Source organism: Amphiura filiformis, unplaced genomic scaffold (assembly GCF_039555335.1).
Source record: "Amphiura filiformis unplaced genomic scaffold, Afil_fr2py scaffold_164, whole genome shotgun sequence".
In the NCBI taxonomy this organism is placed as follows: Eukaryota; Metazoa; Echinodermata; class Ophiuroidea; order Amphilepidida; family Amphiuridae; genus Amphiura; species Amphiura filiformis.
The window spans coordinates 42,322-147,977 of NW_027305628.1; the positions used below are offsets into that span (position 1 = coordinate 42,322).

General features: G+C 34.9%; 5 protein-coding genes across 5 annotated transcripts; 3 read left to right on the forward strand and 2 right to left on the reverse strand.

The window, feature by feature from the left end:
• Nucleotides 1-4,658: 4,658 nt before the first annotated feature.
• LOC140145180 (uncharacterized) lies at nucleotides 4,659-6,758 on the reverse strand. Its single transcript, XM_072166954.1, has one exon. The coding sequence runs from the start codon at nucleotides 6,756-6,758 to the stop codon at nucleotides 5,076-5,078; it is 1,683 nt and encodes a 560-aa protein (XP_072023055.1). The 3' UTR covers nucleotides 4,659-5,075.
• A 24,834-nt stretch (nucleotides 6,759-31,592) lies between these two features.
• On the forward strand, nucleotides 31,593-38,921 carry LOC140145179 (uncharacterized). Its single transcript, XM_072166953.1, has 2 exons — nucleotides 31,593-31,771; nucleotides 36,850-38,921. The coding sequence occupies exons 1-2, from the start codon at nucleotides 31,769-31,771 to the stop codon at nucleotides 38,128-38,130; spliced, it is 1,284 nt and encodes a 427-aa protein (XP_072023054.1). The 5' UTR covers nucleotides 31,593-31,768; the 3' UTR covers nucleotides 38,131-38,921.
• A 3,734-nt stretch (nucleotides 38,922-42,655) lies between these two features.
• On the forward strand, nucleotides 42,656-45,139 carry LOC140145181 (uncharacterized). Its single transcript, XM_072166955.1, is given in 3 exon segments — nucleotides 42,656-42,691; nucleotides 43,714-43,853; nucleotides 43,990-45,139. Coding segments are annotated over 3 exon segments (1,326 nt in total).
• Nucleotides 45,140-52,147: 7,008 nt separating this feature from the next.
• On the reverse strand, nucleotides 52,148-94,389 carry LOC140145182 (uncharacterized). The gene is made up of 7 exons (XM_072166956.1): nucleotides 94,244-94,389; nucleotides 90,472-91,465; nucleotides 90,008-90,385; nucleotides 70,609-71,232; nucleotides 65,443-65,589; nucleotides 59,562-59,644; nucleotides 52,148-54,766 (listed from the first exon to the last, which is right to left on the reverse strand). Exons 2-7 carry the CDS (start codon nucleotides 91,460-91,462, stop codon nucleotides 53,033-53,035), a joined length of 3,957 nt encoding a protein of 1,318 aa, XP_072023057.1. The 5' UTR covers nucleotides 91,463-91,465; nucleotides 94,244-94,389; the 3' UTR covers nucleotides 52,148-53,032.
• A 228-nt stretch (nucleotides 94,390-94,617) lies between these two features.
• Nucleotides 94,618-104,503, forward strand: LOC140145178 (uncharacterized). Its single transcript, XM_072166952.1, is given in 4 exon segments — nucleotides 94,618-94,797; nucleotides 102,587-103,433; nucleotides 103,436-103,603; nucleotides 103,606-104,503. Coding segments are annotated over 3 exon segments (1,365 nt in total). The 5' UTR covers nucleotides 94,618-94,797; nucleotides 102,587-102,589; the 3' UTR covers nucleotides 103,959-104,503.
• The last annotated feature ends 1,153 nt before the right edge of the window (nucleotides 104,504-105,656 follow it).

Genomic DNA, 105,656 nt, shown 5'->3' on the forward strand with positions numbered 1-105,656 from the left:
TGCTCTCTAAGCACTGCTAAGCATGCTAAGTGGATGTTAACTGAAATTTTGATTAGAAAAGACAAACATTCAGGAGCCGGATAAATCTAAAGCAAGTCACGTGACATGTGCATTTTTAGTTTGCATTTCGTGTTTTGTGTTTGATATTTCTGTTGAACCCATCGATGTTTTCTTCTCATTATAAAACGTCTTTTATTTTGTTTTGAAGTCCCAAGGCAAGTCAGGGAGCACAAATATGAACAAAATATTTATCCTGAGTAAGCAGTTGGATAATCGTATTAAAAACATTGACATTAAAAACGTTTTTATGGAGATTATGCAAAGCTACAATATGATGCTAACTAAATTTTGGGCTTCAGTTTTTACCATTTCCGACGTATTAAATCTGTATTCATTTTAACTAACATATCTAAACAACCAAAATCACATTTTAATCAAATAACTTTTAGTTTGTAGCTGAGATTTAAGAGATGGGTAATTTTAATATCCTGGCACGTAAGATAACAGAGATTTGATGATGGAGGTAGAACTTTTTGAATGACCCTCGTAATTATACCTTCATGAAAATCTACAAAACGAAAAACCAGATTATGCACTTAATTATTCTTTTCTATTCCATGTCTTTAGGTCGTTTGTTTAGAAAAAGTTCTGTGTTGACGACGTGATGTTGGAAGTACATGATGTATAGAATGTGGATTCATGTGATGATGTGACAAATATAAAGTCTGCACAAAAAGTAACGCAGCTGTTATAAATAAGCCTATAGCTTCAGAACTAATAATTGTTTCCACAATATTTCTACATAGAAAGAAGGATGATTTATTTACGCGTATTTTGATACCCCATATGGATGGCGGAAACCTTCAAAATACGCCTAAGAATACGCCTAAGAATACGCCTAACCTTAGACGTCTAAGATGCAATCTTAGACGTCTAAGATGCATTCTTAGGCGTCTAAGAAATTCGCGGTAGACTTAAATCAACGAATCAGAGGACCAGAAATCCCAAACAACCAATCATCTTAGGCGTATTCAATTATTGACCAATGAAATCTTAGACGCCTAAGATTTTACACGCCTAAGAATTCTTACACGTCTAAGATTGATATTTTAGTTATGGACGGTATCACCAATGTGATTTTCTTGATTGATTAATTGGTTTGATTTTATTTTCGTTGGTTTGGTGTGCTGTTTTGGTGTGGCTAGTAGTAGTCAGGTATTAATGTTGATGAGCATGATGACGACGATGATGATGATATGATGATGATGATGATGATGATGATGATGATGATGATGATGATGATGATGATGATGATGAAAATTAATACACAAACAACAAAGAGGAACAAACATGCCTAGCATATATTTATATACCTCCATGATTCTATTTTTAACATAGAACATTTGACCTCTTCGGTCTTCTTGCACTTTGCAGACTGAAATTATGCATATCTGATCTCTTCAATTATAAAAGACGATTTGGCCTTGGCCCGGGGGCGAAAATATGTCACACGCTGTTCGAATTATAAAGACATAGTTGGTTGACCTTATAATGTGTGTGCAGTTATAACTTGACCTCTGAACGTATTGGATATAAACGCATCATACCCTACACCGTCAGGTTAACTTTCTTGTTGAATGGAGGTATCAAGGTCTCTTAACTGTGTATTTCCATGAAAAGTGAGCAGGGTGACACCATAGACACGTGCTCTTTGTTTAAACATTACAAGTAACATGAGTGGCAAACATTAATGTTTCATATTGCTTGCAACCCCCTCCCCCAATCAATGTTGGAGCCAATACTAGTCCGTTCCTATCTCAGTATCAAAACAACATTGACTGGGTGGGTGCGGGGGGGGGGTGGGGGTGAAAATTTCATACTAAATTTAATCCCTCATCACTGCCATCATCATCACCACCACGACTCTAATAATCATCTGACATCATTTGTATTATCCATCATCATCATCATCATCATCATCATCATCATCATCATCATCAACAACAACAACAACACCATCATCATCATCATCATCATTATCATCATCATTTACACTATAGCCACACAAATAGAAATCTTACATTAACTGCAAGTCATCAGAAAAACAAAATATTTAAAACAAATTAAAGTTTTATCAGTTTGCAACAACAACATCAACTGCTAGATTATGTTCAAATGAAAAAAAGCCTCTTATGTAAAAATACATTGTTCCGCCTGAATTGTCACAAAGTGGCTGAAAAGAACAAAACAATGGGCCATTGTGCCGAAAGGTGGGAGAACATGTACCCTATCTCCCTCCCACCTCATCACCCCTTTCTCTTTGGGATTGACGCGGGTGGCTATGGAGAGAAAATGAGTTTATTAAAAACACACCACCCAGCCATTGTTCGAAATATTCTCTAACGCACAGCGTCCGTTGTACGTTTTGATCGAATTTGCGATACCGTCCATCACTAGTCACGGTCAAATGGTCAATCTTAGACGTGTAAGAATTCTTAGGCGTGTAAAATCTTAGGCGTCTAAGATTTCATTGGTCAATAATTGAATACGCCTAAGATGATTGGTTGTTTGGGATTTCTAGTCCTGTGATTCGTTGATTTAAGTCTACCGCGAATTTCTTAGACGCCTAAGATTGCATCTTAGACGCCTAAGAATGCATCTTAGACGTCTAAGATTGCATCTTAGACGTCTAAGGTTAGGCGTATTCTTAGGCGTATTCTTAGGCGTATTTTGAAGGTTTCCGCCATCCATAACCCCACTTGTCTAATGTCGTTCAATATTAACAACACAGTAGTGCTTTTAAAGAAAAACACCGAATTTAAAAGTTGCAGTTTACAGTAATCAATGGTCATTACGCAAGAATTGTGGAACGAAAAACTCTCCATTGATCTTCGCGCTGACTTCAAATCAATACAAATAGCGGCAACTTTTAAATTCGGGTAATTTTCTTTAAAAACACTGCTGCGTTGTTAATATTGAACGAAATTGGACAAATGAGGTATCAAAATGCGTGTAAATAAATCATCCTTTATTTTATGTTAAAATATTGTGAGCACAATTGTTAGTTCTGACGCTATAGGCGTATATAAAACAACTGCGTTATTTTTTGTGCAGTCTTTAGTAACAATTTGCCATCAAGTACACGTTTTAAAATCAACACACTGAACTCATATCATCTTTTCTTTAATGCAAATTCACAAATGACGTAATGTGACGTAGGGAGAACAATTACTTGGTATGCGACAACATGATAAAAGGATGATTCACCCCTATTACTTTTATTATTCGAAATAAACTGTTGCCGCAATATTACCCCCGTCATAAGCCTGAAACAGCTTTAAATTTTTAAATGTTCCGACAGAATGCGGGTGAAAAATATTGTTTTTTTAAATTTTAAATCAGAAATGGAATAATATTCAGAGTGAACTTGAAGTTTGTTTCACTTCTTTAATGACATGTGCAAGATATACACTGTGCTTTTAAGAACTTTGAATGATTGAATAGATGAAATTACAATTTTCTATTTCATGCACAAAAATGTTTTGAAAATAATTTACAGAATAATAAGTTATTAGAGTTACATAACGAATGACTGGAGCGCATTCATTTTTGTTCAAATCAGTCACCGACTTGGACACTGGACTATAAGTATTGTATAATAATGTGTACCTGCAATGCGGTGCCGTCGCTTATACAAATCTGATAGCAGTACATTTCAAGTCTGATCGGATATTTCGACTAATCAGTAAGTGCAATAGCTGCCACGTGTAGCTGCCATGTTTATATGAGTACAATATACTGTGTCCAAATTGGCAAATGTTCACAGGGAAGCTAGTGCACGTACCCACTTCTGGCACTGAGCAGTCGATTTCAGAAATGTCCGTTACCCATGACAATTATACTCATAGTTCAGTATACAAGTGGCTGATTTGAAAAAAAAAAGCACTCAACATGTTTGTGCTCCAAGGACTTTTAGTGAAAACAATTCTATAGCTAAAATAATAAATTCTCGATCATGAAAGCTCAATTGACACGCAATGACAATTGCGTCAAGCGTACAACGCCTACCACACACGCTTTGGGAAGCGCTGCATTTTTTATTTTTATGCTCCAAGGACCTTGAGTGAAAACAACTATTTTATGTTTAAAAGAAACTTTGAATCAAGTTGTTAAATATACAGCTGGCCGCCTCTTTCCATTTTCGTTACAAAATATAGCAAGCATTATACGAAGCAATAAAAATACTGTGTAGGTCAAAAGTATACCTGTGATAACAGGTAGTTCAACAATAACTGTAGTAATCAGAGGTAGTTCATCAGTTCCTGGGATCAGAGGTAGGTCAACAATAACAGTAACCAGAGGACGTGTAACCATGATCAGAGGTAGTTCTATAGTAACTGTGATCAGAGGTAGGTCATCAGTACCTATGATCAGAGAAAGTTCAACATTACCTGTGTTCACAGGTAGGTCAACAATATTTGTAACCAGAGGAAGTGTAACAGTAACTGTGATCAGAGTTAGTTCATCAGTACCTGTGATCAGAGGTAGGTCAACATTGACTGGAGGTAGTTTATCGGTACCCGTGATCGGAGGTAGTTCAACAGTACCTGTCATAAGGGGTAGTTCAACAGTACCTGTGATATCAGAGTTGGTCAACAATAACTGTAATCAGAGATAGTGCAACAATAACTGTAATCGGAGCAATACTAACAGGTAGTGCAACAATATCTGTATTCAGCGGTGGGTACCTGTGATCAGTACCTGTGATCAGAGGTAGTTCAGTAACTGTGACCAGACTTTGTGAAGACTTGATTACAAAATGTATACATAAAAGGCTTATCGTTAATGTGGATATCCATGTTCCTGCAAGTCACCAGTGTGAAATCTTGGTTCAGAATAACAGTTAAAATGCTCCTCGTTGGGTTAAAAACGTTAATGTGCTTACAAGATACCTAACTGTGTAAAGTATTTGTTACCAAATCTACACTGACCCACATGCTAAAGGTTTTTTGTTAGTATGAATCGTTCACGTGCCTTAAAATTGTCTTCGTACATGTACAACTTTGATTACAAAATCAATACTTAAGCGGCGCTTCTTTAGTATGTATACCTTCATGCCTTTTCAAGTGACTTGATTGTGTAAAGTCTTTGTTACAAAATGTACATCTAAAAGGCTTCTCTCCGGTATGTATTCGTTCATGTCTCTTGAAGTCACCTGACTGTGTGAAGCTTTTGTTACAAAATGTACATCTAAAAGGATTCTCACCAGTATGTATTCGTTCATGTGTCTTCAAGTGACCTGACGTTGTGAAGCCTTTGTTACAAAACGTACACTTAAAAGGCTTCTCTCCAGTATGTATACGTTCATGTCTCTTCAAGTGACCTGACCTTGTAAAGCCTTTATTACAAAATGTACATTTAAAAGGGTTCACTTTAGAATGAACACACTTATGCCGCTTCAAACTACCTGATTCTGTGAAGCCTTTGTTACAAAATGTACACCTAAATGGTTTCTCTACAGTATGGATACGTTCATGACTCTTCAAATTACCTGACGTTGTGAAGCCCTTGTTACAAAATGTACATCTAAAAGGCTTCTCAACAGTATGAATGCTTTCATGTCTTTTCAAGTGACTTGACTCTGTGAAGCCTTTGTTGCAAAATGTACACCTAAAAGGTTTCTCACCAGTATGAATAATTTCATGTTTCTTCAAACTATCTGACGTTGTGAAGCCCGTGTTACAAAATGTACATCTAAAAGGCTTCTCTCCAGTATGTATTCGTTCATGTCTCTTCAAGCGACTTGACCTTGTGAAGCCTCTGTTACAAAATGTACACCTAAAAGGTTTCTCACCAGTATGAATAATTTCATGTCTCTTCAAACTATCTGATGTTGTGAAGCCCGTGTTACAAAATGTACATCTAAAAGGCTTCTCTCCAGTATGTATTCGTTCATGTCTCTTCAAGTGACTTGACCTTGTGAAGCCTTTGTTACAAAATGTACATCTAAAAGGTTTCTTACCAGTATGAATAATTTCATGTTTCTTCAAACTACCTGAATGTGTGAAGCCCTTGTTACAAAATGTACACCTAAATGGTTTCTCTCCAGTATGTATACGTTCATGGTTCTTCCAACTACCTGACAGTGTGAAGCCTTTGTTACAAAACGTACACTTAAAAGGCTTTTCTTTGTTATGAATACGCTCATGTCTCTTCAAACTACCCGACTGTGTGAAGCCTGTGTTACAAAATGTACACCTAAAAGACTTCTCTCCGGTATGCATTAGTTTATGTCTTTTCAAGATATCTGACCGTGTAAAGCTTATATTGCAAAATGTACATTTAAAAGGTGTCTCTTTAGTGTGAACACGCACATGTGTCCTTAAATTATTTGACGATGTGAAGCCTTTGTTACAAAATGTACATCTAAATGGTTTCTCTCCGGTATGTATACGTTCATGGTTTTTCAAACTACCTGACGTTGTGACGCATTTGTTACAAAATGCACATCTAAAAGGTTTCTCTCCATTATGCATACGTTCATGGTTCTTCAAACTACCTGACGTTGTGAAGCATTTATTACAAAAAGTACACTTAAAAGGCTTCTCTTTAGAATGAATACGTTCGTGTGTCTTCAAATTATCTAATCTTGTAAAACCCTTGTTACAAAATGTACATCTAAAAGGCTTCTCCTTGGTATGTATGCATTCATGCCGCTTCAAGTGACCTAACAAAGTGAAACTTTTATTGCAAAACATGCACATAAAAGGTTTCTTTCCAATATGAATGCGTTCGTGTATTTTCAAATTACGTAACCGTGTGAAGCCTTTGGCACAAAATACACATTCAAAAGGTTTCTCTGTAGTATGAGAGGCTTCGTGTTTCGTCAAATCATCTGAAGTTGTGCAACATTTGTTACAAAATGTACATTTAAAAGGTTTTTCCTTGTTTAATCCTTTATCCATCGAATAGTTTTTTCCTCTACTCGTGGAGGATTTCCCTGATGCGACAGGAGAGTTTGAATCGTTATCGTAAGTCATTGATCGATTGATATGTTCAGCATGAATCAGTTTAACCCTACATGGCTGTGTTCTGCATCTTGTCTTGAGTCTAGAAATAGTGAAACCTTCCTTTGCATTCTTAACCATGGACTTAATGTATCTCGTTTTGCTCTTGTAGTCGTACCAGTAAGGACGAATTCCCGTTTCATGGTGTCTTTTATGAGATAAATATCGTAACACTTTGTTGTAAAATCTCTGCCCGCAATACTGGCATACATGCGGCATTAAGTAGTCCCACTCACGTGGACGTCTATTTGCCATTGTCTGTAATGGAAACAAGCAAAAAGTACATAGGATTAGCCAAAACATTACTATCTACGTTTTCGAAAATGTCAAACAAGCTGGATTTATTTAATTCATTTAGATTAATCCTAGTGGAAGTTTGTTGACTAAATATCGATTATATTCTAAGTCAAACCCGCAAGATCTACCGATAAAAGTCGTACGTCTTTCATTAACAAACATTTATAAGCAGATAAAAATTATAACGGTACTAAAGGGATCTGGAATGAGCGTTTTGAGCGTTTCGACAGTATTTGTTATGGGACATGAGAGCATATCAGACATATCGAATTGCATTCTGAATACGAAGAATGTCTTTATGATATCAAATAATTTTCATTTTCACGATATAATACAAATTTTATGACAAATTATTAAAAGTTGATATTTTTCAAATTTTTGATATATAACAGTCCTCGAAGTAAATTTTAAAAACCTAATGATATATTCTCAAAGTGTATGTAGCTGGAAGGAAAAGCCGATGATCAATTGAAAATGTTGACCTTTCATATTCAAGATATGGATTTTGTCCCAAAAAGACCCGACTTTTTTTTGGTGTTTTTTGGGGAAAAATCCATATATTCAATACGAAAGGTCAAAATTGTCAATTGATCGTCGGCTTTTCATCCCACCTACATACACTTTAAGTATGGCTTCACACAGTCAGGTAGTTTGAAGAACCATGAACGTATACATACTGGAGAGAAATCATCATATTTATAAAGTTTACTTCGAGTACTGTTAAATATCATAAATATCGATTTTTAATCATTGCCTAAAATGTGTATTACATTGCGATTTTCAAAAACCCACAATTATTTGGTATCTGAAGGACATTCTTCGTATTCAGAATGCAATATGTCTGATTTGCTCTAATGTCCCACAAAAAATACTGTCCAAACGTTCATACCCTATCCCTTAATGCATCAAATAATTATTCGACCAGAGCTTGCATTTATGGAAGAGACTCATGTGTGTGATTCAATCATGTTTCACCGTTGTTCATCACCGTTTAACAACGATGCGGCCGCGTCGTCTGCGTGGTTTACTTCGCGAGGGCAGCTTTAGCTGCCCGAGCGAAGTAAACCACGCAGACGCGCCTGACGCGAGTTGTTAAACGGTGATGAACAACGGTGAAACATGATTGAATCCTTTCAACAACAAAAAGAAGCTAAAGATCATATAATTCATGATTATTTCACGGGGAAATTTCAGTTAATTATTGTCACTAAGCCTTACAAAAACTTCGATGATTACTCTGTTAATATCATCAATAAAACTACAGAATAAAACGGCAAAATTTAGCCGCTATCTGAAAATACTGAATTCAACTTGTAAGCTTGCATACGCACAAAGGTTCCATGCAGGCATGACGAATTTTACGCGCTCTCGCGTAACGCGTAGTCTCGCTCCCGTTCGCGTATACAGTAAAAGTGTGGATTCATCACGGATTAACAACGGTTGGCTCCTGTACAAAGGTATAGGAGGAGTTGTTGAATTGTGGTTTATCATCCTGTTCAGGCCTCTTTGAGTCTGACATACGAGAGTCATTCACATCTCATTAATCTTACGTACCAGGAAATTGAAATTACCCATGATTATACTCTTAAATCTGGGCTATAAAATAAAAGTTACTTGATTAAAATGTGATTTTTGGTTGTTAAGATGTGTTGGTTAAAGTAAATGCAGATTTGGTATGTCGGAAAGGGTCTGAAAAGAAAGCTAATCTTGATTAAAAAAGATAACCCACATCTATGTGGAAATCATTACAGATTTATTCTAAAAATGATTAAATAGCTTTATTTCTGTTCAAATAATTTATTCAATATCTAATGCTTGTAGATAGTACAGTTTTATTGGGTATGGTGTATTTTGCACAACAAAACCGATACATGTTCAGAATAGCCTTGAAGTTCATATTGACCCTTTTCCATAGGTTGTTTACTTCGATCGGTTGAGCACTTGCTGGTCCAAGTCGTATTAATTGTTTCATAAGTTCAAATCAAATAAGTCTTATGCACAGGTTTTTGTATTTTGCAAGTGTATACAAGGTTGTTAACAAACTGATCATCTTATTTCTATATACGTCAAGAAGCATCAATTGCTTAAAATAAGGACGTAATTACGAATTACCATTAAACGTGGTCAAGTCGAAATCTGGCAAATTTCACTAACATTTGTGTGTAATTTGTGAATCGTTCGATGCTTTCTTCTCATATAAAACACGTTTTTATTTTGTTTTGAAGTCCCAAGGCATGCCAGGGAGCCCGGGCAAGGAGCTCAAATAGGAACAAAATCGGAAACACTGAGCACCATGTTAAAAATTCCAAAGACCTGGCAGAAGAGCTCAGTGGAGTTTTCATTGAAGAACATGACATTTTTAACTCCCACGATGTAGTGTCGCTTTTTACAAATACACCTATCAAAGAAGCCCTCGGCATTGTTAAACAAAGACTGATTGAGGATAGAGACCTGAATAAGCGCACAAAACTTGAAGTCGACGACATAATTGAGCTGCTTGAATTCATATTAACAACAACCTACTTTGAATTTCGGGGCACCATTTATAGGCAACGCTTTGGTGCCGCGATGGGCAGCCAAGTTAGCCCCATCATAGCCAACTTTTTCATGGAATTCCTAGAGCAGCAGGCCATCGCGACTGCCCCATTAGAGTTTAAGCCACGGTATTGGCGGCGCTATGTCGACGACGTGCTAGAGATAGTAAAAGAAGAACAAGTGCAAAACTTAACCGACCATCTGAACACCATAGATGAAACTGAGAGCATAAAATTTACTTTTGAAGAAAAAAAAATGGCCAAATCCCATTTTTAGATACACTCATTGTTAGGAAACCAGACGGATCAGTTAAGCTTTTAGTGTACCGCAAACCGACGCACACTGATCAGTACCTTAATTTCAAATCAGAACATCCTCTCCACCAAAAAATGGGTGTGATCAGAACGTTATTCGATCGCATGAACTCTGTAGTAACAGAAACGGAAGACAGAACCCAAGAAGAAGAGCGTGTACGTGCAGCCTTAAAAACTACCCAGATTGGGCGATGGACAGAGTCAAAAACCAAATGCATAATAAAAACAAAGATGCAGAAAAATCAAGATCAAAGAAAAGTAAGACCACTGAGGAAAGGAGCAAGGGTATGGTAGTTATCCCGTACGTCAGCGGCCTTTCGGAGCGTATCCAAAGAGTCCTCAATAAAGTTGAAGAAACACAACGTTGACACGGCTATGAAACCCCACCGCACCCTCAGACAAATCTTAGTCCATCCAAAAGGCAAACGGGAAAAAGCAAAAACCGGTAACTGCATATGGTCGAATCCAACCAAAAGTGTCCACGGGCCAAAAATAAAAGTCCGAAATAAAAATGTCTCCACAATTTTTTCCTTTTGCCCATTGATTGATGACATATTGGCCTTATAGGAACCAAAAGTGCCATTACTAATCTTGAAAAATAAATCCAGGACGTGTGATAGTAAATGTGATATCAAAACCCAATGTTACCTACGAATACCACAAGGATGCTTTCACTATCGCAATACTAATCAACCTAAAACAAATGGAATATTCCCATTAACGCTATTTTCGTGTAATGTAGACCACAGGGTGTCAGGAAAATGCTAACTCAACCAGAAAATATTTGTTTTTATTTTTATAACGCGATCAATATGATCTTAGTCAATTTATGCTAGTTTATTTTTGAAAATGAAGTTTAGGTCAGTTTCTGTATTTTATTTATCAAATGAGTATGAATCAATTTACACATTGTATAAGAACGAGTATGATATATGTTTTCAAGAATATTAGGAATTATACGCATACACCTAACGCTTTATACAATGAAAAGGTGAAGAAACCTGGGTATTCGTAGGTAACATGAGCGATTTAACAATATCTATATTGAGTTTATAGGTTTAAATTTTGCTATTATGGTAATGAATTAATAAAATGGTAGTTTTAGATCCCTTTCAGATGGTACGTCCAAATGAATAAATGCTATTACCTTAGATCAAAAATTTTTGATGCTTTTAGCAAGATTTTGACCACTTCATTTTGATATACAAGTAGTTAATCAGCAATTTTACATAATAAATAATTGTTGAATGAATCCGTATATGGGTAATAATAGTGTCCTGGGGTACCGCTTAAAGTTTTTGACAATTAATTTCCATTGGTAGGGACACTTCATTACACATGTCATGTATTATGCTGTATTCGTAAGTAACATTTCAGTATTTGTAGGTAAGAATTAGACTTTTGGTGGATATCGCAATCAAAACTTCATTTTATAAAGCACTTTGAATGTATTATTTTCTTTATGTGCGTTTATTGATACTTTAGACCCTATCATGTATTAATAATGTCGGTTCACAGCGGTTGAAAGAGGATTGAAGTAAGAAACAAAGGCACTAAAGTGACTTTAATTTGCTTAATTGCACACAAATCGCTTAAAACCGTTATAGCAGACTTGTGAAGTCCATCTTGGAGTCAGTTACGTCTTGTGGCCTTCAATGTGTTGTCTAGATCATGAGACAATGAGAACAGTCGTTTTTTCCATGGTATTCGTAGGTAACCTTAGCGAAAACGTCAAAAGTTACCTTCGAATAAATCAATTTGGACACAAATTACTAAGAAACCAGAAGGTCGGTAAACATTTAAAATGAAGCACACATGACAGTTGACAAATCCAAGTATTTATCCCCTTCTAATCGTCCTTGAATCTGATTTTTCTTTCAAATGAGCAGACCGTCGTCTATTTCAGTACATATTTTTCACCAATTAAGCCGTATTCAGTTTTGCATGGTGGGCATGTATGTGAATTCGCAACTTTCATTGACATATGATTTGATAGCAAACATACAGGCCTTCGTTATGTACCAATATGGGCATTGGCATGAATGGCGGTGTTTCACAATACTGTCATGATGTCAAAGTGTATTCGTAGGTAACATTCGGTTACCGAAATTTACCTTCGAATACTTGCTTTTATTGTTGACATCTCAGAAATATTTAAACGCAGGTTATTGAAACTTGGTAGAAATAAAGAGTGTATTACCCTGCACCTATTGCTTAACTATTGTTTACTATTCTCTCACTTTGTGGAAATGGCACAGCTTTTAACATGTATTCGGAGGTAATGCATATTTTTACCAAACCTACCTTTGTGCCATTTAGAATTTCTGGCAGCTAAACACAATAATAAAGATGTCCGAATGCAATGCATTTCAGTATTGGACATATCAAAGCTGTATCAATTGCGCATTTATTAGTGATTTCCATTTTTTAAAGATATATCTAGTGCTATGAAAAATGTATTCGTAGGTAATGTAAAAAATACCACTCAAAAAATTATCACAAAAATTCATAATTATGTACAAATATGTGAAAAATTGAACAGGCAATCTTTGAATACACACCTTTCAGGAAATCAATTTAGATTCAATCCAATGACTTCTTTTCATAACTAATTTAGATGTTTTTAAAAATACTTTAAGAAATATTTTGAAAAAATGGGTAAAAATAGCATGTTTTGGGGTCTTTGTGTCTAAGTTTTTCACAGAAGGGGGTCTTATTATATATGGCGCGAAGCGTATGATCAAGGCGAATAAACACAATACAAAAACGAATGCCAATTGATTAATACTTTTAAGTTATGGCCCTGAACATGCCGTGTACACTTTTCGTTGGATTCGACCATATATGAAATTGGTTGCAAAAATTGTGACCTCAGTTATGTCGGAGAAACTTCACGCATGTTAGTACCAGGTTAGCTGAACACCAGGCAGAAGTGAAAAAGGCGAGTGAGAAAAAGTACACCCGCTCTGAGCGAAGGACATCCGAAATGGAACAAACAAAATCAGCAATTTGAGATCACGTTGCACGGGCAAACCACGTTATAGACTGGGAAGAATCTAAGATCCTTAGACGGGAACACGATAAAAGGTCTAGAGAAGTGCGTGAAACAATGGAAATAAGGAGACGGGGCACCAAGACCCTAAACAGAGAGGAGGGCACATACCTCTTAACTCACGTCTATGATAACTACTGAAGTCTGCAAAAGAGACTAAGGAACACCGGAAACCACTCAAACTTGTTTGCCGGGAAAGTGGATCAGATGACCATATCAGTCATACCTGATGAAGTCCTCCGATGAGTAGGACGAAATATTGTAGTGAGTATTCACTTGGTTTTGTCAAACAAAAATCCAAAATGTTTATTTACTGAACAAACCTGATGAATCTATTCAACTACAATATGATGTTTACTAAACTTCAGTTTTTACCGTTTGCAACATACCAAATCTGTATTCGCTTTAACCAACATATCTAAACAACCAAAAATCACATTTTAGTTTTAATATCCTGGCACGTACGATAACAGAGATGTGATGATGGAGGTAGAATGTTTTGAACGACCCTCGTATGTCAATTCATTTGTGTGCAATTGATAGATCTACCAAAAAACGTTTCAAAACGTAAAAAGGGGCCAAAGTTTAAAAAATCTTTCCTGTTTTTTTTGGTATTTTTGGTATAATCCAAAAATGGCTTGATCAATTCTCTTGTTTTAAAGTTTGGAACATAGGCTGATTAGTTATACATCAAGTGAATGGTGTTTTCTTGTTATCTGTTATCATCTTCAATGAGAAATACGGCCATTTATAACATTTTCGGCCAAAAAAGCTGCATTTTTCTACATAGGCTTTTTATGCATGACTTTTGGTTTCACTTAAATAAAATTAATCAAAAAAGAATGTTTCTATATTTTTTTGTTTTCTATTAAAATAACTAAAGTTAAGATGTTCATGAATTAATTTTTACACTTTTCAAACATGTTTTATGGTTCATTGAGTAATCATATAGCCATTTATGAAATTTTATTCCTCAACAAAAGTTGCACTTTTCTAAATTGGCTTTTTGTATGCATTAAAATGCGTAAATTTAACAGGTTTTTCATTCTAATTTAATTTATTGGGAAGGAACAACTGTAACTTCAATGATAAATCTTGTGTTCATTGATTAATTTAACCAATGTACCAACAGATTCCTGGTTAGATCTTTTATGCTGTCCCTATACACTTGTTTCATTGGTCATTCCTTGAATGGTTCAAAAATCATTTATATGAGTGGCCTTTATCAAGACTCAACTTGTTACAAGCGGACAAGTGAGGGACCACACCACCTTAAAGGACTTTGCAGCAAATCCTGCAGCATGCGGGGAACCAGCTTGACCAACAGCAGAGAAGAACGATGCTTGGAAGCCATCTCACATGAAGGAAGGCCTATTCATTATTGAAAGACATTAATAAGCTGCATCATTCAATTTAATTATTCACTGAACCATAAAAACTGTTTTTGAATGTGTGATACCTAAATCAGGAAAGGCTTAAACTTAATTAAATTCAATAATGCTGTTTTTGATTAAATTACTCACTTAAGGGTGGTCTTAACCCTGGAATTATGGAAACTTTCGGGCTTCATAACTGCTAAATTATTAGTCTAAAGAATATAAAAGTATACATTTTTAGAATGGAAATGACTTGATGAATTCATCTGTGAGGTCCAATTTGGGCCAAAATGCTCATTTTTGGAGAAAATCCCAAAAACGGGTTTTTTGGCCCACATTTTTTCGTGCAACGTAACAAAAAATATTGTTTCGCCCAAAATTTTTTTTTATTAATTTTTAAAAACTAGATAAAAATATCTAGGGACAGTTTTTTATTTTTTGAATTTTGACCAACTTTGAGAAATTTGCACCAAAAATGGTCAAAAATGCAAATTTTTCAAAAAAATCATAAAAAAGCCTGATGTTTCCCCCAAATTGGTCAAAATTAAAAAAAATGAAAAAACGGTCCTTAGATATTTTTATCTAGTTTTTAAAAATTAATAAAAAATTTTTTGGCCAAACAATTTTTTTTGTTACGTTGACATTTGGGCCAAAAACCCGTTTTTGGGATTTTCTCCAAAAATGAGCATTTTGGCCCAAATTGGACCTCACAGATGAATTCATCAAGTCATTTCCATTCTAAAAATGTATACTTTTATATTCTTTAGACTAATAATTTAGCAGTTATGAGGCCCGAAAGTTTTCATAATTCCAGGGTTCAGACCAACCTTAAAGGAAAAAACACAAATTCAAGCTTAAAAAGCCTATGTAGAAACATTTCGGCCAATCTGCAAACAAATTAAAGCTGAAAAAAAATTACTAAGTTCAGCTAATTAATATGCAAAATTGATGCCAATTAATAACCGTACATTGTATCAGGGTGCGTGTTTTTTGCACACATACATGTATGTATACAAAGTTCTTTCAATTGATAACAAAAAATACACAAAAAGTAAGTAATTATGCAAATTAGCTAATTACAGCTAATTATGTATTTATGACGTTATTATGTAAATTAGACATGAGTAATTTTGGGGTTTTTCAATATTTAATGAAGGGCTTTTCATTCATCATAAATTTGTCAAGTATGAACAGGTTATAATGTTGAATAAAGAAACTGCAGTTAATTACTTAAACTTTTTCTGAGGAAATGGTGTTCATTGTTAGAAAAACATCATAATTTGCATAAATTTGCATATTCTTGAACTAAACACAGCAGCTGCTCTGTATTGTAAAATTTTGGAAACAAATTATGCATATGAATTTTAAGTATAAGTAACTCAAAATATAAACACTAGGACTTTTCACATTTTATAACGTGATCTTCGTCAGCATTGTTACGATTAAGGGGGTACTACACCCCTGGCCAATTTTGAGCGTATTTTTGTATTTTTCTCAAAAATTATAGTGCATTGGTGACAAGTAAGATATGTATATTATAGGGGCAAGGACTACAACTACTGGTCTGCAAATTCAGCAACTCAAGGCAAGTAGTTATTGACTTATTGATCAAATATTGATTTTCCCTCATTTTTGACTGTAACTCCACAACTGTTGTCTGTGCTGAAATAAAATTTCCAGTGTAGTAGTTGTAGTCCTTGCCCCTATAATATTCATATTTTACTTGTCACCAATGCGCTATAATTTTTGAGAAAAATGCAAAACTAGGCACAAAATTGGTCAAGGGTGTAGTACCCCCTTAAAAGCATCATTCTACAACGCAAAAGTTTCATTTATTAGCACTGCAATTTTAAAATAAGGTCGATTTTCATTAAAACTAGAATTAGGCATATCACCTCAAAATAAGTACAGCAAAAACACGTTATTTAATGTTTCTACATGAGTGAGCTTTATTAAAGCATCAAAAATCAAAAAACGCAATTGAAATCGGTCAATGCATTGTGATGTAGTGTCAATTTTAAGATGCTCATAAATGGAATGCAAATCTGCCACAAATAAATTTGTCAAGTATGAACAGGTTATGATGTTGAATAAAGAAACTTACTGCTGTTAATTACTTAAATATAATACAAAAAATACAAAGTTTGACATTTTAACGGTGTCTGGAATTGAATTTTTATTTTTTCTGTAAACATGGTATGTGTCACTATTGCTCAAAGCCAAATTCGAAAAGTAAAAATAAAAATTCATTTGCAATGAGACTTTAAATTAACATTTTGTTCTCTGGATTAACATGGGAGGACAAATGGTAAAAGGAACAGCCATTCCACTATACCGCGTATACAAAAATGGTGTGGCCTTGTACACACACAATGGTTTAGAGCTATTGTGGTGTGGAATATTACTCCCTTTTAAAATCACTTTGATAATATTATGTTTCAACTCGTTTCCCTCAAGTGTGCCATAAGTGTGAAATAATTTACATGCTAAGAAAGATTAGTATTTCAGCTAAATGGTGGTAGGTCTTTTTATTTCAAAAGACTTATATATTTATTGATTCATGAGAGATCTCAAACAATCCATAAAACATTTAGTAGCTCTTAAACGAAGCAACATTTATTTAAAAAACCCGATGGTAGTCACAGAAAGGTTTCACACACTCTATATTAAAAATTCAAACAACTGGGATAAATAGCAAATATGACGAAATTAACTTTTCGACACGGATGTTTGCCATAATTTAACAACTTTGATGCGCGCGCTTTTCAATTTACTGTTATGCTTGCATGCATAAAGTGGCAGAATAATTGTGCAGCCACTGTGACATACCTACCAGAATGCAAAGCAAATGGGTATTCATCCCTATCCAATTGGAAAGTTTCCCCATTTATTTGATGGCCTTTTGATAATATAATTATAGAAAAGGGGGCCATTTGGTAGCAGAAATTAAAAACGGGTCAACCTAGCAACCCTACTATACTTGTTGGCAGATTAATCACTTAATCCATCTCGTCACATATTTTACATTATCCGTAAACTTGAAAACATAGATAGCAAAAGACACAACAAAGAATACGGATAAGGTCCGAATCTTACACATAAAAAATATTCACAAGTGTTATGTGTTTTACGCTTGGGTTTTATAATCTTAAAAGCCAATGTAAGTATACTCACCATGCTCACTGCACCGTGGCTTATTGAAATAATTCAAAGAATATCTTGCCCAAAGAATTCTGCTCACGACCAACATTCACGTTCACGTACACATGTTCGCAAATAATAACAGATAACAAGGGCTAAAGAGCAGAAAAGCTGACTGCACTCTGGTAGTTCAAATTATGTTCCGCACGGTTTTCCGGTACAGCCAAAGGCCCAGAGCCAGGTAACCTATTTCACTTGACAACAGCGTCAGCAATCAGCACGTATGAGATGATCTACACCACATTTCGCCATAATAAGTTCTAGAAACGCTTGCTGTTAGAATAAGAAAAATTTTAATGCTAATTTATTGCACATTCTAGGGAAGTGTGGTTACCTTTTAAAATAACCGAGTGAGAGGGTTTTCAAGAAAATATTTTTCCTGTCAAAACTGAAGCATCCTCTGTATAAAAGAAAATATGAATATTAACTGCACATCATATATAACGATTCGTGATACCCAATTGTGGCACATTTGATGTCGTTTAAGAAGCAGAGAATTTTATTTCAATTTTATATACGCCAAAATATTTTTTAATTGAGCAAGAATAAGGATAGAAAAACGTTGAAAATCCTATGTGAATATTACATTAGACCCAACCAAAGATTACTGTTTCGTTTTTATGGTAATCTAATCTTTTATTTCCCGAAAAAACATGTTGGGTCTAATGTCGAATATTCACATACTTGATCAAAACATCGACATGTATACAAGAAAATGGTAGGTTTTCCTCTATGGTATTTTACTGACCATGGAAATGTACGGAGACACAAGCACGTGTCAAAATCGATATAATGTATTGTCCATATAGACGCCCAGTTATCATGTTTATAGTTGGATTTTTTTTTGTATAAAACACGCAGTTAACAATAATTGAGCGTTAATAATACACATAAATGTTTTTAGGCAAATAAAATTCCAAAATATGGTACGTTTTCTGCCTTTGCTTGTCACGTGGTAGGCCTATGTTGAAGTTGCGGTTATATCTTTAAATACGTTTCAAATGAATTCCAAGAAGACACGTGGCCGAGTGGTCTAAGGCGCTGGATTCATAGTGTGTCCAAAGCAGTCCGCCGCCGTGAGTTCGAACCCCGCCTCCGCCAAACTCTAATGAAGTAAAATTAAAATTAAAATTTTACTTTAAAAAAATTTCATATTGGGGAAATGTGACTGGCAGAATTTATGTATGGCGTGGAGTGGTGTGGAGATGATCCTACTTGACTTTCATGACAACTATGACACACGCCTATTGTTATTTAAATAACATGATCAATTGATTAAGGATGAATCTGGGATGAATTATCTATCCCGGTCGATCGATCGATAGATGAAAAACGTATATAAAAAAATACTTGATTCATTTTACCTAGACAGTCGTGGGGGTCCTTTCGAACGTTCCAATGAGTCAAATAGGGCCCAAACTTACGCTAGAGTGAACACGATAATGCGATTGATTTTCTTACACGTAAAAATACGGCCAATTCAGAGAGAAAATCTTGTTTCTCGTATAGGGCCTACTATAGACAATTTCTTTTTGTTGGCCGGCCGCTGAGCTACATCTTTTCACTAATTATAGATACTTCGTAACGTGTTCCCATGTTGAAAGTTGACAAGCTATTTCTACTTGCTTTAAAGAGAGCACAATTGAATGAAGACGATTTATTTGTGCTAGGATGGATTTCATTTAATAATAACTATTTTTTATTTTAATAATACCCCATACCTAACCAAGAACATAAGAAAATATTGTAAAGGCCATAAATATACGCACTCATGCATAGGGAGACAAACATGATAAAGTTAACCTGATCTTTTTGGAACATTTCACATGCATGCTGTTTGCCTCAATGCCTTCTCGGCAATCTCGGGCCTTAGGTCTATAATAATTTAAATTGTGAAACCGTAGAACGATCTGTTGGTCAGCATAGATATTGAATATAATTGAATCCCATCACATCAATTCAAAGCTACACCCTTTTTTGAAATACTGGTTACCAGCGACTTAAAATGAATAGTTATATCTGAGGATTAGACCAATCAAATAAAAAAATCACCCACCAGTAATAACAGAAACCATTTAATCACCATTCATTTCAGAAAAGTAAATTAAAGAACATTATTAAAAGTCCCTAAAAGTCCAATTAGATGAACAGTGCCCAATTTGCATAAATCCAAAATGGCCGCTTATGCAGGGGTGACATTTCAAAATTGTTGTTAAAAACCATACCAATGTATTCCTTTAGTCATAAGGATTCAGATTTGATTTATTTTTGCCAAAGGAACAATTTGAGACCAGTTGGATTAAAATTGGATCATATTTCCATTTGTCTATAACTCAAGAACTGTATGTCGGAGACTGATCAAATTATACCTTTTCTGAATCCTTATGATAAGAGCAAGACATTGGTATGCTTTTAAACCAGATTTGACCAACTTTGATATTTCACCCCTGCATAACACCTTTGCTTCCAATGGACATTTTATTGTGAAATGTCATTGTACAAGGAATACATTTAAAAAAAATTCCACATAGCCCCCGAATGAAAAGTACTTTTAAGTATTATCTTTGTAATCACTCAAAAAGCATTTTTTGTGAATTTTACATCCGAACTAAGTACTATTAAATTTTTATGAGCCTTTTTATTTTACATGTAAAGTTTATGGGGGTGATTGGCGGCAATATTGAAAAACCCTCATTTTGGGCCATTTTAAACACTAAAATGCCCATAAAAAAAAATAGCACTTAGTTCGGATGTAAAATTCACACACAATGCTACCTGAGTGAGTACAAACATAATTAAATACATTTCATTCGGGGGCTATAGCAAAAACAAAAAAATGTCCTATACCTTAATGGTTATGGAACAAAGGTGATAAGCGGCCATTTTGGGTTTATGCAAATTAGACACTGTTCCTCTACTTGGACCTTTGAGGACTTTTGATATTTTCTTTAATATACTTTTCTGAAATGAATGGTGATTAAATGGTTTCTGTTAGAATTACTGGTGGGCTAGGCCTTGATTTTCCTTAATTTGATATTTTTCTTTATTTTTAAAAACTAGATAAAATATCTAGGAGCCGTTTTTTAATTTTTTTTTTAGTTTTGACCAATTAAGCATTTTTGACCATTTTTGGTGCAAATTTTTCAAAGTTGGTCAAAATTCAAACAAATAAAAAAAAACGCATCCGAAATATTTTCATCTAGTTTTTAAATATTTATTTAAAAAAAATTTGGGCCCAAGAATTTTTTTGTTACGTTTAACGAAAAAGAAGTGGGTCAAAAACTGGTTTTTGGTATTTTGGGCCAAAAATGAGCATTTGGCCCAAAGTTGACCTTACAGATTCATTTATTAATTCTTTGCCATTCTAAATATGTATACTTTTATTTACTTTAGACCAACAATTTAGCAGTTATGAGGCCCGAAAGTTTCCATAATTCCTAGGTTAAGACCAACCTTAACCATTGCCTACGTCACATACACAGTCTAATAACTTAATGATTGAGGCATAGGCCTACATGAATTTTGAAAATTCGTTGATAATATGAATGTCAAAAAGACAATAACCTTCCTTGTTCCAATCTTGAAGTCTGAAAATATGAAAGTATAATTTGCACGTTGCTGTTAGGAATAGGAACATAAAACAGAGGATGGGCCAAATGCCAATATAATATATTCATTTTTGAAAACTTCTCCAGATATAGGCCTAAAAATAACATTTGATTTTAGGATATATTTCGAAAAGTTTTTACTTTGGCAAAAAGTCATGAAAGAAAAGTTGCTAAACACGGTCAGACCTTATTATTCGTAAAGCGATGAAAAAATATTCTTCCTTGTCTACTTTTATTCAATTTTGACCGATTTACAGCAAGATATCTGGGTCCAGCCGAATATTCCTAATGACTTGAAACTTTTGATGGGATAATCTATTTACAGTAAGGGGTGTTTGAACATTGTAATTATGCATATTGATCAGTGATGCCACCCTTTTTTCTTTGATCCTTTTACTAATTCACAATAATGGCGGTCTACTCAAATGCATTCAACAAAAGCATGTTTGCAATCTACCGCAAGAGGTCGTCTCACACGCATAACAAATACACTACGATCAAATGTGACGTGTCATGTCAAAAGGAGACACTTTTGGGCATGTTATCAATTTTGAGGTTTTTACATATCTTAGATATAGAGATATTTTGCTCCATAATGCCGTTTTCCCCAATGAAATCAGACATTCCTAAGCGAAGATATTGAGTTCGTAAGTTATGGTATTATAAAATGGAAATTGAGATATCGGCCTTTAAAAATATTATTGACAGTGTTGAGAGTAGGAATTACCTTGAAAAATGTCTCAAAAAATAGAAGATGCCAGTTATATTCCGGTCTGAAACTATCAGACAATAATTTAAACATTATTAAGGGAGGTGTTATGAGCGAACCGTGGTTTGGATTCCAGAGGGAGGGTGCCTGTAACAGGCACAGCCATCAGAAAATGAATTACTGAGATCGCGCGCCAAATAAACTTACTGCAGTAATTTTCCAAGTCTTTAAAAAAAATAGACATAGGTGGGAATCGAACCCGGCACCTTCCGGGTCTGAATCAACAGATAGTATCACTAAGCCAACTTCCTATCTGCAATAAAACCTGTGATATTAATTCTTGATAATGTTTAACGGAAAAATCAATACTAATGTACGATGTCATTCAAACTCTAATAGAAGTCCCACAACTAAAGTAGCAATCGATAAATCTGCTCACTCAATCATCAAATAATCAATCGATAAATAAATAAATAAATAAATAAATGTGTCCGTTCCCTCGAGCCCCAAAACGTCATTAAATAAATAAATAAAATAAAATAAAATAAATAAATAAATAAATAAATAAATAAATAAATAAATAAATAAATAAATAAATAAATAAATAAATAAATAAATAAATAAATAAATAAATAAATAAATAAATAAATAAATAAATTAATTAATTAATTAATTAATAAATAAATAAATAAATAAATAAATAAATAAAGAAATAAATAAATAAATTAATGTGTCCGTTCTCTCGAGCCCCAAAACATCATTAACTAAATATATATAAATAAATAAATAAATAAATAAATAAATAAATAATTAATACAAAAAGAAATTATAAATTAGTTCTTCTAGGACCTACGCTGGAAAAATAAATCAGCGCATAAGAAAAAGAAACAGACGCTCGGATTCGAACAAGCGACATGGAGAACAGCAACTAAGAAACCACAATGCCTTAGACCACTCGGCCATAGAAGCACACAGTCTTCTTCATGTCAAAAAATATATATTAACCTTTAACGTTGCGCAATATTGGCACATGACACGGGCACATGTCTGTGGGTAAAGATACTGCATGATAGAAAGGCGTGCAAAGGATCTATCCCTGAAGTTAATGGTCATTGACATGTAACCAATTTGTTTGTATACCAGCTACACTCAACGTATACAAAGAAATATATTATTAGGCGTTGACGCAATCATGAATGCCGGAAGTATAAAACCATAGTCGCCACTCGTGCACTTGTTTGAGTCCACAGGTATTCCGGAAACAGCATTCAACCCCGAATTCAGAGGTCGATTTTGGGTTGTTACATGCAAATACAAACTAATTATATCATGAAAAAACCCACCAAGAGGACTACGATACTTATTCAGAGCCAATCTACATTCTGTTATTTACAAAAGCCGACGGTCAAAGTAAAATTATAAAAGGAGCAAGACCAGCTATCAACGTTAAATCACGGTAAGCCTAAAATCGCATCGAAAACGCAAAAATGCAGTCACAAAATTTATAATATTACTAAATCACCACAACGAAATGTAACATAGGTATGCAGAAAAGAGTTGTATTAGCAATAACAAAGTATGTGCAAAAAGATTTGTCTTTGGCATGTCGCTTTCTTGAAATATCGCCAAAAATATGAAATTTTGGAAAAACGCCCCAAAATTTAAAACAAACACGAACCTTCCAAAATAAATATATATTAGCACTCGGCGGCCCAGTCACTACCTGTCGCTGTGATTTGGGGAAACTCGTTGCTTCCCTTCTCCAGATACCTGTACTTCAAGGTCGCTCATACCCCAGCCCTTAACATCACAAATTCGCAACAACCCCAAATTGTGAAAAAATCACCCCAGGCAGATTTTTGGCTATTTCTCCATTTACGATCCTGCCCAAAAGTGTCTCCTTTTGACATGACACGTCACAAATAGGTTGATGACAAATTATTTGATTGAATGGACTGCACTGTGCCATGATTTCGGTGAAGGACACCGGTTCAAATCCTTTGTTTGGAGCCAATCAATAATTTCAGTTGGTGCATTATAACAAATGATAGGGCAAGTTACTATGCGCCTGGAGTGTATTGTGAATTATACTCCTCACCAATAACATCAGAACATTCATAGGGCATACAATTTGTATTTTCTTGGAATTGGGCCAAGCCAAAAGCATGCACAGAACAAGATTCAAATACCGCGCCGAATTGTTGTAATTGGTTGAGGGATAGCTGGGATCACTGAGTTAATACACTAAGAATAAATATGCCAATTAGAAACACTGTCTGCATTTTATGAACTGAATTATATTTTTCATTTTTATAAAATGTTTTTGGTGAGGAGTATAATTAATTTACTATTCATCCAATCACTATCCAAAATCACAATACCTACAAATCTGTATAATGAGACCTTCCAAAATAGTGGTACCCAACTTTCTATCGGATTATTTTTAAAGTGTTACGAAAAACCTTCCAATTTCAATAGAATTTCTGGTAAACTCTCACTCAATGCTTTGGAAACAAAAAAATCCCGTTAGGTCTCAGCGAATGTTAACACTTTTCTTTCATGACTTTCTTTGAAAGTGGATATTTTTTCAAATAAGTAACAAAAACTGGGTGTCTAAGTTAATTGGACAGACAATAGTCTAGTTTCGAGTATAATCACTGAACAAACGGTAGCAGCTGTCATGATTGAACACAAATGCTCATAATATATATGATAGTTTTAAAATCTACGTACTGAACTCATATCATCTTTTCTTTCACAAATTCACAACTGACGTAATGTGACGTAGGGAGAACAATAGTATGCGGCAACATGATAAAAGGATGATATTAAGGATGAGTCACCCTTATTTCTTAGTTTTTACTAAACTGTAATAAACTGTTGCCGCAATATTACCTTCGCCATAAGCCTGAAACAGCTTTTAACTTGGGACACATATTTTAAAAAGTTCAACAAAATGCTGGTTAATAATATTATTTATTTAAATTTTAAATCAGAAATGGAATAATGACTCGGAGTAAACTTGAGGTTTGTTTTACTTTTTTAATGACATGTGCAAGTCGATATACACTGTGCTTTTAAGAACTTCGAATGATTGAATAGATAAAATTACAATTTTTATTCCAAGCACCAAAATAATTGTTAACATACGGTATAGCAAATAGGAAACATAAAAGAGTTTCATTTCGCCAGTTACATAACGTCTACTCGGAGCGCATTAATTTTGGTTCAAATAAGTCACTGACTTTGACACTGGATTATAAGCATGACTGCAATGTGTACTTGCAATGCCAATGCATTGGATATTTGACATTTCAGAAATGTAGCGGTGTCGTCGCTTATACAAATCTGATAGCAGTACATTTCAAGTCTAATCGAACTGCTCAGTGGCAGAAGTGGGTAAGTGCAATAGCTGCCATGTGTATACGACTACAATATACTGTGTGCAAGTCGTCAAATGTTCACAGGGCAGCTAGTGCACGTGCCTACTTGTGGCACTTAGCAGTCGATTTCACAAATGTCCGTTATCCTTGGCAATTGTTATCATAGTTCAGTATACAAGTGGCTGATTTGAAAAATCACTTAACAGGTTTGTGCTCCAAGGACTCTCAATGAAAACAATTTTAACTATTTTAGAATGGTCCAAGGACTATTTATGTTTAAAAGAAACTTATGAATCGGGTTGTTATATATATATATACATCTGGCCGCCTCTTTCCATTTTCGTTACAAAATATAGTAGGCCAAGCATTATACAAAGCAATAAAAATAGTGTGATCAGAGGTAGATCAAAAGTATACCAGTGATAAGAGGTAGTTCAACAAAAACTGTGATCAGTGGTAGTTCGTCAGTACCTTGATCGGAGGTAGGTCAACAATAACAGTAACCAAAGGAAGTGTAACAATAACTGTAGTCAGAGGAAGTTCAACAGTAACTGTGATCAGAGGTAGTTCAACGCTAACTGTGATTCAGAGGTAGTTCAACAGTAACTGTGATCAGAGGTAGTTCAACAGTAACTGCGATCAGAGAGGTAGTTCAACGCTAACTGTGATCAGAGGTAGTTCAACAGTAACTGTGATCAGATGTACCTATGATCAGAGAAAGTTCAACAGTACCTGTGTTCTCAGGTAGGTCAACAATATTTGTAACCAGAGGAAGTGTAACAGTAACTGTGATCAGAGGTAGTTCAACAGTGACTGTGACCAGAGGTATTTCAAACATTGTAAGTATCTGTGATCAGAGCTGGGTCAACAGTACCTGTAATATTAGAGTTAGTGCAACAATAACTGTAATCACAGTAATAAAAACTGAGCAGAGGTAGTACAACAATATCTGAAATCATGAGGTGTGTCATCAGTACCTGTGGTCACAGGTAGTTCAGTAACTGTGATCAGAGGTAGTTCAGTATAGTAGCTGTAATCAGAGGGTGATCAGCACGTTCATGCATCTTCAAATGACCCTACTTTGTGAAGACTTTATTACAAAATGTATACATAATGATAAGGCTTATCGTTGGTATATGCGTTCAATGTTATTGTAAGTGACCTGTGTGAAATCTTGGTTCAGAATTGACAGCTAAAATGCTTTTCATTGTATGAAAACGTTTATGTGCTTTCAAGATAGCTAACTATGGGAAGTATTTGTTACCAAATCTACACCGAAGGTTTTTGTTAGCATGAATACGTGCCTTCAAATTGTCTTAATGTGTAAAACCTTTATTACAAAATCAATATATAAGCGGCTTCTCTTTAGAATGAATAAGCTCATGCCCCTTCAAACTACCTGACTGTGTGAAGCCTTTGTTGCAAAATGTACATCTAAAAGGTTTCTCTCCAGTATGTATTCGTTCATGTCTTGTCAAGTCACCTGACTGTGTGAAGCCTTTATTACAAAATATACACCTAAAGGGCTTCTCTCCGGTATGTATTAGTTTATGTTTTTTCAAGCTATCTGACCGTGTAAAGCTTATATTGCAAAATGTACATTTTAAAGGCGTCTCATTAGTATGGATACGCTCATGTTTCTTCAAACTACCTGACTGCGTGAAGCCTTTGTTACAAAATGTACATCTAAATGGTTTCTCTCCAGTATGTATACGTTCATGGACCTTCAATTTACATGACGTTGTGAAGTCTTTGTTACAAATCGTACACTGAAAATGCTTCTCTTTAGAATGAATACGCTCATGTGTCTTCAAACTACCTGACTGTGTGAAGCCTTTGTTACAAAATATACATCTAAAAGGCTTCTCTCCATTATGTGTTCGTTCATGTCTCTTCAAGTCACCTGACTGTGTGAAGCCTTTGTTACAAAATGTACATCTAAAAGGGTTCTCTCCAGTATGTATTCGTTCATGTCTCTTCAAATTACCTGACTGTGTGAAGCCTTTGTAACAAAATGTACACCTAAAGGGATTCTCTCCAGTATGTATACGTTTATGGTTCTTCAAAATATCTGATGTTGTGAAGCCTTTGTTACAAAATAAACATCTAAAAGGCTTCTCTTTGGTATGAATACGCTCATGTTTCTTCAAATTACCTGGCTGTGTGAAGCATTTGTTGCAAACTGTACATCTAAATGGTTTCTCTCCAGTATGTATACGTTCATGGTTCTTCAAATGACCTAACTTTGTGAAGCCTTTGTTGCAAAACGTACACTTAAAAGTATTCTCTTTAGTATGAATACGTTCATGTTTCTTCAAATCATCTGAAGTTTTAGAACATTTGTTACAAAATGTACATTTAAAATGTTTTTCCTTCTTTAATCCTTTATCCATTGCATATGTTTTACCTCGACTCGTGGATGATTTTCCAGATGCGATAGAAGATGTTGAATCTTTGCCGTAATTCCTTGGTCGATTGATACGTGTACCATGAATAAGTTTACCCTGCCTATCATGTAGCTGTGTTTTGCATCTGGTCTTGAGTTTAGAAATAGTGAAAGCTTCCTTTGCATTCTTAACCATTGACGTCATGTTTTTCGTTTTGCTCTTGTAGTCATACCAGTAAGGACGAATTCCCACTTCATGGTGTCGTATATGGGACAAATAACGTAACACATTGTTGTAAAATCTCTGCCCGCAATACTTGCATACATGTGGCATTAAGTAGTCCCACTCACGTGGACGTCTATTTGCCATTGTCTGTAATGAAAACAAGCAAAAATTGCATGCGATTAGCGAAAGAATCTTGTTTTATTTCATTCATTTAGATCAATCCTGGTGGAAGTTTGTTGACTAAAAATCGATTATATTCAACCTCAAATCCACCAGATCTACCGATAAAAGTCGTACGTCTTTCGTTAACAAGCATTCATAAACAGATATGAATTATAACGAATACTTGATGCGTCAAAAAACAGAATTGAAATCGGTAAATGCATTGTGATATAGTGTCAATTTAAAGATGCTCGTAGATGGAATGAAATTCTGCCACAAATGGCTGTAATGACAAAATTGACACATTTCGAGATTTTGAAGGTATATTTGGACGCTTGCTTGAAAAAGCAGCGTTAATTTAAATATCACATGTTAAATGCCTATCTTTCCTGACTTCGTTACAGAAAACAAAATTAAAAAATCTATCATTTAATAATTATAATAAATAAACCAAATATACTATTTTAGCAATTTCGGCAAATCTGCAGACAAATTAAATCTCAAAAAATGACTAAGTTCAGCTAATTAATATGCAAAATTGATGCCAATAGAAAACCGTACATGATATAAAGGTGCGAGTTTTTTTGCACACATATGTATTCAAAGTTCTTTCAATTGATAACAAAAAATACACAAAAAGTAATTAATTATGCAAATTAGGTAATTACAGCTAATTATGTATTTATGATATTATTATGCAAATTAGGCATGAGTAATTTTAGGTTTTTTTTTTCAATATTTAATGAACGTCTGTTCATTCATCATAAATTTTTTAAGTATGATCCTTTTATGAGGTTGAATAAATGAACTGCAGTTAATTATTTAAAAACAATACAAAAAAATAAAAAGTTTGACATTTTGACGGTGTCTGGAATATAATTTTCATTTTTACTGTAAACATTGTATGTGTCACCATTACTCAAAGCCAAGTCCGAAAAGTAAAAATTAAAATTCAGTTGCAATGAGACTTTAAATTAACATTTTGTCATCTGGATTAACATGGGAGGACAATCGGTAAAAGGAACAGCCATTTTACTGTACCGCGTATACAAAAATAGTATGGTTTTGGACACACACAATGGCTTAGAGCTATTGTGGTTTGGAAAATTACTCCCTAAAAATATCATTGATTAATGTTTTGCTTCAACTGGTTTTAGGGAAGTGTTTCATTCGTTGTCGACGGAATTAATTTACATGCTAAGAAAGATTAGTATTTCAGCTAAATGGTAGTAGGTTCCTTTACTTTAACAGGCCTATATTTACTGATTTATGAGCGATCTTCAAAAATCCATAAAAACAGGCAGGAGCTCTTAAACTTTTTAATTTTTGAGGACCCGATGTTAGCCTCGGACAGGCTTCACACACCATATATTAAAAATTTGGATAAATGAAGCATATGAGGAAATTCATTTATCGACATGGATGTTTTTTAAAATTGGCCAAATTTGAAGCGCGCCCTTTTCAATTCACTGTTATGCTTGCATGCACAGTGTAGCAGAATTATTGTGCAGCCACTGTGACATACATGTACCTACTATTTCTTTTACACATGTGGACCAATTTATAGCGTCACACATCATTGCGTTCAGTCACAATGGTTTATTATGTAAAAAAGAGCCCGTTAAAGTTTCATATGATACAGAAAACTTTTCTGGGTCACAGATGGGTCACTTGACTCATTTGCAGTGAGTGATATCATTTGACACGCCTAACCAGATCAAATGACACGCGTACACGTAACTCAAGAGCTGTAGTTTTATTAATTTTATCATGGTTGTTAATTATATGTATTAAAATTATTAAAATTATTATTTTATTATAGTTTTATTAAAGTTGTATTAATTGTGGGTTTATTAGTACCCATATATAATAAGAGGCGTTGCATATGATTAACATTATTCACCTTTTAATGTATTTGTAATGATAAATAGAACATACTCCAACATTACATGTAATATCACCGATATCAACATGCAAAAAGTGTTGCAAATTTATAACCCAACGTGTTTATGTTGTAACCAGTTCTGCAACTCTTATTAATTTATTGTTTTATCCGTAAGTAGAGTGGTGTTGTGAAGTGTTTTGTGTTATCCGGCTTTTTTTTTAAATTTCAACGTAGGCCTCCAAATACCATACCAAACTATTCATGTTTATTGATAATATGTCTTGAATAAAATCAAAGCAATTATTAATTATTATTGTTATTAATGGGCTGTCTATAAAATTAATGTACTAAATCATCCGTGTTTATTTGTTTGCTTGTTTTGTTTGTTTTTAAATTAGTAATTAAGGTGTAAGCCTACTGTACAGTTAAAATATTATGCAAGAAGACATCAAAAGGTGTTCATCATTGCGTGTAAATCACTAAATCTACCACTCAAATTGGGCAACTCCTTATGAATTAAGCAACGCCCAATATAACAAAATATATATTTTCCCGGTACGTACTTTTTATTCGACGTGTAATACTTTTTGACATCACGAAAAGTATTATACATAAAATATTATATGTAACATATGGAGTCTGCAGACTGCCTTACACCAAGTTTCGTTAAAGCACAACAGGTATAAAAGGTGTTGTGTCACAAACCAAAAACAACATACATAAAAATTAGATCCTCAGATAATCTTATTCATCATCACCAACAGCATCAATTGGTACATCTTAAATTTCATATTTTGTTTACATTATCCGTAAACTTGAAAACAGAGATAGCTAAAAGCACAACAAAAAACATGGATAAGGTCCGAATCATGGATCTTATACAAACGTATTCAAGTGTAACTTGTGTTTTACACTCGGGTTTTATAATTGGTTTTATTTAAGCCAATGTAAGTTACTCACCATGCTCACCGCTCCGTGGCTTATTGAAGTAATTCCAAGAATATCTTGCCAATGAATTCTACTCACAATCAACGTACACCAAATGTCCGCAAATAATAACAGATAACAAGAAAGAGCATTAAAGCTGACTGCACTCTGGTAGTTCAAGTTTACTACACGGTTTTTCCGGCACAGTGAGCCAGAGCCAGCTAACTAACCTATTCCGCTTGTGACATAAATGGAATAATGGATTCACTCAGGTGAGAGGTGTTCCTACTTGACTTTCATGAAGACATCTATCATACACGCTTATTGTTATTTAAATATCATGATCAATTGAATTAGGATGAACTATCTATCCCGATCGATCGATCAATGTAAAACTTGCAGTTAGTTATCTGAGGATGTCGATCGATTCTGGAATATCTATTAAATAGGTCGAAAAATTGGTTCCATAACAATTGTATGCAAACTAAGAACTACCATTATATAGTGCAGTCAGCTGTGCTCTTTATCTCTAGTTGTCTGTTATAACATGCGAACATTTGGTGTATGTGTACGTTAATCGTAAGATTGGTCAAGATATTCTGTGAATTATTTCAATAAGCCACGGTGCGGTGCAGTGAGGATGGTGAGTAACTTACATTGGCTTTAAAACCAAAGATTATAAAACCCGAGTGTAAAACATATTGCACTTGAATAGATTTTACTGATGTGTACGATCCATGTTTAGGATCTTATCCATGCTGGGTTTTTTTGTTGTTGTTGCTTTTTTTGTTTTTTGCTTCAAGTGTTTTGTTTCCTAGTTTACGGATGATGAATTGTAAAAGATGTGAAATTTAAGATGTACCAATTGATCCTGACAAATTAATGATGATGAATAAGATCAACACAGCCAAGCCGGATCCAATTTTTATATGTTTGTTGTTGTTTTTGGTTTGTGACACAACACCTGTTCCGTGTTGTGCTTTAACGAAACTTGATGTAAGAGTATAATCGCATGGACTTTTTATTTTAAGTTGTATCATTTGATTTACAAATCATTAAATCATGATAAGAAAGGGAGGTACATGTACAATCCCAGCAAACACAAAAACGTTTTAAAAACGTTTTAAATAAGTTATATTTTGGCTTTTGGTTTAGGTAAAAACGTTTTAATAACATTAAAATGTCGGGTTATATAAAGGTCATGATAACATTTTAAAACGTTTTGTATGAAAACACACTACAACAATATTTTTTAATGTTTTCAAAAAATGTTATTGTAAACTATTTTGACAAACATTTTTCCCAAATATTGTGTCAATACTTAAATAACATTATGTTAAAATGTTTGAACCCAGCAAACACAGAAATGTTCTTAAAATGTTTTTTTCAAAACCTTTTAATAACATTTAAATGTCGGGTTATACAAAGGTCATGAAAACGTTTTTAAAACGTTATTGAAAATATTTTGGGCAAGCATTTTTCGCAAAATATTTTTTCAACTTCAAAATTCTGTTTAGAATGTTTTGTATTTAAAACTTTTCAAGAATGTTTTTGGAATGTTAAAGTTAAAACGTTTCTATACCCTTTATATAACCCGACATTTTACGTTTTCTGTAAAACATTTTTGTCTGCTGAGCAGTAGATTATAAAAAAAATTTTAAGGTTATTAAAACGTTTTATACTCTTAATATATCCTTTATATAACCCGACATTTAAACGTTTTCTGACAACCTTTTATAACCTTTTGCGAATGATGTCGAAAACGTTTTGTGTTTGCTGGGATGTTACCCTCGGGTGAATTTTAGGTGGCGGCATGTGCCTATCATTATGATCCTTTTCTTGAAATCGTATACCCGATGACCCTCTCTATAAACTTGATGTAAGAGTATTTTCGCACGGACTTGAGTCCCGTTTTTTAAAAGATGAAATTTATTTTAAGTTGTATCATTTGACTGATTACAAATTATTGACCATGGTAAGAAAGGGAGGTGCAATGTTACCCTCGGTGGAGGCATGTGTCTATCATTATTATCATACACTGCAAATTTTGAAGAACACGTGACGCGTCCGATAATACTTAAATTTAACACATCCAGAACGCCTTTATTCAAATGTAAGAGATACATGTAATGAACACCTAGAACGCCTTTATGTTGTGTTCAGCAGGTGTTTTCATGAAAAAAACATTAGTAAGCAGTGTTTACTATGCTTGGATTGAGTTTCATATTACGTGGCTCTCTATGTTACAACGAACACAAATTGCCTAGGTAGATTTAAATCTTATCACTTACATGTACCTTAGTGTAACGAACAGGGACTCGAATCATGGAGCTTAAGTTTATTAGTCTGATGCTCTACCGATTGAGCTAACAGGGATTCGAACCAGGGACCTTACGTTTATTAGTCTGATGCTCTACCGATTGAGCTAATGGGGATTCGAACCAGGGGCCTTATGTTCATTATTTATTAGTCTGATGCTCTACCGACTGAGCAAACGGGGTGTCTAAAAATCTTACTTATGATTGTATTCCTAAGTTATTATTTTTATGATTATAATTATACATTTGCATGTATTAGTGTTATTATTATTATTATTATTATTATTATTATTATTATTATTATTATTATTATTATTATTATTATTATTATTATTATTATTAATTTGTGTTATTATTTATTATTAAATATGAAAAGGTTTGACTACAAAAACGATTCTCTTATAAATGCATCTACTCACAGTTTCCAGCTCGATACACACGACTACATAAATATTTCCAGCACTAGCGAATCTAGTCTCCAAACAGTTTGTGTTATTCTACACGGTTGAGTGCATAGCATCATAAGAGCTGTGTGAAAATAGACATCTGTGATTGGTTTTTGCCAAAACCTAAAGTGTTTCCTTCGTCCAATCAGATTTTTTGGTATCGAACGAAAGCTAATATTTCCCCCTAAAAACAGTGTTTTACATTAGGTTAACAGATAACGCGATCCAATGTTATAGCAAGGCAAATAATGGTAAATCTGTTAAAAACTACCTATCCAATACATTATTAGACTAAAATGGAGGTTTTAAAAGTCAAAACCACAAGTGTTCCTTTCAATATTTTTTAAATTTTATGCCATTAAATGAAAAAAACATACTGATATTGGTCATATATTAGCTACATTAGAATGAGCAATACAATTAAACATGAGTTTAATAAGACTACCCAATCATTGTATGTATTTAAAAGAAAATATAAGTCATACCTGTTGTCATATTATCAGTAACTTATTTGTTTATTTTATACCTGTAACTTATAGTTAATTTGAATTTTCCTATATGCATCATCACTGCCTTCTCTTTAGTGTCTAGTTGCACATGTCCTGTCCTGTCCTGTCCTACTTACCCAGTCCTGTCCCGTGTTTGTAGTTGTCATGTTTTTGGTAGTTATTTAAGGTAGTAATCTATAATTATCATCATTTGCAACTTCTAGGGTGACCATACATTTCGAGTCTTGCTCTTTTTGGTCTCCCCACCGATGTTTTCCTTCCGTATTCTATTGTATGGTGAAAATAAACTGAAACTGAGCAATGGCCAATTCTCTTTAAATTGCAAATCCTGTGCAAAAAGTTACTGATTTCGCATGTTTTGTCATAATGGTTGTAAATTCAACGAACTATGACTTTGCTAAAGAGCGCTTAAAAATTGACCTGATATGTTTATTATGCCTATATTAGTGTTATTATTATACTGTCTGTTCAATTAGCTTAGATTCTTGAATTTTTAAGATATTTGAAAAAATACAAAATTGTGGTCAAAGTCATCAAAGAAAAGTGTTAGCACAGCCTTAGACCTAACGTGATTTATACTTTTCAAATTCTAAAGTTCAATTTAAAACCCCATTTCTTTTCAATTTTGGTCTTTTCCCGCGATATTTTTATAACAAGCCGTAGAACGTCGGGTACCATAAACTTTTTTGAATCAATCCATTTAGAGCAATGGGGACGAATGTCATAATGCGCTGAGATAGTATTTATTCGACCATCCGCATCAAGAAGTATTGTCCAGCAAAATAGCTATATTTGCCAGTATGCCTATTGTTTGAAATCCTACTGCTGAAACATTACGTTATTATTTTTGAACCAAGTCAGGCCCAGCTTATATAAATACATTCCTTGCGTATTTATTTATTTATTTATTTATTTATTTATTTATTTATTTATTTATTTATTTATTTATTTATTTATTTATTTATTTATTTATTTATTTATTTATTTTGCGAATGGGTCTGAGAAGGTGTAGGCCTATAGGCCTATTATAAAACTACACATTTATTTTCAATTTGTTATTTCGTTTTGTGTGTTGAATATATATACAAACTATGAGAAGGACATTTGGAAACAAAAGAACTTTTGTACAAGAAAATATTATTAAACAATCAGGTTACAGAAAACAATTCTTGTAAAGTCACTATATCTGAAAATGTCAAGCGAATGCTGATATTCTTGGGAAGGAATGATGGTATTAAACAAAACGCAATTTACATTGTAAACCAGTTGAAATAAGAACGAAATCCATAATTTTAATGTCATTGTTTAGGGAAAAAATAATGTTCAGAATAATGTTATGCATAAAACGTAATCGCGCCATATAATTTCGCGTAACAAAAACCGGTGGACCATCATCACCTATAGAACCTATCCAATAACCGGAACGGAATAACAATTGAAATGGCAGGACAGATTGGTGGACAGATTGTTTTGCTAAATTGGATAGGGTCTATGCCCTAAGTTGAGAATGGACCGTCCCACTCGATTTGTAAAAAGGTCGCGAACACTTTTGGTGGACCCAAGTAACTGCCTAAAATGAGGCAAAATTGAAAAGAAATGGGGTTTTAAATTGAACTTGTGAATTTGAAAAGTATAAATCACGTTAGGTCTAAGGCTGTGCTAACACTTTTCTTTGATGACTTTGACCGCTATTTTTAATTTTTTCAAATATCTTAAAAATTCAAGAATCTAAGCTTATTGAACAGACAGTAGTATACTGTTTACCAACATTGGTCAGATGTCGACATTCCGACCGTCATATTAAGGTTGGCAAAACAACGTTGGTCCAACCTCGACGTATCGACCATCATTTTAAGGTTGGCAAGCTATGTCGGCTCGACGTTGGCATACCGACAATCATTTAAGGTTGGCACAATAACGTTGGCATGCCGACCGCCATTTTAAGGTGGGCTGGCTAAGTTGGCTTGACGTAAGCGCACCAACCATTATATATGTGACTCCTCGCCACAACTGAGCCCGGATGTCGCCAATCATCATTTTTGAGATATTCAACCAAAATATTCTGCTTGAAATTAGCTTTAAAATGATGTATATCATGTCTATAGTACTTGACATTTAAGTAGTGAAAATCAATAAAACAGTCAATAAATCCTTTCTTTCCTATTGTTTATTGTTAAGTTCGATGGAGCATATCTCAATAGTGGCACTGGCGACATCCGGGCTCAGTTGTGGCGAGGAGTCACATATTAAAGGCTGGGGCAACAACGTTGGTCCAATGTTGGGTTTGCGTCAGCTTACCGATCGCGACCATCATGCCGACCATTGCCAACGTTGGGCCAACGAAGTCTTGCTATAAAGGGAAATAAAGCAAGCTTTTTGACATTTTCGACGACGTAGATAGTAATTCTTTCGCTAATCGTATGTACATTTTGCTTGTTTCCATTACAGACAATGACAAGTACAAGCCCGTGTGAGTGGGTCTACCTAATGCCACATGTGTGCAAGTATTGCGGGCAGAGATTTTACAACGATGCGTTACGATATTTGTCTCATAAAAGACACCATGAAATGGGAATTCGTCCTTACTGGTATGACTACAAGAGCAAATCGAGATATATTACGTCCATGGTTAAGAATGAAAAGGAAGGTTTCACTATTTCTAAACTCAAGACGAGATGCAAAACACAGCTACACGATAGACAGGGTAAAAATATTGATCGACCAAGGAATTACAACAAAGATTCAAACTCTTCTGTCGCATCAAAGGAATCATCCACTGGAAAGAAAACTTTTATGTGCACATTTTGCAATAAAAGCTTTACTTTGTTAGGTCACTTGAAGCGGCATGAACGTATACACAAGGAGAAGCCTTTTAGATGTACATTTTGCAACAAGGGCTTTACAATGTCTGGCAATTTAAAGAAACATGAACGTATTCATACTGGAGAGAAACCATTTAGATGTACATTTTGTAATAAAGGCTTCACACAGTCAGGTCACTTGAAGAACCATGAACGCATTCATACTGGAGATAAGCCTTTTAGATGTACAATTTGTAACAAAGGCTTCACAAGGTCAGGTCACTTGAAGAGACATGAACGAATACATACTGAAGAGAAGCCTTTTAAATGTACAATTTGCAGCAAATGCTTCACAACGTCAGGAAGTTTGAAGAAACATGAACGTATACACACTGGAGAGAACCCTTTTAAATGTACAGTTTGTAACAAAGGCTTCACACAGTCAGGTCACTTGAAGAGCCATGAACGAATACATACTAGAGAGAATCCTTTTAGGTGTACAATTTGTAACAAAGGCTTCACACAGTCAGGTGACTTGAAGAGACATGAACGAACACATACTGGAGAGAAGCCTTTTAGATGTATAACTTGCAACAAAGGCTTCACAACGTCAGGAAGTTTGAAGAAACATGAACGTATACATACTGGAGAGAAGCCTTTTAGGTGTGCATTTTGTAACAAAGGCTTCACACAGTCAGGTCAATTGAAGAGCCATGAACGAATACATACTGAAGAGAAGCCTTTTAGGTGTACATTTTGTTACAAAGGCTTCGCCCAGTCAGGTCACTTGAAGAGTCATGAACGAATACATACTGGAGAGAAGCCTTTTAGTTGTACATTTTGTTACAAGGGTTTCACAAGGTCATGTCACTTGAAGAGTCATGAACGAATACATACTAAACATGTTAAAGAGAAGCAAGTCAAATGAACTCAATCGATAAGTACGACTATGGTGTGAGAGGTTGCGGGTTCGAACCCTGGTGATGGTAAAGTACGTTTTCGTGGAAAACTGAGGTAACTTGAAATTCCCCTGGACAAGGAACTTACTGCTAATTGCCTCGTGACCTGTACGACACTCGGGGAGCTGATCCTGGATGCGATGGTTATTTGTGGTATGTCTAGGGTGTGCGCTCTTGAAGTAGAAAGTCTCTGTGTTGTTGTTAAATGGTTTATGGAATGATGTGGGCCGTAGTGATCAGCGATAACCTGTAAAGTGTGCTTAGGCGTGTGGATCAACATGTAGGCGTTGTGCCTGTGCGTAGCACACACCATAAATCACAGCGCTTTTTTAGAAGTTTTTTAATGTTGTTTTGTAATAAAAGTTGTACACACTAAAGATAATTTGAAGGCACATGAACGTATTCATACTAAGTGTAGATTTGGTAACAAATAAAGTCTACACAAAAAGTAACGCAGCTGTTATAAATACGCCTATAGCTTCAGAATTAATAATTGTTTCCACAATATTTCTGCATAGAAAAAAGGATGATTTATGTACGCGCATTTTGATACCCCATTGTCAAATGTTGTTCAATATTAACAACACAGTAGTGCCTTTGAAGAAAAATACCCGAATTTAAAAGTTGCAGTTTCCAGCGATCAATGGTTATTACGTAAGTATTGTGGCACGTAAAACCCTCATAGAGACCTTGCGAAATGAAGTTACTTTAACTTTAACTTTAACGTCTAGAGGATTATAGAGGATTATGTATTCAAAACCAAGGTGGTTTTGAATACATAATCCTCTATAATCCTCTATACGTTAAAGTTAAAGTTAAAGTAACTTCATTTCGCAAGGTCTCTATTATCTTCGCGCTGACTTCAAATCAATACAAATACATGTAATTGCAACTTATAAATTCGGGTATTTCTCTTTAAAAACATTGCTGTGTTGTTATTATTGAACGAAATTGATCAAATGGGGGTATGAAAATGGGCGTGTATCAATCATTTAAAAACAACCGGAACCAGAACAATTGTATCAATCACAATTATTAGTTCTGATGCTAAAGACGTATTTATAACAGCTGCGTTAATTTTTGTGCAGTGTTTACTTTACACAGTCAGGTATCTTGAAAGCACATACTGTCAATTCTGTTCCAAGATTTCCCACAAGTCACTTGCAGGAACATGAACGTTTATAAGAGCCCAATACGTAACAAAAGCCCAATACTTAACAAGTTGATACGTATTGGGTTCAACTTCTACCTAGAACAAAAAGTGGCAAAAAAGAAATCATCCCGCTCAATACGTAACAAAAATAAAATAGAATAAAAATTACTTTATCCATACTCCCTCCCTCTGTACTGGTTTTGTATTAGGCTTTGATACATTTTGTGTTACGTATTGGGCTCCGGTTGTTTTTAAAGCAAATTATGGATATTAGATGCATGTGTTTGTTATAGAATTACTTTATATTGACCCAGTAACTCATTTTGAGTCTTTCTAGAACAAATTATTTTACAGTGTTTTTTTCTCTAGACGTTATTTATTACGTATTGGGCTCTGGTTATTTTAAAAGCAAATTATGGAGATAATGTGCATGTTTTTGTTATAGAATTACTTTATATTGACTCAATAACTCATTTTGAGTCATTCTAAGTATAGAGTAAAAACACGTATTGGGCTCTGGTTATTTTAAAAGCAAATTATGGAGATAATGTGCATGTTTTTGTTATAGAATTACTTTATATTGACTCAATAACTCATTTTGAGTGTTTTTTTCTCTAGACTTAGATATTTTTTGTTACGTATTGGGCTCTGGTTATTTTTTTAAAGCAAATTATGGTTATTAGATGCATGATTTATATTGGCTCAGTACCTCATTTTGAGTCTTGTGAGTCTTTCTAGAAAAAAAAAAAAATGACAGTGTTTTTTTCTCTAGACTTAGAATTGTTTGTTACGTATTAGGCTCTGGTTATTTTTAAAGCAGGTGCATGTTTTTGTTGTATATATAATTACTTTTTGTTACGTATAGGGCTTTTGTTATTTTCAAAGCAAATCATGGTTATTAGGTGCATGTTTTTGTTATAGAATTACTTTATTGTGACTCTGTAACTCATTTTGAGTAATAATAATAATAAATTAATAAATTTAAATAAATTTATTATGATTTTGAGTAATTTTGAGTCTTTCTAGAAAAAAACATTGACAGTGTTTTTTCTCTAGATTTAGAATTTTTTGTTACGTATTAGGCTCTGATTACTTTTAAAGCAGGTGCATGTTTTTGTTGTATAATTACTTTTTGTTACATATAGGGCTTATGTTATTTTCAAAGCACATTATGGTTATTAGGTGCATGTTTTTGTTATAGAATTACTTTATTGTGACTCAGTAACTCATTTTGAGTCATTTTGAGTATTTCTATAACAAATAAGTGTTTTTACTCTATACTTAGAATGACTCAAAATGAGTTACTGGGTCAATATAAAGTAATTCTATAACAAAAATATGCACCTAATAACCATAATTTGCTTTAAAAATAACCAGATATAACCCCAATACGTAAAAAAAATATTGAGATCTTTTGAGACATATAGAAAATAGAAAATCAAAAGATTTATTAACTTTAGACTCGTAAAATAAGTCGAGTTCGTCATCTGCGGTGATTTGTTCACAAAAAGGTTAGTACTGATCGGAGATTGGTAAACAAAGCGAAAAAGTCAGGAAATGCTCTGTCTACCACTAGCCCTAACAGATTATCACACATTTGTTGAGTCGCATGATTGAATGTACCGAATGACTTCTTGAAGTGTCTTTGAGTATAAAGTAAATCATTCTATTTCCAAATCGAAAATTACATCAAAACTACAACAAATTTGATCGGTCAAGGTAAGTGAAAATTAAATTTGCTGTGAAATGAAGTAACCTTTCAGATTGCATAGACCATGTTATGAACAAATCGTGCATCATGTTAGTAAAGTTTGGTTAACAATATTCCTGACAGGTACCGTAGGTGTAGGAATATGACGTAAAAGACAAAAAACGCTTTACAGAATATGAATATGACAAAGACGTACTTTGAACTCCTATCCCAACTATGCCTTCGGTACCAACTCAATAGTTAATTTATAGTCTTCTGAAGTTTATAGATTTATGAACACTTTTGAGAAGATATCCAAAGTCAAGTACATCAATATCCTCATTCTCGTGGTATAAACAGCGCATGCATTCAAAGCCCTTCATTCAGAGTGTGTATAAAGCCTGTGTATAGAGTGAAAACAGACAGCCGCCAGCTATAAGCGAATAGCCGCCAGTCATACATTTTCTGTTCATCTTTATAATAACGTAATGTAAAAATAATTTTTTGTGGGTTAAGCACCTTCTGGATCGTCATACAAGTAGTGCTTAACATTAAAAAATAATAAAACGAATTTGTTTCCTGGTTTATGTTGAAGAGTTGAAGTTATGTTGATATCAATTACAGTTTTTCCGTTTTCATTTTATTGATTGCGATAAAACAGGTTAATAATACAGAACATTGTCATGATTGTGTGTGCATTTTAATTTTGATTTCATGTTTTCTATGTTTTCTATCGTAATCTTTGTATACCCCTTGTAGACCTTTTGACTTTGAACGTGTTGACCCCGATTCTTTCTTGAATTTTGTGCACGGTCGCTGACCATTTGGGAGCGCTGCCCTTCGTGAACCCTACTCTGTTAGTGATGCGTCTGACCTTGGTGCCCGGAGTGAGAGCGAGTTTGTCAACGCGATCGGCTGCTCTCATCGCTCTGGCTCGGTCTTCTAATCAATGTTCAGGAGTGTCCTTCTCTTTCTGGTATAAGCCTATAGCTTAACCATTGCCTACGTCACACACACCCTCGCATAACTTGATTCATAATTAAGGCATAGGTCTACATGAATCTTTAATTTTTGAAGATTCATTGATAATAATAATGTCAAAAAGACAATAGCCTTGGTCCAATATTTGAAGTATGTTACTGTAAAGAAATAGGAACATAAAAAGGGATGGGCCAAATACTAATATTATATATTTATTTTTGAAAACTTCTTCAGATATAGGCATATAAAACAACACAACCTGCACAATCTTGCAGTGTCATTTTCCTAGTCAACGTGTAGTTTCGAGTATAATCACTGCACAAACGGTAGCAGCTGTCATGATTGAACACAACTGCTCATATGTGACCGTCCACGGCGAATGAGCCGTAAATTCCTCCCCCGGTCAATTTTGTTTTATTTCGTGTTTAAAAAATAAACATCATAAACTTAAAAATGGTATATCAGTTGACTTCAAACGATATCCAGAAGCGGAGTTATGGTTAGTTAAACTTTGCTCCTTCAACAAAATTATAGCTTTTTTCGTTTCTATGTGTGTCTCTTTTTCCACATTGCTTGCAATAAATATCAAACAGTCATAATTGGCGGTCATTTCAAATCATCCCCAAGTCAACGAGGTTTAAGAAGGTTCTCTCATTGTTAATTGTTGGTTATGCAGCGAAACGAAAGGAAACGAAAGGAAACAATGGTATGTGTACCATTGTTCACGAAATGAGACAATGGCGTGCTTTTTGTAAACCAGCATTCTTGAAAATGAGCAACATAATGATTGTTGACTTAACACGGTTTGGAAATAATTTCTTCATATTTTTGGTGTTATCTGTCGTTTACATATCCTTCCTAAAACACAAAAGTACGACCCTCTCCAAACACCTAAATTAGCTAAAAATTTAGGACATGTTACAAAACTATATTGTCTAGAATTTTAGAAGAGTACTTTTAATATTGGCCGGTTATTTTTCACACAGCGACGTTAACTAAGCAATGTACTATTACCTATAACATTAACTAAAACACCAAAGTACGAATATTTCCAAACATCTAAATTAGCTAAAAATTTAGGACATGTTAAAAACTATATTTTCTAGAACTTTAGAAGAGTACTTTTAATATTGGCCGGTTATTTTTCACACAGCGACGTTAACTAGTCATATCCCCATACTTATAACGTAGGGCTATTTGTAGAGGTCACGCGTCAATGGGAAAGAGCACTGTGTATTGTGTATAGGAAAACGGACAGTAACTGCAGTATGCCTTAGTGTACCTACCGGAAATCGAACCAATTCAATGAACTATGACTTTGATAAGGGAGCGCTTACAAATTGATATGATATGTTTATTAGGCTTAGTAGTGTTATTATTATCAACATTGGTCAGATGTCGGCATTCCGATCGCCACATTAATGTTGACACAACCACATTAGTACAACCTCGGCGTATCGACCATCATTTTAAGGTTAGCAAGCTATGTTGGCTCGACGTTGGCATACCGACCATCATTTAAGGTTGGCACAACAAAGTTGGCTCAACGTTGGCATGCCGACCGCCATTTTAAGGTTGGCTGGCGAAGTTAGCTTGACGTTACCATACCAGCCATTGGGCCAACAAAGTCTTACTATATATGGAAATAAAATAAGCCTATTTGACGTTTTCAAAGACGTAGATGGTATTAATCCCCCGATTAATCCTTTTTGCTTGTTTCCATTACAGACAATGGCAAGTACACGCCCACATGAGTGGGTCTACTTAATGCCGCATGTATTCAAGTATTGCGGGCAGAGATTTTACAACGATGCGTTACGATATTTGTCTCATAAAAGACACCATGAAATGGGAATTCGTCCTTACTGGTATGACTACAAGCGCAAAACGAGACACATTTCGTCCATGGTTACGAATGAAAAGGAAGTTTTCATTATTTCTAAACTCAAGACGAGATGCAAAACACAGCTACATGATAGGCGGGATAAAATATTGATCGACAAGGAATAACGACAAAGATTCAAACTCTTCTGTCGCATCAAGGGAATCATCCACTGGAGAGAAAGCTTTTATCTGTACATTTTGCAATAAAAGCTTTACTTTGTTAGGCCACTTGAAGCGGCATGAACGTATACACAAGGAGAAGCCTTTTAGATGTACATTTTGCAACAAGGGTTTTACAAGGTCGGGAAGTTTGAAGAGACATGAACGTATTCATACTAAAGAGAAGCCTTTTAGATGTACATTTTGCAACAAAGGCTTCACAACGTCAGGTCACTTGAAGAGCCATGAACGAATACATACTGAAGAGAAGCCTTTTAGGTGTACATTTTATAGCCAAGCAGGTCACTTGAAGAGACATGAAAGAATACATACTAAAGAGAAGCCTTTTAGGTGTACATTTTGTAACAAGGGTTTCACAAGGTGATGTCACTTGAAGAGACATGAACGAATACATACTGGAGAGAAGCCTTTTAGATGTCCATTTTGTAACAAAGGTTTTAAACAGTCAGGTGACTTGAAGAGACATGAACGAACACATATTGAAGAGAATCCTTTTAGATGTCCACTTTGTAACAAAGGTTTCAAACAGTCAGGTGACTTGAAGAGACATGAACGAATACATACTGGAGAGAAGCCTTTTAGGTGTACATTTTGTAACAAGGGTTTCACAAGGTCATGTCACTTGAAGAGACATGAACGAATACATACTGAAGAGAATCCTTTTAGATGTCCATTTTGTAACAAAGGCTTCAAACAGTCAGGTGACTTGAAGAGACATGAACGAATACATACTGGAGAGAAGCCTTTTAGATGTATAATTTGCAACAAAGGCTTCACAACGTCAGGAAGTTTGAAGAAACATGAACGTATACATACTGGAGAGAACCCTTTTAGATGTACAGTTTGTAACAAAAGCTTTGCACAGTCAAGTAATTTGAAGAGACATGAACGAATACATACTGAAGAGAAGCCTTTTAAGTGTACATTTTGTAATAAAGGCTTCACACAGTCAGGTCACTTGAAGAGACATGAAAGAATACATACTAAAGAGAAGCCTTTTAGGTATACATTTTGTAACAAGGGTTTCACAAGGTTATATCACTTGAAGAGACATGAACGAATACACACTAAAGAGAAGCAAGTCAAATGAACTCAATTAATAAGTACGACTATGGTGTGAGAGGTTGCGGATTCGAACCTAGTTATGGTAAGTACGCTTTCGTGGAAAACTGAGTTAACTTGAAATTACCCTGGACAAGGAACTTACTGCTAATTGTCTCATGACCTGTACGACACTCGGGGAGGTGATCATGGATGCGATGGTTATTTGTGGTATGTCTAGGGTGTCCTCTTGAAGTAGAAAGTCCCTGTGTTGTTGTTAAATGGATTATGGAATGATGTGGGCCGTAGTGATCAGCGTCAATTACAGCGCTTTTTTAGAAGTCATTTAATGTTGTTTTGTAATAAAAGTGGTAACAAATACTTCACACAGTCAGGTATCTTGAAAGCACATATTGTCAATTCTGTTCCAAGATTTCCCACAAGTCACTTGTGTGAACATGACCGTTTAACCACACGAACATTTGTAGGAGCCCAATACGTAACAAAAGCCCAATACGTAACAAGTTGATACATATTGGGTGCAACTTCTTCTACCTAGAACAAAAAGTGGGAAAAAGAAATTATCCCGCCCAATACGTAACAAAACTAAAATCAAATTAAAATTACTTTATCCATACTCCCTCTCTCTGTACTGGGTTTGTTACGTATTGGGCTCTATACATTTTTGTTACGTATTGGGCTCCGGTTGTTTTTAAAGCAAATTATGGATATTAGGTGCATGTGTTTGTTATAGAATTACTTTATATTGACCCAGTAACTCATTTTGAGTCTTTCTAGAACAAATTATTTTACAGTGTTTTTTCTCTAGACTTTATTTATTACGTATTGGGCTCTGGTTATTTTAAAAGCAAATTATGGAGATAAGGTGCATGTTTTTGTTATAGAATTACTTTATATTGACTCAATAACTCATTTTGAGTGTTTTTTTCTCTAGACTTAGATATTTTTTGTTACGTATTGGGCTCTGGTTATTTTTTAAAGCAAATTATGGTTATTAGGTGCATGATTTATATTGGCTCAGTACCTCATTTTGAGTCTTGTGACAGTGTTTTTTCTCTAGACTTAGAATTTTTTGTTACGTATTGGGCTCTGGTTATTTTAAAAGCAAATTATGGAGATAAGGGGCATGTTTTTGTTATAGAATTACTTTATGTTAACTCAATAACTAATTTTGAGTGTTTTTTTTTCTCTAGACTTAGATATTTTTTGTTACGTATTGGGCTCTGGTTATTTTTTAAAGCAAATTATGGTTATTAGGTGCATGATTTATATTGGCTCAGTACATCATTTTGAGTCTTGTGACAGTGTTTTTTCTCTAGACTTAGAATGTTTTGTTACGTATTGGGCTCTGGTTATTTTAAAAGCAAATTATGGAGATAAGGTGCATGTTTTTGTTATAGAATTACTTTATGTTGACTCAATAACTCATTTTGAGCGTTTTTTTCTCTAGACTTAGATATTTTTTGTTACGTATTGGGCTCTAGTTATTTTTTAAAGCAAATTATGGTTATTAGGTGCATGATTTATATTGGCTCAGTACCTCATTTTGAGTCTTGTGACAGTGTTTTTTCTCTAGACTTAGAATTTTTTGTTACGTATTGGGCTCTGGTTATTTTTAAAGCAGGTGCATGTTTTTGTTGTATAATTACTTTTTTTGTTACGTATAGGGTTTTCGTTATTTTTAAAGTAAATTATGGTTATTAGTTGCATGGTTTTGTTATAGAATGACTTAATTGTGACTCAGTAACTCATTTTGAGTCATTTTGAGTCTTTCTATAAAATATTTACAGTGTTTTTTCTATATACTTAGAATGACTCAAAATAAGTTACTGGGTCAATATAAAGTAATAATTCTATAACAAAAACATGGACCTAATAACCATTAATTTGCTTTAAAACTAACCAGACGCCAATACGTAAAAAATATATTTAGATCTTTTGAGACATATAGAAAATAGAAAATCAAAAGATTTAGTAACTTTAAACTCGTAAAATAAGTCGCGTTCGTCGTCTGCGGTGATTTGTTCACAAAAAGGTTAGAATTTATCGGAGATTGGTAAAAAAAGCGAAAATGGCAGTAAATGCTCTGCCTGGCACTATAGCCCTGCCATCACACATTTGTTGAGTAGCATGATTGAATGTACCGAATGACTTCTTGAAGTGTCTTTGAGTATAAAGTAAATCATTCTATTTCCAAATCGAAAATTACATCAAAACTACAACAAATTTGATCGGTCAAGGTAGGTTAAAATTTAATTTGCTGTGAAATGAAGTAACCTTTCAGATTGCATAGACCATGTTATGAACAAATCGTGCATCATGTTAGTAAAGTTTGGTTAACAATATTCCTGACAGGTACCGTAGGTGTAGGAATATGACGTAAAAGACAAAAAACGCTTTACAGAATATATATGAATATGACAAAGACGTACTTTGAACTCCTATCCCAACTATGCCTTCGGTACCAACTCAATAGTTAATTTATAGTCTTCTGAAGTTTATAGATTTATGAACACTTTATAGAAGATTTCCAAAGTCAAGTACATCAATCCCCACACTCGTGGTACAAACAGTACATACATTCAAAGCACTTCATTCAGAGTGTGTATAAAGCCTGTGTATAGAGTGAAAACAGACAGCCGCCAGCCATAAGTGAATTGCCGCCAGTCATACTTTCTCTGTTTATGTTCATGAAAGTTCATCTGTGTTGGTATAAATCATGATTTTGATTTAAACTTTTGATCCAAACACAATGAAATAATTCCTACCTCCGAATTTTCAGATGGTACTCAATCTTTCATCTTTCAAAGAAGCAGTTCACATCAAAGCCAACCAACCATCTCTCAACAAAGATGGGGGCCGGTTCAAGCTTTCAGGAGTCTACGAGTCTGTTATCAGGTCAAAGGTCAAGAAAATCTCGACCTGATACAGTCACTCACTCGCTGATGAAAGATGGAGTACCATCTGAAAATTTTGAGGTAGGAATTATTTCCTTGTGTTTGGATCAAAAGTTTAAATCAAAATCTTTTTCTGTTTATCTTTATAATAACGTATTCTAAAACTCTTATGTAAGTTAAAATAATTTTTTTGTAGGTTAAACATACTCTGGATCGTCATACAAGTAGTGCTTAATATTCAAGAAAAAATAAACGATTTTGCTTCCTGGTTTGTGATGAAGAGTAATGTTGATATCGATTACAGTTTTTCCGTTTTCATTTCATTGATTGCGATAAACAGGTTAATAAAACAAAACATTCAGTGTGCATTTTTAATTTGCATTTCATGTTTTGTGTTTGATATTCCTGTTGAACCCTTCGATGTTTTCTTCTCATTATAAAACGTGTTTTATTTTGTTTTGAAGCTTTTTGAAGTCCCAAGGCAAGTCAGGGACCTCAAATATGAATAAAATATTTATCCTGAGTAAGCAGTTGGATAATCGTACATATACCCCTTCGTACCTACTGTGTACAATTGAATATACGAATACAAAACCCACCCAGTCCATACTGTGGCCAAATTGAGTTAAGCATGGGAAATTGTTGCTATACATAGGCATGTCATATGTATGAAAAAACAACTCAAATTCATCCTCTGTGTCTATTGAGCATGTGAAAAATAGCATGTATGGAGGAACCACCCAAGTCCATGATTTGTGTCTTGTAACACATGGATTGAAATCCAGTATGTATAAAAGTCCGTTTGTAACACATTCATTGCTGGAGAGTGACTTTTGAACAAAAAAATGGGTTTAATACAGGAAAGTTTGTGGTTTATATTACATGGCAGAATGTTTATCAACATTATACATACCTGTGTGCTTTATTTTGTATTATCTTACTAGTGGTAATCTCATTCCAACATTGTTTTCTTTGTATATGATTCAAAAAACACCCAAGTCCAGAATTTAAAATGAACCCCACGAAGTCCCTGAAAATGCTAATCGTCATACTTAATACAGTTTAACCCACTCATTTGCAAGTAAAACTTACCATATTGACCAGGTAAATATAAGTGAAGGATACACAGGTTTTTCTCTCAAAATCACGTCCCATGGACTTGGGTGGGTTTTGTATTCATGTATTCAATTGTACACATGGACTTCTATTGCTCCCTGTATACCAGGGGAAACGTATTACTGCAAACAAATACCATGTGCACAATTGTGTATTGATATGCTATCCTCCAGTGCAGAGCGCCCTCGCCTAACTGAATGTCACGTTTCATAATCTAAGAGGGCATCACCCACTACAGCACGTTGCCAGAAGACATGTACTTTCCCTTTTTAATTTTATATGAAATATCATTGTGGACAAGCTAAATTCTAGTCATGGGGTTAGTGTAAGACCTGTAGAAAACATGGAACACTATTTTTGATCAAATGCTTCAAACATATGTGGTGTAGAATTTTTTTAAATGGTGTGTACAATTGTACACAGTGTGTCTCACCTTGTAAATATATTGTGTTCAGTTGTACACAGTACAGTGGGACTAATCTTATCAATATATAGGAGTTATTTAGTATACTTTCTACATCATTATAAATAATTTTTAACTCTTTTGTTAATACTTCCATTCAGTTTATACCTTCAGCTCTGGATACATTTTTTGGCAAAACCACTCTGTAGGCCTATTATTACAGAGATTGTTAGGAGTAACTGGTCGGTGATGGGACCGAAAATGGATCGTGAAGAGTGGAGTAACAAAATTAGTCTCAGAAATCAAGTTTATTAAGTGTGATGTCTTTCTCGATCTCTCCAAAGACAAGAACTGTTTATTAGCATTTTATACGAAATTAATGACAGTTAAGAGTCCACAGATACGGACGTATGAAGACAACATGAAAAAGAAACAAAGGGTTAAAGTTTGTTGCTTCACAAATGAAATGTTACCAAGTTTTACTGCCATTACTTAGTCATAAGTGTACAATTGTACATATGCCTTAATTTGCATAATTGATGAGGTAATTTTAGTTTTTTTTAGTTATTCACAAATTACTCTTCAAAATAGTTATAATAAGCATAAAAAATATTTTTTTGATCGAGCCAGGCTTCCTTCGTGTCCGAAGGGGCTATCTTATAGTTTGTAGCTGAGATTTAAGAGATGGATAATTGCAATATCCTGGCACGTAAGATAACAGAGATGTGATGATGGAGGTAGAACTTTTTGAATGACCCTCGTAATTATACGTTCATAAAAATCTACAAATCAAAACCAGATTATTTACTAAATTATTCTTTTATATTCCACATCTTTAGGTCGTTTGTTTTAATAGAAAAAAGTTTGCCTTGACGACGTGATGTTGGAAGTACATGATGTATAGAATGTGGATTCATGTGGTGATGTGACAAATATAAAGTCTGAAAAAAAGGTAACGCAACTGTTATAAATAAGCCTATAGCTTCAGAACTAATTATTGTTTCCACAATAATTCTACATAGAACAAAGGGTGATTTATTTACGCGTATTTTGATACCCCACTTGTCTGATGTCGTTCAATATTAACAACATAGTTAGTGCTTTTAAAGAAAAACACCGAATTTAAAAGTTGCAGTTTACAGTAATCAATGGTCATTACGCAAGAATTGTGGCACGTAACTCTCAATTTATCTTCGCGCTGACTTCAAATCAATACAAATAGCGGCAACCTTTAGATTTGGGTATTTTTCTTTTAAAACACTGCTACGTTGTTAATATTGAACGAAATTGGAGTATCAAAATGCGTGTAAATAAATCATCCTTCATTCTATATTGAAATATTGTGAACAAAATTATTAGTTCTGACGCTATATGCGTATATATAACAGCTGCGTAACTTTTTGTGCAGTCTTTAGTAACAATTCGATTTCAAGTACACGTTTTAAAATCAACACACTGAACTCGTATCATCTTTTCTTTAATGCAAATTCACAAATGACGTAATGTGACGAAGGGAGAACAATGGTATGTGACAACATGATAAAAGAACGATTCACCCTTATTACATTTATTATTAGAAACAAACTGTTGCCGCAATATTACCCCTGTCATAAGCCTGAAACAGCTTTTAATTTGCGACACATATTTCAAACTATTATACTTGGTATGCGACAATATGATAAGAGGGATTCGCCCTTATTCATGTTATTATTTGTATTATTCGAAATAAAATGTTGCCGCAATTTTACCCCCGTAATAAGCCTGAAACAGCTTTTAATTTTAAAAGTTCGACAGAATGCTGGTGAATGATATTATTTTTAAAAATTTTAAGTCAGAAATGGAATAATGGCTTGTAAACTTGAGGTTTGTTTTACTTCTTTAACGACGTGTGCAAGATATAAGAACTTTGAATGATTGAATAGATAAAATTACAATTTTTATTCCAAGCTCCAAAATAATTGTTTTTAAATTAATTTATAGAAAAATAAGTTTAATATTAGAGTTAACATACCAAATAGTAAACATCAAACAGCTTCATTTCACCAGATACATAACGGCTGCTTAGAGGACATTAATATTTTTTTCGGTCGCTGTCTTGGACACTGGACTATAAGCATTGTATGACTGCAATGCATTTGTCATTTCAGAAACGTAGCGGTGCCGTTGCTTAATAAAAAGTCTGATCAGATATTTCGACTATTTAGTGCCAAAAGTGGGTAAATGCAATAGCCGCCAAAGGAGTACAGTATACTGTGTGCAAATTGCCAAATGTTCACAGGGCAACTATTGCACGTACACGCACGTCTGGCACTGAGCAGTCGATTTCAGAAATGTCCGTTACCCATGGCAATTATGCTCATAGTTCAGTTTGCAAGTGGCTGATTTGAAAAAGCACTCTCAACAGGTTTGTGCTCCAAGGACTCTCAGTGAAAACAATTCGGACTAATTTATGTTTAAAAGAAACCTATGAATCGGGTTGGTAAATATACATCTGGCCGCCTCTTTCCATTTTCGTTACAAAATATAGTAGGCCTAAGCATTATACGAAGCAATAAAAATACTGTGATCAGAGGTAGATCAAAAGTATACCTGTGATAAAAAGTAGTTCAACAAAAACTGTGATCAGAGGTAGTTCAACAGTACCTGTGCTCAGAGGTAGTTCAACAGTAACTGTGATCAGAGGTAGTTCAACAGTAACTGTGATCAGAGGTAGTACATCAGTACCTATGATCAGAGAAAGTTCTTTAGTACTCGTGTTCACATGTAGGTCAACAATTTTGTAACCGGAGGAAGTGTAACATTAACTGTGATATAAGAGGTAGTTTATCGGTACCTGTGATCAAAGGTAGTTCAACATTAACTGTGATATAACAGGTAGTTCAACAGTGACTGTGATTAAGAGGTAGTTCAACAGTGACTGTGATTAAGAGGTAGTTCAACAGTGACTGTGATTAAGAGATAGTTCATACATTGTAAGTACCTGTGATCAGAGGTGGGTCAACAGTAGAGACCAGAGTATCTTTGATATGAGAGTTAGTGCAAATCACAGTAATAATAACTGATCAGAGGTAGTGCAACAATAACTGTAATCAGAGATTATGTCATCAGTACCTGTGATCAGCAGTAGTTCAGTAACTGTGATCAGAGGTAGAACATTCAGCAGTAGCTGTAACCAGAGGGTGATCAGCACATTCATACTTTCATGCTTTTTCAAATGACATGACTTTGTGAAGACTTTATTACAAAATGTATACCCGATAAGGTTTATCATTGGTGTGGATATACGTTCATGTTCATGTAACCTGTGTGAAATCTTGGTTCAGAATTGACAGCTAAAATGCTTCTCGTTGGTATGAAAACGTTTATGTGCTTTCAAGATACCTAACTGTGTGAAGTATTTGTTACCATGATCTGCACTGACCCACATGCTGAAAGTTTTTTTGTTAGTGTGAACATGTTCACGTGCCTTCAAATTGTCTTAGTGTGTACAACTTTGATTACAAAATCAATATTTAAACGACTTCTCTTTGGTATGTACACCTTCATGTCTTTTCAATTGACCTGATTCTTTAAAGTCTTTGTTACAAAATGCACATTTAAAAGGCTTCTCTCCAGTATGCATACGTTCATGCTTTTTCAAATTACCTGACGTTGTGAAGCCTTTGTTACAAAATTGACATCTAAAAGGCTTCTCTCCAGTATGTATTCGTTCATGTCTCTTCAAGTGACCTGACTGTGTGAAGCCTTTGTTGCAAAATGTACATATAAAAGGCTTCTCTCCAGTATGTATTCGTTCATGTGTCTTCAATTCACCCGACTGTGTGAAGCATTTGTTACAAAATGGACATCTAAAAGGCTTCTCACCAGTATGTATTCGTTCATGGACCTTCAAAAAACCTGATGTTGTAAAGACTTTGTTACAAAACATACACTTAAAAGGCTTCTCTTTAGAATGAATACCCTCATGTGTCTTCAAATTACCTGACTGGGTGAAGCCTTTGTTACAAAATAAACAGCTAAATAGCTTCTCCTTAGTGCGTATACGTGCATGTGTCTTTAAACTAATTGACGTTGTAAAGCCTTTGTTACAAAATGTACACCTAAATGGTTTCTCTTCAGTATGTATTCGTTCATGTCTCTTCAAGTGAGTTGACTGCGTGAATCCTTTATTACAAAATGTACATTTAAAAGGATTCTCTCCAGTGTGTATTCGTTCATGACTCTTCAAGTCACCTGACGTGGTGAAGCCTTTGTTACAAAATGTACACCTAAATGGTTTCTCTCCAGTATGTATTCGTTCATGGACCTTCAAACTACCAGATGTTGTGAAGCCTTTGTTACAAAACGAACACTTAAAAGGCTTCTCTTTAGAATGAATACGCCCATGTGTCTTTAAATTACCTAATGTTGTGAAGCCTTTGTTACAAAATGAACACTTAAAAGGCTTCTCTTTGGAATGAATACGCTCATGTGTCTTTAAATTACCTGACTGTGTGAAGCATTTGTTACAAAACGAACACTTAAAAGGCTTCTCTTTAGAATGAATACCCTCATGTGTCTTTAAATTACCTGACTGTGTGAAGCCTTTGTTACAAAATAAACATCTAAAAAGCTTCTCCTTAGTGTGTATACGTGCATGTGTCTTTAAGTTAATTGACGTTGTAAAGCCTTTGTTACAAAATGTACACCTAAATAGTTTCTCTCCAGTATGTATACGTTCATGGACCTTCAAACTACCTGACGTTGTGAAGCCTTTGTTACAAAACGTACACTTAAAAGGCTTCTCTTTAGTATGAATGCGTTCATGGTTCTTCAAATCACCTGAAGTTGTGCAACATTTGTTACAAAATATACATTTAAGATGTTTTTCCTTGTTTAATCCTGTATCCATTTTCGTAGACGATTCCCCTGATGCGGCAGAAGACTTTGTAGGTTTGTAGTAATTCCTTGGTCGATTGATACGTTTACCATGAATCAGTTTACACTGCCTATCATGTAGCTGTTTTTCGCATCTCGTCTTGAGTCTAGAAATAGTGAAACCTTCCTTTGCATTTTTAACCATGGACGTCATGTTTCTGGTTTTGCTCTTGTAGTCATACCAGTAAGGACGAATTCCCATTTCATGGTGTCTTTTATGAGATAAATATCGTAACACTTTGTTGTAAAATCTCTGCCCGCAATACTTGCATACATGCGGCATTAAGTAGTCCCACTCACGTGGACGTCTATTTGCCATTGTCTGAAACAAGCAAAAAGTGCATACGATTAGCGAAAGAATTACTATCTACCTATCGAAAATGTCAAACAAGCTGGATTTATTTCATTCATTTAGATTAAGTCTGGAGAATGTTTGTTGACTAACAATCGATTATATTCAACGTCAAATCCGACAGATCTACCGATAAAAGTCGTACGTCTTTCGTTAACAAACATTCATAAGCAGATAAAAATTATAACTGTAGGCCTACTTGATGTATTGAATATTCGACCAGGGAGGTTGCATTATGGGAAGGAAGAGTGGAGTCACGTGTGCGATTCAATTGTGGTATATCATCTCATTTGACCTCTTTGACATAGATTAGTGTACATGAATTATACACCTATCCGACTTCGCCATTACTGCGGTGTCCCCGATGTAAAACTGCGGTGTCCCGAGGTCGGGGGTTCCATCCATTATTTATTTTGTGCTATATAGTATTGTACCCGGAATTGTACACAACAGTGATATTCAATACACAATCATGCGTATTGAATTACGAATTAAATCTCCCGCTCTGGTACATCTGTGTTGCCGTCAATAGAGGGCCAAATACAGTAAACGCTTCTCGGATTGGTGTATAGCAAAAGATGATAGGATCAAATCAACGGGCTCCTGAAGAATATTTACACAACATTTTCACTTTTTTGAAATAAAATCGCAAAATATTTAACAAAATGAAAAGAGGTATGTGTGACCTACACTCTCAGAACATTGGATAAAAAATGAATGGGCAGAAAACAGTTGGTTAAAAAATGCCCAACAATAGTTAAGATTCTTGAAGTTGGGCAAAATACAGTTTAATACATGATTGGTCAAACCTGTCAATATGGTATTTACACAATGTTGGTTAAAAGTTGGTAAACCCTTGGTAAAACAACATCCTTTTCCCGCCAATTAAGTTGGGCAAGGTATGGTTTTGCCCAACCATGGTCACATGGTGTTCCTTTGCGAACTGTGATTGGTCATTGTGTTGGGCAAAAATTCATTTCAGAAAACAAGATGGCCGATATGAGTGGCTTGCTGCAAAGCTGTGGATCGGGGTCTTCAAGATCTGTTGGAGACATTTGAAGGTAGGAAATTATATTATAAAGTATATCATTTTATCGGGTATAACACTTAGTTTAAGTGTGTGCGAGGCCGAGACTGTGAGCAAGACTTACGATGCTTTATCGACGACAACTACCACCACAACCGGTAAGCTTAAGTGCTCACAGTCTGGCCTCGCACACACTTAAACTAAGTGTTATACCCGATAAAATGTTTATAATATAATTTCCTACCTTCAAATGTCTCCAATTGGTTAAAATATGAACAATGAAATGAACTTCCCATTCATAGTGTTTAACCAACTATTGGTTATATTTTGCCCATTTTGCCCAACATGCTTTACCCAACTGGTTGGTTACCGTAATGTTAACCAGTAGTTGGTCAATGTTTTTAACCAACCTGTGGTTATATTGTTAACCAACCCAGGTTGGTTAACAATATAACCAACTGTTGGGCTGTTCACCTGTAAATACATGGTTGATTAAAATTTTAACCAAGTTGGTTAAAATTTTTAACCAATGTTCTGAGAGTGTAATCACATAGAACGAAAGCCTCCTGCTGGCTATTATTGTACAAGGCACTCTCTGTCATTTAATCAGGCCATAGAAGCGACGGGAGAAGCGATCGAATTCTGTGTTGAAATGAGCAAAATTTAGAGTTACACATTTTCACGTTAAAACTAATTTTCTTGGTCAAATTACAAGTAATAATTTTCATTTTTTCAGTAAATATCAGAACAAAACCATAATGCTTTATACTGTGTATTTTTTCCAAATCCTGGTGTTAAACTTAGGCGTGAAATTTAGTCTTCTAGTGTAAGATTTTCGATTTTAACAGGCCCGTGAACCTATTTTTGATGAACTTTGTAGCTCTGAACGCTGGTCAAAAATTCTGTTGTTATGCATAGTCGTGCTAAAAGTCGATCGATACATGTTAAAATCAGCACAATTCAGAGATACACCTTTTTGCTATGAAATTAATTTTCTCGGGCAATATTTTCTTTTCTTCCGTAATGTCAGTTAAAAACATAGTGCTTGGATATACATTTTTTAATGAAATTGTGTCTTTTAGGGCAAGTTTTTTGATTTTTTTTTGCCTTATCTTCGTCCGTTTTTGTATTTGAAACTGATATAGTTTGCTAAAGAAAGACATTTCCCCTCTGTAAGGCACATCGTGTGGGTCTACAAGCTGTATCAAAATGATTTGGTACCCATCAATTTTCATCGGTAATGGATGAGCCTGACGCATCAAAATTCAACATAAGATCCAATAATTTGTAGATTAATTGTAAAACAAGTTATAAACTATACATTCTGGACATTTCAAGAGTATCCAACGTTGTATTTTGAAGAGGCAGGCTTTTCAAGAAACATCAAAATTGATGGGTACCAATCATTTTGATACACCCTGTATCTATTATATAGTTTTTTTTCAGAATTACCATTTTTCACATCATGCTCCTAAAATGTCAAACTCAGTACTTTATCTCGAAAGCAAGCAGCAGAAATAGTCGATAATTCCATTGTTGTAATCCAGGTCCCTAATGAAAGCAAGGATTACCCGACTAGCGATTTTGTAGCCCAAATCTTCCATTCAAGTGCTCTGGTAAATTAGGTGAATTTTGGATATTTTTCATTACACTCTCCAGACTTGGTACATGTACTTGTGTTTTTGTTTTGTTTTTTAAATTTGACATGTATGCCTATTTGTCATCATTTAGCGCTATACATTGATTCTAAGTGTATATAGCTTGTCGCGCTGTATAAATTTTTAATAATTATGTATCGGTATGTAATATATGTAGGCCTGTGGGGGTGGGGTGTTGTGCAGGGGTGTGTGGGGTGGGTATAGTGGGCTGTGTATGTAGGGAAACTTTGGGGTGGTACTCAACAAGTTTTAAGCATGACTTTCAATGCAAGGCTCATTGTTGCCACAAATATTATTTAACATGTCTAAAGGTTTTTTTTTATAAACTTCAATGTTTAAAAACCTTGTATTGTTTTGGCTGCTTCATCATGACTTTCGGTGGGATTTCAAAAGCAGTTTCAAATAAACACAAACAAAAGGCACCTCACCCATAAAAACACGAAAATAACAAACAAACATAAAAACAATCAATTTACAGAAATGGGGTTTAAGCCGGCGTTTAAATAACGAAAGTCTGGGGATGTTACGAAGGTTATATGGGAGTGAGTTCCAAACAGTTTGCTTGAGAAAACATAGGCCTACAGCGCAATGTTTTGTAAACTTTTGTTTAAAATATTGTCCAATTGCGTGTAAGATTGTTGTTTTGGTCCGATGTTCACGGTGACGATGAAATGAATAGTTATCACTTATGTGATGAAATATCCTCATCGTGCGGGTCAACATGGTCAGTGTCATATTAGGCCTGGGAATTTCTTTGCCGTTTTGAAGTTCTGGCAACACAGTAGCTATGCAACAATCTTCTTATGGCACCCAGGGATATCGATTTAAAAAATTTCAGCCGGCAGTAACAAATGGTGAAATCTAAATTGAAATTCTGATAAAATTATAATATATCACTCACGGTGATGTGCGTTAGAAAGTTGAGAAAATCCTTTAGCGAACTATATTACTTTGAAAAGCTAAAAGGTTGATCCAAAAAAGGCCTTAAGTTTAAACACTAGGATTTGAAAAACAAATACAGCATCAAGTATTTTAGTTTTCTCCTGACATTTACTGAAAAAAAAGAAGAAAATCATTGCTTTTAATTTAGCCGAGAAAATTAATTTTACATTGGAAAGATATAACTCAAAATTTTGCTCATTTCAACACCAAATTCGTTCGTTAAATTAAATTAAATTAAATTAAATGACTGAGTGAGCCTGTACAACAATAGGTATCAGTTGACCAGCGTTCAGAGTGGTTAATGAAGGGATTTTCCCCCATGGATGAATTAATGATTCTGCAAGCCACAATAGAAATATCGATTATTTCGCCTCAATTTCAGGAATTTGTTAGATTAAAAAAACCCAAAACGATGCTTTATGAAAACTTTATACAAAAAAGGTCTTTTTTGGGAAAAATGTGTATCTTCAATGATCAAACTTTTTAAATGATCATCGGATTTTCCTCCCAGCTTCATACACTTTCAGTATATATCATTAGATTTATAAAGTTAATAATTTATTCAAAATTTTAATTTATAAGAGGACTATTAAATATCAAAAATATCAATTTTGAATAATTTGCTATAAAATTTGTATTATATCGCGAATTTCAAAATATCAAATATTTTATACCAGAACATCCCTCGTATTCAGAATGCAATTCGATATGTCTGAGGTGTCTGTCTTGTGACAGAAAAAATAGTGTGCAACTACTATCCGAGAGAAGGTGTTCGTGTTGTGTCACAAACCAGACACAGCATCAAACCAGAGAAGATGGATTTACATCTTTTCTGATCGAACATATAAAAACTGGATCCGGCTTAGTATAATTATAATCTTATTCATCTTCACTAATGTGTCACCATCAATTGGTATATCTTAAAATTCACATGTTTTTACATTATCCGTAAATTTGAAAACAGATATAGCCACCCCCCCCCTAACAAAAACATCGAACATGGATACCATGGAGGTATATGAATACCTCCATGTGGATACGGTCCAAAACATGGATCGTACACATAAAATGTATTCAAGTGTAATGTTTTACACTCGGGTTTTATAATATTTGGTTTTAGCCAATGTAAGTTACTCACCATGCTCACTGCACCGCACCGTGGTTTATCGAAATAACTCCCGAGTCTTGACCAATGGATTCTACTCACGATCAACGTACATGTTCACGTACATATATACCAAATTCCCGCAATAACTAAGAGCAGAAAAGCTGACTGCACTCTGGTAGTTCAAGTTCAGTTTCGAATACTACCGTAGGCCTACACGGTTTTTCTGGTGCAGCCTGCTATATGATAATATGCCTACTTATGGCCGCTTGACAACATCATGTATGTATTGATGATTCATGTGATCCTACTTGACTTTCATTACGACTTCTGTTATACACGCCTTTTGTTATTTAAATAGCATGATCAATTGATTAAGGTTGAACTATCTACCCTGATCGATCGATCGATCGATCGATGTAAAACTTGCAGTTATAATATCTGAGGATGTCGATTCTGGAATGAATTACATCTTCTCTGATTTGTCATTGTAGCACCAAAGTTCTGAGCATTTTTCATGTTTGCATGGAATCGCCCATAAGATTTTTTCGAGAACAAAGTACAAAATGTGGTTTATATATATAAAATATTGGTGGAAACTTAATTTAAACTGCATGTTAGGTTCAACCTCTCTTGTAACAAAGGCTCTGATTGATAACAGGAAACTAAACACCTTTTCTTGGTCCACCGGCATTATGAATGTTTTGAAACTGATTGATAAATATGACATATGGAATAGACCTACCATGATTAAGAAGACTAATTTTAACACATTCATTGTAGATAGTCTAAAAACTGTTTATAATAATTCATGGTTAAATGATGTAAAAAACCATCAGACCAAACTTCGCACTTATTGTCAATTCAAACGTTCATTTTCATCAGAAAATTATGTTACATTATTAAAACGTAGGCATAGATCTACTTTTTGTAAACTAAGAATTAGTCGTCATAAATTAAGGATTGAAATGGATAGATATGTTTCACCTAAATTGCCTCTAGAACGGAGAATTTGTAAATATTGTAATCTCAATGAAATTGAGGACGAATTTAATTTCATTATGAAATGTTCCTTATATAACGATATCCGTAATAGATTTATGACGTTAATAGATGATATTTTTGTTACAAACAATTCAATGCAGTTGCCAATTTCATTTATACTACATTTGAAAAACGGGATTTAAATAATAGGCCTATGCTTAGTTAATTTATATTATATTCTTTATAGTTGTAAACTGTATTGTTCTTGTACTTTATTTGTATTATATATATCGTATTATTATATATGTTTTGACCATATCTTGTTGTAAGATGAATGTCAATAAAATCTGAAATATATAAGCATGCATCAGTTACGTGGTAACCCGTATTATTTGGGATAATAAATTAAATTAAATTAAATTAAATTAAATTAAATTAAATTAAATTAAATTAAATTAAATTAAATTAAATTAAATTAAATTAAATTAAATTTGTATCATTATCATTTGTTCTTATGCTAAGATTGGTGAATAAATATATTTAAATGCATGCTTGAACCATCAATCTATAATAGTAGCTCGATGCTTGAACCATATTTTGTACTTTGTTCTCAAAGTTACAAAAAAATTACTTAGGCAATCAGCGTAGTAGGTTCACGATTGAAATATTTTACAAATCTCCATGTACTTTATAGAACAAACCATTTTCTAGTTTTTAAAATGATTTTTTGTCAAATGAATGATATTAAAATACTGAAATGAGTAGCACTGTCTCCACAATATATTATAACAGATGCATATAAACAAAGGTTTATCTGAATTGAATGTTATAATTAACTTTGTTCATAAATACGACATAACCATATTTGGCACTGACATTTACTATACGATGCCACAATCCCACAGAATTTTAAAAATGTACACGGCTCCTTAGCAATTTGGAAGCAATTTTGAAATGGTTTGCAGACAACAGATGCCAGTATACACCTTATCTTAACCCAGCAAACACAAAAACGTTTTATTAAATACGTTATATTTTGGCTTTAGGTAAAAACGTTTTAATAACATTAAAATGTCGGGTTATATAAAGGTCATGAAAACATTTTAAAACGTTTTGTATGAAAGCACACTACAACAATATTTTAAAAATGTTTTTAAAATGTTAGTGTAAACCATTTTTGCAAACATTTTTTGCCAAATACTTAAATAACATCATGTTAAAATATTTGCACCCAGCAAACACAGAAATGTTCTTAAACTGTTTTTTTTAATGTTATAATAACATTTAAATGTCGGGTTATATAAAGGTCATGAAAACGTTTTAAAACGTTTTGTATGAAAACACACTGCAACAATATTTTTAAAATGTGTTCAAAATGTTATTGTAAACTATTTTTGCAAACATATTTTGCCAAATATTTTGTCAACACATAAATAACTTTTATGTTAAAATATTTGCACCCAGCAAACACCGAAATGTTCTTAAACTGTTTTTTAAATGTTTTAATAACATTTAAATGTCGGGTTATATAAAGGTCATGAAAACGTTTTAAAACGTTTCGTATGAAAACACACTGCAACAATATTTTTAAAATGTGTTCAAAATGTTATTGTAAACTATTTTGCAAACATATTTTGCCAAATATTTTGTCAACACATAAATAACTTTATGTTAAAATATTTGCACCCAGCAAACACAGAAATTTTATAAAACGTTTTAATAACATTTAAATGTCGGGTCATATAAAGGTCATGAAAACGTTTTTAAAAACGTAATTACAAATATATTTTGGCAAACATTTTTCGAAAAGGAAATTAATACAAAAAACTGCTATAATGAAGAGAATGAAGATCTACGAAATGGGCAGGGCGTGACCAAAAGGAAATTAAAGTTTGAATGCAGAAAATTGGACATTAAGTCCGATGCTATCGGGGCCAGCAAGGGTGCCGTAATGGTATATAGTATGTTGTTCCTTCAACCATCGCTAGTGATCTGAACCTGGGGTTTAAGAAGGCCAGTGACTCTAAGATCAGACGGAATATGGGAAATCTCGTTGTAGTGGCGCGTTGATAAAGTACTTTTGTACGAAACGTCAGTGTAAACTACGCAAAATAAGTTTCTTTATGGTTGGGAAATTTACCCACTATAAAAATCTAGCTAGTGATTTTGTACGTTTGCTAAATAATCGCATGCGGGAGATTGCCCTGCGCATTTTGACACCTCAATTACTACCCTACGACACTCCTGAGAAAAGATATGAATGTTTAAGTAACACGAGGTCGAAAAATGAAAATTGCAAAGAAGCCTATTCAATGGTTTTAGAGCTGATTCACTGATCCAAGACGGTTTCATTATTCCCGCCTTTTCAATTTCAATCTAAAGACCCATACGAAGTCATCTTTAGGCTACTTGTTTGTTTTCTTAGTTACCAGTGTTCATTTTGTAGAGTAAATTAATTAATGTTTGTGCTTGATTGAAGTTTTTCCGTAAAGACGTTATAATGTATTTTGATTTAAGCAAAATAGCAAATACTCACTTTGTTAAATTCTTCATCGTCTTGTGCGATTCTGCGCCTTATGTACAGATGTAGGGCCTATATGTAGCAGGTTGACAGACAGTCAATTTGCTAAGTATATATAATACTCTACTACTCTTTATGAACACGCAATATAATGAAACATAAACCTTCAAATGTTTTTGATGATACATAGCCTACGTCATATTGCACCGCTTTCGAACAGTCTTAAACCTAATTGTTGCATGTAGAAATTAGGACTAATTCTTCATGTTATTACGGTACTACTTTACTGAATGGGACCAAGTTTAAAAAAGGGTGAAAAGCCACACAGGAAATAATTTTTAAACTTGGCCCCTTTTTACGTTTTGAAACGTTTTTTTGGTAGATAAAAAAAGACGGGTATTACCTTTTAAACGTTCAGCGCGTTTATTAGTAGGCCTATAATACTAATTGTAGTTTTATCAAATCTAAAGGCAGTAAACGTAATGTCTGTATGTACAAATAAATTTAGAACAGGTCTAACTTTAGACCTGGTCTAACTTTGGAAATTAGTTCTATGGAGAAGGAACTTTTTGATATTTACATATTCTATAATATTGCAGATCCTGTTGAGGGCAAATAAAGACTGCACAAAAAGTAACGCAGCTGTAATAAATACGCCTATAGCGTCAGAACTAATAATTGTGTTCACAATATATCAACATAAAGGATGATTTATTTACGAGCGTTTTGATACCCCATTTGTCCAATTTCGTTCAATATTAACAACACAGCAGTGTTTTTGAAGGAAAATACCCGAATTTAAAAGTTGCAGCTATTGATTTGAAGTCGGCGCGCGCGAAGATAACTGGAGGGTTTTACGTGCCATATGAATGCTTGCGTAATAACCATTGATCGCTGTAAACTGCAACTTTTAAATTCCGGTATTTTTTTTAACTACGGTGTTGTTAATATTTAACGACCTTTGATAAAAAGGGTATCAAAAATGCGAGTTAATAAATCATCCTTCTTTCTGTGTAAAAATATTGTGGAAAAAATGATTAGTTCTGAAGGTATAGGCGTATTTACAACAGCTGCGTTACTTTTTGTGCAGACTTTATAATTAAATTATGTAGCGTTTTATTAGATATATAGCTGATACGTTTGTGAAGGTTGTCATTCATCCAGTTTATTAGGTATTAAATCTGAGTCCAGTTGATTAGTTTTATGATTCCAATTTTATATTAGACAGCTGAAGTTTTTGAGTTTTGGACTTTACTAGGAGTAAAGGAGGAAAAGAAAAGATTAAATGGACCCCTAAGTATAACCTGGTTTAACTTATTTTGTGCAAACGGACCTTATATCTGATCGAACATTTCAAAAATGGTAGTGGTACAGGGTGTCCCCAAAAAAAGAGGCCCCTCATTGCGCCCTCTTTTTCTCCTATTTCTGAAAAGTTGATTAAATATATTTTGGTATGTAAAGAAACCTTTGATCGTTAGCTTTAATAAACCAAAACAATTATTCCAATCGGCTGACAACTTTTGAAGATATGCTCTTTTGAATAAAAGTACCCGTTTTTCACTCTGTCCACGGATAGCAAACAGAGTGGTTGGGATGGCTCATGCTGTGGAGTGGCCTGCACGATCACCAGACCTCACATCACTTTTTTCCTTTGTGGCAAAATCTAAGATCTTCGCAAACGTATTACTGAATGCATTCGCAAGTATCCGGCGCAAAAGTATGGAACGTAACGCAATTGATGCAATGAGGACCAGGGCTGAAACCTGTATTCGCCAAGGAGGCAACCAGGTCATGCAGGTAGAGGGCAGAGCAGCACAGTAAACTCAGTTCAGAAGAACCAAAGACAAACCAAACAGCCTTTTAGGGGAAAAGAGAAATGACTTATGTTGTAAATAAAAAAGAAATCAAGAAACAACAAAGTAAGAAACATAATAAAACAAAAGTAAGTAAAGTAAAGCAAAAGAAGTCCCATTCGGCATCTATTTTACCCACAAATTAATGACACTATTAACAAAATCCATTACCCACTGGTAAAGCCCATTCCATAAATAAAGTTATTTTATAAAGTTATCATTGAGGACTGTTTGATATTCATGCATGGTATGTGTACTCCTTTTCAATCTTTGAAGTAGCCAAACCTTCTCTGTGGACAGAGTGAAAAACGGTACATTTCTTTAAAAGAGCATATCTTCAAAAGTTGTGAACCGATTGATAAAATTGTTTTGGTTTATTAAAGCTAACGACTCAAGGTTTTTTATATACCAAAATATATTTGATTAATTTGTCAGAAATAGGAGAAAAAGTGGGCGCAATGAGGGGCCTCTTTTTTTTTTACACCCTGTAGTTCAATAGTACCTGTGATCAGAGGTACTTCACCAGTACCTGTGATCAGAGGTACTTCACCAGTACCTGTGATCAGAGGAAGTTCAATAGTACCTGTGATCGGAGGTAGTTCAACAATACCTGTGATGATCAGAGGTAGTTCACCAGTACCATGAGTACCTGTGATCAGAGGTAGTTCAGTAGTACATGTGATCAGTGGTAGTTCAACAGTTCCTGTGATCAGAGGTAGTTCAACAGTTCCTGTGATCAGAGGTAGTTCAACAATAACTATAACCAGAGGTAGTTCAACAATAACTGTAATCAGAGGTAGGTTATCAATACATGTGATCAAAGGTTGTAAAACAGTACCTGTGATCAGAGGATATTGAGCTACCTCGGATCACCGGTACTGTTAAACTACCTCTGATCACAGGTACTGGTGAACTACCTCTGATCACAGGTACTGGTGATCAGAGGTAGTGCAACATAACTGTAATTAGAGCTAGGTCATCAGTACTTGTGATTAGAGGAAGTTCAAGCGTAACTGAGATCAAAGTACAGATTTGACATTAAGTATAGAATATTATTTTTCCGCAATATTCCAAGATTGGTCTGGAAGGGGTCTGCATAAACCGCACAGGCTAAATATTAATTGGGATGTGTTGGGAGATGGCGTAAAATAATTGTTTGACAGTAAATGTGCTTTCCATTAGTTTACATTATGGGGCTCATAATGTAGTGAATAAGCCTAAAATGGCGGATTTAAGGAGACTGAATTTGATTTTGTGGGGGTAAAATAACATTATTCTGATATTATCAAATTTATTGAGGTTTGAGGTGATATTTACTGAGCCTAGATACCAATAAGTGTTCGGTAAAACTGAAATGCACTTGTAATCTACAAAATTTGAAAGTGAGAGGAGCTTTAAACATACTGCAGTTACTGTCCGTTTTCCTATACACAATACACAGTGCTCTTTCCCATTGACGCGTGACCTCTACAAATGGGGATATGACTAGTTAACGTCGCTGTGTGAAAAATAACCGGCCAATATTAAAAGTACTCTTCTAAAGTTCTAGAAAATATAGTTTTTAACATGTCCTAAATTTTTAGCTAATTTAGATGTTTGGAAATATTCGTACTTTGGTGTTTTAGTTAATGTTATAGGTAATAGTACATTGCCTAGTTAACGTCGCTGTGTGAAAAATAACCGGCCAATATTAAAAGTACTCTTCTAAAATTCTAGACAATATAGTTTTGTAACATGTCCTAAATTTTTAGCTAATTTAGGTGTTTGAAGAGGGTCGCACTTTTGTGTTTTAGGAAGGATATGTAAACGACAGATAACACCAAAAATATGAAGAAATTATTTCCAAACCGTGTTAAGTCAACAATCATTATGTTGCTCATTTTCAAGAATGCTGGTTTACAAAAAGCACGCCATTGTCTCATTTCGTGAACAAAGGTACATATACCATTGTTTCCTTTCGTTTCCTTTATAATCGGTTACCCAACTGAAGCTATGATACCAGCTTTATTGTGATATCGCACATGAAAACAGACACTTGTGCACAACCAGAGAAGATCCGATTTAATCAGTTGAGCTGTTTCAATGAGTGTTATCTTGGTTTAATAGCTTTTAATGGGATTAAGTCCTGCAAAGGTCGAGATGAATTCTACTGTAGACATGACTGCATCATGAAATATAGAAGTAGCTCTTAAAAATGATACGCACCCCAAGGGCCAAATGTTATAAGAAACAGCGTGAGTTCATTGGACAACCAGGAATACGCTCAGTTGTTTTAGTACCGTAAGTTAATAATATTTGACCCCATGGGGGCATTCAAACTTTCTGAGTACGTACCACTTTTAAAAGCCATATTTTAAAGCTCATCCCATTTATAAAAAAAATTGGTACATTGCAAGTTTATTTCAGCTGTGACGAATACCAATTGCTGACGAAGTTTAGGAAATATAACCTCTATAAATTTGATAATAGCAGAACAATGTTGCATAAATTCCGAAATTGTGTCCCCCACAAAGCTCAAATTCAGTCTCCCTAAATCCAGTATTTTAGGCAAATTTGCTACATTTTGAGCACAATAATGTAAACTTATGGAAAGCACTTTTTCCATCAAACAATTATTTTACACCATCTCACGACACATCCCAATTAATGTTTAGCCCGTGCAGTTTATGCAGTCTTGGAATTTTGCGAACAAATATTTCATACTTACCGTCGTTTTATCTTTTCAGTTTCTGTATCCGTATCCGTTTTTGTAAGTCATTGTTATTCTGAAGTGGTAGCCTCCCAGGTGTGACCAATCTTTTATTCTAGCCTTTTGTTAGTTACTAATAATTTGAATCTCGTGAATTTCAGTTTTCGTTTTGGTAATTTATGTTAATTTTTGACATAAAACCTTGAGATGAGAGGTTTGGCGCTAAATTAGACAAAAGAAAGAATCGAAATTTTACGGTCCTATTAAAATTCGCGGTAAATTGTATTGGCGATGAAACGAGCGTCTGAAATAGCCAAATATCTCCCAATGAGGCGCGTACAAGTGGCGATTTGGTAATCATGTTTTATATTGAAATGCAATACAAAAGAATTGCATTGGAGCAAAGATAATTTATTCTATTCTTTCGTAACGATGGCAAGCTAATCTGATAATTGGTTGGGCCTATATGCAGTCCAAGAGAGCGCCAAATATGGATCAGGAGTATTACATAATAATACCCTGCTATGACAATAGCTGCACTAGGTTAATCGTATAATCTCCTTATGTGGTTAGCATGGCTGGGCCAGGAAATCCACAAGGTCAGCCAATGTATGTACATGTATTCGGTACATGTGCCATATCTTTACAATGGGTGATAAATTTCTGTTTTGTTTTATTTCAAAACGCAACAGTCGATATTCTAAAGCTTGGTCCAAATCCAAGAGAAGAACCAACTCTAGTAATTTATGTGGTTTCAAATTATATCGGTCGTTGCCTTTTTGATAGAAATGGTGTTTGTTGATGTGCACAGTTTCCCATTAGATCATAACATGCTGTTGTACATCCAAGGTCAAAGGTCTTTTAATCCATATTTGGCGTTGTTCTGGGACTGATATGCAAGACTCGGGTTTATTTTAAATGTTTATTTTTGCAGAGCTTATTTTCAGTCATGGATCATACTGATAAATTTCGCAAGGGAGGGGGAGGGGGAGGAAGAGGATACTTGAGACTGAACAAGTGAGAGTGGGAGAGGGTGAGGAAGAAAGAGAGGAGAGGGAGAGACGGAAAGACTAGAAAGAGAAGAACTCGAGAGGAGAGAGAAGGGACCGGGGAGAGAGTGGAGAGACTGATCATTCGGAGGAGAGGGGGGGGGAGGAGGAAGCAAAATAGGTAGATTAACATTGATACGAGGGAAGGGCGACACTGCGTCCCTGCAAAGGTGCATTTGGGTGCCACATGCTCATGAGCCTTTTGTGATTTTCAACGTTTTTACAGAAAAACGTGGACCTTTTCATTCGGATTGGCATTTTGTCATAATAATTAACATTGTCAAATACGAGAGGGCGCTAGACCATTAAAACGCCGGTCAGACACCGGTGTTCCATAATGTTTTATCTCCGGACTTTATTGACACAGGCAATCACCTCTATTGAAATAAGCTGATTGAGTTAACAATGAAGTCAGATTACAGTTATCTTACTGAATCCCTTGCGTTTTCGTATCTGAACATTAACAATAGACTTACGGAAACTTGAAAAGATAAAAAGACCCTTAATGTCAAATATGTAGGTTCAGTAATTGTAAGGTAGTTTAGCAGTAGCTGCTTCTTCAAATGACATGACTTTGTGAAGACTTTATTACAAAATATATACATAATGATAAGGCTTATTGTTCGTGTGATTATACGCTCAAGTGCAAGTGACCTGTGTGAAATCTTGGAACAGAATTGACAATTAAAATGCTTCTCGTTGTATGAAAACGTTTATGTGCTTTCAAGATACCTATTTGCGGTATGGGACAACATGATAAAAGGATGATTCACCCTTATTATTTTTATTATTAGAAATAAACTGTTGCCGCAATATTATCCAAGTCATAAGCCTGAAACAGCTTTTGATTTTAAAAGTTCGACTGAATGCTGGTACTTAATATTATTATTTAAAAAAATTTTAATCAGAAATGGAATAATGACTTGGAGTAAACTTGAGGTTAATGACATGTGCAAGATGTACACTGTGCTTTTAAGAACTTCGAATGATTAAATAGATAAAATTACAATTTTTATTCCAAGCACCAAAATAATTGTTAACATAGCAAATAGGAAACATGAAAGAGCTTCATTTCGCCAGTTACATAACGGCTACTTGGAGCGCATTAATTTTGATTCAAATCAGTCACTGACTTTGAGACTGGACTATAAGCATGACTGCAATGTGTAGTTGCAATGCCAATGCATTGGATATTGGAAATTTCAAATGTAGCGGTGCCGTCGCTTATACAAATCTGATAGCAGTACATTTCAAGTCTAATAATATTGAACTGCTCAGTGCCAGAAGTGGGTAAGTGCAATAGCTGCCATGTGTATACGAGTGCAATATACTGCGTGCAAATCGCCAAATGTTCACAGGGCACCTAGTGCACTATTTTATAATACTCCAAGGACTCAGCGAAAACAACTATTTTATGTTTAAAAGAAACTTATGAATCGGCTTGTTAAATATACATCTGGTTGTCTCTTCATTTTCAGGCTTATCGTTCGTGTAGATATACGCTCAAGTTTCTGCAAGTGACCTGTGTAAAATCTTGGAACAGAATAATTGACAGATAAAATGCTTCTCGTTGGTATGAAAACGTTTATGTGCTTTCAAGATACCTAACTGTGTGAAGTATTTGTTTTTAAATCTACACCGAAGGTATTTTGTTAGTATGAATACGTTCACGTGCCTTCAAATTGTCTTAGTGTGTACAACTTCTACTTCTGTACGGCTTTAGTATGCGTACCTTCATGCCTTTTCAAGTGACCTGACGTTATGAAGCCCTTGTTACAATATGTACATCTAAAAGGCTTCTCTCCAGTATGCATACGTTCATGCACCTTCAAACTACCTGACCTTGTGAAGCCCTTGTTACAAAATGTACATCTAAAAGGCTTCTCTCCAGTATGTATACGTTCATGTATCTTCAAATCACGTGACCTTGTGAAGCCATTGTTACAAAATGCACATCTAAATTGTTTATCGCCAGTATGTATACGTTCATGTTTCTTCAAAGTACCTAACGATGTGAAGCCGTTGTTACAAAACGTACACTTAAAAGGCTTCTCTTTGGTATGTATACGTTCATGGTTCTTCAAACTACCTGACTGTGTGAAGCCCTTGTTACAATATATACATCTAAAAGGCTTCTCTCCGGTATGTATTCGTTCATGTTTTTTCAAGCTACCTGACTGTGCAAAGCTTATATTGCAAAATGTACATCTAAAATGATTCTCTTTGGTATGAATACGCTCATGTGTCTTCAAATTACTTGACTGTGTGAAGCCTTTGTTACAAAACGTACACCTAAATGGGTTCTCTCCAGTATGTATACGTTCATGGTTCTTCAAATTACCTGACGTTGTGAAGCATTTGTTACAAAATGGACATCTAAAAGGCTTCTCTCCAGTATGTATTCGTTCATGTATCTTCAAGTCACTTGACGTTGTGAAGCCTTTATTACAACATGTACATCTAAAAGGGTTCTCTCCAGTATGGATACGTTCATGTCTCTTCTGAGTACCTGACGTTGTGAAGCCTTTGTTACAAATTGTACACCTAAATGGTTTCTCTTCAGTATGTATACGTTCATGGTTCTTCAAACTATCTGACCTTGTGAAGGCTCTGTTACAAAATGTACATTTAAAATGTTTTTCCTTGTTTAATCCTGTATCCATTTTCGTAGATGATTCCCTTGATGCGACAGAAGACTTTGTATCTTTGGCGTAATTCCTTGGTCGATTGATACGTTTACCATGAATCAGTTTACCCTGCCTATCATGTAGCTGTGTATGGCATCTCGTCTTGAATTTAGAAATAGTGGAACCTTCCTTTGCATTTTTAACCATGGACGTCATGTTTCTCGTTTTGCTCTTATAGTCATACCAGTAAGGACGAATTCCCATTTCATGGTGTCTTTTATGAGATAAAAATCGTAACACATTGTTGTAAAATCTCTGCCCGCAATACTTGCATACATGCGGCATTAAGTAGTCCCACTCACGTGGACGTCTATTTGTCATTGTCTGTAATAGAAACAAGCAAAAAGTGCATACGATTAGCGAAATAATAACTACCTACGTCTTCGAAAATTGTCAAACAAGCTATAGGATCCACAACGTATAAGTTCCCCGGTAAATACTTTTTTAAATAAATCGAAAAATATTTGACGAAATGCAAAGGTGTGAAAAGATATGCGTAGCCGTATTTGTTTTACACATATGAACCAAATTATAGCGTACACGTCATTACATTTATTCACAATGGTTCATTTTGTAAAATTAGAGACCATTTTAAACGGTGTTAAAAGTAGCATCTGAGTCCAGAAGAGTCAACTCTAGGCCAGGCCTATTTATGTGTTTGTTAAAGAAACCCTGACTGCTATGGACTCAGGTGCAACTTTTAAAACGGCCTCTTTTCTTACACAATTAACCATCACGCAATGATGTGTAACGCTATAAATTGATCCACAGGGGTAAAACAAATAGGGCTATACATAGCTTTTTAAATTTTTAAACCTATTTAAGGGTAGACGAGGTATTGTTGGTCGAAGTAACCTAAAAATCGATTTTTATTATCTAGATCAATATATTATTGAAAATTAACACCTTGATATTTTGCAAAAGTTCATTCTACAAATCGTATACTTTGCAAACTTGCTTAATTTATTGTTGTTAATTACTTATGTACGTTTTACAAAAGTGTTGTTGTTTCAGCCCTCTTTACAACGTAACTCAAGAACCGCAGCACCTATAAAAGTATATCTGTGATATTTTAATTCTTCTACACCCTCGCTATGAATTGAGCAATGCAGTTTTTGCCAAAGCTCACTACCATTCTTAAGATATTGTGAACTACCAAATCACAACACTTTAAAATATTTAATAACCTTAAGAAGTACTAGGGGGGAACTTATAAGTTGTGGACCCTATAGTTTTATTTCATTCATTTAGATCAAGCCTGGAGGATGCTTGTTGACTAAAACCGATTATATTCAACGTCAAATCCGCCAGTTACTACCAATAAATTCGTAAGTCAACAAACATTCGAAACAAACGAATACTTGATGCATCGAATATTCGACCAGGGAGCCTTGTATTATTGGAAGTGAGAGTGGAGTCACGTGTGCGATTCAATGGTGGTACATCATCTCACTTGACCTCTTTGATAGGTCTGTCACACTACGACGGACTGGATCAACGTACATCACCGAATACAAAAATATGTTATTCGGTGGAAAAATCACCAGTCCGGCAGAAGATTCGGTGGGATTTTGGGTCCGATTCCCGTTCGTCTCTCTATGCGTTGTGGCCGCTAATAATCCTGCAGGCGTCTTATATCCGATCGTTCAACGTCCGACATATGACCGGATTTGGGGGTCCGATTCCCGTTCGTTTCTATATGCGTTGTGGCCGCTAATAATCCTGCAGGCGTCTTATATTCGATCGTTCAACGTCCGACAAATGACCGGCTATGGGGGTCAACGTCCGACAAATGTCCGGATTTTGGGGTCCGGTTCCCGTTCGTCTCTCTATGCGTTGTGGCCGCTAATAATCCTGCAGGCGTTTTATATTCAATCGTTCAACGTCCGGCAAATGACCGGCGAATCCGTGGCATGTGGCACCAACAGGGACGTCCGCCCTATCAGAAAAGTGGGGGAGGAGAGGGTGTTTGAGAGGGTTTTTGACCCCTTAGAGGCAGTGACGTAGCAAGCACTTTTTCAGAGGGTGAACAAAGTGGGGAAAGACAACTTTTAAGGGGGAAAACTTTGACGAAAATGGTCAAATATTGGCTAATAAGTACAAAAGGGTTACAAATCTGATATATCAGGGCAACCAGCGTCCGGGGGCAATAGATGTGATCAAAAATGAGAAACCTTTGGACAATGAAGGCCCAATTGAAGCCATTTGTAATTTTTGGATCAATTTTAGCACTATTATTGGGTACTATTTTAGTTTGAAACAGCCGCAAATTGGTGAAACGAAAGCCTAATTGAAGCCATTGAAAAGTTTTCACCATTATCATGATTATTGTATAATATAAACAATTGTTTTAAAAATAACACGTGGATGTCCATAGCAGAAGCAAAAAGGAAGACTTTTCCATTTTTCAAAATGAAGGTCCAATTAAAGCCATTTGCATGGGGACTGTAGGGCCTATTTACATGTACATTATTAGGCCTAGGCCTATTGTGTAAAAATTTAGTTTTAAAAATGGAAAATTTTGAAAATTGTTTTTGGTGCATCATTTTTACACTATTATTGCCTTAAACAAAAAAAAAACAAAGAAGGCCCGAACTGAATTTGCAAAATTTAAAATGTTACACTGATCCACTGACTAAGTGTCAGATACAGGGTGAGTCAAAAAAAGTGCAATAGAGAAAAGAATCCATTTTTATTTAAGAACCGATTTGAACCTTACAGGTTTTAAAACATTTTATGAATGATATATCCATTAGTGACATTGCGTGAAAAAACCAAGGAATTAGCATTTACCGTTTTGTTTTTATGACACATTTTATAGCGATATCCAATTTTAATGTTTGTCCAAGAAACATCTAAAATTTGAAAGTGAGCCCACTTTGTGTAAGGTAGATTTGGAACAACTGCTATTTTCTTAACCTCATTGGCGTTGAAATAAAATGGAGCACCCAAATTGTTATTGTCCTTGGTCTTGTTTAAGGAAAAGAAACATTATTTGTTGTTATTTTCATTTTACCTTTACTTTAAAGATGTTTATTCTCTATCAAAAACATACAAATTTGCAGGCGGATTTTTTCAAATGACAAATTGAAATGCGCGTAAATTGAAGTGGATGGAGCGAATTATAAAATATCCAGTAAGTTGGACATACTGGGATTAAAAAAACTGGAGCTGTTGGAGTCGAGTGAGGTATGAAGGACTTAAAGTAATGTTTGAAAGTTTGTTTGAACAGAAAAAGAAATGAAAATAACGCAAAAATCAACCAAGTTTAAGTTAAAGTCAGTTTCGGAGCTGATGCCTTTATCGTGCATTGTGTGCTCTCATTCAAAATACATGGTACCTCGTGGACAAATAATGAAATTGGGTATCGTAGCAAAAGGACTCATAAAAATTAAACGATAGATGTGATTGACTTCAGTTTTTCACAGAAGGTGCCTATTGAGTGTGGCATTTATTGAAACTTTCAATAATTGGAAAGTTCAAAGTAATTCTTACGTAATTATCGATTCTTTGCGCTATTGCACTTTTTTTGACTCACCCTGTATAAGACTTCAGACTCGTAATTTCAGGTAAAGCATGCATGGATTGATATGTTAAAGTCAGTAATAGACCTAAGTCCGTCTTAAATACTGACTTTGGTGACAAAATGTCACGGGCCCTACATATCGACGGGCCAGCAGTTATTTTCACAGGCTTTTGGGCCAAGGAACCACATTTAAGCAATGCCTATAATAATCACAGGCCTATACTTAGGCTTACTATATAGGCCTACTATCCTGGGCCTACTCAATAACGTACAATTTAACCTTTTCCATGTTTTCTCTTCTTTTTTTCTTTCTTGTTAATCACTGAAACTGGTAGGAATTTGATATTGCGTCCTCTACCCTTCAGAAAGTGCCCTCCTCAATACTACTTACATGCATAGGCCTACTAAATTACGTGCAATTTAACTTTTCTCTTCTCTTCTCTCTTCAATTTTTCTCACTTTCTTTTCTTTTTCTCTCCTTTCCCCTTTTTTCTACTTGTCAGTCACTAAAGTACTGGGGGAAATATGATATTGCGTCACACACCCTTCAGAACCCCCCCCCTCCATGATCGATGCACATGTTCGCCACAGGCCTACATCCGGCACAAGCGCCTGCGAAACCTTGCAAACACCTGGGGTATATAAACGAAAGAATAACGAACAAACCCAGGGTATGTATACAGAACAGTACGAACACACATCGGACAACTTCCGAACATGTGTATTCGGCACACTCCGTTTCAAGTTTTGTGCATGCACAAAACTTGAAACGTATTGTCGACGGACTAAACATACATCACCTAACACGAAACGCACTTTTGCGGATAATAGCAGGACATATGAAGAACATAAAACGAACATTTACGAACACTAACGGGTTTGCTAAAATACCATCCGTTTCTTATGCGGAAGACCGATCCGGTGTAGTGTGACACTAACACGGTCTGGGTCAACGTACATCACCGAATGCAAAAATATGCTATCCGGTGGTGAAGGTCTCACAGGAACGTATTTGCAACGAACACGGGCCGAGTGTAACGAACAAAGAACGTACATGAACGAAAGGAGAGCGAACAAACTCCGGCAATATGCAGCACCATACGAACACACATCGGATAAATACCGAACATGTGTATTCGGTACACTCCGTTTCAAGTTTTGTGCATGCACACAACTTGCCGACGGACTTAACGAACATCACCTAACACGAAACGCATTTGGCGGATGATAGCAGGACATAAAAAGAACATAAACGATCATTGACGAACAACAACGGATTTACTAAAATACCATCCGTTTCTTGTACGGAAGACCTATTCGGTGTAGTGTGACAGTAACTTGACATAGATTAGCATACATGTATTATAGCAAAAGATGATAAGATCAAATCAAGAATAATTATTAGGACAGCATTTTCACTCATTTTCAATTTTCAACTATAGGATCCACAACTTCGTATAAGTTATTTTTGAAATAAACTATTTAACAAAATGTAAAAAGGTGTGTGTGGCCATATTTGTTTTACACATGTAGACCAATTAATAGCGTCATACATCATTGCGTTCAGTCACAATGGTTCATAATGTAAAAAAGAGCCCGTTTTATAAGTTTCGTATGATACAGAAAACTTTTCAGGGTCACAGACGGATCACTTGACTCATTAGCGAGTGATTTCATTTGACACGCCTAACCAGATCAAATGACACGCGTACACCTTACCCAAGAGCAGTGACTCACGTATAATGAGTCATTGCAATGTTGCCCTGTTGCATGACCCACGTATGGTGAGTAATTGCACCTGTACATACTTTACATGAGTCAGTTGATCCGGTGTTAAAACATAATCAGTCGGTTCCGATATTTGACCTACTTGAAAAATTAGCAGATGGATCCAGTCGAGTCCGAATTTGAAAGCGAGGCTAAATTTCCACCATTATGTTTTGTGTGTTTAATTGGCTGCAAATGGTGTGGGTGATTACGGACATCAAATCATAATTTTCTTCAAGAATGTTCTTACTTGTGGGTGTTCAATGTAGGCCAGCAAGGTGGAGCTTGGTGTTCAGTATATAGCTGAACTACTAATAGACCTATTAGTACGCTTTTTCAAACTTAAACCGAGTTAAGCTTACTGTAAGCTTACTGATACAGCATGTATTACTGTGGTCATGTAGGATCAGATGTCATTAAACATGCCAGTGATTGAACAAGCATTAATTCTGGTGTATATAATCATCGCGACTGCACTCAAAATGACCAAACAAAAACAAAAATAGCGGAGGATCGCGTAATGTACAAAAGTTTTGGCGGAAATGCTGACCTATTCATTTTATCCGACTGGTGAGTCAAATGACGCAATTGAAGTGAGTCAATCAATTCATTTAGTGGGTCAAATATGTCGTGTGACCTATTCAAGGTGGGTCTGCCATGACACAATGATCCACTAAGTGCGTCACACACCGACATCGCCCTGTTAATAATTACATTATACAACCAGAGACACTGAAATGAATACACGGGATCAATACACGTAAATGTGCTATGCACGATTAATATTCAGACGATAAATCTTTGGATACCGGGGTGGAAAATGATGAATATCTCCCGTAAATGATTTCGTATAAAGAAACCAGATGTGGTTCCTTGCACTTGAATATATATTTTGAACAGATATGATAGTCGTTAGTTTGCGTCTTGAGAGAGTAGCTTGCGTCTTGAGCTGAAAAAGTGACCAAAATTCAAGATTTTAAATAGCGCTGCGTAGACCCTCGTGGAGGTAGTCTCGGGAGAGACTGTCTATGGCTATCACGAACATACAGGATCGACGAGTGTCAGACCGACTGACACAAACTGGCTGTGTAGGAGACTATCGTAGAGGCAGTCAATAAGCAGACGACAATGGCGAATGTATGCTCGCTGACCGTACAGAGGTCAGTCACAGGCTAATGTCATTAGCCTTAGTCGGATGTCCTTCAGCTCACTATGCATTTAATAACTATTAAACAGGTGGCCATGCGTGGCTGTGGATTCAACCTACCATGGCATTTTCTGCCATGAAGATATCGGGGCGATGACACTGTGCGTCACATGATTCGTTGCCCCACTAATTGAGTTGGTTGACTCATTTAAATGTGTCATTTGATACACTTGACCCACTAAAGTTGGTTAGCTCACTTTAAGTGTGTCATTTGACTCACATAAATCGTGTGTCATTTCACATAAATCGTAAAGGCAGTCATTGGACGGAGAAAATGAATACTCACGTAGGTGAGTCACACGACCCACGTAAGTTTTGTGCTGAGTTCACACATTATAGCAGTCCGGTTTTCTGAATAGGCCTAGCCTACTCTATTGCATTGTTTGAGAGGACCACGGCGTGGATATAGTCCTTCTAGATGGAATAGCTATCAACTGACTTTGGTTTTATTTTAAAAAAATCGCCTGTATTTAAATTTAGATTCCTTGATGTTTTGCATTTAAAATATGCAGCCTATGAACTAATAGCTTAACATTTATTTAGGCCTCATGAGATATTTCAGTTCTGAAAATAAAAATACTGGTACATATTTGAAAATTCACTTGAATAGACTTCTGTAAACAAACAAATTGCAGGTAAACAGTGAAAAAGTCCAAACTTATTTGAAAGTTGTACGATCATTTGTGAATTGATAATGTTCAACTAACAGGTCAAAAGTTATTTAAGGTCACCTTTAGAAATAGTCTCCAAAGTAAACTTCATGAAAATCCCCTGGACGAGAACCAAAAAATGTATTTTATAGGGCCTAAAAAGGGCGTGCGTTTTAAGTTCTGGCTTGGAAAGCCTCTCGGGGGTGTGGTCACTCAACAAAAGTGACAGGTATGTGCCTACCGATGTCAAGAAGTAGGGGCCTTTCGGTATAAAATGCTATATCAAAAAAGGGGGTCTTTGAATTGGGTCATGATAACACAATGAAAAAAGGTGTGATAGGGTATAAAAGGGTCATCGGGTAAAAATTAAGAATTGTAGAAAAAGGGGGTCATTTGGTAGCTGAAATTAAAAAAACGGGTGGTCATCATCGGATATGACCTTTAAAGAAAGGGGTCATCGGGTATATTCGACTTCAAAAGGGATCCTAGTAGCCTAATGATTGGCACATACTGTCACTTCTGAAGTTGAGTGGCCTCAGGGCTTTCTCCTAAAATTCACCCGAGGGTATAAACATATTGCACATCGCTTTCTAACTATAATAATATTTATTTTTCATCATCAAATGAAATAAATTTCACCTTTAAAACAAAAAACGGGTAATGTAACAGTAAAACGAACTCAAGTCCATGCGATAATACTCTTACACCAAGTTGCGTTTGAAGAACAACAGGTATAAAAGGTGTTGTGTCACAAACCAAAAACAACATACATAAATATTGGATCCTGATCTTATTCATCATCACCAACAGCATCAATTGGTACATCTTAAATTTCATATTTGTTTACATTATCCGTAAACTTGAAAACAGAGATAGCTAAAAACACAACAACAAACATGGATAAGGTCCGAATCATGGATCTTACACATAAAACATGTAAAATCTATTCAAGTGTAATGTGTTTTACACTCGGTTTTATAATCGTTGGTTTTATTTAAGCCAATGTAAGTTACTCACCATGCTCACCGCTCCGTGGCTTATTGAAGTAATTCCAAGAATATCTTGCCAATGTCCGCAAATAATAACAGATAACAAGAAATAGCAGTAAAGCTGACTGCACTCTGGTAGTTCAAGTTTACTACACTGTTTTTCCGGCACAGTGAGCCGGGGCCAGCTAAGTAACCTATTCCGCTTGACAACCGCATGTATGGAATAATGGATTTACTCACTCAGGTGCTCTACTTGACTTTCAAGACGACATCTATCATATAACCCTATTGTTATTTAAATAACATGATCAATTGAATTAGGATGAACTATTTATCCCGATCGATCGATCGATGTAAGACTTGCACTTATGCTTCTGTCACACTACACCGAATAGGTCTTCCGTACAAGAAACGGATGGTATTTTAGTAAATCCGTTGTTGTTCGTCAATGATCGTTTTATGTTCTTTTTATGTCCTGCTATCATCCGCCAAATGCGTTTCGTGTTAGGTGATGTTCGTTAAGTCCGTCGGCATGCACAAAACTTGAAACGGAGTGTACCGAATACACATGTTCGGTATTTATCCGATGTGTGTTCGTATGGTGCTGAATATTGCCGGAGTTTGTTCGCTCTCCTTTCGTTCATGTTCGTTCTTTGTTCGTTGCACTCGGCCCGTGTTCGTTGCAAATACGTTCCTGTGAGGCCTTCACTACCGGATAGCATATTTTTGCATTCGGTGATGTACGTTGACCCAGACCGTGTTAGTGTCACACTACACCGGATCGGTCTTCCGTATAAGAAACGGATGGTATTTTAGCAAATCCGTTAGTGTTCGTCAATGTTCGTTTTATGTTCTTCATATGTCCTGCTATTATCCGCCAAATGCGTTTCGTGTTAGGTGATGTTTGTTTAGTCCGTCGACGATACGTTTCAAGTTTTGTGCATGCACAAAACTTGAAACGGAGTGTGCTGAATACACATGTTCGGAAGTTGTCCGATGTGTGTTCGTACAGTTCTGTATATATACCCTGGGTTTGTTCGTTATTCTTTCGTTTATATACCGCAGGTGTTTGCAAGGTTTCGCAGGCGCTTGTGCCGGATGTAGGCCTATGGCGAACATGTGCATCAATCATGGGGGGGGTTCTGAAGGTGTGTGACGCAATATCATATTTCCCCAGTACTTTAGTGACTGACAAGTAGAAAAAGGGGAAAGGAGAGAAAAAGAAAAGAAAGTGAGAAAAATTGAAGAGAGAAGAGAAGAGAAAAGTTAAATTGCATGTAATTTAGTAGGCCTATGCATGTAAGTAGTATTGAGCATGTTGAGGAGGGGTACTTTCTGAAGGGTAGAGGACGCAATATCAAATTCCTACCAGTTTTAGTGATTGAAAGAAAAAGAAGAGAAAACATATGGAAAAGGTTAAATTGTATGTTATTGAGTAGGCCCAGGATAGTATATAGTAAGCCTAAGTTTAGGCCTGTGATTATTATAGGCAGTGCTTTAAATGTCGTTCCTTGGCCCAAAAGCCTGTGAAAATTACTGCCGCCCGTCGATATGTATAGGGCCCGTGACATTTTGTCACCAAAATCAGTATTTAAGACGGGCTTAGGTCTATTACTGACTTTAACATATCAATCCATGCATGCTTTACCTGAAATTACGAGTCTGAAGTCTTATATCTTAAAATGTCAGTGGATCAGTGTAACATTTTAAATTTTGCAAATTCAGTTCGGGCCTTCTTTGTTTTTTGTTTAAGGCAATAATAGTGTAAAAATGATGCACCAAAAACAATTGTCCAAATTTTCCATTTTTAAAACTAAATTTTACACAATAGGCCCAGGCCTAATAGGCCCTACAGTCCCCATGCAAATGGCTTCAATAATTGGACCTATATTTTGAAAAATGGACAAGTCTTCCTTTTTGCTTCTGCTATGGACATCCACGTGTTATTTTTAAAACAATTGTTTATATTATACAATAATTGTGAAAACTTTTCAATGGCTTCAATTAGGCTTTCGTTTCACCAATTTGCGGCTGTTTCAAACTAAAATAGTACCCAATAATAGTGCTAAAATTGATCCAAAAATGACAAATGGCTTCAATTGGGCCTTCATTGTCCAAAGGTTTCTCACCTCTATTGCCCCCGGACGCTGGTTGCCCTGATATATCAGATTTGTAGCCCTTTTGTACTTATTAGCCAATATTTGACCATTTTCGTCAAAGTTTTCCTCCTTAAAAGTTGTCTTTCCCCACTTTGTTCACCCTCTGAAAAAGTGCTTGCTACGTCACTGTCTCTAAGGGGTCAAAAACCCTCTCAAACACCCTCTCCTCCCCCACTTTTCTGATAGTGTGGACGTCCCTGTTGGTGCCACATGCCACGGATTCGCCGGTTATTTGTCGGACGTTGAACGATTGAATATAAAACGCCTGCAGGATTATTAGCGGCCACAACGCATAGAGAGACGAACGGGAATCGGATCCCAAAATCCGGACATTTTGTCGGACGTTGACCCCCAAATCCGGTCATTTGTCGGACGTTGAACGATCGAATATAAGACGCCTGCAGGATTATTAGCGGCCACAACGCATAGAGAAACGAACGGGAATCGGACCCCAAATCCGGTCATTTGTCGGACGTTGAACGATCGGATATAAGACGCCTGCAGGGTTATTAGCGGCCACAACGCATAGAGAGACGACCGGGAATCGGACCCAAAATCCCACCGAATCTTCTGCCGGACTGGTGATTTTCCACCGAATAAAATATTTTTGTATTCGGTGATGTACGTTAATCCAGTCCGTCGTAATGTGACAGACCTATTATAATATCTAAGGATGTCGATTCTGGAATATCAACAAACAGGTCGATTTGTCATTGTAGCACTTGCAGTTTCAAAGTTCTGAGCATTTTTCACGTTTTGGGCCATGTCCTTGTTTGCATGGAATCGCCCAATAGTATTTTTTTGTGTGATTTTGAGAACAAAGTTCAAAATGTGGTTTATATATCATGCATCAGTTACGTGGTCACCCATATTATTTCGGATAATAAATAAAATAAAATAAAATAAAATAAAATAAAATAAAATAAAATAAAATAAAATAAAATAAAATAAAATAAAATAAATCAAAATAAAATAAAATAAAATAAAATAAAATAAAATAAAATAAAATTGTATCATTATCATTTGTTCTTGTGCAAAGATTGGTGGATAAATACATGCTTGAACCATCAAGTTATTAGTAGCTTTACTTTGGCAATTTTGAAATGTTTTACAAATATCCATGTACTTTGGAACAAACCATTAATTTCTATTATTTTCTAATTTTTTTTAATGATTTTTTGTCAAATGAATAATACTAAAATACTGAAATGAATAGCACTGTCTCCAGTAGATTTTAAAACAATATACACTACGCAAAAAAATTCTTTATGGTTAGGAAATTTACCCACTATTAAAATCTAGCGGCTAATTTTGTACATGTGCTAAATAATCGCACGCGGGTGATTGTCCTGCGTATTTTGACACCTAAATCACTACCCTACGACACTCCTGAAAAAAGATATTAATGTTTAAGTAACACGAGGTCGAAAAATGAAAATTGCAAAAAGGCCTATTCAAGTTTTCAGAATAAAAGAACACAAAAAGCAACAAACATGCAGATAAAGTTTTTTGTTTACTTGCTGAGCACATTTCAGGCATCATACTGCCGCTTCCAACTTCACTTGAGATTAATCTCTTTTTCTTTCAGTACTTTGTGTGTCCACCGTTGGCTTCCCTTACAGCAGCCACGCGGCGTCTCATGCTCCTAATGAGATGTCGAATATTACCTTGCTCAATCAATCCAATTCCACTCGTTGATAATGATGCGACGCAATCCCACCAGAGCAGAGTTGTATCTGCCATTATATTCTTGTTGACTCGTCTCTGGAGCTGATCTCAAAGGTTCTCCAAGGGGTTAAGATCAAGGCTCAATTCTTTCTGTTTTGGTAACATATTGAACATACAGTATCTTCAAAACTGCTGTAATCATGACCTGTTTTGAATTCTTTTTCCAAACCCATCTCTCAAAACGTAAATGTCTTAGTACCCACTCACCTTTGTCTTTGATCATTCATATGCACAATAAGCAAAGGATTATCCAACATGCATCAAGGAAAATGCTTTAAATTCAAATTGAAAAGGCGGGAATAATGAAACCGTGTTGGATCAGTGGATCAGCTCTAAAACCATTGAATAGGCTTATTTGCAATTTTTATTTGTCGACCTCTTGGTACTTAAGGCGTGGGGTATGAGTGACCTTGAAGTACAGGTATCTGGAGAAGGGAAACAACGAGTTACCCCAAATCACAGCGACAGGTAGTGACTTGGCCGCCGAGTGTTAATATTATTTTGGAAGGTTCGTGTTTGTTTAAAATTTTGGGGCGTTTTTCCAAAATTTGATATTTTTGTTGATATTTCAAAAAAGCGACATGCCAAAGACAAATCTTTTTGCACATACTTTGTTATTGCTAATACAACTCTTTTCTGCATACCTACGTTACAATTCGTTTTGGAGATTTAGTAATATTATAAATTTTGTGACTGCATTTTGGCGTTTTCGATGCGATTTTAGGCTTACCATGATTTAACGTTGATATCTGGTCTTGCTCCTTTTATAATTTCACTTTGATCGTCGGCTATTGCAAATAACAGAATGTAGATTGGCTCTGAATACAGCTGTGTCACGATTTAGGGGGAATTTAGTATGAGGTTTTCATTTCTAATATTTTTCCTCATAATACAATGAAAAACAAAAGCAATAGCATTACAAGCCCTAATAAAACAAAGTCAAACATAAGAATAATTAAAAAAAAATAAAAATGTATTTCTTTTGTTTTTAATTGTATTATGAGGAAAATTATTAGAATTGAAAATAAGCATTTAAAAAAGTCATTCTTATGTTTGACTTTGTTTTATTAGGATATGAAAATATATTTCTTTTGTTTTTCATTGTATTATGAGGAAAATTATGAGAATTGAAAATAAGCATCTAGAAAAAAGTTATTGTTATGTTTGACTTTATTTTATTAGGATTTGTAAATATATTTCTTTTGTTTTTAATTGTATTATGAGGAAAATTATTAGAATTGAAAATAAGCATCTAAAAAAGTCATCGTTATGTTTGACTTTGTTTTATTAGGATATGTAAATATATTTCTTTTGTTTTTCATTGTATTATGAGGACAATTATGAGAATTGAAAATGAGCATCTAGAAAAAGTTATTCTTATTTTTGACTTTGTTTTATTAGGGTTTGAAAATCTATTTCTTTTGTTTTACATTGTATTATGAGGAAAATTATTAGAATTGAAAATAACTTGTTTGACTTTGTTTTATAAGGATCTGTAATATATTTCTTTTGTTTTTTATTGTATTATGAGAAAAATTCTGAGCATTGAAAATGAGCATCTAGAAAAAAGTCATTCTTATGTTTGACTTTGTTTTATTAGGATCTGTAAATCCATTTCTTTTGTTTTTTATTGTATTATGAGGAAAATTATGAGAATGGAAAATAAGCATTAAAAAGAAGAATCTAGAAATTCTTATGTTTGACTTTGTTTTATTAGGGTTTGTAAATCTAAACAAAATTATGAGAATCACAAATTTATTGAAAAGTTAGAATCTTTATATTAAGTTTTGTATTTTGTCTTTTACTTTATCCCGCATTATACGGGTATATTGTTTAGTGTCTCGAATGAGTATGAGGTATTAGGGTTTCTTTTCAAAACATGTCCGGTTTTTTTTCGACCCTAAATCGTGCCGTATCTATCTGAATAAGTCTCGTAGTCCTCTTGGTGGGTTTTTTCATGATATATTTAGTTTGTATTTGCATGCAACAACCCAAAACCGACCTCGAGTGGCAAATATAGTTTTATACTTCCCGCATTGATGATTGCGTCTACGCCTAACAATATACTTCTTTTTATATGTTGACTGTAGCTGGTATATACACTGGTATACAAAGAATTGGTTACATGTCAGTGACCATTAACTTCATAATAGACCCTTAGATTATTTATGCGCCTTTTTATTATGCAGTATCTTTACCCGCAGACATGTGCCCGTGTCATGTGCCAATATTGCGTAACATTAAAGGTTAATACATTTCTTTGACTTCGAAGGAACTGTGTGATTCTATGACCTAGCGGTCTAAGACGTTGTGGTTTCTAAGTTGCTGTTCTTGGCGTCGCTTGTTCGAAACCGTGCGTCTGTCTATTTTCTTATGCTGCTTTATTTTTCCAACGTTAGGGCCTAGAAAAACTAATTTATAATTTCTTTTTGTATTATTTATTTATTTATTTATTTATTTATTTATTTATTTATTTATTTATTTATTTATTTATTTATTTATTTATTTATTTATTTATTTATTTATTTATTTAATGACGTTTTGGGGCTCGAGAGAACGGACACATTTATTTATTTATTTATTTATTTATTTATTTATTTATTTATTTATTTATTTACGGTTGCCATGGAAACGGCGGCCATCTTGGATTTTAAGGATATCAGATTGCGCGCAGTTTTTTCTTCACTTCCAATTATCAGAAATTCATGAAATTTGGTATAATTACAGGGTATGTATACCTTTAAACTTAAATGGAAAGCTTTTTAAAAAAATCTAAATTAATTAGGGTAACGAGGACGTTAAAATTCAAATTATGCATTTTTGCGCCCAAACTTCGGAAAAAATCACTTTTTTTTCAAAAATTGAGCAAAAGCTTTAAAAAAAGCTCTCCATTTGTGTTTGAAGGTATGTAACCTCTACATACATGCCAAATTTCATTGAGCTGTGATATACAGAAGTTGAAAAAAGCTGCGCGCAAGGTTAAAACAACGCGAAACAACAAAATGGCTGGAAATGACATTTTTTTGTCTAGAAACACTGAATTTTGAAAATTGGGTCAAATTATTTAACTTATCAATTTAAAATTGTCAAAAAAATTATAAATAATTGTTAATCACTAAAAACTGTGAAAAAATCAGGTCATTTGTACCTTAAATTAGCTTAATTCTAGAAAAGTGTTCAAAATAAACTCCTGAAAACAATAAAATACATAAGAAATTCAACGCATGTAAATGGATAGGAAATAACAATTTCGTCTGCGTGTATTTCATTTTAATCAAGCAGCATTTCAAAACCGAAAGTCGGATTCAAATGAAATAAAAAGCATTCGATAGCTAAGATTGTATATTTTATAATTATCAAAAAACCTCAAAATGCAATAATTACCCCTATTTCCTGTTTTCACCTTGCAAGCTTTTTAAGCATTGTTGAGTGGGCAATGTTCGATTGCAAGTTAAGTAATTGCAATTTACAAAAACCATTGTTATAAGTAACTAACGCCCCTTAAATAATGGTCATTATTCAAAAAGGGGTTATTGTATTGCAAATCTGTAAATTGCGTTGGAAGCAGAATTTATTTCTGCGTATTTTGACACCTCATTTGATACGATAGCCCAGAAAACAATAAAACACCGGTCAATTTAATGTAGTGAGGTCCAGATTTGAAAGTTGCACTAACATACAAATTTTTACAATACAAAAAAAAACTCCGATATCATTACACAGATTTCCTTCCATTAATGCAAAATCAATAGAATATACTGCAACTTTTAGATTTGGGCTACATTGATTTAAATGTATGCTGGGACGTCAATATTTAGTCGATTGCTACAAATGAGGTGTCAAAATGTGCAGAAATAAATTATGCTTCCAACGCATTTTACACATTTGTAATTATAATCACCCGTTTTTGAATAATGGTCATTATTTAAGGGGGTCAGTTACTTTTTTTGAGATGTTTATGTTACGAAAGATTTGAAGCTAGCCAATTGTATTAGTTTTGTTTCAAATTAATGAACACAAAAATTGTGCTAATAATGTTTAAAACTTAATGTCAACAGAAAGAGTCAGCTGATCATCAGGTTTTATGTCTTCTGTTTTAAGCAATGTTATTAAAGAAGCAAAGGAACCCAAAGAATGTGCAAAGTTATAAATTGACTTCGGCTAGCATCTTAAAATTAAACTCTGAGTCAAAACTAAGCTTAAGAAAGTTGTAAACGTGTTGAATCTTGTTGATTAAAGTGATATTTGCTACTGCTTTTATTATCACCACCTGTGTTGTTTGTGTTACGATTCGTAATCTCACGAAGAGTAAGTTAAGTTTGCGTTCGTTAATGTGGTAGGCCTACAGCCACACGTACATGCCCCCCCCCCAACAAACACATCCTACTCGGGCGGTCCTATAATAGCGACCTATCACATACGCTTAGGGATTCTTATAGAAGCCTTGCATGACGTTTCATCCCGTAAATACAGGGTGTCCCCCCAAAAAGAGGCCCTCATTACGACCTCTTTTTCTCCTATTTCTGAAGAGTTGATTAAACATATTTTGGTATGGCACAACTTTTGAAGATATACTCTTTTGAATAAAAGTACCCGTTTTTCACTCTGTCCCCGGATAGCAAAAAGAGTGGTTGGGATGGCTCATGCTGTGGAGTGGCCTGCACGATCACCAGACATCACACCACTTGATTTTTTTTCCTTTGTGGCAAAATCCAAGATCTTCGCAAACGTATTACTGAATGCATTAAGGCGCACAAGTATGGTACGCAACGCAATTGATGCAATGGGGACCAGGGCTGTAACCTGTATTCGTCAAGGAGGCAACCAGGTAGAGGGCAGAGCAGCACAGTAAACTCACTTCAGATGAACCAAAGACAAACCAACAGCCTTTTAGTGCTAGCTTTTATCCTAAAAAGAGAAGTGACTTATGTTGTAAATAAAAAAAGAAAAAGAAAGCAAGACACAACAAAGCAAGAAAGTAAGAAACATAATAAAACAAAAAGGCATGCATAACCACCAAGAAAAATTAAGTAATTGCAAGTAAAGCAAAAAAAGTCCCATTCGGCATCCATTTTACCCACAAATTAATGACACTATTAACAAAATCCATTGCCCATAAACCCACCGGTAAAGCCCATTCCATAAATAAAGTTATTTTATAAAGTTATCATTGACGAATGTTTGATAATCATGCATGGTATGTGTACTCATTTTCAATCAACTCTCCGTGGACAGTGTGTAAAACGGGTACATTTATTTAAAAGAGCATATCTTAAAAAGTTTTGAGCCGATTGATATAATTGTTTTGGTTTATTAAAGCTAACGACTCAAGGTTTCTTTATACACCAAAATATATTTGATCAACTTTTCAAAAATAGGAGAAAAAGAGGGAGCAATGAGGGGCCTCTTTTTTGGGACACCCTGTATGTCAAAATAAGTCAACTTTAAAACAAATAGGTGAAAAAGGACACTTTCACGATGTTTTTTCATTATTATTTTTTTATTTCACATGATCCATGCTGATATCGCCTAGCTATAAATGAAAAAAAAATAGCTTTGAATTTAATAATTGTGCGAAAAATGTCCCCTGGTCCAATAAAATTGGGTTGGAACCAGGGTCCATTTCAGAGCTTCTGGGTGCCAAACGGCTCCTGTGTCACACTAATTTTCACCCACGATCCCTACTATTAGGAGGCTGTCATTTTCTACGGAATGGGGGGGTCATGATTATACTGGGGTCATAGAATTTTTATACCAAAAATGGGGGGGGGTGAGTATAATTCTTTTACACCAAAAATAACAGGGTTATAACTGGCGACTCAAATCTTTCGCTCGTTGCGCGCACATTCTTTTAACCATCAAAATGTATGCTTATTCTATAATGCCATGTCAACACCATTTTTTGGTTAATTTAGCTCGCCATGTCCACATCCTTTATTGGTAAGTCGACTTGGCATGATTATTTATCTTGTCATGTTGACTTATATTTTTGTTAAGTCAACTTGACGTGACAAATTATCCTGCCATGTCGATATCTTTTTTTTGCGAAGTTGATTTGGCATAATGATTTATTTCACCAAGACAACATTATTTTTTTGGTATGTCGACTTGGCATGATAATCTATCTTGCCATGTCGATTTACATGGTTTGGCAAGTCGTCTTGACGAGATAATTTATATCGTCATGTTGTAGGACTTAGACGCTTCCGTATGCAAGTGACCTGTGTGAAATCTTGGAGCAGAATTGACAATTAAAATACTTCTCGTTGTATGAAAACGTTTATGTGCTTTCAAGATACCTAACTGTGTGAAGTATTGTTTTTTAAATCTACACCTAACATGCCTTGGTTTTTTTGTTAGTATGAATACGTTCACGTGCCTTCAAATTGTATTAGTGTGTACAACCTTGACTACACAATTAATATTTAAGCGACTTCTCTTTAGTATGTACACCTTCATGTCTTTTCAATTGACATGATTGTGTAAAGTTGTTGTTACAAAATGTTTATGTGCTTTCAAGATACCTAAATGTGTGAAATATTTGTTTTTAAATCTACACCTAAGGATTTTTTGTTAGTATGAATACGTTCACGTTCCTTTAAATTGTCTTAGTGTGTACAACTTTTATTACAAAATCAATATTTAAGCGGTTTCTCTTTAGTATGTATACCTTCATGCCTTTTCAAGTGACTTGATTGTGTAAAGTTTTTGTTACAAAATGCACATCTAAAAGGCTTCTCTTTAGTACATGTATGTATACGTTCGTGTACCTTCAAACTACCTGACGTTGTGAAGCCTTTATTACAAAATGTACATTTAAAAGGGTTCTCTTTAGAATGAATACGCTCAAGTCTCTTCAAATGACCTGACCGTGTGAAGCCTTTGTTACAAAACGTACATCTAAAAGGTTTCTCTCCTGTATGTATACGTTCATGTCTCTTCAAATGACCTGACTCTGTGAAGCTTTTGTTACAAAATGTACATCTAAAAGGCTTCACTCCAGTATGTATTCGTTCATGTCTCTTCAAGTGACCTGACGTTGTGAAGCCTTTGTTACAAAATGTACACCTACATGGTTTCTCTCCAGTATGTATATACGTCCATGGTTCTTTAAACAATCTAACGTCGTGAAGCCTTTATTACAAAATGTACATTTAAAAGGGTTCTCTTTAGAATGAATACGCTCATGCCGCTTCAAACTCCCTGACTCTGTGAAGCCTTTGTTACAAAATGTACATCTAAAAGGGTTCTCTCCAGTATGTATACGTTCATGTCTCTTCAAATGACCTGACCTTGTGAAGCCTTTGTTACAAAATGTACATCTAAAAGGCTTCACTCCAGTATGTATTCGTTCATGTCTCTTCAATTGACCTGACGTTGTGAAGCCTTTGTTACAAAATGTACACCTAAATGGGTTCTCTCCAGTATGTATACGTTCATGGTTCTTTAAATTATTTGATGTTGCGAAGCCTTTGTTACAAAATAAACATCTAAAATGCTTCTCTTTGGTATGAATACGCTCATGCCTCTTCAAGTCACCTGACTGTGTGAAGCCTTTGTTACAAAATGTACACCTAAAAGGCTTCACTCCAGTATGTATTCGTTCATGTCTCTTCAAGTGATCTGACGTTGTGAAGCCTTTGTTACAAAATATACACTTAAAAGACTTCTCTTTAGTATGAATGCGTTCATGTTTCTTCAAACCATCTGAAGTTGTGCAACATTTGTTACAAAATGTACATTTAAGATGTTTGTCCTTGTTTAATCCTGTATCCATTTTCGTAGACGATTTCCCTGATGCGGCAGAAGACTTTGTATCTTTGTCGTAATTCCTTGGTCGATTGATACGTTTACCATGAATCAGTTTACACTGCCTATCATGTAGCTGCTTTTCGCATCTCATCTTGAGTCTAGAAATAGTGAAACCTTCCTTTGCATTCTTAACCACGGACGTCATGTTTCTCGTTTTCCTCCTCTTGTAGTCATACCAGTAAGGACGAATTCCCAGTTCATGGTGTCTTTTATGAGATAAATATCGTAACACATTGTTGTAAAATCTCTGCCCGCAATACTTGCATACATGCGGCATTAAGTAGTCCCACTCACGTGGACGTCTATTCGCCATTTTCTGTAATGGACACAAACAAAAAGTGCATACGATTAGCAAAAGAATCTACGTCTTCGAAAATTGTCAAACAAGCTTGTTTTATTTCATTCATTTAGATCAATCCTGGTGGAAGTTTGTTGATCATATTCAACGTCAAATCCGCGGGCAATCCGCCAGATCTACCGATAAAAGTCGTATGTCTTTCGTTATCAAACATTTATAAGCAGATACAAATTATAACGAAATTATACTTGATGTGTCGAATATTAGACCAGGGGGTTGCATTATAGGAAGAGAGAGTGGAGTCACGTGTGCGATTTAATGGTGTTACATCATCTCACTTGACCTCTTTGACATAATATTAGCGTACCGTACCGTTATCAAATCAACGGGCTCCTGAAGAATAATTAGACAACTTTTCACTCATTTTCAATATGTTGTACGATCAATACAACTATGGATCCACAACAAGTTATTTTTGAAATAAACTATTTAACAAAATGTAAAAAGGTATGTGTGGCCATATTTGTATTCACATGTAGACCAATTAATAGCGTCACACATAGCGGTCAGTCACAATGGTTCATTATGTAAAAAAGAGCCCGTTTTAAAATTTTCATATGATACAGAAAACCTTTCTTGGTCACAGATGGATCACTTGACTCATTTGCAGTGAGTAATTTCATTTGACACGCTTAACCAGATCAAATGACACGCGACATAATGTGTCCGAGGCAGTAAAAACGTAAATAATGGGTGAGGCGCAGCCGAACCCATTATTTAAACGTTGTTTACTTCAAGGTGCGCGTAAGTGACAGCGCGTATCGCGGAAATATTGCACGCGTAACCAAGCGTAATGCTGTGCGTAGAATGTGTTACGGCGCTCGACCCATTATTGCAGAATAATGGGCTCTCACGTGACGCGTTTCAACAAATCACAGTGCGCGATTTTGAATAATGGGTCGTGGAGGTAATAGAATCAAGTATAATGAGTCATTGCAATGTTACCCAGTTGTGGACCCACGTATATATGGTAAGTAATTGCATCTGTACATACTTTGCATGAGTCAGTTGACCCGGTGGAAAAACATAATAGAGTCGGTTCCGATATTTGACCCGCTTGAAAAATTAGCCGATGGGTCAAGTCGGAATGTGAAAGCGAGGCTAAATTTCCACCATTATGTTTTGTGTGTTTAATAAACATTGCACATACCTTTCCATCCAACTATTGTCAATAACCTGTCATCATCAAGGGAAATAAATTTCACCTTTTTTAAAAACTCAATTCTGTTACACCAAGTTGCGTTAAACATGTTAAAGCACAACACGTATAAATGGTGTTGTGTCACAAACCAGAAACAACATAAAAATTGGATCCTCAGATAATCTTATCCATCATCATGTTTTATCATCGAGACATCAACTATTGAAAACTGGTTAAGGGTAGACGAGGTATTGTTGGTCGAAGCAACCTAAAAATCGATTTTTATTATCTAGATCAATATATTATTGAAAATTAACACCTAGATACTTTGCAAAAGTTCATTCTACAAATCGTATACTTTGCGAACTTGCTTAATTTATTGTTGTTAATGAGTTATGTACGTTTTACAAAATTGTTGTTGTTTCAGACCTCTTTACAACGTAACTCAAGAACCGCAGCACCTATAAAAGTATATCTGTAAGGATATTTTAAGGTGGCACACAGGATCACTCAAAGTGGCAAATTTTAGACATTGTTTTGTATTGTATCTTTAAACGTAATGATGATAAGTATATAAAAGTATAAATTTTCAGAAAGGAAATGATGCAAGGAATCCAACTAGCACGGCAGATTTCTGCAAAAATTTGCACTTTTTGAGAAAAGCGCTAAAATTGATTTTCCATGCCAATTTTTCGGTCCGCCATAACAACTTACCTAAATATCAAAATTGACAAAATGGCATATCTGTGTTCTAAAGACACAAATCTAGAAAGTGTTTTCTCAAATTTATGAATTTTTCTTCGTTTTGAAAATATACCTTAAAATTTCTAAGTTTTTGGTCAAAATTGAAAAAAAGTCAAATTTTGATCTTTTTGACCCATATTTTTAAAACGAAGAAAAAATTCAAAAATTTAAGAAAACACTTTCTAGATGCGTGTCTTTAGAACACAAATATGCAATTTTCGTCCATTTTGATATTTTGGGTAAGTTGTTATGGCGGACCGAAAAAAATTGGCATGGAAAATCAATTTTGACGCTTTTCTCAAAAACTGCTCATTTTTGCAGAAATCTGCCGTGCTTGTTGGAATCCTTGTGTCATTTCCTTTCTGAAAATGTATACTTTTATGTACTTATCATCATTACTTTTAAAAATACAACACAAAATAATGTTTAAAAATTCCGACTTTGAGTGATCCTGTGTGCCCCCTTAATTCTTCTACACGCTCGCTATGAATTAAGCAACACATTTTTTGCCAAATCTCACTACCATTCGTAAGATGCTGTGAACTACCAAATCACAACAGTTAAAAATAATTAATAACCTTAAAGCATCTATGATTAAATAGCTGCATGTCAATATAAAACAGTGATATGTTGATGCTTGCATTCGCTCTATGGCAATGTATAGCAATATACCAACAGGATACACAAAATGGCAACAGCAAAACAATCAGGGTGCGATTGTAACATAGATCCTGATTGTGCAGGACGGTGCACCAACAGCATCAATTGGCACATCTTAAATTTAATATTTTTGACATTATCCGTAAACTTCCAAAAATATCTTGCCAATGAATTACCGTAATTCTACTCACGATCAACGTATACCAAATGTCCGCAAATAATAACAGATAACAAGAAAGTGCAGTAAAGCTGACTGCACTCTGGTAGTTCAAGTTTAATTCCGAATACTACACGGGTTTCCCAGTGAGTCAGAGCCAGCTAACTAACCTATTCCGCTTGTGACAACAGCATGTATGGAATAATGGATTCACTCAGTCAGGTGTTCCTACTTGACTTTCATGACGACATCTATCATACACGCTTATTCTTATTTAAATATCATGATCAATTGAATTAGGATGAACTATCTATCCCGATCGATCGATCGATGTAAAACTTGCAGTTAGTTATCTGAGGATGTCGATCGATTCTGGAATATCTATTAAACAGGTCGAAAAATTGGTTCCATAACAATTGTATGCAAACTAAGAACTACCATTATATAGTGCAGTCAGCTGTGCTCTTTATAGCTCTAGTTGTCTGTTATAACATGCGAACATTTGGTGTATGTGTACGTTGATCGTAAGATTGGTCAAGATATTCTGTGAATTATTTCAATAAGCCACGGTGCGGTGCAGTGAGGACGGTGAGTAACTTACATTGGCTTTAAAACCAAAGATTATAAAACCCGAATGTAAAACATATTGCACTTGAATAGATTTTACTGATGTGTACGATCCATGTTTAGGATCTTATCCATGCTGGGTTTTTTTGTTGTTGTTGCTTTTTTTGTTTTTTGCTTCAAGTGTTTTGTTTCCAAGTTTACGGATGATGAATTGTAAAAGATGTGAAATTTAAGATGTACCAATTGATCCTGACAAATTAATGATGATGAATAAGATCAACACAGCCAAGCCGGATCCAATTTTTATATGTTTGTTGTTGTTTTTGGTTTGTGACACAACACCTGTTACGTGTTGTGCTTTAACGAAACTTGATGTAAGAGTATTATCGCATGGACTTTTTATTTTAAGTTGTATCATTTGATTTACAAATCATTAAATCATGATAAGAAAGGGAGGTACATGTACAATCCCAGCAAACACAAAAACGTTTTAAAAACGTTTTAAATAAGTTATATTTTGGCTTTTGGTTTAGGTAAAAACGTTTTAATAACATTAAAATGTCGGGTTATATAAAGGTCATGATAACGTTTTAAAACGTTTTGTATGAAAACACACTACAACAATATTTTGAATGTTTTCAAAAAATGTTATTGTAAACTATTTTGACAAACATTTTTCCCAAATATTGTGTCAATACTTAAATAACATTATGTTAAAATGTTTGAACCCAGCAAACAGAGAAATGGTCTTAAAATGTTTTTTTTTTTTCAAAACCTTTTAATAACATTTAAATGTCGGGTTATACAAAGGTCATGAAAACGTTTTTAAAACGTTATTGAAAATATTTTGGGCAAGCATTTTTCGCAAAATATTTTTTCAACCTCAAAATTCTGTTTAGAATGTTTTGTATTAAGTTTTCAAGAATGTTTTTGGAATGTTAAAGTTAAAACGTTTCTATACCCTTTATATAACCCGACATTTAAACGTTTTCTGTAAAACATTTTTGTCTGCTGAGCAGTAGATTATAAAAAAATGTTTTTAAGGTTATTAAAACGTTTTATACTCTTAATATGTCCTTTATATAACCCGACATTTAAACGTTTTCTGACAACCTTTTATAACCTTTTGCGAATGATGTCGAAAACGTTTTGTGTTTGCTGGGATGTTACCCTCGGGTGAATTTTAGGTGGCGGCATGTGCCTATCATTATGATCCTTTTCTTGAAATCGTATACCCGATGACCCTCTCTATAAACTTGATGTAAGAGTATTTTCGCACGGACTTGAGTCCTGTTTTTTAAAAGATGAAATTTATTTTAAGTTGTATCATTTGACTGATTACAAATTATTGACCATGGTAAGAAAGGGAGGTGCAATGTTACCCTCGGGTGGAGGCATATGTCTATCATTATTATCATACACTGCAAATTTTGAAGAACACGTGACGCGTCCGATAATACTTAAATTTAACACATCCAGAACGCCTTTATTCAAATGTAAGAGATACATGTAATGAACACCTATAACGCCTTTATGTTGTGTTCAGCAGGTGTTCTCATGAAAAAATATTAGTAAGCAGTGTTTACTATGCTTGGATTGAGTTTCATATTACGTGGCTCTCTATGTTGCCTAGGTAGATTTAAATCTTATCACTTACATGTACCTTAGTGTAACGTACAGGGACTCGAATCATGGAGCTTAAGTTTATTCATTCATTCATTCATTCATTCATATTTTATTTTCATCAATCATCAAAATGCATGTAATACATAAAAGCCAACAAAGTAATACAAAATATATGAAGCTAGAATATTAAATACAATCAAGAATCAATAGTATCAAGTAGTTACGATTAAATCAATATAATGTAAGTCAATACAGTAATATAATAATGCATGCTTAAGCAGACTACATTTTAAATGACAGTAATGATAATAATAATAATAATGATGATAATAATAATAACAATAACACAAATAATAATAATAATAATAATGATAATACAATATAGTACTGCATGATTAATTATTAAGCAAGATTAAGCACGCATTAGATTATACAAAATATATGAATGATCATTGATACAATGAATAGTCAAAATTAATACGAAATATGAGGCAAGAATTAATGGTATAATTATATATCGATACAATCAATTAGTAACAATTATATCAGTATAATATAAGTAAATACAACAACATAATAATGCATGCTTATCAGAATACATTTTAAATGGTCAATGATACAATAAATACAAAGTATAGTAATACAATTCTAAACTAGGTTGTTGAGTAAAGGAAATTGAGAGGGAAAAGAGATGATTGACGAGGACTCTGCTAAACGCGGGGCGTGAGGTGCAGAGACCAGAAAGAAAAGAAGAGAAAAGGATATGAAAGGGAAGAAAAAGAAGAGAAAGAGAAGAATAGTGAAGGTCATAGCTACTAATTACGTCAAGAGCATAATGGAAACAAACGCCTACGGTTTCTGATGATGATTCTGATGATGCAGTATTAATGTGAAGTTCGGTGGCTACTATTGTAGGATGCAAGCAGTGGAGGATAATTAAAGCACACAAAGGGAACACAGGGGGAACACAATACAAAGATTGGATAGCAGCGAAGTAGAATTAAAACATCAAGCTACTGTAAAGCTTCAAGGGTAAACATGTAGTGTCTATGCCAAATCATATTCACCGATGAAATATTTTTTCAGCCTGCTTTTAAAGGCAACATGTGATACAGAGTGTTTGATGTTAAGAGGGAGATAGTTCCAGAGAAGTGGTCCTCTGGTTTTAGAGGTGTTACCAGCAAGAACAGATTTAGTAGGAATGATGAATGGCTCATTAGCATGTCTGGTGTTATAGGGGTGAGCAAATACATCAATGTTGAAAAAATTGTCATGAAGAAAATCAGGAGGAGTAGACCATTATAAAACTGAAACATAAAAGAGCCAAGTTGAAGCTTATAGATATCATAGAGTTTTAGAGTTCGAAGGGAGGAAAATAGAGGATCAGTGTGAGCAAGCCATAGGGAGTAGGTACAAGTTCTAATAACTCTCTTTTGAAGAAGGAACAGTGAATGTAGGTTAGAGTTGTTGGGGTCAGCCCATACCAGGGCACCATAGGAAAGATATGGGAGGACAAGGGAGTTATAGAGAGTAAGAATAGAAGATGAAGGGATGAATTGCCTGACCTTACGGATGATGCCGTTGTATTTGGAAACTATTTTTGAAATGTGCTGTGTATGGGAGTTCCAGGAAAGGTTGTGATCTATAAGCAGGCCTAAGAATTTGGTAGTGTTTACTTTTTCAATAGGTGTGCTATCTATTTTAATATCATAAGAAATATCAGGTTTATTGTTATGTTTATTTTTGAATACAATATAGTTCGTTTTCTTTATATTTAGTGACAATTTATTTAATTTAAACCAGTTAGATATTATTTTAAGTTCTCTATTTACAGTTAATTCAAGTAATTTAGGGTCACGGTGTGAAAAAGTATATTGGTATCATCAGCAAACAATATGAAATGTGGAGTATATGTTGTGCAGGGAAGATCATTGATGTAGAGTAGAAAAAGAAGAGGACCCAAGATAGATCCTTGGGGGACACCGCAGGTTACTTCAGAAGAATGAGAACAGGAGCCATTAATCATGACTTTTTGGCTTCTTCCAGAAAGGTAGTTTTGACCCAATCATTAGCAAGACCTCGAATACCATAATGATACAGTTTGTCAAGAAGGATTGTGTGGTTTATGGTATCGAAGGCCTTGCTAAGATCCAAAAAGATACCAATTGTGTGGAGTTTCTGATCTAGATTATCAGCAATCCTACAATAAAGATCATTCACTGCCATGTTGGTGGACCTTCCTGGTCTAAAACCAAACTGATGTTTAGTTAGTATATTGTTGCGGGTGATAAAATCTTCGATCCTAATATATACAATTCTTTCAAGAAGTTTGGAGATAGTTGGAAGAATTGAAATGGGCCTGTAGTTGGTAAAGTCATGTTTGTTACCAGACTTGAAGATAGGGGTAACGTTGGCTTGCTTCAGTGTTGATGGTATGATGCCTGTGGAGAGGATAGATTAAAGATATATGCAAGTATGGTGCTGATGGAAGGAATGATTTGTTTGAGAAGGTTGTTGCTGATGCAGTCATTACTACTACTGTGACTGTTTTTAAGTTTAAAAGTTAATTTAATGATCTCCTCTGAGCATGTTGGAGATAAAAACAAACTATTAGGGCTACTGTTTGAAGAAAATGTATGATTAAACTCAGGCGGTGGATCAGGAATCTTCTTAGCCAGTGTTATACCTATATTAGCAAAGAATAAATTAAATTTATCAGCAATTTGTTTATTGTCGGTTAATTTAGAACCATCTTTATCAACGAAAAACTCAGGTAGTTTAGATTTTTTATTTCGGCCTAATAAGTTATTTAGTGTTTGCCACATTTTTTTTGTATTATTTTTATTATCTTCTATTTTAGTTGTAATATAATTTCTTTTGCTAGTTCTAAGAAGTTGGTTTAAATAGTTCCTATAATTAGTATATTTATTTTTATTTTCCGAATTTGGTTTTGAAATGTGAGTTTTGTAAAGTTTATCCTTGGTTTTAATAGATTTAATGAGTGCTTTAGTTACCCACGGTTTTTCGGAGTATTACGTTTAGATATTTTTTAATTTTTTAGTGGGCAATGAATATTAAGAAGGTCATTGAATTTATGAATTTATGAATGAATAAATTATACGCATCATTGGGGTTAGAAGAACTTTCAACAACATGCCAATCAACTAGAGAAAGCGCATTTTTTAAACCATTAATATTGTTCGGGTGGAATTGACGCTGTTGGTGGGTTTGTGTAGTTTTAATTGGCTTGTTGTTGTCAGTTTGTTTAGTGATGAAGACAGGGAAGTGATCGGACAAGTCCGTGACAACAATGCCAGAGTTGATGATACTAGTGATGTCGTTTGTAAATATGTTGTCGATTAATGTTGCAGAGGTGTGTCCATTTTTGTTGGTTTTAATGCGGGTGGGTCGAGTGATGGTTGGGATGTAATCATGCGAGTAAAATAAATTCAGGAATTCAGAAACCTTGGAGTTGCTCTCGTGAACAAGAAGATCAATATTGAAGTCACCCATAATAAAACAAGTCTTTTTCTCTCTAGAAACAAGATCGAGTGTGTTTGTTAGAGAGGATATAAAATCCGTAAAGATGACGTACTCTGGTTTGTAGACAATGCCAATAATGACCTTTTGGGAGTTATGGGTTGTTTCTATAAAGATAGAGTCGCAATGTTCGGCAGTGATGTTTAGATCAGTTCTGATAGAATAATTGATGCTTGACTTGATGAATAACGAACAACCGCCACCGCGACGACCTTTTCTAACACAATTTTCAACGGTAAAATCACCAAAATCACAAAGCAAGGAATTGTCATCAGATGTAAACCAGGTTTCTGAGAACCCGTAAATGTCAAAATGCTGATTTAAAACAGAGAGATAGTCAATGACATCATTAGAATGTTTAGCAAGGCTGCTGGAATTTAAATGAAAAGAGAGAAATTACAGTCATTTAGGCTAGGTTGGTGATTCTGGATGGTACTTGAGTCATATTAGGTACAGCGGGCTTCATTATTAATATTAGTAACATCAGTATCATCAGACGAACCATCAGACGGGTGTAGTGAGCTATTAAAGGAAAAGGGATGGAAAATAAGATCAGAAATTAGTTCAGAGTTAAAAGAAGTAGGGTCGGACATGAAAATATACAATACAAATCAGTATAAAAAAAATTAGCTTAATTATACAAAAAAATACAATTAATTAAATATACCTAAATGAAATAGGTATAACCCAGTTTCCTAGGAGTAAAAAAACCATAGATGTGACTAAAAGCTTGAAAGCCGTGTAGTTTGGATGTGGAGGGCACATTATTTGTCAAACAAAAAGTAGCCTATTCAAAAATGGATCGTAATCCCGGGGATCGTGATTAGACTGATTGGGCACAAATGTGTCAATGGGGTTATCAAACCAGGGTAGCCGACCATGGATGATTAGTCTGATGCTCTACCGATTGAGCTAACAGGGATTCGAACCAGGGACCTTACGTTTATTAGTCTGATGCTCTACCGATTGAGCTAATGGGGTGTCTAAAAATCTTACTTATGATTGTATTCCTAAGTTATTATTTTATGATTATAATTATACATTTACATGTATTAGTGTTATTATTATTATTATTATTATTATTATTATTATTATTATTATTATTATTATTATTAATTTGTGTTATTATTTATTATTAAATATGAAAAGGTTTGACTACAAAAACGATTCTCTTATAAATGCATCTACTCACAGTTTCCAGCTCGATACACGACTACATAAATATTTCCAGCACTAGCGAATCTAGTCTCCAAACAGTTTGTGTTATTCTACACGGTTGAGTGCATAGCATCATAAGAGCTGTGTGAAAATAGACATCTGTGATTGGTTTTTGCTAAAACCTAAAGTGTTTCCTTCATCCAATCAGATTTTTTGGTATCGAACGAAAGCTAATATTTCCCCCTAAAAACAGTGTTTTACATTAGGTTAACAGATAACGCGATCCAATGTTATAGCAAGGCAAATAATGGTAAATCTGTTGAAAACTACCTATCCAACACATTATTAGACTAAAATGGAGGTTTTAAAAGTCAAAACCACAAGTGTTCCTTTCAATATTTTTTTATTTTATGCCATTAAATGAAAAAAACATACTGATATTGGTCATATATTAGCTACATTAGAATGAGCAATACAATTAAACATGAGTTTAATAAGAATACCCAATCATTGTATGTATTTAAAAGAAAATATAAGTCATACCTGTTGTCATATTATCAGTAACTTATTTGTTTATTTTATACCTGTAACTTATAGTTAATTTGAATTTTCCTATATGCATCATCACTGCCTTCTCTTTAGTGTCTAGTTGCACATGTCCTGCCCTGTCCTGTCCTGTCCTGCACTTACCCAGTCCTGTCCCGTGTTTTGTAGTTGTCATGTTTTGGTAGTTATTTAAGGTAGTAATCTATAATTATCATCATTTGCAACTTCTAGGGTGACCATACATTTCGAGTCTTGCTCTTTTGGTCTCCCCACCGATGTTTTCCTTCCGTATTCTATTGTATGGTGAAAATAAACTGAAACTGAGCAATGGCCAATTCTCTTTAAATTGCAAATCTTGTGCAAAAAGTTACTGATTTCGCATGTTTTGTCATAATGGTTGTAAATTCAACGAACTATGACTTTGCTAAAGAGCGCTTAAAAATTGACATGATATGTTTATTATGCCTATATTAGTGTTATTATTATAGTATACTGTTTACCAACATTGGTCAGATGTCGACATTCCGACCGTCATATTAAGGTTGGCAAAACAACGTTGGTCCAACCTCGACGTATCGACCATCATTTTAAGGTTGGCAAGCTATGTCGGCTCGACGTTGGCATACCGACAATCATTTAAGGTTGGCACAATAACGTTGGCCCAACGTTGGCATGCCGACCGCCATTTTAAGGTGGGCTGGCTAAGTTGGCTTGACGTAAGCGCACCAACCATTATATATTAAAGGCTGGGGCAACAACGTTGGTCCAATGTTGGGTTTGCGTCAGCTTACCGATCGCGACCATCATGCCGACCATTGCCAACGTTGGGCCAACGAAGTCTTGCTACAAAGGGAAATAAAGCAAGCTTTTGACATTTTCGAAGACGTAGATAGTAATTCTTTCGCTAATCGTATGTACATTTTGCTTGTTTCCATTACAGACAATGACAAGTACAAGCCCGTGTGAGTGGGTCTACCTAATGCCACATGTGTGCAAGTATTGCGGGCAGAGATTTTACAACGATGCGTTACGATATTTGTCTCATAAAAGACACCATGAAATGGGAATTCGTCCTTACTGGTATGACTACAAGAGCAAATCGAGATATATTACGTCCATCATGCCCATGGTTAAGAATGAAAAGGAAGGTTTCACTATTTCTAAACTCAAGACGAGATGCAAAACACAGCTACACGATAGGCAGTGTAAAAATATTGATCGACCAAGGAATTACAACAAAGATTCAAACTCTTCTGTCGCATCAAAGGAATCATCCACTGGAAAGAAAACTTTTATGTGCACATTTTGCAATAAAAGCTTTACTTTGTTAGGTCACTTGAAGCGGCATGAACGTATACACAAGGAGAAGCCTTTTAGATGTACATTTTGCAACAAGGGCTTTACAATGTCTGGCAATTTAAAGAAACATGAACGTATTCGTACTGGAGAGAAACCATTTAGATGTACATTTTGTAAAAAAGGCTTCACACAGTCAGGTCACTTGAAGAGGCATGAACGTATTCATACTGGAGAGAAGCCTTTTAGATGTACAATTTGCAACAAAGGCTTCACAAGGTCAGGTCACTTGAAGAGACATGAACGAATACATACTGAAGAGAATCCTTTTAGGTGTAAATTTTGTAACAAAGGCTTCACACAGTCAGGTCACTTGAAGAACCATGAACGAATACATACTGGAGAGAAGCCTTTTAGATGTACAATTTGCAGCAAATGCTTCACAACGTCAGGAAGTTTGAAGAAACATGAACGTATACACACTGGAGAGAACCCTTTAAATGTACAGTTTGTAACAAAGGCTTCACACAGTCAGGTCACTTGAAGAGCCATGAACGAATACATACTAGAGAGAATCCTTTTAGGTGTACAATTTGTAACAAAGGCTTCACACAGTCAGGTGACTTGAAGAGACATGAACGAACACATACTGGAGAGAAGCCTTTAGATGTATAACTTGCAACAAAGGCTTCACAACGTCAGGAAGTTTGAAGAAACATGAACGTATACATACTGGAGAGAAGCCTTTTAGGTGTGCATTTTGTAACAAAGGCTTCACACAGTCAGGTCAATTGAAGAGCCATGAACGAATACATACTGAAGAGAAGCCTTTTAGGTGTACATTTTGTTACAAAGGCTTCGCCCAGTCAGGTCACTTGAAGAATCATGAACGAATACATACTGGAGAGAAGCCTTTTAGTTGTACATTTTGTTACAAGGGTTTCACAAGGTCATGTCACTTGAAGAGACATGAACGAATACATACTAAACATGCTAAAGAGAAGCAAGTCAATTGAACTCAATCGATAAGTACGACTATGGTGTGAGAGGTTGCGGGTTCGAACCCTGGTGATGGTAAAGTACGTTTTCGTGGAAAACTGAGTTAACTTGAAATTCCCCTGGACAAGGAACTTACTGCTAATTGCCTCGTGACCTGTACGACACTCGGGGAGCTGATCCTGGATGCGATGGTTATTTGTGGTATGTCTAGGGTGTGCGCTCTTGAAGTAGAAAGTCCCTGTGTTGTTGTTAAATGGTTTATGGAATGATGTGGGCCGTAGTGATCAGCGATAACTTGTAAAGTGGGCTGAGGCGTGTGGATCAACATGTAGGCGTTGTGCCTGTGCGTAGCACACCATAAATCACAGCGCTTTTTTTAGACGTTTTTTAATGTTGTTTTGTAATAAAAGTTGTACACACTAAAGATAATTTGAAGGCACATGAACGTATTCATACTAAGTGTAGATTTGGTAACAAATAAAGTCTACACAAAAGTAACGCAGCTGTTATAAATACGCCTATAGCTTCAGAATTAATAATTGTTTCCACAATATTTCTGCATAAAAAAAAGGATGATTTATGTACGCGCATTTTGATACCCCATTGTCAAATGTTGTCCAATATTAACAACACAGTAGTGTTTAAAAGTTGCAGTTTCCAGCGATCAATGGTTATTACGTAAGTATTGTGGCCCCGGATTGTGGCACGTAAAACCCTCATGGAGACCTTGCGAAATGAAGTTATTTTAACTTTAACTTTAATGTCTAGAGGATTATAGAGATTATGTATTCAAACCAAGGTGGTTTTGAATACATAATCCTCTATAATCTCTATACGTTAAAGTTAAAGTAACTTCATTTCGCAAGGTCTCTATTATCTTCGCGCTGATATTATACTTATAAATTCGGGTATTTCTCTTTAAAACATTGCTGTGTTGTTATTATTGAACGAAATTGATCAAATGGGGGTATGAAAATGCGCGTATCAATCATTTAAAACAACTGGAACCAGAACAATTGTATCAATCACAATTATTAGTTCTGATGCTAAAGACGTATTTATAACAGCTGCGTTAATTTTTGTGCAGTGTTTACTTTACACAGTCAGGTAGCTTGAAAGCACATATTGTCAATTCTGTTCCAAGATTTCACACAAGTCACTTGCAGGAACATGAACGTTTATCCACACGAACGTTTGTAAGAGCCCAATACGTAACAAAAGCCCAATACGTAACAAGTTGATACGTATTGGGTTCAACTTCTTCTACCTAGAACAAAAAGTGGCAAAAAAGAAATCATCCCGCTCAATACGTAACAAAAATAAAATCAAATTAAAATTACTTTATCCATACTCCCTCCCTCTGTACTGGTTTTGTATTAGGCTTTGATACATTTTGTGTTACGTATTGGGCTCCGGTTGTTTTTAAAGCAAATTATGGATATTAGATGCATGTGTTTGTTATAGAATTACTTTATATTGACCCAGTAACTCATTTTGAGTCTTTCTAGAACAAATTATTTTACAGTGTTTTTTCTCTAGACTTGGAATTTATTTGTTACGTATTGGGCTCTGGTTATTTTAAAAGCAAATTATGGAGATAAGGTGCATGTTTTTGTTATAGAATTACTTTATATTGACTCAGTAACTCATTTTGAGTCATTTTGAGTCTTTCTAGAAAAAAATTGTTGACAGTGTTTTTTTCTCAAGACTTAGAT

Excerpts from the sequence above, each read along its gene's own strand:
- LOC140145180 (XM_072166954.1), bottom strand. The coding sequence starts at position 6,758 with ATGTTTTGCAATAAAAGTTTCACTTTGTTAGGTCACTTGAAGCGGCAT.
- LOC140145182 (XM_072166956.1), bottom strand. The coding sequence starts at position 91,462 with ATGGCGAATAGACGTCCACGTGAGTGGGACTACTTAATGCCGCATGTA. Across the intron at positions 71,233-90,007 it reads TCACTTGAAAAGGCATGAAG|CCTTCACAAGGTCAGATAGT; the intron begins GTATACATACTA and ends TTTGTAACAGAG. Across the intron at positions 65,590-70,608 it reads TACTTTGAAGAAACATGAAC|GAACTGTTGAACTACCACTG; the intron begins GTATACATACTG and ends CTCTGATCACAG.